Source organism: Uranotaenia lowii, chromosome 3 (assembly GCF_029784155.1).
Source record: "Uranotaenia lowii strain MFRU-FL chromosome 3, ASM2978415v1, whole genome shotgun sequence".
Classification (NCBI taxonomy): domain Eukaryota; kingdom Metazoa; phylum Arthropoda; class Insecta; order Diptera; family Culicidae; genus Uranotaenia; species Uranotaenia lowii.
Window position 1 is genome coordinate 296,987,267 of NC_073693.1, and position 144,179 is coordinate 297,131,445.

The 144,179-nt window shown below is 37.0% G+C and overlaps 6 protein-coding genes across 13 annotated transcripts in view; 4 read left to right on the forward strand and 2 right to left on the reverse strand.

Annotated features, from left to right (window-relative positions):
* Positions 1-8,836: 8,836 nt before the first annotated feature.
* On the forward strand, positions 8,837-89,213 carry LOC129754612 (neprilysin-2). 6 transcript variants are annotated; one of them, XM_055750766.1, is made up of 8 exons: positions 8,837-8,990; positions 19,135-19,371; positions 72,123-72,256; positions 86,078-86,212; positions 86,278-86,523; positions 86,586-86,800; positions 86,860-87,829; positions 87,891-89,213. In XM_055750766.1, exons 2-8 carry the CDS (start codon positions 19,340-19,342, stop codon positions 88,478-88,480), a joined length of 2,322 nt encoding a protein of 773 aa, XP_055606741.1. In that variant the 5' UTR covers positions 8,837-8,990; positions 19,135-19,339; the 3' UTR covers positions 88,481-89,213. The 6 variants fall into 6 exon arrangements, with proteins under 6 accessions (XP_055606741.1, XP_055606742.1, XP_055606744.1 ...); XM_055750767.1 differs by having other exon boundaries at positions 8,940-9,085; XM_055750769.1 differs by lacking the exon at positions 8,837-8,990 and adding an exon at positions 9,006-9,021.
* A 9,761-nt stretch (positions 89,214-98,974) lies between these two features.
* LOC129754234 (ATPase family AAA domain-containing protein 3A homolog) lies at positions 98,975-102,727 on the reverse strand. The gene is made up of 3 exons (XM_055750164.1): positions 102,356-102,727; positions 100,894-102,193; positions 98,975-99,889 (listed from the first exon to the last, which is right to left on the reverse strand). Exons 1-3 carry the CDS (start codon positions 102,564-102,566, stop codon positions 99,619-99,621), a joined length of 1,782 nt encoding a protein of 593 aa, XP_055606139.1. The 5' UTR covers positions 102,567-102,727; the 3' UTR covers positions 98,975-99,618.
* Positions 102,728-124,778: 22,051 nt separating this feature from the next.
* Positions 124,779-133,914, forward strand: LOC129756281 (uncharacterized). Of its 2 annotated transcripts, XM_055753103.1 has the most exons (5): positions 124,779-125,349; positions 125,416-125,744; positions 126,147-126,416; positions 126,651-127,581; positions 132,545-133,914. In XM_055753103.1, the coding sequence occupies exons 1-5, from the start codon at positions 125,160-125,162 to the stop codon at positions 132,598-132,600; spliced, it is 1,776 nt and encodes a 591-aa protein (XP_055609078.1). In that variant the 5' UTR covers positions 124,779-125,159; the 3' UTR covers positions 132,601-133,914. The 2 variants fall into 2 exon arrangements, with proteins under 2 accessions (XP_055609078.1, XP_055609077.1); XM_055753102.1 differs by having other exon boundaries at positions 126,147-127,581.
* A 3,156-nt stretch (positions 133,915-137,070) lies between these two features.
* On the forward strand, positions 137,071-138,183 carry LOC129753625 (uncharacterized protein K02A2.6-like). The gene has a single exon (XM_055749458.1). It carries the CDS (start codon positions 137,071-137,073, stop codon positions 138,181-138,183), a length of 1,113 nt encoding a protein of 370 aa, XP_055605433.1.
* Positions 138,184-138,708: 525 nt separating this feature from the next.
* On the forward strand, positions 138,709-139,314 carry LOC129753626 (uncharacterized protein K02A2.6-like). Its single transcript, XM_055749459.1, has one exon. It carries the CDS (start codon positions 138,709-138,711, stop codon positions 139,312-139,314), a length of 606 nt encoding a protein of 201 aa, XP_055605434.1.
* Positions 139,315-141,751: 2,437 nt separating this feature from the next.
* LOC129754844 (thiamine transporter 1-like) overlaps positions 141,752-144,179 on the reverse strand; it is a 2,620-nt gene continuing 192 nt past the window's right edge. The window contains exons 1-3 of one of the 2 annotated variants that reach the window (XM_055751075.1): positions 144,089-144,179; positions 143,162-143,436; positions 141,752-143,086 (exon numbers count right to left, since the gene is read on the reverse strand). The exon at positions 144,089-144,179 is cut by the window's right edge and continues 192 nt beyond it. In XM_055751075.1, coding sequence (XP_055607050.1) covers positions 141,863-143,086; positions 143,162-143,287 — 1,350 coding nt within the window. In that variant the 5' untranslated portion in view covers positions 143,288-143,436; positions 144,089-144,179 and the 3' untranslated portion in view covers positions 141,752-141,862. Of the gene's footprint in view, positions 143,087-143,161; positions 143,437-144,002 lie in introns of both variants that reach the window. The other variant, XM_055751076.1, reaches the window with a different exon arrangement.

Consider the following 144,179-nt stretch of genomic DNA (forward strand, 5'->3'; position numbering starts at 1 on the left):
AGGGTTTTCCTCATCCGTTGTTTCTTCGTTGTCAACTGGCAACACAGAAAAGATGTTACTTGAATGAGGTTGGGCCAGTGGAGAAGCGCTCTTTAAGATAGAGGCATAAGAACGTCTCGATCGTTCCTTTAAAGAGCGCTTCTGTTTATCCCAGCAACTCTTGAATGCCTCGCACGAAGAGATTTCATGGGGTGAGCCCCCGCAATAAACACATTTCTGCTCTATTGCTGAGCATGCTCCAGCCCCATGATTCTCTCCGCATTGGGGACAGCGTGGCTTATTGCAACAATGCGACGCTGTGTGCCCCAACTTGATGCAATTTTTACAATGCATGGGTCGAGGCACGAAGAGTCGCACAGGAAGCCTTAAAACTCCGTCAATCAAGACGTAGTGAGGGAGGGCGGTACCCGCGAAGGTCACACGAAATGAAGCTGAAGGCGAGTACTTTGTAACTCCATTTACGACGTTGGCAGTATTGAGTTGACGGCAATCCACGATTTCGACCGAAGTCGAATCGAGGCTCTTGAACTTACCAACGCCGTTGGATTTAACGTACTTCGCATCCAGACTCATTTCTGTGATCACGCCCTCAATCTCTACGTCTCGAGACGGGATGTAAACGTGATACTCTAGAATTAGAAAATTGCTAGCCACAATCTCGTTTGCAGCTTTCGAGTTAGCCACAACAACGCGCAGCTTGTTCGCACGTAATTTTGTAACGCTGGTTACCGAGGTCCACCTCGCCAGATCTTTGGTGATCTGTACCACATTCAGAGGTTTACCGTTCTTTTTGGGCCGGATGAAAACCACCCATGGCCCAGAGGAAGATGAGCCTTCAGCATATTTTCGGAGCCGGGTGACTCTACTCTCCACTGGGGATGATCCGACATTGTCATCCATCCGAGAACGATTTGCATCTGAAGGGCCAGCATCAGCTGATTCCTCCAGATGCTCCTCATCTTCATAGGTGATATTCGCATCATCCCCAGTTGGAGGGTATAACCCCCCGCCTTCGCTCATATTTTTCAACGGGAAAACGAATGCCCTCCGTGTTGAAAATATAAGCGAAGCACAAAATTATCGAAATATATATAAAGGGAAATATGATAGAAAAAGAAAAAGTGAAAAAAGAAATAAAAAAGAACTTACAAATTATTTTAGCACTTTTTGGAACTATATTTTTTACAGTGTATATAGACTGCTCCAACCACGTGGTTCTCCGTTGGTCTTCGAGGATGACGATAACCGAAGAACCCAACCAAACGAGCGTTGGCCCTTCCTCGTTGGTTGAAGATAGCCTCCTCGTCTCGACTCGGCCTCGATGATGATGATGGATGATGATGATGATTGATTATGATGGTTCGCCAAACAATGGCGGCGGACCTCGTGGCGATCGATCGGCCCTTCTGCGAGCTGGGGCCAATCAAATTAACCAGCCTTTGGCAGGAAACTATTGTCGCGGCACAAAACACCGTTTTTACCGTCCGAACGGCACAAATACCCGGATTCACTGGACGGGATCACACCACTTCCAGTAGTTCGCGAAGATCGGGACACTTGAAAACGCGACTGAATTCTCCGAGTGATGCGATACGAATGTTATCACAAAATCTAGAAATATTCAACGAGAATTTTCGAACAGTTAAAACATTTTCTTCCGAGTCTTTTTTTCTTTACAAGGTAGAGAAGTAATTTCTACTTATTTGATTTTTACACATTTTTTTCAATTTTGTGTCCTTCAACCAATACAATTTAGCTATATATTTAGCATTCGGATCGTTAAAAAGTTGGGTAAAGTTCTTGTTTGTTCTGGAATAAGTATATATTTTCGATAAAATCGGAACTCGTGTATTGCAACACACATTACACACAATAATCATTGAAGGTGCCTTACTAATAGCACCTAACAGTACCATGAACTTTATATACAAAATTTTGGAAGGTTCGAGCAATAAAGTAACGTATTCAACCAAGAAAACACAAATTGGTTGAAAATTTCCTGAGAAATCAAAGGTAAAATCTACCGTTCACACTTAGCCCATAAAGCGGGGTAAGTGAATACACCTCAGTGCTCTCATTTGTTCAGTCCATAACGATTTACGTCTCTCGCACACTTACCCCGGTGTACCTTATTTGATCTGCAATGTGTTAAACACTATCGATGTCCTATTGAGTCTTTTAATTCTTTATAGAGCGTGTAGTAACCCAAGCAACCAAAAGTCCCATAAAACACATGAAGTACGTTCTGTGCAGCTCAAAATTTAAGTTCCTACTGATAATTTCGAGTTCCAATACAAGTCTTCATGATCTTGATCAGCTCCCAGCGGCCTTTTAATTCAGCTTCCAAAAAAAACGTAAAATGAGCAAAAAAGCGTCGGATTCCGAACTCGACAAATTTCTCAATTTCTTTTTTCCTACATTTCCTACATATATCGCATCAGAATTTTCACTCAATTACCAAATTACTTATTGAAAAAAGCTTGCCCGGCTTGGGGATCGAACCCCTAAACTATCACTAGACCACGCCTAGATGTTGTTCTAACTGAAACTAAAACTCGAAGTGGTTATTTGATTCTGAAAGCACCTCAATGAACTTTTTGTGATTTACCAAATCTCGTTTTCAACACTTTTGTACCCTTTATGTGACTTAAGTCCCGTACAACGTACGTATAAATCATTTTTGCGACTTTCAAGTTCATTATTGAGTACATATAGTTCACTCATGGGAATTAGGCAAAACAAGTCACATACATGTATGTAGGTATGTATGTATTTATGTAGTTGAACCCACCAGTGGCTGTCAGGTCTTTCGACCCGAGGCGGTACGGGAAGTCTCGATCGCACATTCAAATATTGTTCATGCTTAACTCATTAACGATAATTGCAAGGGGTCCGTTACGACTGGTTTGGGACAGGTTTGGCTCATCTTACTCCCTTCCAACTGTTCGAACGAATGAAGATTTCAAAAAGGTACTAAAGTATCCTTATCAGAATTCCAAATTTGCCGAGATACTCCGGCTGGCTTCAACCCACAATCCATTGTATATCAGTTTTCCGATCGTTCAATGCCCTGTCCAACCCCCCACAAATCCTCTTGAATAAAGTTAAGCTGTTTTGAATATATATTATAAAAAATTACACATTTTTTTTCCTCTTTACCATTTAAAAGGGTGCTTATTTTATACCATGAACTATTTGCTCTCATTTGTTGTTTAAAAATAATAATTCACATTTACGCAGCTATTTTTTATCAGCTATCCATTTAATAAACTTAAAATCTAAATAAATACTTGATACTTATTTATAAAAATTGAATAGAGGTTGTTGAGAAAATGTTCCGTTCAAACATCGTCTTGAACGATGGTGTGAAGAAAAAAAACCATAAAGGATAGTGTCATGTACATAATTTTAAAAATCAAAGCAATCGAAGCCTGATGGGATGACACCAGCTTCTAGAAACAGACTTTACGGTATTTATCCGGGACAACGTTGATTATACGATGTGGGCATAATCAATGTGTTATACATAATAAAAAAAATACAGCAGCCAAAGCCGCGTTCAAATAGGAAAGTGAAAATGTTCATGGATTAGCAAAAAATCGGAAAGCTCACATTAAATTCACGTGTATTTGTCGTCCTTGCACCCGATTTTTTTCGCATTATGGCAGTCATTTTTATCGAATTCTCTTCTTTTTGAACACTACAAATTACATGAACGTTTTTCAATTTCACCACACACATTAGCTCTTCTGGACAAAACAAGGATGTTTTTCACTTCATTTGAATTCCAATTTATTTTTCATTCACAACGCGGAACAGAAAAAAAATCACGTCCGAACCCTTACAAGGCCTACTCCGAACCCCAGTTCATTAATGAGTACATATAGTTCACTCATGGGAATTAGGCAAAACAAGTCACATACAACGTACATATTAATCACTTTTGCAACTTTCAAGTTCATTAATGAGTACATAAATTCACTAAAGGGAATTGGGCAGTTGATTCTTTTTGTCAGCCAATATGTAACTTTCAAAGCCTTCATTCAAGTAAATGTGTGACTTTTGGTTGCTTGGGAGTTGTGTAAAAATAGCGTCGTTTGTTTTATGATGATTTCGGATTCATTATTGTTCAAAGTGAATATTTTGTAAAGAAGTTTCGGAATCGCGTTTTTTCTTTTTTCTTTCGAACGTGATTAAGAATGTAGATTTATTTTAAATTCATCAGTTTTATTCAAAGAATTGAAAAAAAGGTTACCAACTTTTAACAAGCCTTCAATCATTGCTTAATGCTTAATTATGTTGGTGATTTTCCATTTTAATGACCGAGGAAGTCGATGCAGTAGCTGCAGCTTCAGCGACGATGTTTGAGAAACCATCCAAATCTAGTTCCTCTTCTTCAATCCATTCGCAATCCAAATCTTCTCCACAGGTTAGAATACCCAAGTATTCCTGTTCACGTTTTGCCACAATCTTCCTGAGTGTTGCAGTGGAAGTGTTCTTGTGAACTTTCTTATATATGTATGTATGTATGTTAGTTATCTGCCATGGGTTCACGTATTCACCGCAGTTTCTGCCTAAGTATGTATTCACGTGCATTCTTTAGATTATTAAGTGCCTTAAAATAGCCAAAGTTACTCCTATTTTTAAGTCAGGTGATTCGGATGATGCTAATAACTACCGGCCAATTTCAACTCTTAGTGTTTTCAGTAAGGTGTTTGAGAAATTAATGGTAAAAAGAATTATAAATTTTCTTGATCAAAACAATATCCTTTATAAACTACAATACGGTTTTAGACCTGGATCTGGCACACTCGTTGCAATCTCTGAGTTAGTTGACTCTATAATTAAGGAAATCGATTCGAAAAATATAGTTGGTGCATTATTTCTCGATTTAAAGAAAGCATTCGATACGCTAAATCACGAAATTTTGTTGGCTAAAATGCACAAATATGGAATAAGGGGATTAGCTAATGATTTAATTCGTAGCTATCTTAATAACCGAAAACAATTTGTCGTTATTGATGGAACAGAAAGTGAATCTAAAAACATCTGCGTTGGTGTGCCTCAAGGCAGCAATATAGGGCCGATTCTTTTTCTTCTATACATCAATGATATATGTAATCTTCCACTAAAAGGGACAGCTAGGTTATTCGCTGATGATACAGCTCTTTTCTATACAGGGAAATCCCCAATCACAATCATAGACAATTTAGAACATGATCTTAAATTGTTATCCATGTATTTTAACAGTAATCTTCTTTCATTAAACTACAAAAAAACAAAGTACATGTTATTTCATTCTATTAGAAAAATTTTACCTCCCCACCGGGACCCACACCTTAACGAGTTTGTGATACTCAAGGTCAAGAACTTTAAATATCTCGGGTTACACTTAGATGAAACTCTTTCTTGGAATTGCCACATACAAAATTTAGAGAAAAAAATTTCCCCCCTCTGTGGTGTACTTTGGAGATTAAGAAACTTCATACCTCAACATGTTCTGCTCAAATTTTACTATGCACACATTCACTCTTTATTAAATTATCTTATACTAGTTTGGGGACGCGCATCACAATCAAATCTCCAAAAACTTCAAACGTTACAAAATCGGTGTTTAAAAAATATCTACAAGCTTCCTTTGCTTTATCCAACTAGACTCATCTACTCAACCACATCCCATAATATTTTACCTCTAGTAGACATTTGTGACTTTCAAACTATAATGTACGTCTTTGATAGTTTACACTCAACAACGATCATCCGGAATATTCATTTCTCGACTGCAATAAGAACACATAATACTCGCCATTTAAATCAATTACAACGATGTCGATCATCTACCAGTTTAGGTCAGAAAAGGATTTCTTTCATTGGTCCTACAAAATATAACTCCTTACCTAACGAATTAAAAGAAACCAATTCTCGTTCCATGTTCAAAAACAAGTTACTTCAAATATTCAAAACTAAATTAAGTCGTTAAAAAAAGTCGAACAAAGTTAGTCTTAAGTACCTATTTTTAAATTTTTGTAGCAATAATTTATGTAAAATTTAGTATAACATTTAAAATCTTATTAATTTTATTTTTTTTGTAAATTTGTTTTATTGTTGTTGTAAAGAATAGTAAAATTTAATTTTAACATGAATCTCTTAAAAGGAAATCTCTTTCCATTGAGATTCATGGTGTCAGTTAGTTTAATTAGTATAGTCACATTTCCCCGCATTAAACAACCTATTATTGCGTTCTCAGCATGAATTAAATTTTGCTCGCGTATAACTTTTTAATGCCTTTTGCTGCCAGACATGCTGAGAACAGTAGCGTCCATTACCAGGAGGCTCAATTGAGCCTTTTGGTGTGGGGGAGTGTGGTGGGCCGCTACAAAAAAAAAAAAAAAAAAGTACGACGAATCTCCAATGCAACGCGTACACCTTACCCGGACAGTTACAAGACGAAACACATCTTACCTGTCGGCCACTTACGGGATTCGAACCCAAAAGTTTTCTTGCCGATACCGGAACCCAGTACGCCTGGCACACCAAAACCAGACTCGCGCCAGCCTATCCGCTAGACCACATCGACGCTTGTAAACTTTCTTATGCTCATAAAATTTACCCAAAGTGATTACGTTAGTGTTATTATTCATTAAATGAAATGCGAGTATAATTTTATTGCATTTAGGATAAAATTATTTGTTAATACTTTGCTGTTTTCTTTTTTTTTTTTTGTAATAATATGTGATGTCACGCTCAAGCTGACTCCCCCTCCCCCATGTCATAAATTGTCACAAAAATCGAACCCCTTTCCCCATCCTTACACGTGACATCATTAATGGCCGCCCCATTAGTTAAGGCTATGACCATTTAGAATCCGGACAGTTACAAACGTGTGTATTTTAAAAACTGTTCATTTGATCGAAAAACTTTCTATGGACGAAACGAAGCTGTTAATATAATATTAAATGTAAAAATAATTTACTTGCAAAATCTTAGCAAAATCATGATATTTTACTCAAATTCACCTGGAAAAACTAATTGAAATCTGGTTGGAACCATTCCATGAGCAGGCATCTCGATAAATTTGACCTCTTAAATTCGGTTTTAACATAAATGTCTCATCTGTCACATTGCGTGATAACCGGTTGCACAGATTGCGATCCATGGAACTGGTTAGTTTTAGTAATTTGCTGGGTTTCTACTTGAGAGGCAACACTTTTTGCCTGCCGGAAACGGATTTACTGCATCGTTAAGGGGCCTGCATTACGTTATCCTCAATAACCATAGACTTTTTACCATAGTTGAGATCAAGGGTTCCACTCCGATGCTTGATTTGAACTTCTTGAGCATTTTAGTGTGGCTCCTTATACTTCTTAACCATTTGGGCTTAAAAAAAATTTCAGAAAAAATCAACAATTCATAAGTTTTTAAATCAACAATGAAGAAATTTCAAGGCGATTGTGCAAAATTATTATTATCACGTTTTTTTGTCGTAAATATCACGTACTAACGTACACGTGTAATTTTAAAAATCTGAGAAAATAGACAAGATAGTCCTATCATAATGAACACAACGCTATTAATTTTTTGCTTATCCGAGGTCTGGTAACGCAGTGTCCGGATACTAAATGATCATTGTGTAGTTAAATTCTTACGTTGGCACAAATCCGCTTGAAAATGAGTACAGGTTGACTGCAACCGAAGTTTCTGAAGCTGATTTGTTTCTTCCCACATCCTGTAGGTTTTTTTTTGCTACAGCACACTTCACAATTTTGTACACCTCTGTTAGTATTCTCAACTGGATTTGATACTGATTTTGTTCTTATTTAAACTTTTCTTCTTCCTCAGTTAGAACGACTTTTTCACAAAGCCAAAATATTTTGACGTCTGAGGGAGTCAACGCCTACTCGAACTCCATAAGGCTCACTTGCAATATACGGAGAGCTTACCCTTCTAGTGCATGTTAATTTTGTTAAAAAGGTCTTAAAGTCACCTCAAAAGATTTCTCCTAGTAAATTAAGACTTTTTATCTATTTTTCCTAATGAAATTCCAAATGGGTCACGATACTCACTGCACGTTTCAGTTGCTCAAATTACACAAAGCACGTGCTAATCAAGTCCTTTGCGTACCAAAACATGCAAATTCCTATCTGATCCAATATCGAAAAATTAGTTTGAGGCTTAATAAGCATAATATGTTGTCTGCTAACAAACAGTGATTATAACTGCCATAAAAATATTTAAAAAAAATCAGTTGATGTGGAAAACTTTCTTAAAAAATGTATTTAGAAAAAGTTACTTGATAGCCTTTTTTTATCTATAAGTGATAGAGACACATAAAGGCATCGCTCAGAACTAACTGCGGCAATGCAAATTCCCACCATGACCACATAAACTGGTAGAGACCGGCAGGTATTTGATTCGATTTTCCGATGTTTCTTCCGGTTTTCCCGGATAAGATTACTAGTCCAATGTGAGTCGTCATCTACAGGGTCTCCCAATCCTTTTCTCTAAGGAGCTGCTCTAACGGATGTGTCCCTCCTAACGGGCACGGAAAAATCACTTCCCTCGTGTGAACGCAAGGCAGCATCAAAACAACAACAAAAAATACGCGCGAGCGAGAAGCAGCGACCGCGAGAAGAATGTTGCTTTAACAACACGCAAAACTTGGAACCGACCGATCGAACCGGACGAGGCGCGCCGCAGCTGCTGCTGCGTTTTGGGGCTGGCTGAAGAAGGGGCTGGGGCTCGGGCCGCATCTCTCTCTGACTCGATTGGAGTCTCTTTCGCGTTGGAGCGCGTCGCGCCACACGCGTATAAAACTGTGAAATGGCCAATGTGACTGTTTAGTTCTTCCCTTGCCGACCCCGGAGTTGGACGTTGTTGGTCGGCCGTTGTCGTTGTCGGAACCTTTTAGTTACGTTCGTTGCGTTTTGCGGTTGTGTCCTGCTCCTGCTCCTGCCCTGGGGGTTGTGTCCACCTGGTTTGTGTGGATCAAAGTAAGAAAAGTCCTACTTTCGCGGCGTCCTCGTGCGTTATCTACGGGTTTTTTTTTATTGCTTTGGGTGATCGTTGATGATCGTAGATCATTGTGGTCAGTTTGCTTGGAGAAATTTTAAATACCTGAAAAAATCGTGGACAAAGATCAGCCGAACCAGTCTCCTCAGGCATAAGTCAAGTAAAGTCAGCAATGCTGTTTTTTACTCCGGATTTATTAAGTGTGAATTGGTCAGGGTTGTGTGGTGATGATGAGTACGTTTCTTCTTCTGCGCGTACAGGCCGCAGCAAATTCGACCTGCGAGATAAGAGTTCACGGATCCCGGCTATGTGTGTTGAGTTGTGGCTGATCGATGTTCAACACTACCAATCGTAGAAAGTGTGAAGATCCTTCCTGGGGGGGGTCGCAAAACATTTGCATTTACAAAGGACTGACATATCAGGTGTTGAACAGACATTTCGAAGGGTTGTGGTGATGTGATAAAACAAACTTCCATTGGTTGTGAATCATACTGTTGAATCTCTCGTCAAGCTCGCTCTCTCGTGTTTGAGACTAGACAGATAAGCTGGCAAACTCCCCGGAACATGATTTAGGTACCTCACTACCTTCAACAACTGCTTTGCGGCTCAGTCGCGTCATCTACGAATCAACGAATCTCCGTACGCGCCTCCTCATTGGCGCACTTACTTCATGTACCTCATGAAGTGGTGATTTCAAATTTCGATTGCGTGTTGTTTGTATGTATATAGTGATTAGCATTGGAACGATGGAGTATTTAGTATTGGAACATGTTGAGCTGATCCACCAAAAAATATCAACTGCGCGCGTAGAGTAATGCCAAATTTTGACCAGACCTGTGTCAAATTGTTGTGATAAGGTTTGTTTGTCGTATTAAATTCCAAGAATGTAATGAATGTGTGTTAGAAAGGAAGTAGAAGAGGGAATTTTCACCAACTTTCCTTCAAGCTAAATGATAATTTATTATGCAAAATTTCGCTTGTTAGTGTTTTGCATCCTTCCTGTGGTTTTATATTGGACGGCAATTTTGTATAAATCTACATAACTTTCAAAACCTGCTTAGCAAACGAGTTAAACTACCAGGTGCATGGTTTTTTTTCAGATTTCATGCACGTTTTCTACTAGTCTTCATGTTTGTCTATATAAAAGTGTATAATACCCGAATTAAGACTTATTGCTCACTGTCCTTAAGTTTTTAATCAATAGCTAATCTGAATCAACATTACGTTCAAATGCGTTAGCTTTCGAACCAGTTGAATATTTTTCGCGGTGTTCAAAGTAATATTTATAAATTTGCTAGATTTGCTAAACTCATATTCATCACTTCTCTGTAAAAAACTGTCACAATATTTTTGGCTCGACGTTCTTGGAATGACTTTGGTTAAATCGTATCTGGAATGTGGGTTCCGAACTGTCTACAATATAATCAGTACTCAACTTCCCTTCCAATTACTTCTGGAGTACCTCAGGGCTCTATTTTAGTACCCTTACTTTTTACGACGTATATCAACAATTTTACCGAATGCTTTACGATATCCTCAAATACACATTTTACGAAGACGACGTGCAACTCTATTTAGATCGCACAAACTTGTCAGAACAGTTTATAAACATTTAAATCTATGATGATCTTCAACGAATACATGCTGAGTCTATGAGAAATGCTTTGACTTAAAATGAGAAACAAATCGTATGCAATCTTTTTGAATAAGAACAATTCGATGCGAGTAATCTCTAAAATCAGTAGTACTCCGATAAAAATCGTTTCAGAAGCAGAAAGCTTAGGTTTTAAAATACAATTTGATTTTAAATTTGAATCATTAATATTTCAATAGTGTGGAAAGATATAAAACCCCTTGAGAACTCTTCGACTTCAAAAAGTTCATTGGAACTAAAATTCAGCTTTTTAAGGCTTTAATTTTTCCCATTTTGTAGAGGGCCAAATATTACGTAACCAAATTTTCGATAATTTTTAAACCCCCTCCCCTCTTTGTAACACATTCTTATTAGATTTTCTATCCAAAATTCATAAAGCGTAAAAAGCTGCTACACCTAAATGGTCAGAATTCAGAAAAGCTTTCTTCAACGTGAATTCCAAAAAAAAATGTGTTAGAAAACTACGTCAAAATGATGAAGATGGGCCAAAATAAACCCAGAAATCCGATATTGAATCTTAATTTGGTTTAACAGCAAGATAGTGAGCTTAATTTGGGATCAAAACTTTAAAATCCATTTTCTGGCCTTTAGAAGCGTTTTTTTTCGGAATTCTGAGCTTAATTTGGGAACAAAACTTTAAAATGCATTTTCTGGCCTTTAGAAGCGTTTTTTCGACATTCTGAGCTTAATTTGGGATCAAAACTTTAAAATGCATTTTCTGGCCTTTAGAAGCGTTTTTTTGACATTCTGAGCTTAATTTGGGATCAAAACTTTAAAATGCATTTTCTGGCCCTTAGAAGCGTTTTTTCGACATTCTGAGCTTAATTTGGGATCAAAACTTTAAAATGTATTTTGGCCTTTAGAAGCGTTTTTTCGACATTCTGAGCTTAATTTGGGATCAAAACTTTAAAAAGCATTTTCTGGCCTTTAGAAGCGTTTTTTCGGAATTCTGAGCTTAATTTGGGATCACAATTTTAAAATGCATTTTCTGGCCTTTAGAAGCGTTTTTTCGGAATTCTGAGCTTAATTTGAGATCACAATTTTAAAATGCATTTTCTGGCCTTTAGAAGCGTTTTTTCGACATTCTGAGCTTAATTTGGGATCAAAACTTTAAAATGCATTTTCTGGCCTTTAGAAGCGTTTTTTTGACATTCTGAGCTTAATTTGGGATCAAAACTTTAAAATGCATTTTCTGGCCTTTGGAAGCGTTTTTCGACATTCTGAGCTTAATTTGGGATCAAAACTTTAAAATGTATTTTGGCCTTTAGAAGCGTTTTTTTCGGAATTCTGAGCTTAATTTGGGATCACAATTTTAAAATGCATTTTCTGGCCTTTAGAAGCGTTTTTTCGGAATTCTGAGCTTAATTTGAGATCACAATTTTAAAATGCATTTTCTGGCCTTTAGAAGCGTTTTTTCGAGATTCTGAGCTTAATTTGGGATCACAATTTTAAAATGCATTTTCTGGCCTTTAGAAGCGTTTTTTCGAGATTCTGAGCTTAATTTGGGATCAAAACTTTAAAATGCATTTTCTGGCCTTTAGAAGCGTTTTTTCGACATTCTGAGCTTAATTTGGGATCAAAACTTTAAAATGCATTTTCTGGCCTTTAGAAGCGTTTTTTTGACATTCTGAGCTTAATTTGGGATCAAAACTTTAAAATGCATTTTCTGGCCCTTAGAAGCGTTTTTTCGACATTCTGAGCTTAATTTGGGATCACAATTTTAAAATGCATTTTCTGGCCTTTAGAAGCGTTTTTTCGACATTCTGAGCTTAATTTGAGATCACAATTTAAAAATGCATTTTCTGGCCTTTGGAAGCGTTTTTCGACATCCTTGAGCTTAATTTGGGATCAAAACTTTAAAATGTATTTTGGCCTTTAGAAGCGTTTTTTTGGAATTCTGAGCTTAATTTGGGATCACAATTTTAAAATGCATTTTCTGGCCTTTAGAAGCGTTTTTTAGGAATTCTGAGCTTAATTTGGGATCAAAACTTTAAAATGCATTTCCTGGCCTTTGAGAGCGTTTTTTCGACATTCTGAGCTTAATTCGGGATCAAAACTTTAAAATGCATTTTCTGGCCTTTAGAAGCGTTTTTTTCGACATTCTGAGCTTAATTTGGGATCAAAACTTTAAAATGCATTTTCTGGCCTTTAAAAGCGTTTTTTCGACATTCTGAGCTTAATTTAGGATCAAAACTTTAAAATGCATTTTCTGGCCTTTAGAAGCGTTTTTTTTCGACATTCTGAGCTTAATTTGGGATCAAAACTTTAAAATGCATTTTCTGGCCTTTAAAAGCGTTTTTTCGACATTCTGAGCTTAATTTAAAATCAAAACTTTAAAATGCATTTTCCGGCCTTTAGAAGCGTGTTGAGCTTAATTTGGGATCAAAACTTTAAAATGCATTTTCTGGCCTTTAAAAGCGTTTTTTCGACATTCTGAGCTTAATTTAGGATCAAAACTTTAAAATGCATTTTCTGGCCTTTAGAAGCGTGTTGAGCTTAATTTGGGATCAAAACTTTAAAATGCATTTTCTGGCCTTTAGAAGCGTTTTTTCGACATTCTGAGCTTAATTTGGGATCAAAACTTTAAAATGCATTTTCTGGCCTTTAGAAGCGTTTTTTCGACATTCTGAGCTTAATTTGGGATCAAGACTTTAAAACGCATTTTCTGACCTTCAGAAGCGTTTTTTTCGGAATTCTGAGCTTAATTTGGGATCACAATTTTAAAATGTATTTTATGGCCTTTAGAAGCGTTTTTTCGGAATTCTGAGCTTTATTTTGGGATCAAAACTTTAAAATGCATTTTCTGGCCTTTAGAAGCGTTTTTTCGACATTCTGAGCTTAATTTGGGATCAAAACTTTAAAATGCATTTTCTGGCCTTTAGAAGCTTTTTTTCGACATTCTGAGCTTAATTTGGGATGACAATTTTAAAAAGCATTTTCTGGCCTTTAGAAGCGTTTTTTCGACATTCTGAGCTTAATTTGGGATCAAAACTTTAAAATGCATTTTCTGGCCTTTAGAAGCGTTTTTTTCGGAATTCTGAGCTTAATTTGGGATCACAATTTTAAAATGCATTTTCTGGCCTTTAGAAGCGTTTTTTCGGAATTCTGAGCTTTATTTTGGGATCAAAACTTTAAAATGCATTTTCTGGCCTTTAGAAGCGTTTTTTCGACATTCTGAGCTTAATTTGGGATCAAAACTTTAAAATGCATTTTCTGGCCTTAAGAAGCTTTTTTTCGACATTCTGAGCTTAATTTGGGATGACAATTTTAAAATGCATTTTCTGGCCTTTAGAAGCGTTTTTTCGACATTCTGAGCTTAATTTGGGATTAAAACTTTAAAATGCATTTTCTGGCCTTTAGAAGCGTTTTTTTCGGAATTCTGAGCTTAATTTGGGATCACAATTTTAAAATGCATTTTCTGGCCTTTAGAAGCGTTTTTTCGGAATTCTGAGCTTAATTTGGGATCAAAACTTTAAAATGCATTTTCTGGCCTTTGGAAGCGTTTTTTCGACATTCTGAGCTTAATTTGGGATCAAAACTTTAAAATGCATTTTCTGGCCTTTAGAAGCGTTTTTTTCGGAATTCTGAGCTTAATTTGGGATCACAATTTTAAAATGCATTTTCTGGCCTTTAGAAGCGTTTTCTCGTCATTCTAAGCTTAATTTGGGATCACAATTTTTAAATGCATTTTCTGGCCTTTAGAAGCGTTTTTTCGGAATTCTGAGCTTAATTTGGGATCACAATTTTAAAATGCATTCTCTGGCCTTTAGAAGCGTTTTTTCGACATTCTTAGCTTAATTTGGGATCACAATTTTAAAATGCATTTTCCTGCCTTTAGAAGCGTTTTTTCGACATTCTGAGCTTAATTTGGGATCAAAACTTTAAAATGCATTTTCTGGCCTTTAGAAGCGTTTTTTCGACATTCTGAGCTTAATTTGGGATCAAAACTTTAAAATGCATTTTCTGGCCTTTAGAAGTATTTTTTCGACATTTTTAGCTTAATTTGGGATTAAAACTTTAAAATGCATTTTCTGGCCTTTAGAAGCGTTTTTTTTCGGAATTCTGAGCTTAATTTGGGATCACAATTTTAAAATGCATTTTCTGGCCTTTAGAAGCGTTTTTTCGGAATTCTGAGCTTAATTTGGGATCACAATTTTAAAATGCATTTTCTGGCCTTTGGAAGCGTTTTTTCGACATTCTGAGCTTAATTTGGGATCAAAACTTTAAAATAAATTTTCTGGCCTTTGGAAGCGTTTTTTCGACATTCTGAGCTTAATTTGGGATCAAAACTTTAAAATGCATTTTCTGGCCTTTAGAAGCATTTTTTCGACATTTTGAGCTTAATTTGGGATCAAAACTTTAAAATGCATTTTCTGGCCTTTAGAAGCGTTTTTTCGTCATTCTAAGCTTAATTTGGGATCACAATTTTAAAATGCATTTTCTGGCCTTTGGAAGCGCTTTTTCGACATTCTGAGCTTAATTTGGGATCAAAACTTTAAAATGCATTTTCTGGCCTTTAGAAGCGTTTTTCCGACATTCTGAGCTTAATTTGGGATCAAAACTTTAAAACGCATTTTCTGGCCTTTAGACGCGTTTTTTCGGAATTCTGAGCTTAATTTGAGATCAAAACTTTAAAATGCATTTTCTGGCCTTTAGAAGCATTTTTTCGACATTTTGAGCTTAATTTGGGATCAAAACTTTAAAATGCATTTTCTGGCCTTTAGAAGCGTTTTTTCGTCATTCTAAGCTTAATTTGGGATCACAATTTTAAAATGCATTTTCTGGCCTTTGGAAGCGTTTTTTCGACATTCTGAGCTTAATTTGGGATCAAAACTTTAAAATGCATTTTCTGGCCTTTAGAAGCGTTTTTTCGACATTTTGAGCTTAATTTGGGATCAAAAATTTGAAATGCATTTTCTGGCCTTTAGAAGCGTTTTTTCGACATTCTGAGCTTAATTTGGGATCAAAACTTTAAAATGCATTTTCTGGCATTTAGAAGCGTTTTTTAAACATTCTGAGCTTGTGTGTTGTGTCTCTTTCACCGAAATTTAAACCACCAATAAAGGTACAAATTTGTAAAGTTTTAAATTTTATAAAATTAAAAAAAAATGATTTCAAAAAACAATCATAGAATCTACAGATATAATACGCAATCAAAAATAAATTATGTACACAAAAGTTTCATCAACGCCATTTGAAATTAGTCATATCCAGAAAACAATTTTAAAATTTATCGTTTTCTTTAATTAGAAGGTTTCATCATAAATTAACGCAAAAGGATGTTATTAGCGGGTGCATAAATTTTACCCCGAACTTTCTGATGTTAGCTTCCGTCCCGTCAAAAGGCAATCTTGAAGATGGTCCTTCGAGCCGGATCATGTCGATGATTTTGGTACTCTTGAAGCTGAGTCAACGTTGAACTGAGCCTTAACAATCGGCTCAGAAAAGTTTGTTTTTTTTTTTCAAAGCTTTTCTACATTTTCTACACTCAGGATTTTGCTTTTTGTGAAAAGGAATTTTCGACAATTTAATAATTTATAAATCTTTTTCAAATTCCTATGTAATGTAGCCATAAAATGCTCCTGCTTAATATTCCTGAATCTGAATTCTGAATCTGAATTCTGAATCTGAATCCTGAATCCGAATTCTGAATCTGAATTCTGAATTCTGAATTCTGAATCTGAATCCTGAATCTGTATTCTGAATCTGAATTCTGAATCTGAATCTTAATTCTGAATTCTGAATTCTGAATTCTGAATCTGAATTCTGAATTCTAAATCTGAATTCTGAATCTAAATTCTGAATCTGAATTCTGAATCTGAATTCTGAATCTGAATTCTGAATCTGAATTCTGAATCTGAATTCTGAATCTGAATTCTGAATCTGAATTCTGAATCGGAATTCTGAATCTGAATTCTGAATCTGAATTCTGAATCTGAATTCTGAATTCTGAATCTGAATTCTGAATCTGAATTCTGAATCTGAATTCTGAAACTGAATTCTGAATCTGAATTCTGAATATGAATTCTGAATCTGAATTCTTAATCTGAATTCTTAATCTGAATTCTGAATCTGAATTCTGAATCTGAATTCTGAATCTGAATTCTGAATCTGAATTCTGAATCTGAATTCTGAATCTGAATTCTGAATCTGAATTCTGAATCTGAATTCTGAATCTGAATTCTGAATCTGAATTCTGAATCTGAATTCTGAATCTGAATTCTGAATCTGAATTCTGAATCTGAATTCTGAATCTGAATTCTGAATCTGAATTCTGAATCTGAATTCTGAATCTGAATTCTGAATCTGAATTCTGAATTCTGAATCTGAATTCTGAATCTGAATTCTGAATCTGAATTCTGAATCTGAATTCTGAATCTGAATTCTAAATCTGAGTTCTGAATCCGAATTCTGAATCTGAATTCTGAATCTGAATTCTGAATCTGAATTCTGAATCTGAATTCTGAATCTGAATTCTGAATCTGAATTCTGAATCTGAATTCTGAATCTGAATTCTGAATCTGAATTCTGAATCTGAATCTGAATTCTGAATCTGAATTCTGAATCAGAATTCTGAATTCTGAATCTGAATTCTGAATCTGAATTCTGAATCTGAATTCTGAAACTGAATTCTGAATCTGAATTCTGAATATGAATTCTGAATCTGAATTCTTAATCTGAATTCTGAATCTGAATTCTGAATCTGAATTCTGAATCTGAATTCTGAATCTGAATTCTGAATCTGAATTCTGAATCTGAATTCTGAATCTGAATTCTGAATCTGAATTCTGAATCTGAATTCTGAATCTGAATTCTGAATCTGAATTCTGAATCTGAATTCTGAATCTGAATTCTGAATCTGAATTCTGAATCTGAATTCTGAATCTGAATTCTGAATCTGAATTCTGAATCTGAATTCTGAATCTGAATTCTGAATCTGAATTCTGAATCTGAATTCTGAATCTGAATTCTGAATCTGAATTCTGAATCTGAATTCTGAATCTGAATTCTGAATCTGAATTCTGAATCTGAATTCTGAATCTGAATACTGAATCTGAATTCTGAATCTGAATTCTTAATCTGTATTCTTAATCTGAATTCTGAATTCTGAATCTAAATTCTGAATCTGAATTCTGAATCTGAATTCTGAATCTGAATTCTGAATCTGAATTCTGAATCTGAATTCTGAATCTGAATTCTGAATCTGAATTCTGAATCTGAATTCTGAATCTGAATTCTGAATCTGAATTCTGAATCTGAATTCTGAATCTGAATTCTGAATCTGAATTCTGAATCTGAATTCTGAATCTGAATTCTGAATCTGAATTGTGAATCTGAATTCTGAATCTGAATTGTGAATCTGAATTCTGAATCTGAATTCTGAATTCTGAATCTGAATTCTGAATTCTGAATCTGAATCTGAATTCTGAATCTGAATTCTGAATTCTGAATTCTGAATTTTGAATTCTGAATTCTGAATTCTGAATTCTGAATTCTGAATTTTGAATTCTGAATTCTGAATTCGGAATTCGGAATCTGAATTCTGAATTTCGAGTCTGAATCCAAAATTCTGAATCTGAAGGGTTGATTTTTCTCGGCCACAATTTATCGTGGAACGCATGTTCGACTGACAGAAACGTAGTCGTCCCTGACGCGCTTACAAATTAGTTTTCATATTTATGACTGGTCCCACCTTCGAACGCGCATCAGCCAGCGATTGCAATGTTTGCAGAAACTTCCTCGCTTCTTTGTAGTCGTCGGACGAAAGTTACTTTCTCCGGCCGGATAGTCCTACGTACCTAGTTAATCCGATCGTTACCGGAAAGTTAAGACAAAAAACCAACAATAAAGAATTGATGCGATAACATGATACATGTTACTTACCCATCGCGCCGCGCTGAATGTAATAATAAGCTTTTGTTTTTCGATTCGAAATTTGCAAATAACTGCCAGTAGCCCGCCAAATAAACCTTAACAAGACATAGAGAGAGAGCCGGAGAAGAATGGAGTAACAACGAAATGATTTGCAATGTTTTTTTGAGGAAGTCACTCCCACAACCCTCTAACGACGACCAACGATGGATGCTGCTGGCTGAAGATGACGATGATGATGATGATGACGATGCTGTTGCAAAGCGAGGAGAGTGCGTAATTTGCAAGTAACCGCCAAAAATTAGAGGCGTACGCTTGAAGGCGGAAGTGTTATTACTCTACGCGTAAAAGTTACAAATTTTCAAATGGGAATCATCGCACCGCGACGCTCTTTTCTTTCACCGAGGAAGTGAAGCGTCGTCGTTACTGTTCACTGAAGAATATGTAGATCGGTTTGAATTTGTGCGGCTTGCTGCGATTTTGCGGAATAAACTGTTATTGTTGTGCGAAGCCTGATTACACAGAGAGAGAGGGTGGAAAAACTTATCAATCTGCCATAATAAGCCAGTTTTTTCACAATTTTTCCATACAATTCACAGAAAGGTTCCGGTAAAAAGAAGAAAAAAAACGCACACACAAGTGTTTAGTGAGTGAATCAGGGTGTTAAGTAACGCGTACCTGCTGCCTGTGGCCTGCTAATAAACGCGTGCCGCCAAGCTAGCTTTCGCGGGCTGGTCTGTTTGCGCAAAAGAAGTTTGCGGCCGGCTCCGAAGCGGGGAGAAGGAAAAAAAATCCGTCAGCAATATGACGACCACCACAATGCAAACCGTAATCAAGTAAGTAACATAAAGCATTTTTTTTTTATTTCTTGGATCTAAATTTTACTTGACCAGCCTATTATACATACGAGTAACGATGGGGACTCACCACTTCATCGGATATGGTCCAATTAAAAAAAAAATGGAAATTGAGTGAATGTAATTAAGTCAGTTAAATTATAGGTCCAGCAAGTTTCTCGCTAAAACGACAAAAAAAAGTTAATTAGACCAAGCGCCTTCTATAAAAACTGAAATTCATCAAAATAAATTATACACTATTCAACCTGATTTTCCTCGATCAAACAATCATCAGATCAGTTAACTGGCTATGTTTCCGAATTTCTGTTTCAAAAACTTTGTTTCAAAAACGGAATTCATGTTTTCTTCCAAACTAAAGATCATTTTAAATCTTTTAAGATTCCATTTTTGACGGTCAATTGTCAATTTTTTTTCCAAAACCATCTGATCGAAATCAACACACAAGCCATAAAAAAGTGAAAACGAGTCGTGTGTCATTTTAGAAGTCCATTCAAAAATATTTCGTATAAATCATCTGGTTGTTTAAAACAGTCTCTGGAAGTCAAATTCGCAGGAAATTTCTATATACCTCCATTTACAAGTCCCGTGAAACGCACAGAAAAATCCGCTGAATTTTTTTTCGAAACTGTAGATCAATTTGGAAATATTTGATATTCAAATAAAAATAATTCACCGGAAGTTTTTCTTCAATCAAAATGAGAATGCATATTCAAAATCACATATTCCATAGACTTGAGTTAAAATTTTAAAACATTTCTTTAGATTTAATTTTTACTAATCTAGTTTATAAGAAAACATTTGAAAAAAACCTTCGGCCTGGATAGCCTCTATGTGCTGATGGCCATGTAAATTATGAATAAATAAATAAAATTGAAAACATTTCATGATATTGGAAAAAAACAACTGAACCTTCAAGTACATCCAGTGACTTGATCTGTTGATATATATATTTTTTGAAAAAGTTGAAGTCCACTTCAAATCCAACAAACGCGAACAACCGATGAACGACGATTCATAATTTTATCACTTATCGTCACTTAGGTCTACTTTCGTTTTGGCTTGCATAGCTCTTGCCACACGGTTCGGGAAGCTGGTGTGAAATTTTCAGATTCAACTTTTCCGCTCTACGAAAAACCGCTTTAGCAAAAGGTAAGCTCTGAAACTCAAACCTTTGAGAATGACTTTAACTCAAACCGACGAAAAACGGGTATGGAAAATAAGTGTCTCGTGCATCGAGCTTTAATGGGACAAGGGACTAATGACGGGGAAAATAGCCAGTGCATGTTTATGTTTTTCCACTCCACTAAACGTCGCGAAGTTGTTTCACCAGGTAAATGTTTCCATCATATTTATATAAGCTTATTGATAGCTTCCGCGTGCTCTGAAGACGTTTGAACTCTTTAAACGTTACGAAATCAATAATATTAAGCCAAATTTAAAATTTTGTTTCCGGGTTGAATTTTAAGTACCCACTCTTTAAAAAAGGTAATAGTGAATCTTTAAACGAAGCCAGGAGCTTGTTTATGCAAATATTAACAAGTTCATGCAAGTACCCGTTCGCGCAACGGAAGTATGCAAAGGCATGATTTATGTTTGTAATATGAGAAATTTATGCTAATTTAGCATGAACGAAACAATTTTACTTCAGTAGAACCACAGAGTCCTTACCCTGGACTAATTCAACCTTTTCTGGAGGACAACGTCCATACCTTTAAACCAAAGTGAGAAAAAAATAACTAACCAACGACACAAAATAATTTATCGTTCAAATGTGTTGCTCCGGATTTCTGAAGAAGAGGCCAAACGACACAAACACGTCGTGATGAAGAAAATTAGTTCGATACTAAATTATTCGATTCGATTTGACGTCATTCACAAACGGGATGATGATTCAAGTGACGCAGGTTGCTTCCAATTAGACAGAAATCTCTGGAATAAATTTTAAACCTTAATTCCTCCAACAGGATAGTGAATCAATTCAAACGAGAAAAGAAGAGAAAAAGTTGTAATTTAATTCTTGTTTGTGAAGAAAAAACCCCAGTCAAAGTAAAGCACAAAAAAAACTAAATATTAAGAAACACGCAGAAACAAAAAGAAAATTTTAGGTTCAAAAATTGTTTTATTGAAGGATTTTTCCTAAGTTTTTTGGCAATTTATTTAAGAAAAGGTATTTCTATTTTTCGCTGCGGTTAGATTATCAAAGATGTTATTATTAATTATCGGAGTCACATTTGAAGGTCGAAACAACTTTTACACGGAGAAAAAATATAGTTGTCCTAAGAATATTTCGCCTATATTCCACTATATTTCTAATTGATTCTCGACCAACTATGGATCTGAAGATTTAAACTATATACAGGGTGTATAAGTTTTTAGAGTAATTTTGTGCTATTTCAAACAAACTATTCCTGGTGTCGAAGAATTAATTTTCATTAAGTGTTCGTTTTTTATCAGCCTTTTCACACCACAAGTACTGGCACAGGCAAAAAATCCAATTCATTGACCAAAATAAATAGTTTACAGGTCACCTAATCTGCCTCCTTTGGTCAAATTCTCATGATCATAGTCGAGAATAAACAAGTACAGAATTCCTAAACTTGTCTCATATAAAATCTATTTTCTCGTATTAAGTGTGAGATGTCGAAAAAGTAGCTACGTGCTAGCTGATTTTCATCAAGAAGCTTATCAAGTATATTTGCCCCTCATAAATAGATGGAAACCTTTTAATATGTGCTTGTGTAACTTTGTATTAAGTTTAGATTGGTCATTAATGGATTTTTTGGCTAATTTTGCATGTAGTGTTTATTTTTAAATGTCATTTTACACAGAATAATACAAGTTTTTGGAAATATTGGCTCTGCCCTTCAAATATAGCTCTCTTGGATTGGTTAGTTATATCATACATGTTGTCGAGAATAAATAAATACAGGAAACCTATTTTGACTCTCTAGAAAAATCGTCAGCATTCTTATGGGGAACGAAATTTCAACAATAGAGGGGCGTGCCGCGTATACGGTGTAATCGAGAAACTGCTGAAGCTCATATAATTGGTTTAAGGAAAAAAAATTTCTGAACAAAAGGTGTGATTGACCATTATTGGATTACCTTTCCATTTGAGTTTAAAAAATCTGCCCAGTTGATTTTAAATTACCGTAATTTAATTTGTATTCGAACTTATTGAACACCCTTTAAGTATATAATCGAATATCTGATTAATATTTTGCGTTCAACAATACATATAAAAGATTCTACTATAGTTGTATGATTGATTTTTTTTTGCATTCAACAATAATTATAATAGATTCAGCAATAATCGTATGATTGATGAAGTGCATTCAACTATACTGGTAAAGTTGATTTAACAGGAAATATAATAGATTCAATTATATTTCTATGATTGATTTTTAAGAGATCAACAACAGATATTGTAAACTCCCACTATATGTTAAATTCTACTTCACTGTTTTTTTTTTGGGATAAATCATATTATTTCATTACATTTTCACAATTAAAGCATTTATTAAGTCACATTTTCACAATTTTACATTTTTTGGCTGGCGACTCCCTCGAGCAATCCGAATATGTCTTCCAGTTAGTCCAGCAGCTTAAAGATGGCCATTAGTTTTGGTGAACTTTTGTCGCAGCTTTTTGTCCTGAAATTCGGAAGCACAAATATTATTCACGCCATTACTAGCGCCACATTTTGCTTACCTTTACTCTTCAATGCATGCTGTTCCATCATGCCTACAGCAGACTTCTTAGTTGAAATCCCAACCAGGAATGTACAGCTGAATCTATTATATTGATAGTTGAACGCCAAAAATCAATCATTCAATTGTAGTTGAATCTATCATATTTACCGTTGAATCAATTATACCATATCAAGTGAATCCATTATATTCATAGTTGATTGCGTAAGGTCAATCTGCAGTTTGATGTAGAGTATAATATTTATAGTTGAATGCGAAAAAATCAACTACACTTTTATGATTGGTATAACAAAAAAAATTGAAACAACAATCGTCTTTAAACAGCAAAGAACAAAAATTACAAAAAAAAATCGAATTATTGCAAATAGAAATAAGCTTTGTTTTCAAATATTGAAATTTTTGTTTCAAATTCTCAAATCAAAATCTGCTATCTAGCTTTTGTGAAATAATGTTGCAATCACATTAAAAATCTGCGTTTAGTTCCTGTATTAAAAATAACCATATCTTCACATAGGTTTTACGCAAGCGCACCGATTTTTACGCTCTTCCTCGTGAAATAGTCACGTTCTTCAATTGGTTCCAATAGAAGGTGATAGGAATTGAAAGAGGAAAAAAACCTATCAGTCGATACGCTTATACGGCTCAAGTAATGGGCTATTCCACAATCGAATTGATGTTGTATACATGTTTTTTCCTCTCTCATTAACCTGGACGAGGGTTTTTTTTAAACCACATCGTATAGTCACTTTTAGGTAAATGGGAGCAAATAGAAATAAAAATCGTTCGTCAGTCGATCGGATGCAAAATGACTAGGTGATAAACAGGGGAATTTGCCACCTTTTGTTGATGAAAGCCGGGAGCTATCTGGCTGATTGATTGAGGTTATGATTAATAGTCCACAGCGGGGTGGCAACGCTCCTCGACACATCCGTGTTGATGATTTCCGACCATCCCGCAAAAGTGTGAGATGTTTTTTTGTTTTATTTGGAAGAAAGGTTTCGTAACGTCTTACATCTCTATACTTTCTATAGGAAATGAAGGTTTTTATCTGAAAAATGAAGAAAAAACTTCACTAATTTTAACTAATACTTCATACTGAATTTCAACCTACTTCCTCTAAAATAGAGGATTTGGACTTAAATCTTATTAAACAAAATTAAATAATCACAAATAACTACGATTAAATAAACAAAAAAAATCGTTCGTTTTTAAATCAACCATCAATATGGCCGTTTCTACCATGACTATGCTACCATCAACCAGAGAAGTAATGATGGATAAAAATTATTTATCAATATACAGTGTGATTTGTGGCAACATGTTCTATTGTTTTCGATTATGTAAATGACACGTTTTCCGATCGTCGCTTCAAAAAGTTTTATATCGTCGTGAAGGACTTCAACGACAACGATCAAGGTCTAGTTTGATCGCTACTCTGTCTGGGTGTTAATAGGACAAATTTATAAAACAAGCAGCTTAGTCGGTATACAATTGGCAAACCAACTTCGGAAGCTCAGATAAATCCCAGTCCTACTTGAAAACAGAGCGTACATGTAGCAAATCAGTATTCCAAACAGGTATTTCGCGGATCATTGATTGTAGGTCAATCCTCATCATCGTCGTCGTCCAGCGATTGACATTAATCGTCGTCCCCGTTGCATGTCGGAATAAATTAAACCCAATGTGGATCGTCGTCAGCGTCACCGGTAATCAAATTTGTATTTTTCACGTGAACAAATCGTATGTATCCGATCAGTCAGACAGAGTTGAGGTGAGTAGAGTTGAGTGTTGTTATTGTCAGTAGCGTCAATAATTGAGCTCGAAAAGAGCTGAACCCACTTCACCCTCTACTGCTCCTGCACTTCCATTCAGTCGGTGGTTCCGGTGTTCTGTTTGGTTAGGTATGCGGTCAGTCGATGTGAAAACGGTTTATAAGTAACAACAACTAGGTAGCTAGAGAGGAGGGTGGCGATAAAAATCGGTTCGCACTAGAGGGAAAAAAAACATCGGAAAGCCATTTCCACAGTTGATTGGCGTTTAGGGACGAATAACCGAACAGCACAGCACATCAGGTGCTGAGTAACATCAACAGTACGATTTAAGTAGATCGGTTCAGTAATGCGAACTTGAAAAATGAAATTTCATAATACTGACTGCTGGAATGATGATACCAAGATCAATATTTCGAAGGATAACCAACATTAATTATTTATAACATGTGTATATGGACTAAAAATCCTTATCAAACGTTAGTCTCGATAGCGAGCCATCATTCATAGAACAATTGTCACAACTTTTCAGAAATTGAAGACTTGAACCAGTGTGTAGCGGATTTCTACCGGTCGCCATTGACTGGTTCAAAATCCACCTTAGAAATGCAAATAGCATTCATAAAATGGGTGAATAAAAAGGTACGCCACAGCCCTCGGTTTAGATTTAGCCAATAGCAGCACTCATTCAGTCAACCGTGGCACAATGTTCTTCAAGAATTGCGATGGTCATGGCAAAGAGTTCGTGCACTTGCTTGCTCGCAGTCGTTAAAATGTGCTAAAATTAGGGAAATTCATCCACCCTGCACTGACTGTCTCGAAAGCGTGAACCCTCGCACGTAATAAGATTAAAAGAACCGAACCGAACGTCTTATTCTAATCCCTCTGAGGGCGGCGGCAACAAAGACGGACATTTGAGCTTCGCGGTAGGTACCTATCGATTATCCGCATTACGTCGTCAACTTCATGCTCCAAACTTCATAATGGCAATCATAGGCGTGAGTAATAGTTGAATAATAATGGGCCTCACGTGAACTTTACTCTCCAAGTGAGATGGAAGCGGTTTTGAGGCTACGATCTTCACGGTAAATCCAATGTAGATCAATTTGTTAGTTTTTCGAATAACTTTATCAGATGATCGTAGCAGATTGATGATCTCTTTAACGAAGAAGAGAAATCTTCGGTTAAGTGAACTTAAATATCCTTTTCATTTCTTTTATTTTCGTGATGAAGTGTGATAGCAACTGTTCTTTGGAACCTTTATTCAACCTGTACGGATCTTAAAGTGCATATATTAGGTAATACGAAACTTGGATTATTTCCAAGATGACTAAATTAATATGACTTTTAAAACGTAGTTTGATCCATCGATATTATTTAACTATGTTTTACACATTATATTTTTGATTTTTTTACTGGCGAATGTATTCTGTATAAAACACGTTTCGCCTTCTTAGTCATATATTTGAAAAAAAAAAATAGAAACAGCACATTTTCTCAGTGTCCTACGTTTCGTCCATTTTATTGGCCAAAATCAGGTTTAAAGAGAGTGTGCTGTTTGCCAATAGTGAATAATTCTCGCGTGAGCTTTCTTAACGTGTCGTATGAAACAAAATGTAAACAAACAGTTGTATTACGAAAAAATACAAAAACTGACAACTTCTTTCCATTTAGAATATTTGTAGCCTGGACAATATATTCTGTATGTGAAATACCTATTTTAAAGTTGTTTCGATAACTTTTGCACCAGTTTTCTGTGAATTCTTAAGATGTTTCATACGACGTAGCTCATGCGAGAATTATCAAATTTACTCTGATCGGAAAAACAACAATAGAATTAACCAAGATACTACCATTTGACAAAAAAGCAGCACTTAGCGGGAGATTGGTTTGAAATTTCCACGCTTGTCCACGAAGAGGGGGATAGGGGTTTGGGTCATATCCACGTAGACATACTTTGCTGGTGAATATTTTCGAAAATTGAAAATCCCTGAATTGCTTGCATTTGAGTAAAAATTTATTGGAAAAACCTAGACCTAGATAAAACCTAGGCCTAGATAAATGCTCAGTATTCAATGATTTCATTATTAAAAACCGAATATGTCCGTTTGAGCATAAGAATCATTTTCGTTTATTTATCTCGAGCAAACTAAAGTTGCTTCCCAATTTTATCCAATTTTAAGTTCAAGCTACATTTGGCACAAACTCATCTGAAATTTGTGAAAACTATCAAGTCTAGGAGGTGTGACCGAGGGACTGAGAGAAAGGGAGAAGATACGTCAATGACCACACAAAATGTGGTAATTTGTGGCCAATTGTGCGGAAAAAAGAGAAGATTTGAGTTAACATGACAGAAACCAGAGCTCAGAGAGAGCAGGTGTGGAATTTTGATCAATACCAGTCCAAATGCAAAGAATTCTCTCGCAAATGCAATCTCCCGGGTGTGACTGAAGAATCACGCTTCCCAGGAAACAAGTTGCATCGCTCTGATCTACTGAATGATCGCTAAAAAAATAATTTGTAATTATTAAAGTGAAAAATAAGATAATTTATGAATTCCAATATTTTTATGCATGCTTCCGAAAAGCAAACATTTTCACTGAGCCATGAGTGACTACATTCAGAGCCAAAAAATCAAAGCAGTCAAATTTTCCTTCTTCAACCAAATCATACAAACAATCATGCATGACAACGACGCTTCTGTATTTGAAACACTTTTGCGATACATGATGAGGTAAAAAAGGACGCAGACTATCAGCAACGAACGTCTCGATGCTGATTTCCTTCCCCTAACGACTTTCAACCTTTAGGATCATAACTGATATGTATCAGTTCTGAGCGATCTATGTAGGCTATCAGATGATTTTTTATTTTTCGTTTTGCCTAGAAGGACAAAATCATGACTAGGTAACCGCAATGAACTGTCCAGCATGTGCTACAGCTTTTTTGAACATGTGGTCCTGGTATTTATTCAGATTTTTCCTTTTGAAACATTAATGATCGTCTATCAATAACGAGCATTATCAACAATGATGCGAGGATAGACGTTCGGGAATGATTGAGGGAGCGACGTTCAAAATGTATCACCAAGTATGTCGATCACCGTCGATTAGCCACGTGACGAATAGCAACGGTAGCCTCCGGTGGGGCATGGCATATCTTCTTGTATCAAGTTAGTGTTGAAACCATTCCTGATTGCTTTTCTTGAGCGATTTTCCGACCACTGTTTTTATGTTTACCAGTACAGTAGTTTTTCTATTTTATCACTGTTCGATTTTTTCAATACTCGCCAAATTCACGCTCTATTTTATCACGCTTTATTAGAAATCATTCAGAAACGATTTCCAGGACCTTAATTTTCTTATGAAAGCGTAGAGCGTCCTTGTTCATGATATTTTTTTATGGTTATGGTATAAAAGTATTCAATAATATAAAAATGTCATTGAATTGCTTACTATGGCTGTATAGTTTTTAAAATCGTCATTTGGATTTTTAAAACATTTGTAATAATTGACTTAAGTATTTGAACGTCACGCAAATGTTAGTTTTGTAATTTGTGCTTGGTGAGCCGCTCTAAAAAAGTAAACTTTGTTTTGTTATGTGCGTCATATAAAGATATGTATGAATTTAATCACTCAGAGGAAATCTTATTATAAATTTCATAAGATACATCTTATGAACCACTTTTTTGCGTCCAAACTAATTTTTCATAAGAGTCTTATGAAATTCTTTCAATTTTCATACGATATTCTTATGAAAAATAGAAGAAACGGCATTGTGAAAAAATGATGAACACATTCATTCATAGCATCAGTTTTTTTTCATCATCTAACAGTACGAAGCAATCGCCAGTTCATAGTTATTATAGTTTTCCTTCAATGTTAAATGTTATTGTTATCTCCGGAATGGTAAGTTCGATTTGATGTTTTTGGTGTGAACGTTGAATATATTAGTAAACCAAAATACAATATTTGTGTACTTTTCAGCAAGCTGATCGGCAAAAAACGAAAGGTCGAAGATTAAGATGCGGCAAAAAAAAAAACTTTGATGGAGCCGTCTGTTGATGCGCTGCTGATGGTGACAATGAAGGATTTAATTTTAACCCTCCAAAGCCGTTCGGGTCAATATGACCCGAAGCGCACATTTCAAACATCTTTATCATCATTCCAATATACTGATGAACTGGTAGTTTTGACAGACCAAGTATGTTCTATGAAAATAACGATCAAATAATAATGAAAATAACGCCAAAAAACTAAAATTTAAGTTTTTGAAATTGGTTCATTGAGAAATGAAATACAGCTAAGCAAAGCAAAAACTGGATGTCGTTTTTTTTAAGTAAGACTTTTTTCTACCGGAAGATCTGTCATAGCGGTAAAAACTTTCATTGGACCCCAACATATTTATATATTGTCGGATAGATGGATTCTTGACAATTTCAAACATCAATGAAATAATTAAATACAGAAAAGCTGTCAGAAGTTATGAGTATTTTAAAAATAAAATTGATTTTTCGGACTTTTAACTTTCTGAACCAGTTTCTGAAATCCTGGTAATACATATCGACTTTATTTTGAAATGTTGAGTAATTAGAATAAATTACCTACACAATGAATATAATAACATCAAAATCGGTTAACATTTACAGCCAGGAGAACGAAATCAAATTACAACGCATATTTCCCCGAAACGGATATTTAGCGAACGGCTTTGGAAGGTTAAACAAATTTGGCAAACAATAAAGTGAATGTTTTCAGCATGAAATATCGGGAATTTTTCTTATTAGAAAGTGATTTACTGTTTCCATAAGAATCTCTTATGAAAAGCAACAACCTCTCATTGAAGTAGGCGTTCATCTTCAGAATTCATTCGCGTCATAAGACAATCTTATGAATTTCATGAATTTTTCTTATGGCGCCACTTCATAAGAGAATCTTATGGCATACATAATAGTATTTTTCTGAGTGATCGTTTTTGAAAAGAGATAAGTATATCTGATTTCTTTTTTTAATTTGTTTATTTGAAGGATGACGTGCGCAATTCAGATTGGGCACTTTCTGATATTGTCTGATAGATATTTTATGATTATCAAAATGAATTTCTGCTAGTTTTGCCTTAAAGGGTGATACGGTCAAAATTTGGTCAAGGGAAAACGCGTGTAAATCGGTGAAATCGTTTATTTAAAAAATCAAATTAAATTTATTTTTCAAGTTTAATTAGTATAAAATTCAGGAAAAATATTCAGTTAGGCTTCCACTTTTCCAATTCCAAATTGCCGGGCCTTACGCTTAACCCCTGCCATCAGATTTTGTACAGCCACCTTGTCCACCTTCTTCGCCGCAGAAAGCCAGTTTGCCTTGAACTGCTGCTCGTCCTTAGCAGTTTTTTTTGTCTTATTTAGGTTCTGCTTGACAATAGCCCAGTATTTCTCAATTGGGTGAAGCTCTGGCGTGTTGGGAGGGTTCTTGTCCTTGGGAACCACCTGCACGTTGTTGGCGGCGTACCACTCCATGGCCTTTTTACCGTAATGGTAAGATGCCAAATCCGGCCAAAACAGTACGGAACAACCGTGTTTCTTCAGGAAAGGCAGCAGACGTTTATTCAAACACTCTTTCACGTAAATTTCTTGGTTGACAGTCCCGGAAGCAATGAAAATGCTGCTTTTCAAGCCACAGGTACAGATGGCTTGCCAAACCAGACATTTCTTCGCGAACTTTGACAGTTTCATGTGCTTGAAAATATCTGCTACCTTTCCCCTTCCTTTTGCCGTATAAAGCTCCTGTCCCGGAAGCTGCTTGTAGTCGGCTTTGACGTAGGTTTCGTCGTCAATTACCACGCAGTCAAACTTCGTCAGCATCGTCGTGTACAGCCTCCGGAATCGCGCTTTGGTCGTCGTATTTTGTTTATCATCGCGATTTGGAGTCACTACCTTCTTGTAAATCGATAGTCCGGCTCGTTTTTTGGCTCGATGTACGGTTGTAGACGATACACCCAGCTTATTTGCGGCATCTCGGAGAGATAGATTAGGGTTTCGATTGAAACTACCGGCAACTCTCTTTGTCGTCTCAGCGGCTTCCGGTTTTCGATTTCCCCCCGATCCAGACTTCCTGGCTGTCGACAAACGTTCCCCAAACACTTTAATTATATTTGTAACAGTTGATTTGGCAATTTTAAGCGATTTTGCCAGCTTTGCGTTTGAGTAGCTCGGATTTTCGCGATGCGCGAGCAAAATTTTGATACGCTGCTCATCTTCCTTGGACGGCATTTTGGCAACTGAAGAGTGAATTCCAAAATCAAAATAGGAGCAACATTCTACACACACACACACCTTCAAAATGAGGGGTGTTCAGGTTTTTTAAATGCTAAATTGAAAGAAATACGTCAAGTTGATGTAGACCAAATTTTGACCGTATCACCCTTTAAAATATGTTAAAAGGACTAAGATTTCTGATTTTTTACACATTAAAAAGAAAGAATTATCTGCTTATAAGGCAAAATTCGAGAAGCACACTTTAAAGGTCTGAGTTGAGCAAATTTCAAAACATTTTCGAAAAGGTAAACTTTTCAATTAACCAAAGGTGTGAAGGTTAAAATATTGAAATTAGAAATTTGCAGAAGATTATTCTTAGATGCAATTTTCTTTAAATTCTTTTTCAAAATAGTCATAAGAGACTGTTAAATTTCCATAAAAAACTAAATAATTCAAGATGTACAATATTAAATTGATATTCTACATGGTATTATTTCATTAAAAAAATCTGCAATAGACAAGAATGATTTGAACTGAAATGGATCCTTTGTGTTTAGTAAACTTTGATAATGACATCTCATGATCAAAATTTATTAATACAAAACGTTTACACTACTGAAAACGTGATAAATTATTGATTAAAGGCAATAAAAATACATTTTTCTATTTTAAGTTTTAGTTTCGCCAAATTCGCGGTTTCACCAAATCCATGGTGATTTTTTTGACCTTGATAAAATCGAAAAACTACTGTACATATATGTACATCGATTTTCAAAATCAACGATTTCAGTAACAAAATTTCAATATTATGAAACTGTAATACCTATTCAAATTAGAAAAAAAATCACACATATGTCCACGTGGACATCTGGAGTGGGGGATAGGGGTTATCCTGATGTCCACACTTGTCCAAGGAGAAGGGGAGGCGGTCAAAAATCTCATTTTTCTGTCCATGTGGTATCTGAACGGCCCCTACGGTACCTTAAACATAGATCTCGATTTCTCAAAACTCAGAAAACCCATGATACTTAAGAAGAAACAACACAAGACTTGAACATCTCATCATATTGAATCTCTATTGAAAAAGTTGGAAGAAGATCAAATTAACTTTAGTTAACTTCATTGCACACTGGTACAAAACATCAATCTAGCGGAACTAAATTAATAGCGCCCAGGAATGAAAAGATAGACTTTTGATGTTTTCAACAACATTGCATAATTTTACAAGGCGCATACTTTGAAATAAAATTTAGAGTCGAGGGGTCCACCAATAGCAAGATAAAAATGCTAACTTTTTTGTTAAGCATTTTAGAGCTTTGGTTTCTTCTACAAAGTTGTTTATCTTAACAAAATACATAACTTTGCTGAACAAGTCAAAGTTCTACAATTTCATTCTAAGGAGTTACAATGAAATTAAGAAAAAAAACCTAGAAAAACAGTTTTTTAAATCTGAAACGTTGTAGGTAAGACAAAACAATTTTCAGTCTTCGAAACAAAGTTGAAAAATGTTAAATTCTACAATCGTTTAGTACGTTTTGTTATGATGTGTTTTGAAATTGCTGAAGCGCTGTAGAAAGCATTTAGTGTAATATATTAACGATTTTCAAAGAAAAGTTTATCGAAATGCGCAAATTTTCGCACCATCAGCCAATGTGGATTTTGTTTCCGGTGTTAAGAGGAATCATTACCATATAAACATTTGCTTCGGTCAGGAGTAAATCGTGTATATCAACGTGTTGACAGCTCTGGTTTCAAAACGGTCATAAATCCTTTACTCAAATTGTAATCCAACGAAAACTTATTATCTCAAAAGTTTTTTTTTCGTTAAATAGAGCCAAAATTGGCCTGCCACCAGCTACTGAAAGCTGAAAGCTTGTTTACTTTTGGAGTTAAATCACTTTCACGTGTTGGTACAGATATCATTTATATAATGATGTACTCAAACAGATTCTATTGATAAATTTGAAACGGAAAACCGGTTAAATCATCTAATTATTTCTGATTCTCAAATTCTGCAAGTTTATTGCATCGAAGAAACTAAGAAACTAATAAAGTGTCTAAAAAAAGTGATATTTGTGAACGAAATACTAGATTTTCAATCTTGAAATTGCTTCAAGTTCCACCGAGTTCCACGCTAGTTTTATATGGTAATGATTCCTCTTAACACCAAAAACAAAATCCGCATTAGCTAATAGTGCGAAAATTTGCGCAATTCGATAAACTTTTCTATGAAAATCGTTAATATATTACACTAAATACTTTCTACAGCGCTTCAGCAATTTCAAAACACTTCATAATGTGCTAAACGATTGTAGAATTTAACATTTTTCAACTTTGTTTCGAAGACTGAAAATTAAAAAACCGTTTTTTCAAGGTTTTTTTTTTTCTTAATTTCATTGTAACTCCTTAGAATGAAATTGTAGAACTTTGACTTGTTCAGCAAAGTTATGTATTTTGTTAAGATAAACAACTTTGTATAAGAAACCAAATTTACCTGAATTTCGGATGATTCCTTCACAATATATTCAGAAGTAGCTTCTCAAAGATTGGAATTTCAATGAAATTTATATAATTTGAGTTTTCTAAGTAATTATTGACGAAAAACTTTTTGAGTTAGCAACCGAACATCTTTCTGATCGGATAGCTTAAACCGAATTAAGCCGGTTCAGATCAACAAACATTGTTTATCTTTCTATCTGCTTTAGAGTTGCAGAAAACAGCAAAAGTTTTTACAACATTTCTATGGAACTCACCGACCGGCAAATTTAGCTCCCCAGGTTAGAATAATTACAATAGCGCAATCGCATATGCGCGCAATGCCGAGTATTCACCCGGCATTCAGTGTTATCCCGCGGCGAGACTTATTTACTTTGAAATTTATGCAATCAGAACACAAAAACTTTCATCTGCTGAATCAGAAGCCAACAGCCCAGCAAATATAATAATGATAATCACGGCTAAATTCGCATAAAAGGCTTTAAATTGTACAACATCGGGGAAACACTGTTCCCGGTAAATTCTCTTTATTTACAGCAAATGAACGGGAAGAACCATTAACTACTGCGTTGGCGAATGAAAACTTCAACGTAGTTCAGTAATTATTCCTTTCAGTAATTTAAAAAATGTGTGTTCGAAAAAATGTGGTTTTCAAATGTTTATGCCAACCTTACAGTTTGTCTCAATAAATAGTTGATTTATGAAGCGAAAAGTGCACGTATTAGAGCCTGACGTAGAGCATTCCTAGGACAAATTATGCAACGTAATTAGTTTTCAAACTGTAACAGTTTGCTCTAACTTCGTTCGACATTCAGCAGTTCGATTTATCACCGATTGCGTAACTCCGACATCGGAATTCATCTGATTTACTTTTTCTCACATTTGTAGCAACTCATAGGTCTGATACCCGTACGGCGAGAAAACGCCGTATACCTTTTTCCCTGCTAGTGGTCAGTTGGATTAATCATGAAGGCACAACCGTGCGTCGATGAAGCCTTCGCCGGTGGACTTATTTTTAGAGCTGCCACTGCAAGATCTGCACAACATCACAGGTGACGATGGGTCCGGACTTTGCTATCTGAAATCTGAAATGGACAACAGGTGCCGTCGCACTGCGAGTGTTATGGTTAGGAATCTCCCAAAAACCGGTTTGTTGCCTTCTGTTGGCCGGTATGCTGGTACCTACTCTACCCGGACAGATAAATATGACTTTATAATATCAAATGTTGCTGCGGGAACCTCTCTCTCTCTCTTAACCTCTCATAGTGGTTGTTTGTAGTTGATCTGATCAGAGTTGGAAACGCATTTCGTTCCCTCGGTGATACGGCTAACGGATATTCGATTTGAGAAAAATTATTGCTCCTAACTTCAGAATTCATCACTTTTTCGTTTTTCTTTAAACAGTCTTTTTTTGTAACTCTTTAATTGAAACGGCTCATGCCTTAAGGCTTCAAGGAGTAAACTCGTTTTGTTTGTTTACAATTGTGTTCATCACTTTATTCAGAAGAAAAAATAGTTAGGGAAATATGAAAATAAAAGAAATTATAGACGAAAAATAGTTTATTTTAATTGTAATTACAAATTTACAAAAAAAACATTATTACACACAAAAAATAAAAAAAAAGGTAAAATTTACCGAGAATCAGAGGTTGATTTACACCCATCTTTCTCAGTAATTTTTACCTTTTTCTATCCCTAGCAAAAAGGTAAATTGTAGGGGAGAGTGGAGTATCATGAGCCACTTTTTGTTCAAAATTTGATATTTAATAAGGATAGACGGGGACTTTGACCTTATAACTATTGTTTTGGGAATCTATGACCATGATGTTTAAAAAAAATCATTTTTGAGGCAAGACCAGTGCGATTTCCTTACCCCAGGCTTGTTGAAATCCCGTTTTTCTCCTTTACCGAACAAATACTCCTGCTTCCTTTCGGTCACCTTCTTCGCGTTCCTCCGCTCCATCATGACCGCTGAATCCCCCTACATTCATGCCTTTCTCTAGTTGACTCCTCCGGTTAGCTGGCGGCTAATGTTGATTCTGCTGTTGCTTTTCCGGAACGACATGGAAAACATCTTTGAGCTCACTTCAGTTATCTGTAAACAAAACATTATTAATAGAAATTATCATTACTAAACTAAATTTAAAGCTGGTTTTACCGTTTTGTTCCAAGTTCCTTATATTGCGTCCGATTGAAAAAAATCTTTTAGGACGAAAAAAATGCCTAACTCCAATGAACGGCTCCGCAAACAGGTATAGGAGGTACCTTTTTTTTTAATTCAGTTCAATTCAGATAAACTTCACCTTGCTATGAGGTAGAAGTTGCCTTTTTAATGTTTACCTTTTTGGTAAGTGAGTTGTACCTTTTCACTCAGCTTTTTTCAGGTACAGTTTACCTCGCTATGAGGTAGAAAGTACCTTTTTTATGTTTACTTTTTTTCTACGAGGTAGGAGTTGCCTTTTTTATGTTTACCTTTTTGCTAAGTGAATTGTACCTTTTCTTCAGCTCGTTTCAGGTAAACTTTACCTTGCTACGAGGTGAGTTTCACCTCGAAGAGGTAGAAGTTACCTTTTTGATTTTCAGGAGCGTTCACCTAGCTATCTCGATAAATTTCAAATTTTTATTATCTTCCTTGCAGGGCTTCGAGGAATTTTTCAATTTTATAAAAATTTTGTATTTTTTTTCTGTTTGAAAAATTTATAAAAAATATCATTGTAAGAAGAAATCAGATATCATACATTCCTACCGACCGATGTTTTACCAACTAAGTTGCTGTCCCGGTGGATGCCGAAAATGGCTGGACATTGACGGAACTTGGTGGAGAGTGACTGCTGTACGATACATATTTATAACAAGACAACGACTGAGGAATCTGGTGAGATCAATCCTACCTAGGGGAATACCTAAGGGCATGTCGGATAAGACGGACAACCTAAGGCAGAGTCGCAATAGATGTTATCCCAATCCCATTGCGTATGACTAAAGGAAACAAAATAAAAAAGTGTTCATGTCCATCCTATCCCATCACAAGATGAAGGAGGATGGAAACAAACGACAGGCAGCCAGCGAGGCTATATACTCGAAGCTGCCAGGCTGTAAGAAGCTGTGCGTGTGTATGTAAGCAGCCAGTAGAAAAGCAAAAAAAAACAGTTTCTCGATTCCAATTCCCTTTCCCACCATAAGACAATACTGGCAAACCCCCGGCCAAACGCCAGAAAGCCAGTAGGAGAGATAAGGGCATAATGACCACCTTAAGAAGGACAACCATAAACCATAATCATAAAAATCAGCTATAAAATGTGAGTTACTTCATTGTTTCGTGTTCTCTCAATACAAAAGCCTTTTTCCTAACGGACTAAAACTTGAAAAAGTAGATAAAAACGTTTGATTTTTTTTTTTTAATTTTTGCCAAAAGCTGATAATCAGTCACTGTAGGGGCATAATGAGAACCCCCACTGGGTCAGTATATACACCATTAATCGGGGCACGATGAGCATTTTCTTTCGTAGAATCTAGCAAAAATTAAACTCGATGATGTCATATGAATTATAGAGCTACAGCTTGACTGCTATCATCTGAAGATTTGGCCTATTGGTTAGGCGTCGGAGAGGTAATCAGAAGAATCGAGTTCGATTCCTAGTTGAGATGATTTTTTTTTTCATTTACCATTCATGGTCGATGCATTTTGCACTAAAGATGAGTCGTAGATCCATCAAACAAAGCAATAACAAAATAATGTATGTATTCTACAAACAACTCACACACACTGTTTTTGTTTTTTGTTTTTGGTGCTTTGTTTGACGGATGATGCTACTAACCATATAATGCCACAATCAAAATACTCGAACCAATACAGTGGGGAAAATTTGTTTAAACGCATGCTATTTTTGTTAGATTACGCTTCATGAGGCGATCTAAAACATGTCAAAAAAAACTGTATACTATTAGTCATTGGGTGTGCAACTTAAAACTGTAATGACTCAATTTGAAAATTGTGTGTATTTTAAATACGATACAAAATCCGATTTTGGGATGGAAAATTCGTTTAAACGCACACCATGAAAAGTAAGAATTTCGCTTACCTGCGATATCAAAACTTTTGCGTTCTGGTCTTGGTCTTGGTCTTTTGGTCTTGTAGTAGTGTAAGTGCGCTTTGTTCTGCTTTCTGCTTAGTCGATTCAGGCATTTTGACGGTTTGATTTTTAAAATGGCGAAAGGTAGATACTTGAGTGAATCGGAGCGAAAAGTTGCTCTTGAACTGAAGAAAACCGGTATGGGCAATCGTGAAATAGCAAGGAGAATAAACAGACCCGAAACAGTGATTCGAAATTTGCTGAAGAAAGGTGAAAAATACGGTGTAAAGAAGAAAACCAAGGGAAATACCAAAATCAGCAATCGTGAACGAAACCGAATTCTGGAGCTGGCTCGAACTGGAAGGTACAATGCAACCGAAATTAGGAAGGAACTTGGACTCCCAATTACCAACAAGCGAATTGCGCAGATACTGCGAGGTTCTGGACATTTGAAGTACACCAAAAAGGCCAAGAAACCGAATTTGACTCAAGTTCATATTCAGGCGAGATTAGATTTCGCCAAAAAGTACATGACTTGGAGAAATTAATGGAATAATGTGGTGTTTTCGGATGAAAAGAAATTCAATCTAGACGGGCCTGATTGTTGTTCATACTACTGGCATGATTTGAGAAAGAAACCCGAGGTTAAGCTTACTCGAAATTTTGGAAGCGGGACGCTTATGGTTTGAGGTGCTTTTCCACGTCACGGAAAAACCCCTATTGCTACCATTTCTACCAGGATGAATTCAGAAAGGTACGTGGAACTCCTGGAAGACGTTCTGGTTCCATTTGCTGAGGATTTTATGCCAGAAGACTTCATTTTTCAACATGATAACGCAGCCATCCATGTCAGCAAGACAAGTATGCGATGGTTTTTGGAGCGAGACACTACGGTTTTGGATTGGCCTGCTCGCAGTCCAGACCTAAACCCGATAGAAAACCTTTGGGGCATCCTAGCTCGGCTTGTGTACAAAGGTGGAAAGCAGTACGGATCTGTTAAGGAATTAGAGGCTGCTGTGAGAGAATGCTGGCTATCAATTCCTGAAAAAACGCTTGAAAATCTCGTCAATTCAATGCAGAACAGAATTTTTGAAACTATTCGCCAGAACGGACGGCAAACCAAATATTAACCACTTTTTACTGTTGAAATGTTTGAGTAATTTTTGATTAAATAAATAAAAGCTAAAGTGCGTTTAAACGAATTTTCCTCATAAAAATCTATTTTTGTCTCTATTTTTGACACAAAAGAACATAAATTTGAAAACAATACAGTTATCGACTATTCTTTAGAGTACTCAACATTTGGTACTGATTTGGTTCAATTATTGTAGGCTGGTTAACCCGAATGTTAAAATATAGCTGTGCGTTTAAACGAATTCTCCTCACTGTAGGCTAAATCGTCAGATGTGAACTGCTGTGCTCTGTGTGAGCTGTGACTCTATAGTTCAGTTGACTTCATCGAGTTAAATTCGCTGCACGGCATAAAATGTTTATCGTGCCCCGATCAATGGTGCTCTATACGCCCCGATGATTATAGTGAAAAATCAAATACTTAATGTTTGTGAAAATTGAGGCACAATGTGTACCTTATGTTGCAGTGCGATGATATTGATTTATAGATCAAGATGATTTAACGATCATAACAGTTATTCATTTTCCGCAAGGTTGTCGAAATCACAGAAACAATCCGTAATTTCACAGCACTTTTTCAGAAATTTTCATAGTTAAAAACTTTTTTGGGATACAAAAATCAAAATTTAGAGCGCTTTCAGGCACCTTTCAACCAAGCCCGATTAAACCGAAACTTTGCACAGGTTAGTTTTTTGGGCTAATCAACGAGATGATAGGTTTTTTTTATTCGAAATGGTCATATTTGTGGTCGGCCACTCTATTGCATCCACCCAATTGATTGAGCAAACTAAGATAGACAAAAACCAATAATAATTTCCTATAGACATCATCAACATCATTAATTTTTCTAATTTTTAAATATAAAAAATTTATGTGAACATGGATGGAATGTTTATCATGCTAAAAAATACTGCAATGATATGATTTCAAATCAGTACATCCATACATACAAACCTCAACGATAAATCTTCATTCGATTTTGATTTAAACTCATACTCATACTCATACTCATACTTTAATGAAGCTTATTTGTTGCAATAATGTAAAATTGTAAATTTATTTCTTAAACAAAATTTTCAACAAGCAAATGAAAACGTATAATTTGGCCTCGATTTTTCTGCAAACGAGAATGAAGACCCGAGCTTTTTGTATTATATTTCTTGTGGTGTTGACGTTGACGGACTCAAAGATGATATCTTCCCAAAACCAGTTCCCAAATTAACACAATCATGCTCATTCATCGCTGAAGAGCTTTGCATCCCCGCCAAAAATAAATATTCCTCTCGGAAGATTCGTTTGACCTTTTGTAACGAAATTCTTTTCCTGATGCAGCAATAAATATTGCCATCGTTTTATTAATGCTTGATTTTATTTGGTGGCATCAGTCTGGTTTTCGAACTTTCGAGGGCACACTAGCTGGGAATCATCTGTTGAAAGTTTTTATAGGTAGCAGCAGGTAGCATCTTCTTCACTAGCTTTGCTTCATTCAGGCGGCACGAACTGGCCTTAGCATTATTTTGTGTTTCAAATTAGGTGAAAAGGTTTATTTGTCTTTTCCTTGTGGGTTTTTTCTGAGGTTTGAGCGATTTCCAGAGTGTTTCGAATGTTTTCCCTGCATCTAACGTGCATATGAAAAGTAATGTTTTAAACATCATTTGCGTTTGGCTGAATGTGATCCTCCTATTAATAAAGTAATACAGTTTATCCGGAAGCACCGATGATTATCAGGGTCTCGACAATTTCAACGACGCAAGCATACAAATTAGTTGAAGAGGTTATAGAAAAAGATATAACTCTTGCTCAATAGTAAGTCTATTTATTATTGATGCAATCAGGCGCCCCTGTATCACCACTGAAAAGCTTGGCGGTCAATGGCACTCCGATATGCACATTTTAAAATTCTAAACCCCTATTCGATGCTCATCAAGGGTAATAACAATCGCGAGTAAGTGGTTTAGTACCTGTTCGTTTGAGCACTTACTTATATTGGTCAACGTGAGCCCACGCATTTAGTAGATGACTAATATCGGCGCCAGATCGGAACCTCGATAGCCTGAAATTTGTAAGGTGCATGAAGACGTTGCATACTGAGCAACCTCTACAGGTAAGTATGTATTAAGAAGTTCAATTGAACGATGACTGAAAACCTCTCAACAATAACGTTTGAATTCCTTCAGACGGAATCGATCAGAGACCGACAAACACGTTTGAATAGGCAATAACATTTAAAAACGGCTCTACGAGGTAAGGATCGTCGTGTGACGACTCATTTTCACGTATGACAATTGCAATCGATGCATTTGTTTTGGTTTAGCCATTGTTCAACACCTTATAATGAAGTCATTTACCTCACTCTCACTATGAGTCCATTGACTTCAACTATAAGTAGTATCTTGAAATAGTCTGTTTTCAAACGGGTGACTTCTAGCAATCTAATCACTTACTCAATTGAGTGAAAGAAGATTTAAGCGATAGTCCTTCAGGAGGTGATCACCTATCAACTTTCATGTTTAGAAAGAATAACAGTTGTTTTTTTTCATGGGATTCCATATTAATGACAGTTGGTCGTATTTAAAACCCGGTTAGGTTTGGCTACGGTACAAACAGTTATATCAGATCATAGTAACCTATTTGTTTGTTTGTTTTTTTTTTTTTTTTCATTTCTTCTATCACATATACAGGGCACGTTCGATTCCATTTTTGTTTTGATTCCGAACTCAATAGGTTACTTTTTGGTTGGTGAGTGTTGATGAAATTGTTTAAGAACGCCTATGGAATACTAAATTCAAAATTTGCCAACAAAATGCAACGCGAAACCGAAAACACGCACTTGAGTGCTGGTTCGCCTTTAATTTTAGTTTCGGCAATAGTAATGTTCGTTACATCGAAAAAGTTTACCATAGCGCGCCATCTGGTTGTGGATTTTACCTCTTCGAGTATTAATTGTACATACCCCTCGTCCGTCAACGCTCGATCAACGAATCAAGGAGAAACGCAAAAATATTGTAAAACGGGCTGCACTTCCGCCAAAGAGATTATAAAAGGAAGAAGGTGACAGCCCGAATTTCCTCTTTGCTCTGATTGGCCAGCGAGATACACCAATGCGGGAGCTTGTTTATTTTGATTTGAGTTGGAGTAAAATTTTATATTAAGCGAAAGTTGAAGAAATTGTAGAGCTAAATTTAAGAAAAATTAGAAGTAAAGTGAAAAGAAAGTTAAATTTAATAAAGTGTATGAACTGTACGGGAAATAAAGTGAAAGTTATTCATTGGACTTACCTGTGTTGTGTGATACCTAAAGAAAGGAAGAAGAGCAATACTTACCTTGAACAGCGGGAATCTGAAAAAGAAATTATACTTACCTGGGAATCCGGAACGCGAGTCTGAAAAGAAGTGAGTGCCTAATTCTACTGCTGCCTGCTACCGACAAGTGATTTCAATTTTTTACACAATACATAAATTGAGGCAAAGCCAGCGTACGCTATCACTCACAAAAATCCTTAAAAATAAAGTGCCTTGAAAAAAATAATCTAAATTTTGTCTCTAATGTTTGTAGATTCCATCTGAAATATACTTTCACTAAACTACTCGAACGATTTGGACCCAGAACCTACCAGATAAAGCCAACATAAATCATAACTTTTTTTTTATGAAGGATTAATCACCGTCATTTATGTTTTGTTACTTTAATTTTTCGGCCTTATCGGTGAAAAGTGATGTCCTTTTTAGTAGGGATATCTAAAGATTATAAAATTTTTATATAGATGGATAGAAGGTTAGATGAAATAAAAGATGGTGAAAATAAGGGGGTTGAATTTATTTAGAAGCATTATCATCACAAATCAATATTTTTGTTCCTCACGGGCCAACTACTATGAAGTGGTAGATACAGATAGAGTTGCATCTACCACTACACATTAGTAGGCCAAGCGTGGTTCGCCCCACATGATGAAAAATTGTAGTGCGAACGAACAAAAAGATGATATGTGATCGCTCAGATAAGCTCCCTTTAACTCAGAAACGCATCTATCGATGTATAGTCTTCTTAGTTTGTTATCATCGCGTTTGTTACATCCGGGGTTTGGATGCGAAACAGTACGGTCGATAGTCTGATAGTGACATCCCACCGATGCTGTGATGTAGTGGTGCTAATGTGTAGTGGAAGTGTAGTAATTTTTTTTTTGCCAAAAATCGACTTTCTGGGACCGTTTTTCGGAAACTGACCAGGTCCCAAAAGTCGATTTTCGGCAATTTTGTTTCATTTTATCACCAGATCTCGACGTTTTATGCATTATGCAAATTAAAATTGCGATACTCCGGATTTCCAATGGTCTTTCATACGTATTTTTTTAAATTTTGAAGTCGATTTTTGACAATACAATTTTTTTTGAGATTACACCAGATTTCGAAGTCTTGTGCATTTTCAAGTTATTTGGCATCCAAATTAAAGTTTCGATTTTTCCGATTTCCTTTCTTGTCAGCATCCCGGTGAGTAGTAAAAGTACATCTACTACTCACCTTCACTCGGCCGAGCCCATGGTGCAGTATTGGACGCAGAGACAATTGGAACGTAGCACAGTGGTTTAAAAAAAACGAAAAACATGATCATAGGCTGGCTTTTTGAAGGCTTAAATGTCAAAATAGATTTATGGCATGTTCTACAATGTTTCATCATTTAAAAATGCGCATATTTACGTAATTGTAAATGTTTTTCTGATCTATTCACCTATACTGCCGTTCTACGCAAGAATGTCCCATGTGACTTTTGGGTCATTTTCACTTTTTTGCTGGAAAATGCTTATTTTGGTGTTATCTTTCGAATACAAACACAAACAAGTATATTTTGTACTGAACTTATACAAAATTTTCATCGAAGTGGTTGTTGTTTCGAAGTAAGAATGTCCCACTGAGCAAAACTGTTCAAAAACCATTCAACTGTCACAGAACTCTTCAATAAGCGCTTAAGTGGCATATTGTACTGTAATTTTAACTGTAATTTTCTATGATTGAAGGTCCCAGGAATGGACAAGGGGGGGAGAAGGGAGCTCACTTTAGTGGTTTTTATTTGTGATTTAAAATGAAACACATTATAGAATATCGATCTTATTGATTTTCGGATATAGTTTTTTTTTTGTCCTTCGTTATCCAAGCTCCAGAATGTGCTTTTTATATGAACACGATCATCCCGACTAATATGATTATTGCAATGCGTCCGGCAACCGCAGGAATCAATGGGCATTTTTGCGCTTCCACGCAGATTCTCCCTTGCTCAATTATTTCTTGGTTCTTTTTTTTTTTTTGGCGAGTCAAAAAAAAACTAATATCGGATTCGTTCGGATCATCCTCGAACTTAGAAAAACATGATGAATAACATGAGAAACGTTCCGATCAAATTCTTATTTCCGCGTCATTGACTCAGAACCGCAAACCTTCAGCAATGATAATGCACTCATCTTATCAAGAGTTTTGATTGCTTAACTATAATTTTCACCAGAACTCATTAAAAACCTTTCCATTCAATGCACAATAACAAAGAAACATAGAGCTCGTGTGACAGTTTCTCCGTAGAAACCAAATAACACACGCTCATATTCTACGCAAAAGTGTCACACGAAGCGTTTTTAACGATTAGTCTGCTCTAAAGAAAATATAAATAAAAAGTAAGGAAGTGCTTGGAAGGGCAGTATAAGTGAGTTAATTTTTCTATTTTTTGTGTTTATCATTTTATCACTATATCTTCGAAAAAGTTGTAGATCATAACATTTATAAAAAACTTAGTCGAAGACGTCAAAAGTCTATCTTTCGGAACAACATGTTTTAAAGACATTTTTTCAAAAACTAACCTCAAAAAACGAAAAATTCGTTTAACTTTTTTCGAAGCGAGTTTTGAAGCCAACTTTGTATGAGAGAGTTGTGACAATTGTAAAACTACACAACTTCATTTAAGGTGTCAAGTCACTATTTTGAAGTGTAATGGTACTTTTTGGGTGATTTCTTTTAAAAATAGCATGTTTTTATTGTTCAATATCTCTGAAAGTTGCAAATATACCAAAACAAAAATATATACATTAGACAGGACAGTCTTTCAACCTTCATGAACATATAGTTTCATTTGTTTGTATGAGATTTTACTACTAAAATAACTTAACTGAAAGATGCCAGTTTTAAAGTTTTAGTATAGCCGATTCAACAATTCCTCGATCAGCCAACTATGCCACATTCGTGTTGAAGCGGGAACTTATGTAAGTGTGTGAAAAAATTCTTAAATTTGCCAATCTACCATCTTTCATTAAAGTTATTTTAGTAGTAAAACCTCATGCATACAAATGAAACAATATGTCCATTGAAGTTGAAAGATTGTCCTTTCTAATGTATCTATATATTTTTGTTTTGGTATGTTTGCAACTTTCAGATATCGAGATATCAGAGATATAAACAACGGAGAATCGAGTCGGGCACAAACAATGAAACTTGCAATTATTTACCACTATGCATTATCCACTAATTCAAGAAAAAAAATATCAATTTTAAATTATAAATTGATTTTAAATATTTGAAATTTTGTCAATTATGCAGTTATTCCTTTTTTCTGTCCAGTTCCTATAAATGTCAGTTCCTATGATGAATAATAAATACAACTTTCAGAGCTTATATATGATCATAGCTTAGCTTACTATGTTTGATCATATGAAAATACTGAATGAAATTCAACACGTTTCATTCCGTTCAGTTATTCCTCACACCAACGAAATATATCACGTGAGAAATTTCATAATTTGAAAGTTTATAAATGTTTAAAATGAGTGACCATTGACCCTTTTGAATACCCAATCCGTATTCCCACATTTGTCAACTGCACCCAGGGAAGTGCAGTGTCTACGAATGACCATCACTTTCACACTTCACCTGAAAAAAAAACGGCAACGTGCGCTCGCTTCAGCGACAAGTCCGGCTAGGTAGTTTGTATCTTGTAAATAGTAAATCACTTAGCGTTCATAATGGCACCCTCGCACACTTAAAGTTGTTTGGGTGTGCACTTGACGCGACGAGACGAGACGAGATTCGAAAAAGTACTCCGCCTTCACTAAACTACGGCTCAGTCTCTAGGAAACGTCGTACGGTCGTGAAGGTCAAACGGTAGTTACAATTACATTCTGATTTAGGTACCTACTAACTTTCCAACCCCCAAAAAGTAATGTGCACGTTTTTCTCGTAAAAATCACGCGCGACAAGTTTTCCCGCTATAAGTAATCGACTTCTTCGCGGACGCGGATTTATTGGATGTGCCATTTGTTGCCTGCTTCCTTCCAGCAAATCCTAATAACCGAAAGCCGTAAATATCTGACAGTGAAATGTAATTTAATGGTGTGTTAAGTGTTTGTAGGTCTGGAAAGTGAGGAGGAAGCTAATCGGAAACCATTAAACGCGTATGTGCGGCAGCAGTTTGGTGTAGAGTTACTTGGTCGCCGATCTTAAGTGTGATGTGTGAATCAAGTCGTAGATCACAATTCCTCCACCCCCATTTCTAAGACGTTGAAGATTGACTTGCTGAATCAATAGAAGAAGTGGAAAATACTAACAGCGATTGGCGACAATTAAAATTACACTTACAAATCGAGACACATGGCTCGATGTTATCCATAATTACGATTATCGGGATGCTGTTGAATTCCGTTAATCTTCAAGGAATTCACCCTTTATTGGTTCCTTGAATGTTACGAGATTTCTCGACAATAGAGGGAAACATTAAAGAAGCAGTAGCTTCACAGCCAGTAGAAAAGATTTACGATGAGGCGGAATGTTTGCGCATTGGAACACAACAACAAATGAAACCTTTAAGCGGCTTAATTGATTCTAATGGTTTGTTTGGTATTTGATTGATGGCACCCGAGAGAGTTATGGCGTTTGTTGATCACCTAAGCCAATAAATATTTATCGGTACCTTGAGAGGAGAGAATTAATTAAAAAGTTATCTTCGATAAATAACTTTATGATTGAGTTAAGGAAAATGTAATTTGTCTCATTCGAAATTACGAGAAATGGCGCGTTATAGAGTAGTCAGCATTCGTCACTTATCAGTCAATAGGCGATAAAACTGTTTTCGAGGAAAATGGTAGGTGCGCAACTAACTTGAAGGCTGACTCTTTTAAAAAAAAAAGGTTAACCTCATTAGAAATAAGAAGAATCTTAGTTTATGAAACATCGCTAAACAATGTTTCACTTTGTAACAAAACCGACCACGTGAGCATATCAACAGTTGATGAAATCTACAACAAAGTTGACACCGTACTCACCCTAAAATTGAGTGATTGAGCATCCGTGACACAATAACACCTAATTGGACATAACTGCTGCTGCTGCTGTCAGACAGCTCTGAAGACATTCCAACGAGTCCGTTAAAGCCTGTCTCTTGTCGACTTGTCTCTCGCGGTGAAATCTTTCATCGGTGTGGTGAAGCGAGAATGCAAATCATTGTCGCTTTCGAGCGGTGGCTTATTTTTCCTCTTCGAATCTTGCTTCCATCTAACTGTATAGACCTGTATGGGGTCCCCAGCTTCATCAACAACAACAACAACAACACCGGCAATCAACTGGCGTATCCGTCAAACATAATCGGAACGACGCGGACGGTGTAATTAGTGACCCCGTCATGCTAGAAGATTGTAATTAGCCGATTAGAGGCCCCTGCCTCTGCTAGGCCCGGTGACGTGACTAATCGATCCATGTTGCGAGTATCCAGCGTTTAGCTGCGACGTTGCGGCGAAAAGCTTAAATTGTTGCAAACAGATGCAGTTCCTCATTAGCATACAACTAGGTATGGAGAAATTAGATTCGGAAACTAAGCCAAGGATGGTTAACTATTGGAAGGGAACAACAACGCTTTAATTTAAAAAAAAACTAATTTCTTGAAAAAAAAACAACAAGAAATCAGTTTTTTAAGAGAATTGTCTTGAGGCACGCTAATACCAATACTTGTATATACTAATCGAATGGCATGTATCAAATGTTGAAGCTTCATAATAACTATGATCAAAGAAAAGGGTTCAAAATTTCAATGTCTATTGAAGCAAATCTTAAAACTTAAATGAGATGAAACCTGCATTTCATTGCAGCTCACGAGCAAAATAATGCACTACCACTTGATACGAACATTCAAGCAAAACAAGAATTTTCAGAGATTTTCATCCTTTTGAATGATTCATCCCAGAAACAAGAAAATGTTGACAGGAGAGAGAGCATCGAACCCAAAACCACGTTCTGAACTCGTCGTGCCAGTTGCACCACTTTATAAAAAAATTGCATAAAACAAACAAAAGACCTTACTGTTTATAAGTAAAAAAAAAAAGCTATTTTAACATTGAACGTACCGGAGGGGGTCAAATGACATTTTATGAACTTCATATGACCGGGGTCAACCCAAGTAACAATTTTAGCTTTATTATGGTCAGCAAAATTTCGTTAGGACTAGAGATGTACCGAATATTCGGTTGGCCGAATATTCGGCGCCGAATACCGCCGAAAAACCGTTAAGCCGAACATTCGGCTCACCGAATAGTTGAGCTAAGTATTCGGCCGAATATGTACTTCAGACTTGTAAATTTTTCAAATAATTTTGGATAATTTTTTAAATATCCAAAAGTAATGTTGTAGAAGCTACAAAATCAATAAAAACTAATGGTTTCAGCAAAACATTTACAGTGTTTCCGCGTATCTTTCACTGCAGATCGTACAGGAGAATGCTGAATGGTATCGCTTTATACTTTGATTATAGTTTATTCCAGATTTTCTGGATATGTTCAGGCTTGCCCATAAATCTAGTTAGGAATCCAAATAAGTCAGATCTGGCTGCGATGTCCAGATATTGTTTAAAACTTCCCAAGTTTTGCTTGGGTTTATTCAGATTATTTGTTAAATCAATTAAAAACACAAATTCCTCTTTAAATTTTTTTAGATTTTGTGTTCAATAACGATTTTTCAAAAATTTCAAAATAAACATAAATTTTGCCCTTCTTAATTTTTTTTCAAAAATCATCCTGTATGCCTGACTGTGTGGATACGTGTAGTTGAAAGTATGGGATGCTGAAGGTTAAAGATCATCTATCTATCTTTTCAACGACTATTTTGAAGATATCTTGCTCAAATTTGACCTTAATCTAATTCGGCCGTTCGCCGAATACCACTATTCGGTACATCTCTAGTTAGTACAATAGCATTAATCTTCATAAAAAGCTAAAGCGCATTCTATAACATCACCAGAACTCTAATAAAGCTTAAAAACGTCATCATGACCAGTTTTTCAACCCTCGATGAAGTCGTTCTTGAAACATCTTGCGAAAAAGATAAACAAAAAAAAAACAGATAGAAACCCCAGATGAACTTTGTATGATGATGTTCTAGAGTCATGGCCGTAAGAACGGGAGGTGTTTTGGGGGTTAAACCCCCCATCCCCATGAGGGTCCATCAAAAGCAAGCGAGGTATTCTTATCTACATTGAAAATTTGTTATTCTTAATCAAATTTTCATGATGGAGGAAGGTTATTCTATTGTAACAATCTTTACTCAGAACTTCCGTCAAAACCTCGAAAACTAATCTTAGTTTCAGAATTCAACAAAAGTTTTTCAAAAATTTTCTCACTTATTGATAGTAATTCATTTCTGAATACTTAATCTTCTAATATATAAAGATGAGTTGGACTATATATGTTTGTTTGTTTGTATGCACCTTATACAAATCCACACCGCTGAACCGATCAGCCTGAAATTTGGTACAGAGATGTAGTTGAACCAGGGTAAGGTTTTAGTAATAGTTATGAGCCCCTCCCACCTAAGAAAAGGGATCCTCCCATACAACTTTCGGGTTTATTCACACAAACCAAAAGTCATGGCACACATTTTGCTAACAGATTTTCGTTTCCTCTGGTGGGGTTTTTTTTTCACCATCTCCATGGGCCAGGCATTAGAAACGACCATTCAGAGTTCACGTGTACTAGACAGCAAATCAAAGCTTGCTGAGCATTAAGGATTTAAAAGGGGAAACTTTGGCGTTTTTTTTTGTCCTTCTACTGTTCAAAGCACGTGCATTTATTTGGATGAAATAATGAGTCTACATTTTGCATTGAAAAATACAACAAGTCTATTAGAAATATATTAATTTGAATTGTAGTGGTTTTCAAAGTGCTCTCTACCGCCGCCAAGGGGATTTGAGAGACTACAAGAATGTACAGTGAACTGATCAGTGAATTGTCTTCTTCAGCTGAATAACTTTTAGGAATTAGTGCTGAAAAACGAATGAACATTTTTAAATAAATTCTAGCATCTAAGAATCAACATATTTTTGGAATCCCCCACAAAGAAAGAAAAAATAATAAGATTCTGATCTATAAGTTGAATGCTTCGATTTCAACGCGTTGATAACCGTCGGGGAATTTAAACGGGGAATTGGAAAATAGATGAAATATAAAAATATCTTGATGAAAATAGATAAGATAATAAATATATTAAATCTGAGATTTTTAGAATTATACATGTTCATTTCTATCATCCAATTTTGAGAAAACTTATGGTAGAACCGTTTAGTACTGCAAATTCAAACACATGATATCTTAGAATTTTAACAGTGATCACCCTTCACCCAAATTAATGGGTTGTTTGTGCCCAAGAATAGAAACATTGATATTTAATTTAAATAAAACCTTTCTCTTAACATTATAATGGTAACTTCGGTTTAGAGATGATTTGTTTTTGATAACTTCAAAAACTGTTTGTGGAACTTTCAGCATTTAAGGAAAAGTACTCATAAAGTCAGATTCGGAATTCTTTTTAGAAATGTCTAAGCACAGAAACTTGAATATACCATTGTGCAGGGAGATCGTCCATTTTGAAAAGAGGGATGAACTCCAAAAGAAATTTTTATTAGATAAGGGAAAGAAAAGATATAAGAAAAATTATCATTCGAAAATTAAAAAAATAAGGCCAAATCCATTCAAGCTTCCTTGAAAATGGTGGGTGAAAAAAATGTTTTTCGTGATAGGATGAATAAGCATTCAAAGGAAATTATTTTGAATGTCTTTAAATTAAAACTTCACACCTATAAGTTTTTCTTAAATATGAAAACGATAAACACAGTGAATAATCTCAATAAAAACTTTAAAAAGACTAAAAATCTTTACATGGCTTAACATGTGCCAAATTTTTTAATTATTATGAATATAAAGCTTCCAAAATTTTGAAAAGTCAAACGACTCATTTTGATTTTAATTTTATGCGAACCCGAGCAAGGCCGGGTAAAATCAGCTAGTTTTAAATAAGATTCAACTCATTTCAGAGATTCAGGTTCCTTGTAATCAAATTCGAAATTGTATTTGTGTTTTCATGTTTTGATTTTCGGATCAAATTATCATTATAAATTTAAATGAAATGCTGTGTTTGAAATCGTCGTTCAAATTTTCCTTCAAAAATGTATTCATGATTTTCGAAACTCATACGCATTTTTTTACATTTAGTTAATATTTTTCCGAATTTGAAAAATAAAAATAGAAATCATATGCAAAATTCAAACATAACAAAGCTTCAAAATGACAATATAGATTCATCATTCGAAATCTTTATTTTTATTAAGATTAACAAGTCGGATTAGAAATACATAATAGGAATAAAGAATAATCTTTGAAAACCCAAAACATCCGAATTATAATTATGTATTCATGATTGAGGGCTTTGAAACTGATTTCAATTTTTGACTCATATTTCTTAATTCAGAAACCGTTTTATGAACATTTCAGAAAACAAATTGAAATTCCGAAGAGATTGAAAATTCAAATTTTGAATTCAGGTTCAAAATTCAGATTCAGATTCAGCTCGTAAATGATTTCCACAATAAAAATAAAATTATCAAGATGAATATTTCCGTAAGAAATTTGAATTGTAAGGGATCGTCGCAGGCTTCTAACTTTGATTGATAGCTCGATTTAAAAATTGAACCAAAGTCAGTTCGTTTGCACAATTCAACAGAAATTGACAAAAATAAGGTAGAATTTTGGGGTCATTTTGCACGTTTTGTCTTAGAAAAACCTTACTGAAAAAAACCACCTACAGGAATAATTTTGAAAAGTAATTGATAATAAAGAAAGATGTATTTTATCTTAAATAAATTGCAGGGAATTCCATATGCTATGGCGTATTGTTTAGCATTATTAATATTGCATTTTTTCAAGAACCAAATTTCAAACTCAAATTTTAAACTCGGATCGATTTTGCATAAATCCGATTTCAACCGCAAAAATATAATCTTTTATTTTTACATTAGAAAAATTGGATTTTAAAATGTTAGATTTTTTTCGAAATAGAAGGTTTTTCAAAAAAATGTTATTGTAAGTTCAAATCAAATAAGCAAAATTCTGCTGGCCAGATTATCCAGTTTAACCCGGACTAGCCCGGATATTTAAAAAAATGGGAAAGATTCGGCCCTGCCGGTTGCCCAAATTTTGTTGGAAAATATCCTGGTTTTGTCCGGATTCATTCACATTTTTTTTGGAAAATCAATAAAAAAATTCAAATTGCATCATTATAATTTTTAATTTTGTCGCCGAAAGTAGAAATTTTTGCAAGCTAGACTTATTAAAATAAACGTTAACGATTTTTTGGGATCCGGGATTCAAAATCCGGTTATGTTTTTCGATAACAATATAATGATTCAAATGTTTTGTTTTCTTGATTTTTATTGAATATTTCCTGGTTTTTTGTCACATTTTCTCGGATATTGCCCTTATTTTGGTTTAAAAATTTGGAACTAGAATTTTGCCAAGTTTTCACCAAATTTTCACCAGATTTTGATGCAAATTTTAAGATTTCAACCATCGATTAAAGTAAGTTCCCTATTTTGTTACTAATAACTTTTCTATGGGCAAAATCCTTATAAATATTTTGAAATATTTTAAGATGTATTTTCAAAACTTTCCATTAAACACGGAAAACTATTAATGTAAAAGAACCTAATAATGAGTGATCATATAGTATTTAAAAACAATATTTATTTTGATTCGTACATTGTTTGAGAAAAAATGTCATAGAAAAAAATAGATCACCAAAAAACCCACTAAACACCCCCCCCCCCCATGACTCAATACTTCCTACTTCAAATAAATATTTCTGATTTTAATTTTTGTGTTCAGATTCAAAATTTAAATTCAGAATTAAAATCCAAACTTCTAGAGATGAACCGAATATTTGGTCGGCCGAATATCGCCAAAAAACCGTTAAGCCGAATATTCGGCTCAACAAATAGTTGAGCTAAGCATTCGGCCGAATAGGCCGAATATTTATTTTTTGAATTTTATGCAGTTACAAATTTTCAAATCTTTCAACGGATGTTGGATAAATTATAAAATATGCAAAAGTAATGTTGAAAAAGCTACAAACTCATCAACAACTTTTGATTTCAGTAAATCATCTTAGATTTATTCATTTATCTTTCACTATAGATAGCTTCATATTTTGATTATCGTTATTCCAAATTTTCTTGATATATCTAGGCTTGCCCATAAATCCAGTAAAGGACTTGAAAAAAAGTCAAATCTTACCAGGATAGCCAGATATTTTACAACTTTCCGGATTATACATGGGTTTATTCAGATAATCAAATAAAAAACTCAAATTTCTTTTTGATTTTTTTTAGATTTTGCGTTACAAAACGAGTGTTTAGAGTAAATTTAAAAATGCACATCAATTTTTGAAAGTATGGTATGTTTAAGGTTAAAGACCATCGTTCTTTTTGGCAACTATTTTGAGAGACATCTTTTTGAAATTCGACATACATCTAATCTAGGAAATTCGATACCAAATAAGCAATTTCAAATAGCTTGGCACCTATTTTGACATGTTTTGTCCCAGATTTTACTGGAACCCAATCTCTTTGGTGATAAACGTCCTAGAAGCCACAAATCATATGATGTCCTTTCAGCTAGTGGTGACATTTTGAAAATCCTATCGACTCTGTGTTAAAGAAGATCTTATTGGAAATAATCGACTCTAAGACATGAGGCGATTGAGATGGAAGAAACAGAAGAAAAACGAAATTTTCGCTTTTGTAATTCTATGGAAAACTAAACAGAAAATTCAACTGAATATTCAACCGAATAGTTGAAAAGGTCAATATTCGGTATTTGGCCGTTCGCCGAATACCACTGTTCGGTACATCTCTACAAATTTCTAAATTCAGACTCAGAACCTAGATTTTGAAATTGAGTTTATAATTGAAAAAAAAATTGTATGCAGCACTCAAAACAAATTGAACAATTGCTATTTTAATCCTTTAACCCTAATCCGCTCTTGAGTGTCAATATGACACTATTTCAAATTTAACGACTTGTAACTTTATTTGGGTGCATCCAAATAACAAATTTCTTCAGGGGCCCTCAATGAATTCTTGAAATCATTACTTTTTACGGACGCACCCTGAAAGCCCAGGAAAAAAACTCGCTAATCAGACCTTGAGTGTAAATTTGATAATCCTCGCTTAACACTGCTATATCTCTCTAGTTTCTCAACCGATTCTTACATCGGGAATATTTAAAAGGTTTGACTGGTTGCAGCATGCCGAAATTGCTATAGCGATCGTCCAAACACAATTTTTTTTCCTACACGACACCTACATTGTGTTCACCAGTTTATTTTGAAAATAACATTCAAAATACTATCGCAACTTTAATGTTCATGCTTCCAACTTGATGTCTTCATTAAGTAGCACCCAAAGATTTGAACTTTTCACTAAATGTGCAAAAATGCAACCACAACCCCTCGTTTCATTCATCCGTTTTTAAGAAGCAGGATACGAATTTCAACCAGGTGAACATGGAGTGACTTATCCATAAGCCCTGCCCATGGATCTGATTTCCGTGACCCGAAACACTCTCAGCACTTTAAGTATGGTCAGTGCTTTAAGTTCACAAAATTCCAATGGTATTCACTCAAATCACTTTATTTTGAAACATAAGATTTTAATTTGTCAGAGCAAAATTCGAAACAAACAAAAAACACGTGCTCTTCGTTTGACAGCCGCCTACTCTTCCTCTGCTCAAAACAAAATTCACTTAGTGTCCAAAAAAGCTGAAGTTTGTAGCTATACGTTGAACATAAGGATAAGTTTTGGGAAATCTTGAGTTAACATACTCAAAGTGCGGTGCAAAGTTGAATTCATGTGCAAAAAAAAATCTGAGAATTTGTAATTTGACAAAAAGTTCGAAAAATAGCTATCTTGTTTCGCATTTAGACAACCCAAAAATGCAAAAATGTGTCAAATTACGTCAACTTTTCAATCCTCTTTTTAAAATTTATCTGGTGTGACTTAAACAATTTTGACGGTTCATTGATTGAAAAGTACGGTTTTTACACCATTTTTTTTACATTTTTTGTGGTCATGATCTTAAAAAATTTCAAAAAAATATATCCTTTTGTACAACGTATACCTTCTAACTTCAGCTTTCTCGGACACTAAGTAATTTTTTTGAGTATTCCATAGCTGATCTACAGTTTATTCTCCGAAGCATGTTTTCCGGTTTTTTTTTCTTAGACTTTGAATAACGGAAAACTGAAGTGTTGTCTGAGAAACATATTTAAGTTACATTACGGGGCTTCCAAAACTATAAATGTTGTAAAAATCGGTTGGGAAACAAGAGAGACACATTGGTTTCAGTCAGGAGTGTCAAATTGACACTCCAGGGACTGTAACGGGTAAAAAATCCAGGGACGGATGAGGGTTAACACTAAAAAGGCAAAACTATATGTAGATTGTTTGTTCAGAACAAAAGTGGACCAATTTCCGTTGAGCAAAATAAAACCAAACTTAGGTGTTTAATTCAATGATCTGCGGCGGTTATTATACCAAAAAAGTGCGCTCAAAAAGGACAAACGATGCATGAGTAAAAATGAAAACCTAACAACAATTCGCCATTACCGTTGTCAATCACAGTATAATTACGACACCCCATGCATGGGGTGGTAATTGCTGCGAAAGTTAGCCATTGGCGCCCGAATAAAATGCAATGATGACAACTTGTTGGTTTTTTTATATGTTTTGATACGCTCTCTTTTAACCAGTGGAAGTCACATTATTTTGGTGAAATGATTTCATTATTTTCAAGGTTCAATGCAGAGTTCTAATACGTTCAAGGGAAATCACCGCTCTAGTAACAAATGATTAACACTTATGAGAAAATATTTCAAATTTAATTGGGATCGCATCCGTTCGTTTTATGCGTATAAGCATTTTGATTGGAAAACAATTCGAACACCGAGCCGCAGCCAGATATTTACGATAAAGATCTCGGAAACGTCTGACAGTTGGCACAGTTTCCCAGTCGAAAACGGTTCTCACATTTGGAAGATAACCTCTGTGAACGTTTCGTACGTGCAGGTAGCAAAGCTGTAGGAACAGATTTCTCTAATTATAACATAACATGTGTGTGCGCCTTCCTGAATACTTAATAATGTAATGATGCACTTTTTTCTGTCTTTGCTTCGTCGCAACAGTAGTTAGTTTACTGCGCCGACAAAACATCTCAAGTTATGGTAATTGGCGGCTGCATACGCTTCGATGCATTATGCTAACATGTCTAGCTCATCGTCTACGACCTGTCTCAGATGTAGGTTTTATAGTGGGCAGGTATGTATAATCGACAGCCTCCGGGCGGGAGCTGAAAATATGGTCAGTTGGTCACTCATCTTGTTACACACGTTGATGTTTAGATTTATCTGATGGATGATGGCTCGTGTCTTGAGGTATGTCACAAATTCTTTACGGTGACGAGATGGTCTCCCTCCCTCCCGAATGACGTGGTCGGTGTTCTGTCAATGTGATACACACTTTATACGTGAACTATTTGGGAATAAATCTATCTAATCTTTACCTTCTTTGACCAGTTGGCACAGTTTAAAAAATCGGTGCTTTTTTCTACAGAGAAAAAACATAGAGTTATGGTTGCAAATTTGGTCAAGCGCCGATTTTTCAAGCAAAAATTAGTGTTAACAAAGGTACTATACGAAAAAACAACCCTACCAGCAAAGGTGGCAGTACAAAAAAAAACTAATTGTATCCAGAAGCAAATGGTTCAAGTGAATGCACATTTGCCTACCTTCGCTACATACGATTCCCATTCGTAAATGGTGCACTTTTACTTGTCCACTTTTTTTTTGTAATGTTAGCTGCAATCCGTAGGTACTTTTTTCCGCTTTTGATCAATTTTCATTTGCCACTCATTCACCGACAAACCCACATCGAGTTGATATGACTGAACGAACAAGTTCCTCTCAGTTGCGCCCGTTGAAGTCCTCTATGGACGACTAAGCAGCATGGCTACCGGTCGCTGCTGTATGTTTCTGTGTGAGCATTGAGCATTGAGTACATACATTATGTACATATGTTCGTAATCGACTTGGTGCATAAAACGTGCCAATGTCTGATACAAACTTTTAAGCGTATTCTTACCAACGATTGATTTATACTCGAACCTCGATTTGTAATTGATGAATAAGAAACAATATGCCTACTTATTTCGCTGTGACCAATATTCCATTTCGTAAAAGGTTCTAAATAAATTTAGAACCAACCTTTCAACAATCGCTGAATCATCGACGTATTGACGTAACACTTCGAGTGACAAAACATTTTGGGTACATCAATGGAAATACCGTACACACAAGTCGAAAAGAAAAACGAAAAAAGGTGTTAATTTGATTTGTGGATCGCACGTTATCACGGTTTGCAAAAATAAAAACGATGGATACCGCTACTAGACGGATAAGTACCAGCCGCAGCCTACTGATAGGTGGCCCAGGTGGCGTTCTATGGTTGCGGAGTTTCAAGTAAGTGTCGTTTAGGAGTCGTTGATACTCAAATTATGAACAAAAAAACTACATTATGTACACAAATATGTAGCAGCTTCTGTCATTAACCAATAATATCAATCAGCGAAAGCTTCGAGTAGCTTTATTTAGAAAAATCAACTGACGAACGCTATTCTAGTCTGTAAATAATTCATCATATCTATCATAACGAGGCATGTGTAAAAACACGAAACATTTTTAAGCATTTTCTCGGTTTCAATATCGTATTGAAAAAGGTCATGTTACAGAAGGTTTAAATAATCCATCTGGAGCATCGATAAGTTAAGAAAATTATTGCTTCAAGACAGGGCTGTAGAAAGAATCGGCTCATTGGAGGCGAGGGATTGTTTTGGTGACAAATTTTTTCATAATAGGCCCTTGGAGGCAAAGGGGTGTATATTAGGGTGTCCCAAAATTGCATTACTTCTGGGAATCTGGGGGCTCACCCTCCAAATGGTCGATTAGGATGTGCAGAACAAACTTTTGTATGGGGCCGACTAAAAAAAATCATGTTTAGAGGTTCCGCATATGCTCAAATTCGGCATATGGCCTTCTGATGACTCCTTTAAGCCATCGAAGTCCTTTTTTGCAAGTATTTTGATTTTAAAGTAGGTATTTATTAAGACAAATTTGATAAATTAAATAAAAAATATCCTAAATTGTTATTTTTGTTAAGCATTAAATCGTGAATAGCTGTTCACACGTTGATACAAACCACATGTTTTGTTCAGCAAAGTTTAAGTGCACAAAAATCCGCATCTTTTGATGGCATTGGTATTAAAAATATTCTACGCTTGGTACACATTTTGGTCAGTTGAATTCAAAATTTTTGGACCAAAAAATTTTTTTTTCTTGAAAATAGCTTGCTAGTATTACATTTTGATACAAATTTGGTCCATTTTGTATTTTTTACGTGTAGTTTTCAACTCCAACAAAATTAAAAAAACATAAAATATATAAATTTTATGAAAATTTTCAACCCAGAATTTATTTAAAATCAAATCTTTTGAAAGTGGACTTTTTTTAAAGATCGCGCTTGCGGAACCTCTAAACATGATTTTTTTTAGTCGGCCCCATACAAAATTTTGTTCGGCACATCCTAATCTACCATTTGGAGGGTGAGCCCCCAGATTCCCAGAAGTTATGCAATTTTGGGACACCCTAGTGTATATGTGCATAAAAGCTGATTTCGAGAAAAAAAAAAAACACTTGAACTTCGATGCGTTCCAATAAATTCCATAGATATTTATTTATGATTTTTTTTCATGAGAATGATCTTTCTAAAATAAAAAAAAAAAACATTTTGAAATCTTCTCCCCAAAAACGTTTATTGGACATGAACTGAGGCGACACGTATTTTTTTATTTTGGCACTTATACCCTTCGGCTCCAAACATATGTACTTATAGGGTAACGGACTTATTTTGGACCGCGTACCTACATATTTTGGACCACCTTGCAGCTTTTTTCCAATATTCTCTCATAAATCATGTTAATCATGGAAATTTGGAACAAATATAGTTGAGTCGACTTCTTATGATTCAAACCATATCTATCATTCCATTTTAAAAAGCTGTTAAGGGAGAGAAAATTGAAAATAAAGTTTTGATTTTTCATAGTTGGTCCGAATTAAGCACATTTCAGGAGGACGTGCCATTGTTAGAGCCAACTTTCAAAAGGTTTTCTGACTAGCTCTAATAAATTTAACAACTACAAACATGTTCACAGCTATGTAAAACACCTGAAAACTAGTTTGCAAGCTCGATGAACAAAAAAACTTGTTTTATTGTTTTTTATTGGGTCGTCGAAAATAGGTCCTACTTAATTCCTTAGGGACTAATTTTGGCCCAGCAAACATTTATGAAGGTATAACACAGGAACAAAAGAATTATTCAAACAAATATACCAGATGAAAAGATTGTATTAAACTTACCAAAATAGCATATACCTACAAAATTGGAGGCGATATATCTACAGTGACAAGATTCCAACGATTCGGTTTTCCTGCAAAAAGCAAAATAAAAGAAAAAAATTTTCCTCAACCGAGATTTGAACTCCAGTCCTCCGAGTTGGCTATCTTACCACGATGCCAACTCATCAACTGATATGACTCACGCTTTAGCTCTATGGGTGAGATTCTCTTTTTATGGGAGGAGGCCGGAAAGAGTGTTAATTGAAGGACCGCCCATTTATCGTAAATCAGTTCACTCAAATCGTAAATGTTGAATTAGCATATTCTCAATGTTTTGGAGACATATTTACGAATTGACTAAACTGCTATCCGATTCAACTTTTTTTAGGCAAAGATTGTCGTAAATGAATGATGGAAAATCACTCAATACCAACGTGTTTACGATGGTTTTTAAAAATGTCTTAATATTCGATTTGGATTATCATTTCTATTACGATTTCGACAATTACTGTTTTAAAGCCTTTTACCATAATAAAGGCTGGGAAGAGTTGAAGAAAGTTAGTTCAGGAATGAATTAACGTGATAAAAAAAATTGACTACAAGAATAAGAATGGAAAGACTAACTGAACTATTCACATAATTGCGCATCAATTGTTGTCGTAAATATAGTAAAATTGGGAAAAAAAACTTATTTAGTTCAAGGGTGGTCCAAATTAGGTCCAAAGGGTGGTTCAAAATAAAAATCTGGTGGTCCAAAATACCGACCAGAGTAATGATCGAAGAAACGAGTTTTTAGGCTTAAATCTTCTTGTTACATTGCAACAAACGACGATATGTTTCGACAGATAAAGCCTTGATCTTCCTTATGAACGGCTAAAGCAGTCGAAAATTGTAACATGTACTTGTTTATTTCAGAAAATAGCATAGCCACTTCCCAAAGCGGTCCAAGAGTATTTTTGTGTAAATTATTTTTTACTGTTTTGATGTGAAATATTCTCTGGTACAGTCAATTAAGAGATTTTATGTTGAATATCAACCTGGTCTCGTCAACTTCTTGTCAAGTCTAGTAACTGCAATCAATGATTTTTCATTAGGATAAATTTTATAATAATTCGTGTAAGCAACACTTGGTTTTATAAATAACCTTTGAGTATATGAACGGATCTTTATGATATTTTCAGTGAAACTGCCTAGTAATGTATTGTTTATATGTGCAAATTTTCGTTATGTTCTGTCAAGCGATTTTAGAGATAGCGCCCAATGAAGATGTTCATAGACTTTTATTTTTGGGCGCTACGAACGCCATCTATAATGCATACTATGAACCACATTTTTTTCAAATCAAGGGTGTTTTTCTTTAAATTTTCTGTTTCCTAAAACAACTAAAAACTTTTAGCTTTATCGAAGCTAAGGGTCCAGCGCCGATTGACCGGCGCATAGGGCTGAGATAAAAGATCTCCACTGCTGACGATCCGGAGCCAGCGTCTTCACTTGCTGCCAGCCAAGGTTCTCGTCAACTGTGCGGATTTCAGCGGCTAGACTTCGCCGCCACGAGCTTTTGGGCCTGCCTCTTCTTCGATGCCCATCTGGATTCCAGTCAAGCGCCTCTCTGCAAATCTCGTTTTCATCTCTTCGCAGTGTGTGCCCAATCCATCTCCACTTACGTTCCCGAATCTCGATTTCTAGCGCCTTTTGACGACACCGGCGATGAAGTTCAACGTTTGAGATCCAGTTGCCAGGCCACCAAGCGCGGATGATGTTCCGCAGGCAGCGATTCACAAAAACATGCAGTTTTCGCGTCGTCACCGCATATGTGCACCAAGTTTCACACCCGTACAGCAATACGGATTTGACGTTTGAGTTGAAGATTCGGATCTTAGTTCGTAGAGAGATCTGGCGTGACCGCCAGATGTTTCGAAGACTCGCAAACGCAAATCGGGCTTTTCTGATCCGGGTTTCGATGTCCTTCTTGGTACATCAGGCGTAATCTGGCTACCAAGATACTGGAAGCACTCCACTGTCTCAACCTGTTGTCCGGCTACCACGAAATTGGAACGATTTTCTGTATTGATTTCCATCGACTTGGTCTTTCCGACATTGACTTTGAGACCTGCTGCCTTGGAACTTTCGGTGAGGTCGTCGAGTTTGCTCTGCATGTCATGTTGTGTTTGGGCGAGCAAAACAATATCGTCTGCCAGGTCAAGACCGTTCAGTTGCTCCATGGTTGAAGGATTCCACGGCAATCCTCGGTTTGGTCTACAGTCAATCGATCCAGTCAAGATCTCATCCATTACGATGAGAAAAAGCTGCGGTGACAAAATACATCCTTGTCTCACTCCAGCAGTTACCGAGATTGGTTCGGACAAGACACCGTCGTGCAAGACCTTGCACGAAAATGCCTCGTACTGTGCTTCGATGAGATGGACTAGTTTCTCCGGGACCCCTCGTCGTCTAAGAGCAGCCCAGATGTTTTCGTGGTTCAGTCGGTCAAATGCTTTTTCGAAATCAACGAACACCAGCAGAAGAGAGTCCTGGAATTCGTTGATTTGTTCCAGTATTATTCGTAGCGTTGTGATGTGGTCCACACATGATCGTCCGGATCGGAATCCAGCTTGTTGCCGTCGGAGTGTAGCGTCGATTTTCTCCTGGATCCTGTTCAGGATCACTTGATCGAAGTTATAACAATTTTAGCAGATTGTCCTCCTTGAACACAAAAACAACATATTTGACTTTTAATCACTTCACCTCTGTTTTCGAGTAATTGCATCAATTCAGATCCAACCAAAACATGGTCTCAACTTTGTAGGATCTGTGGAAGTGTTATTCAGGAAAAAGGACACGTTTGGAGGCAACCTTCTTTGTATATCTGGCCATTCAAATCGGCATCAAATTCTTTATGTATTTTCTCCTTATTTATCTCCGGAACATCCAGGCGAGACTTTTCAACGAAAAGTTCCTGGCTGGAAACCTGCCAGCTACTCTCTAAAGAGTTTGTATTGCTGATTTTTACTTTTTTTTTATTTCAACGGCAAGCAGTTGTTTTACCTTGCAGAAATGAAGTCAGGTCTGTTTATAAGTAAGCTAGATGAAAAAGAAAAAAAAATTGTCACTTCCCCAATAGAAATTCCTTACTTTCATGGAATCAATCATCTTCACTTCATGAATAGTGAAATTAAGGACTCCTTAAACGATTATCTATATGAACTTTAGTCAAATAGTTGATATCCAGCTGTTTTTTTAATCTTCCATTAGGACTTTCCTGAATTTTTCACAATCCTGCACAAAAAATGTATTCAATGACCTTCGTTCGAGATGCTTATCTCTTTTTTTCCCAAATTTTTCACTTATACCCCTATGGCTCCAAGGGCCTCATATAAGTTTTGCTTGAACAAGTCTTACTTAAAGAGTAAACAAATGTGTATAGTCTATATATAATTATTCAGCTCGGAGTTACTTTACTACACGGAAAATAAAAAAAGGTAAAATTTACCTTTTTGCGAGGTTACCCCTCTTTCGAGGTAAATTTTACCTTTTTTTTCATTCACCTAGCAAAAAAGTAGATTTTACCTTTTTTTCAATTCACCTAGCAAAAATGTAAATTTTACCTTTTTCGCATTCACCTAGCAAAATAGTAAATAATACCGTTTTCCCATTCAATGATATAAAAGGTAAATGCAAGTTGGTTTGATTGGTTTCTTCAATAAGAATAAAACAAAATTTATTCAAAAATGTATATTTATTTGAAATAAATAGGGATATTTACCTAATATTTATTTTCGAAATGTATCACCTTGTTTGAAAAAATTATTGAGGTTAAGTCATTTTTTGCCAGGCTCGTGGCAATTCGGCTTCGCGTTCTTCTGCGCCATAATGGCCACTGGATCCTCCTGCACTGCGTTAACACTTTCATGCCCTTCTCCGTTCGACAAATCCGGTGAGGCGCGGCCGGAATGATATCTGGAGGATGACGTGGAATGCACCTCGAAGCTGGGCCGATCTGAAACATAAGCAAAGTATTATGACGAGAATCAGCACTACTAAATGATATCTAAAAAAATACTTACCATTCTATTCCGATTTTCTCATATTGGGCACGAAGCAAAACTTTCCTTCTGAACTACAAAACAGCTTTAGCTTAACCTCAATAAACGGATTCGTCAAATAGTTATTTTTTCGAGATGAATTGTACCGTTTTGTTTAGCTCAATCCAGGTCAACTCCACCTCACTACGAGGTTAGTTTTACCTTATTTTGAGTTTTACCTTATTTACTAGGTGAATTATACTTTTTTATCCAGCTCAATTCAGGTAAACTTCACCTCGCTACTTTGTAAGATTTACCTTTTTTGGATTCACCTTTTTTCTCGGTGAGTTTCACCTCGAAGAGGTAGAAGTTACCTTTTTGGCTTTCACGAGCGTTCACCTTGTTATCTCGGTAAATTTTACCTTTTTATTATTTTCCGTGTTTTACAGTTAGGTATTTATTTCAAATCCTTAATTTCGAAATTAAGTCCTAGAAACCATTTTTTTTCAACCACAAAATATTTAGAAATAAAGGTAGCTCAGATTCGTTTACTACTCTTGTTAACTTATTAAAAATTTTAGTTAGAAACTTTATTTATTAATAACTTAGCAGTTTTGAATTATTTATTCAATCTGTAAGGCCTCAACCGGCAAGGCGGTGTATGTGTTTAATTTGCATTATGAAAACCAATAAAATATGTTTACAGGTAATTTCGCTTGAAGATAAAATAAAAGTTCTTTGACCAATGAAAATTCTTAAATAATTTATTTTGTAATTAGAAACTTGAAAATATTTTTTTAAAGATTAAAATCTATATTTTTCAAAGAACGAAATCTTTAAAATAAATCCAAATTTTATTTTATATTTGTATACTCATGTAAACATTACTTGAGAAATTCAAAAATGAACCCAGATCGACTCGGAATGTTTTTAATTTTGGAGTCGTAAAAGCTTTTTCCCCCTTCTCGTCATTTGTCACGGTTATCCAGAATTTTTTGAAACAATCGTACATGTTTTTTTTTTAATTTATGAAAACATGACATTGACATGATTGACAACCAACAAGCTTCTTATCTGAATGCATAAGCCGTGTGACTTTATGAAGACATACATTTTCAAGAGATCATAAAATTTTAAAAAAATGATAAGGTACCTCCTATAGGGTAGAATGAGGATACTTGATCCTTGGGAATACTTGATTCCTCAGCAATATCTCGAAACTGGAATGTCTTACATAGATCAAATGTTCTAGAAAAGTTTGCCAAACAGAATAAAACAACAAGCCTGTTTTCTCAAAAAAATTTTAAAAAAAATTTTTTTTGACCTATTGCATTTTGTTTGAAAAATCTCACAAAATGTCACTTGAAGATCTTTTGTTATCATTTTAAATTGTTTCCCACACGAAAAAAATCATGATAAAAATATTCATTCCAATATGTCATTCGTTAGAGTATAATATGAACTTCTTAATTCCAAATTTTCAAAGCAATAGTAAACTCTCAATTTTTTTTAGAAACAGTTTTCCAAAAGGTATGTATGTCTTGGGTTCACTTGATCCCTCGAGTCCAAAAAGGTAAATTTCTCTTCCAAATGGATGTTGATCATTGCTTAGCACGAAATTATTAATATTCATCCAATGATTTTTAGGTATGCAATAGATACAGAGTAGTAGACAACCTTTTATGATTCTTTTTTTTCCGACACTAATAAACTGTGAAATGAAAACTAATATGTATATATGTATGTAGTTGAACCCACCAGTGGCTGATAGGTCTTTCGACCCGAGGCGGTACGGGAAGTCTCGATCGCACATTCAAATATTGTTCATGCTTAACTCATCAACAATAATTGCAGCACTACCAAAGGGTCCGTTACCACTGCACAGTGGTGCAGAACAGCAATCTAGCTGTACGAAATTAATAGCGCCCAGGGATGAAGAGATAGACATTTGACGTCTTCAGCAACATTGTTCAGTTTTACAAGGAGCATATTCTAGTATCAACATTTTTGCCGAGGGGTCCACCGATAGCGAGATAAAAATGCTAACTTTTTTGTTTTTCAAATAAGAGCTTTGATGTCTTCGACAAAGTTGTTTATCTGATCAAAATACATAAGTTTGTTGAATATGTCAAAGTCCTATCACATCACCCTCAGGAGCTACAGTCAAAGTAAAAAAAATCTCTTGAAAAAACAGTTTTTTGAACCTGACACGTTGTAGATTGGATAAAATGGTTCGCTGTCTTTAAAAAAAAGTTGTAACAAGCCACGATCTACATTTGTCTCATACATTATGATGAGTTTAGAAGTTGTTGAAGCCCTATAGAAAGCATTTAGTGTATTTTATTGGCAATTTTTGAGGGCTCGTCTATCGAAAAGTGCACATTTTCGCAACACCCCCTTTTTTAGGATTATTTTTGATGATAAGCGGAACCATTTTCATTTGAAATTAGTGCGGAAATCGGTGGAACTAGTAGAGATTTGAATGAATAAAAATACACGTTTTATGTAAAAATTACCTATTTTACTTATAGAAAGAACGTTAAAACATTTGATTTATTAATAAAGTGATGCAGTTTTCTTTCATATATTTTATTTTATTGAAAGGCATTTAAATTCGATTGAAACTTATGATTCAACGAAAGACAAAAGCAAATTGCTTGTAAGATTGGTTACTTGGATACAGTTACTTGGAACCAGTTTAAGCAGTTATATTGTAATGGCAAAAATCTATTATTCATTTAAGTGATATCAAATACTAATTTAGTGCTCTACCAAATTTAAAACATAAGTTCCATTCATTTTTGGGGTTTAAATGATTTGGAAAATCGAATTTAAATGCCTTTCAATAAAACAAAATATATAAAAGAAAACTGCATCACTTTATTAATAAATTAAATGTTTTAACGTTTTTTCTATAAGAAAAATAGGTAATTTTTACATAAAACGTGTATTTTTATTCATTCAAATCTCTACTAGTTCCACCGATTTCCGCACTAATTTCAATTGAAAATGGTTCCGCTTAACATCAAAAATAATCCTAAAAAAGGGGGTGTTGCGAAAATGTGCACTTTTCGATAGACGAGCCCTCAAAAATTGCCAATAAAATACACTAAATGCTTTCTATAGGGCTTCAACAACTTCTAAACTCATCATAATGTATGAGACAAATGTAGATCGTGGCTTGTTACAACTTTTTTTTAAAGACAGCGAACCATTTTATCCAATCTACAACGTGTCAGGTTCAAAAAACTGTTTTTTCAAGAGATTTTTTTTACTTTGACTGTAGCTCCTGAGGGTGATGTGATAGGACTTTGACATATTCAACAAACTTATGTATTTTGATCAGATAAACAACTTTGTCGAAGACATCAAAGCCCTAATTTGAAAAACAAAAAAGTTAGCATTTTTATCTCGCTATCGGTGGACCCCTCGGCAAAAATGTTGATACTAGAATATGCTCCTTGTAAAACTGAACAATGATGCTGAAGACGTCAAATGTCTATCTCTTCATCCATGGGCGCTATTAATTTCGTACAGCTAGATTGCTGTTCTGCACCACTGTGCACTGGTTTGGGATAGGATTGACTCACCAAACACTCTTCCAACTGTTCGAAACAAATTTAGAGTTATGGAAAGGTACCGTAGTATCTTTCGCATAATTCCAAATTCGCCGAGATACTCCGGCTGGCTTGGACCCACAATCCATTGTATTTCAGTCTTTCGTTCGTTTGATGTGTTATCCGACCCCCCAATAATCCCCTTGAATAGAGTTAAGCTATCATACATTTAATAATTTATAACATGATCATCATAATAACTTACCACACCTTCAATAAAACAGAAATTACCAAGGATACTTATCTTCATGGGAACGCCAACAAACTACAGGTCAAATTTTCCCGAGTTTTGCGAACAGCTTTAGAGGGGTTCAGTTAGCCGTTCACATACACCTCGTAAGGATTCAGAATTTTTTTTTGTATTCTTTCCATTGAATTTTTTTCTAATCAGGCGCAATGCCTTTTAATTTTTCTCTCCTATGATTTTTCATTTCACCCATATTAATATTATAACACAACATTCATTTGTTAGACACGAATGCCATAATGCTGGTAAAGTGTCAAAAATAAAACCTAAAAAAAAAAAAAAACAACATTCATTTTTGTTCCTTTTGTTTCAATCAAAGTAGTCGAGCCCCACGTTAACACAAACAAACATCAGCAACATCGTTCTCAAACAAAAATTTTTGTAGATTATATTTAACAGCTTAGTTCAATATAAATGAATGAACAAACATATAACAGAACCACATCTTTCAATCAAAACTTTGGCAAAATTAAAGAGTCCTCCAAAAACTGATTGTTCCTATCCTTCTATTTAAAAAAAATAATAAAAACTTTGGTTTATGAAATGTGCTATAAAGTGATCCTGCAAAATTATAATAAAAAACTTCTTCTGGACGGCGAGCCCGGTATTTGGAATCCCATTTTTTCGTAATTTCCATCATTTAAATATCCGAAGATAACAAGGTCCGATTGTGCCTGTGACACATGTAATTCGTAGAATGGTACACTTAATCACAAACAAGTTCGATAATCTCTTAAATAGGTATATGGATTTTTCTCGTCCAAAAATTCGCAGCTACGATTAAACGCGTGTTGCACTTTCGGCCGACGCCTACTATGTCCCAACTGTGAAATGAAAACTAATATGGAAAAAAAATCAATGGAACTGTTGTCTTTAGATTTTGCACGATTTTTGCCAAAGCTTAGGGCACCCTGTTTAAAGTATCAAGTCTTCTTTAATGAAGGATCAAGTTTCCTTTAACTTTCAAAATATCACAGTTTTTTTTAGTACCACGAAAACGCTTCTTGTTCATCTACGGATTCATGCATCGATCTAACTTTTGCAGCATATAAACTTGAAATCACAAGCTGTCAGAAAATGCAAAATACGGCGATCTGCAATTTTTTTCCAAAAAAAAAATGATGAAAATAAGAAAAAGGCATCAAATCTCCCCATTCTCCCCTACATTTACAAAACTAAAAAAATTGGTGAAAATGAACATATAAAATTGTTATGTGACTCATTAGGCAGGAACAAATTCCAAATTCTTCTTTTCTAACTCCCATTCCTTAATTTTTTTCGAAAATGTCGAAGAGGGGAATAACTAAAGTTAAAGGTATTTTATTGCAAAATCTGGCAAATTCTTCGGGAATTCAAACGGTTGAAAGAGCGAAAGTCAAACTGTAGAAGATGGGAGTTGTATCATCTTTTGTATTCGATATTATTCAAATTTTCTATCTAAAATAATTTAGTTTTTCAATTTTATGCAGTGTAGACTGTATGCAAGTTTGTTCCATAAAAGATTTTGTTCAATTTGTTTCCAATTTATTGAAAACTTGGATTATTTTTCATTATCCTTCCCTCGTAATGTTTCAACTCAAAATGACAAAAGAAGGATTTCAAATTTGCCCCGGCCTTATTAACAAATATGAACTCTCATCCAGGGATGGTAATACCGAGCTTTATTCACAGAACCGATATTCGGTATTTCATTTTTGTCAAAACCGGTAATACCATTAGACGACCATTTTTCAAAACCATACAACAAAAGGTTAGACGAAAACATGTTTCAGCGTTTAGAACAAATTATTGCTGATCCACTCTTTTTTTCTATTTCTGCGATAGCTGATTTGGGCTCCCGTAGGGTACCACTGTAAAAAAAATTACAGTATTCAAGAAAAAAATGAGCATTGTTCTACATAAGGATTATTTATCGACTGAAATTAAAAAAAATTACAGTATTCAAGAAAAAAATGAGCATTGTTCTACATAAGGATTATTTATCGACTGAAATTAAAGCGGATGAACAAGCGGAAAACATTGAAAGATGATTTAATAAAAAGTTGTCAAACAAACATGTATACCAAATATTATTATCGGATTATCTATTGTTTATAAAACAAAAAATTGTGTTTGCCTTGAGCTTGGTCGATCAGCGGTCAAAATCACGGAAAAATGAATAATAAAAAAAACCTGTTTGCGATGAGGTCAATCAGCGGACAAATTCACGAAAAAGAAAGAAAACCTGTAGTTGTTTAAATAAGTTTAGAGTTCGACGACACGGTAGCGATCATTCATTGAATGTTGGATTTCGTGCTATGTTTTGCAGTCGGAGTTATCCGTATAAAGTTGAACTGAAAAGCGGTTAGCGTGTAAAAAACCGTCAGATTTTATACTGATTTGACATATCGCACAAATTTCGCAGTTATGAGTGCGCAGTCCAATTTTTTGGGATGCGAATTGTATTATTTCTGTTGCAATAAAAACAGCTTATTAGCATCAAACAAATTAAAATAACTTTATTCCGAAGATACAAATACTTTAAAAAACTTTATAAAGATGTGTGATTCGACTCTAAGCAAGGTGTGGAATGACTTTTAGTAAGTTGACGTTTCTCCTATCAATCAGGGCGGCATCCTTCTGGGTGACAGCCGTCACTTGATGAGCCACCAGTTGATCCACTGGTTCGGACGGGGGTCCTCTCAACAATTTCCTATAATAGATTATTCACCGTACACAACTCCTTTTTTTAACTTCTCATATACGATTTGTTACATTTTAACGACAACATAATTGAATTCGACCAGCATATAAAGTATCAAGACGCATTTATCGCATCAAATATCTTCGTCATGCAAAATTCGTTAGTTCTCAGGCTATGGAAAAATGTGTTTTCAATAATGTAGATTGTTTTTTGTTTTGTCTGGGATTTTAACGCCCGTAATTAGTTCAATCTCAATGAATACTGAGAATAATAATGAATACTAAGAATAATAATTAATTTTCATGTTTTGTCCTCTCTTGCAAAATAATGATTTGAAGATTGATTCAAGAATTTACTTCTTAACTTTTCAATGAAATAAGTGAGTGAGAGTGAATTTTTTAACTGTGTTTACTTCTCCGGCTATCCTACCGCACGGAAGGCTACCGTCGCGCGATTAGAAATTTTCCCAGTAACCGCAATAATTTTAATAAATTTGAACTCGAAGAGGTGTTAACATTTTGACGTTTGACTTTAATATTGAAACTGGAAACCTTGTCCCTAGTCACTCATTTCAAGTGCGACAATAACTCAAACCCATCAAGGTCATTGTCATTGTTCTGTTAGCTTTTCATACTACTATTTGTTGAGTTTGAGTCGGTACTTTGCCGGATAAAGTACATGAGCTCAACAAAAGTTTGTAAAATAATTTAATTTTAGTGTTTTTGTTTTGTGAAAGTTACTAGCTATGACTGTGGCGCTTGCCTGGGTCTCGTCACGTGATGGCAGTTACGTGAAACTACTTCAAGCCAAAAGGTATTTAGAAACATATGTCTGCTGAAAAAAAAACTAAACATAACCTCAAAATTGTACTCGACTCATAATGAGAAGCTTGTAACACTGAAAGCATGGTCTAGAGGGTCTTCCCTTGAGAGTTCACGAATGTCATCAACATTGTCCAAAAATGTGCTGATTCAATTTTGTTTGAATGTTTTATAAACAGAACAAGTTTATAAACGCACTCGACTGCAAGCCGTCTAACGAAGGAATTTTCTGTAGCGGGATGGTCTTTATTTGCAAATATAGTTTTTTTTCTAAAAACAACGCCACAACAACTGGGCAAGAGGTCAGAACCGAGTGTATCATAATTAAGACTATAATTACTAAACGAAACATGTAGTTGTTTTTTTTGCTGCTCGTAGTTTGCTCTTGGATGCCTTAATGACCAATAAATGTGCGATTAGGTGCGGCAGACAAAAGACCCTTCTCACTGGTTTTGCATGCGGTGTTATAAAATAATCTTAAGAAGTAGATTGATTTATCAGCAAACCCATTAAGCTGTGCCATTTCTGATAATAATTGACTCTATTTAATACGTTGAAACGTTTTTATCACTAGGGAGAAGTATCACTGTTTTAAACAACAGGAAACCTTACAGAAGATGATCATTGACGAAATTCAAAAAATCTAAGCTTAAGAATACTTAAGTCCTGAAATTTTTTCACCAGTTCTGAACTCAACGCCCTTATTATAGAAAATTGTCTAAATGTTTATGTTCAAATGATAATACAAGTGTTTCCTCTGTTAGACATGAACTGCATTTTTCTTTATCATCGAAAAAAAAAAACCCGCGTTGTTTACTATATTATTAACATGATCGCGTGTTTGCGTTCGGGGTTCGGGCGTTATCAGTTCCAGCTGTGTCGCGAATCATCGCACAAGCCTAATTGTTGACTCAACAAAACAAGAATAAATATATACATACCTATGTAGATAGAGCTGCTCTACTATTTATTTTTATTTATAAATGCTAGTGATAATCTTCCTTCTGGTCAAACATAGGAGCAACGAAAAAAAAAGTATCAATGAATTTCGTTGTAAAGCTTTACTTTTTCCCTCCTTCATGTATTGAAACAATTTCTCTTCTCCGTTCTCCCTTTTTTCAGAAATCCCAACTGGTGGATGCGCCGCACCGCACTCGAGAGAGTTCTCACGGTGATCAGCATCGTGTTCGGGATTGCCGTGATCGCCATGCTGATCTCGCTGATCGCCGTGCTGCCGATCCAGCGGATATCAAACGGTAAGTTTTGTTTACTCAATCTCTAACAACTATGGATAGGTTTCGTTTACACTCCATCTCAGTTGCTTATTCAGCTCTTAACTGGGTAAGGTTTCGCTAAACAAATGATGTGTGGAAGTGGTAATTTGTTTACTTTGTCCAAAATTAGACATAACACTTCGAATCTTTTATTCCCGAAAAAATAGAGTATCTCTCATGTCAGATTGCCGGGAATCGGAATCCAGGAATGTAAGTCTGCTAAAACAACGACTCCAATTCGGTTTTATCCTTTTGGGAAATGTGTTTAATATTACGAAGTCTACTTCAAAAGCTGTCTAGCATTGCTCTTGCTGTCCCGAAGCATGTTCAAATAATTTGTGACGGTCGCCATAGAAGAATAAAAGTGTGACAATCTAACATCGTGCATTTTTCTATATCGTCTTCTTCCTTAAAAAAAAACAATAAATTAATCATCGATCGAATCCATTATTGATCTTTTCCCTCTCATTTGTTAGCCTTTCGCATTTTAAACAATAAAGGTTAAATCATTTAGAAATGGGACAGATACGAATGCTTGAGATACACCATTCCACAATGGGGAAAAAAGTGTACAAACCGCGAAGAAATTCAATATCTTTCGTCCTACATGACCCAAATCTATGAAATTATACTTTTCTTTTGTGAAAATTTCCAAAGAATCGATTGGACATAGTTTCAAACGCCGCACAAGCTTGCGAACGGAGATATAGTGCCTTTTTAACCCCTAATTCTCCTATGGTTTGTAAACATTCCAGAAAAACACTGTTTCGAACCAGAGATTTTTTTTTTTTTTTGTATGGGTTTATGAGCTACCTGGCTGACCCGGAAAGGAAAAACAGATCGGGGGACAGAAGAGGAAAATTTACATGAGAGTAGAATAGCTTAGAGTAGGATAGCGGCAACAGAGCCCGAGGGTTCTGAAGCACCAGTTTAGGGAAGCGTTAAGATAGTGCTCGACGGACTGGGACAATTGGGCCCTACATGAGCTTCGAGTTAACCCAACCTCCAATTCAATCGAGCAGTAACAGTATGTTATCATATGCTAACGCCTCGATATCATTGTCAGAAGGGTTCACTATCTTACCGTAGTTGAGTTATCCCTACCTGTCACCTAACCTTACTCGATTCTATAACTTTGAATTTATGATCGGTTTTACTCGAGATTAACATAGATTGACTAATAAAACATATTTCCCGAATTCAGAACAAAACATCTAGTTAAGAAGGTCTCTCTCAATGCAGCAATTATAGAATTTCGCTAAACACAAATGTTAATTGTACCAAATTGTTGTGAAAATTGAAAAATAAAATAGAGATACAATTATGAATTGCATGATCAATATCTTTGGTACTATCATTGACTTATTAAAACAACAGGATATAAACCATAATGCAAATGGCGATTCTGTTCTTCTAAAACCTCATTGCTAATTTTGAACAACTTTTCAAAACAACCTTCCTCGATCTTTGATTTGGTTAAAATGAATGTCAATTTTTAAAACCCCGATATTATTTTCCTGGATGAGAAGGTTCTTGTTTATAAAAATCATACCATCTATCATCTACATCCTAATTTCAATTTCAAACCTAATCAAGCTATAGTTCGAACTACAAAAAAAAAGTATTAAAACGAGAAAGAACTAGATTCAGATGGGTTGCGTAATTAAAGATGTTTCCCAATGTGTGATTCCTTAGGAATTCAAAATAAATACGCGGCTGCTCTGTAATTATATTAACAACTTGGATACCATAAACAGAATTTCTAATTGTCTATCACTCCAACTTTTGTATTAATTTTGCATTATACAAACAATAAAATAAATAGCATGATTGATTTAATAATCGGACCATACTGCTAACGACAATGTTGTTCTTCTAAAATCTCGAACTCTTAACAACTTCTCAGAGCAACTTTCCTCAATCTGTTTCTGATGAAATAAATTACACTCCTATTTATAAATCTCCAATATTGTTTTCCTGGACTATCATCTATCTTTTACTTCTTTATTTGCATTTCACACCTTACCAAAAAATAGACAAATCTATCAAAAAGTATTGTAACGAAAAGGAAATATTCTTGACAGGAAACTGTCTAAGCAGCATCTTGATCCAATTAGCCTCTAGTTCTTGTAAAATGCTTGATTTAAGAAAAAGCCTTCGAAATTCATAAACCGCAAATGCACACTTACTAGAGCATTGGGGGAGAAGAATACTATTACTTTATCTTGCCTAGTAGCACATTGAACATTGAATACCTAACCATGTGTTAACCAATTGTTAATATCTTCATCCAACTAATTCTTGTACAATTAAGTTGCCTATCTAATTTTGGCAGTTATTCATTTACAATATTGTCTATTCTAATCTAACTTGCGCATGGTGGAAAAGTGGAAATATCAACATTTAAACTGCTAATTGTGATATTTCCACTGCGCAACGCTGTTGTTGTCCAACGGAAGGGAGGGCAAGTGTTTCAACTCCCATTCACCTTATCAACATGGATCATCAAAGAAAAAGTATACGATATTGAACCACCTTTTAATTTACTTTCTATGATCTCATATCGAATAAGGCTACGTGCAACCGCCCTTTCAGGTTTATGTTAGTTTAGAGTCTGTTTCCAAACCGTCAACTTCCATAAACACAGTAATGCACGCCGTCGCCGTGACCCATTACAGCCTAGGGTACGGTGTTTCGAACCAGAGAATTTTGGACGAAAACAGACCTATCATGTGTAATTTTTTCTGAGAAACCGAATGAAGGCTGTTTTAGCTACCGCACGCTTAAGAAAATGGAGTTATGGCTGTTTTTACCCTCAATTCCCCTATATTTTTCAATTATTTCTGAAAAAAGCTGGTTCGGACTTGAAAATGTTGAACTAAATGGGTTGTATTATGTGTGGTTTTTTTCGAGCAATCGAATGAAGGCTGTTTGAGCCCCCGCACACTTCGAAAAATGAAGTTATGGCTGTTTTACCTTCAATTCTCCTCAATTTTTCAAATTGTTAAGAAAATGCATGTTCGGAATTGAAAATTTTGAACCTTTTGGATCGTATCTTGTGTGATTTTAAAAATAAGTTAAACATTTTAAATTTTCGAGCTCAGAATCTGTTGTCACAGTGTATTGGAATATTGGTTCCTAGAAAGAACAAAATGTAGAAACTATTTTTTTCTTAGATTGATAGACTTCCAAGAAGATTATTTTTTCAAAAAATAAAATTTCAGAATTGAAAGACAAACTTATTAAAAATATTAAAATTTTTTTAATGTTTGACTGAAAAATTCGGTTAATTTTTTCAGTTTAAGCGTAAATTAAGAGAAAATCAGTGATTGTGATATTGGTTTATCGTGGACCGTGAACAAGAAATAAATGAACTAATAAAAACGATTCTAAAAAATTCGGTAAATTTATTGAAAATTCAAAAAGAAATGAAGCTGAAAAAAATGTTTAGCATTTCAGAAGGATTTTTTTTTTCAATAAAAACTTACTATTTTAAAAATTTATTAGAATTTAATTTATTACTCAAGGAAACATAGTTTTGGAACCTATGTTTAAAAAAATTGTTATATTAAGGAGTCCTGAACTCTCATCTATTGTCAGATTGTGTCTAACATCTCGAGTTTTGATGATATGATGTTTAAAAATTTTAACGTAAAGTTGAGTTGCGTTTTGAGTAAAACCAATCATTGGTAACTGATGAACGAACGAATATATGAAATTAAAAAAAAAAAAACTGATTCTGAATTCGTTGCGTTTCGTCACTTCATTTGATCAATGAATTATATTTTGATGAAGATGGTGATAAATGATCTCAAAAAGTTAAATTCTACGCTTTTTAAGAAGAAAGATTGTTTTTTTTTATTTTATTCGACAAATTTACTAAATCCTGCAAAACGATTTGATGTTTGCTATATAATATATCTAAAATTCAATTTGATTGAAAAATTACAAAAAAAATCGTTAAAATTCACATATTTTACAGTACGGGATAAAGGTACAAAATGAATTCATCTATAACTTTATTTGCAGAAGTGGAAAGTACTTGTGGTCTTGAGGAAAGTAAATAATTTGTTGTAAACTTAAATTTTATATTTTTAAGGCTTTATTACAACATGCAGAAATTTCTTGAATGATTTTAAACCTATTTTCTAAAGTTATTTCAAAAATAAAAGCTGATAAAAAACAAATTGCATATTTGGATTCAGGGCACCAAAATAAATCATAATAAGTTCCTAAAATAATTTGTACCTTGGGAAAATTTGAATTTTGTGGTCTTGAATAATTTTTCAAAACCCTTTTAAATATGAAGTTTAGCATTTAGGAGAACAAGAAAAAAAATTAAGCTGGAATTGATTGTTCAACAATATTTTATGACACCATAAAATTCGTAATGACATAAGGGACAATTTTATAATTAAAAAGATCAGTAATAAAGCAATGCATACTAATTTTTAGATAGGTACTAATTTTTAGCTATCGTGAGTATTAAACACCTGTTACATGGCTTCCAACTTTTTATTGTTTTTATTGTGTAAAATTAGCATTCGATGCATGAATTTTGATGTTAAAATGGTTGGTTTCAAATTCTGTTCATGTTCAATCCCAAACCCAATTATTAAGATGAGGTTTTGTGTGCCAAAATTTGAGTTCTTTTTTTTTTCTGGCAGCGCTGGTTTTTGATCGACCGTCTCGTTTTATTGTCCCGCAGTTTTATTGAAATTTATAGTAGTAATACGTATTTTTTAATCCGTGATGAGTTTAAGTGGCGTTATTTAGTGTTCAGTGTGCAAAACCGTACTATGATTTTCTACTTTGGATTGTCCTAAATGTGTTAAAATTGAATTTTCCTCTGTGCTAAAATACATAAAAAAAAACATACCCCAAGCGTTCGTGTGGTGAGCTGTGTATTGAAAGTCACTTCTCTAGGTTGGTGAGTAAAGTGAACTTTTCTTTCTTATTACTTTTCACAACTAACATTCTCAAGAGTATATTGCACAGCAGCAAATCGTTGACCAAGCATATATCTCAACCATATCTGCATGCGTCCACCGTTTGTCGGTCTATCTGAGTGAAAAAAACTGCCGCTGTTCAACTTCTTGTGGTTCTATCATTTGCTCAGCTGTTAGTAAATCTCGTCGCTGAGCGGTGTAGTATTTGGCCAACCTCGGGGCACTTGCAAGTAGTGCGAAAGTGTGTGTCTCTGTTATTAGCGCACTTCAAAGGGTTGTGTTTCTTGCACTTGCTAGCTTGTTAGTGAATCTCGATCGCTAGCGGTAAAGATTAGGCAAACGCAGCCAGCGCACATGAGTAGGTACGAAAGTATTGTTGCTTCCGTTAGTAGCACACATTGTTGGAACTAGCGTTTGCTGGTTTTCATGGTGACTCGTCACTTGTATTCTTGATAGTCGTACACAGTGCAACATAAACTTGAAAATTGTTCTTTTTGGAAAGCAATGATTTTAACTTTCGATTTTATTAGATTTTTTTTTTATTGTGCGTTTAATATGTAATCAATTTTCTTTTATTTCAACGCTTTTAAATTGAATTATCTTCATCTCCGTACACACACATAATTTAGGTTTGTCTTTGTCCTTAAAATTTTATTTGTTTTGCGATTTTGACATTGAACCCTTTTGAAAAACGCTTTTGAATTAAATATTTCTCATCTCCGTACATACAAATAATTTAAGATAGCTTATGATTTTTTTTTTAATTTAATTTTTTTTTTCCTCTTTTCATAACACTTTTTCTTTGAAATATTTATTTGTATTGTTTTCTTAAATAATCTTAGTTTGTGCGTTTGTTAAAATAAACTTATAAGTCTTTTATTTCTTAACTTTAATAATTTCTAGCTTTAGTTGTGCGTTTCATCAAAAGAGTTAGTTCCTTTTTAGCTTTTAATTGTTGTATTATGGCGATGGCGAACATGGAATGTGATGATGAAGTTATTTGTATTGAATGTAATAATGTTGAAAATAATCTTGATAAAATACTTACTTGTGCATATTGTTTCAAGAGCGTTCATCTTCGCTGCAAAAATCTGATTGGAAGTGCAGCTCGCAAAATGAAAGCGCAGCAATACTTTTGCGATGCCAACTGTGCATGTATTTACGCCAAAATAATAAGTTTACGGAAAGATCATGAAACAATTATCGAAAATATCCATACTAAAATTGAAACGACCGTACATAATGTGGTTTCACATGAATTGACCTCAATCAAAACGGATATGAGATCAGTTACTACTGCGATAGAGGCTTCGCAGGAATTTTTGTCCACGAAATTCGATGAAATTCAGACTGATTTCAAAGACATAAAATTCCGAAACGATGCTCTTGAAAAAGAAGTAACTGATCTCAAATCTAAGCATTCAAATCTTACTAATCAGGTCCATAAATTGGAAATAAACCTCGACCGATTTAACCGGGAGGCTGTTTCAAAAAACCTCTTGATCTTCGGATTGCCATACAATAATAGAGAAAATACACAAGAACTTGTACGCAAAACATGTGGCACTTTTGGCTACGACCTTAGAACTGAATCCATTTTAAACGCTGTTAGATTAATATCATCCAATAAACCCAATGAAAAGTCTCCACCAATTAAAGTTCTATTAAAAGATACAGTAATAAAAGAAGAAATTTTCAGTAAAAAAAGAATTTTTGGGAAACTTGCCTCTTCTTCAATAGATCCTTCATTAGTAGTTGATGGTAAACCACTAAACGTCACAATAAGGGATGAATTGACGCCCTTATCCATGGAAATTTTAACTGAATTGCGCGAATATCAAGACTTAATTGGAGCCAAATACATTTGGCCCGGAAGAAATGGTGCCATTTTGGTCAAACAAACAGATAATTCAAAACCTGATATAATCAAAACTAAATTTGAAATGAATCGCTTCATGAGCATGCATGTCACTCAGCAAAGAAATAACACATCCACGATTCCAAATGAAAGTCCTTCACCCAAACGAAAAAGGAACAATGCTGATCCACGATCAAAATAAGATCTTAGATCTACAAATGTTTAAAACTGAAATATATTTTATTCAATGGATAGTTTAATGAATAGATACCATGAAAATGTAGAAGATTTTAATTTAAGTACTTTTAATAATGATTCAAGATCCTTTAGAATTTTGCAATGGAACGTACGTAGTATGAATAATTTAGATAAATTTGATTGCATATTACAGACCATTGATCATTTTAATGTTTGTATCGATGTTATTGTTGTTTGTGAAACCTGGCTTGGTAAAGATAACTGTTGTATTTACAACATTCCGGGATATACATCGATTTTCTCTTGCCGCGACCAACCATATGGAGGCCTAGCTATGTATATAAAGACAAATTTGAAATTTAAAACTACTGAAAATATAACTTTTGATGGCTTTCACCGAATTAGTGTCGAAATTTGTACAAGTGGTCAAGTAATTTGTGTTCATGGCGTATATATTTAGACCCCCTTCATTCCCGTTTAACATGTTTTGTGATCAAATTGAATCTCTTCTAACGTCTGTTGCTGATAATCACTCCTGCTTCATTGTCGGTGACCTAAACGTTCCTGTGAATTTGATTAACCTGAATACCGTAGCAAAATATAGATCTATCTTAGAATCTTTTGGATACGCTTGTACAAACACCTTTCCTACTAGGCCAACAACTCAGAATATTCTAGATCACGTTATATCGAAGCAAATTGACTTAGATCGATTGAAAAATGATACAATCTTTTCTGATGTTAGTGACCATTTACAAATACTCACATCATTCAATTTATTATGTGATAAAAATGTAACAATTCTTAGGAAAGAGATAGTTGATAACGCTAAACTAAACAGCTTATTTGTGAATTATTTAAACAGTATTCAACTACCAGAAAATGTTGATGAAGGCCTACAAGAAATCACATCAACTTACAATCGCTTTGTGAAAATTTCTTCTCGAACACTTAATAAAAGGGTAAAACTTAAAGGAAATTGCTGTCCGTGGATGACATTTGACCTCTGGACACTCATCAAAATAAAAGAGAATTATTTAAAACGATCGAAAAAGCATCCAAATGATATCAATTTAAAAGAGATGCTAATTCACATAAATAAAAAATTGAGTTCAAAAAAACAAGAATGTAAAAGGCTCTATTACGAGCGCTTATTAAATAATTCACCACATTCAAAGCTCTGGAGAAACATTAATACGCTCTTAGGTAAATCTAAAACGACTTCCTCAATTAACCTTTCAGATGAAAGAGGTGTTATAACCAATAGTACACAGATTTGTGAGAAATTTAACAAACACTTTTCCACAATTGGAAAGAACCTGGCTGAAAAGATTCCAGTAAATACTGAAAATGATCATTTGACTCAAATCGAACAGGTAGAAAATACAATATTCTTACGGCCCGCTAGTGTAAACGAGGTTCGACTTGTAATTTTTTCACTTAAAAATAAAAAGGGTCATGGACCAGATGGTTTCCCTGTTAATGTCTTGAAAAATAACCACGAAACATTCTCGCACATACTTACACAATACTTTAATAAAATTTTGGAGTCAGGAGTTTTCCCGAACTGTCTAAAAATTGCGAAAGTCATCCCTGTTTTTAAGGCTGGCGATTTGCTTGACGTCAATAACTATCGCCCTATCTCGACTTTAAGCGTTTTTAGTAAAGTGTTCGAGAAGCTTCTTGTTAATAGAATTGTAGACTTTCTAAATCAGAACAATATACTTTATAAACTGCAATATGGATTTAGATCAGGTTCGAGCACTCAAATTGCCATCTCGGAATTAGTTGACTCCATCATATGTAAAATAGAGTCAAAAAATATTGTTGGGGCACTATTTTTGGATCTCAAAAAAGCCTTCGATACTCTAAATCATGACATATTATTGTCCAAACTGTATAAATACGGGATAAGAGGAACAGCAAATAATATCCTTCGTAGCTACTTAGAAGGTCGCAAGCAGTATGTGGCTATTGAAAACACAAGAAGCGAATTAAGAAATATTGATATCGGTGTACCACAAGGGAGTAATATCGGGCCATTACTTTTCCTTTTATATGTCAATGATTTATGTAACCTTCAACTTAAAGGCACAGCACGTTTATTTGCCGATGATACAGCAATTTTTTATTCTGAAACTTCACCTGATATTATAATTCAGCACATTGAAGACGACCTAAAACTGCTTTCAAAATATTTCAATTCAAACCTACTTTCACTAAATTATACTAAAACAAAATACATGTTGTTTCGTTCTTCGCATAAAAAGCTACTTCGTACTAATGACCCAGCTATGAATGGAAATAGTATTGAGAGAGTTAGTTATTTTGAATACTTGGGAATTTACTTAGATGAAACTCTCTCATGGAATCGTCACATTGAACACTTGGAAAAAAAAATTACTCCTCTTTGCGGTGTTCTTTGGAAACTGAGAAATTTTGTTCCACAACATGTTCTCTTTAAATTTTATTTTGCGTTTATCCACTCTCAATTGAACTACCTTATTATGATATGGGGAAGAGCCTCCTTGTCCCACTTACAGAAACTTCAAACGCTCCAGAATAGATGCTTGAAAAACATCTTAAAGCTCCCTTTGTTATTCCCTACCATTCAGCTTTACTCTTTAAGAACGCATAACGTTCTTCCAATATCTGAACTCTGTGATTTGCAAACTGTTGTATATGTCTATGATAATCTACACTCAATTGAAAATATTCAAAACCTCCATTTTACTACGGGGTTGCGAACTCATAACACTCGCCAGTCAGATTTCTTGCAACGAAGCCGATCCACAACATCATTAGGGCAAAAAAGAATTTCATTTATTGGACCTACTAAATACAACACCTTACCAACGGATATTAAAAACATAACCAATCGTTCCATGTTCAAAACCAAAGTGATACAGCTTTTGAAAGAAAAATTGAACCATTAAAACAGTCGATCATCAACCAGTCTTTGTTTTGTTTACCTTTTGTACTTTTGTAGCGTTAATATCTAATATTATTTTTCTTAAAAATCTTGTAGTTTGTATTTTATCTTATAAAATTATTGAACATAACATAATAAAATTAGCAATAAATAAATAGTATATTAGTAAATATCGAATAATGAATCTCTTCAAAGGAAATTATTTTCCATTGAGATTTCATATTGTAGTCAATTTAGTTAAATAATACATTTCCTCGCACGACATTATAAATATTTGTGTTCTCAGCATGATTAAAATTTGCTCGCGTTTACTCTTATTATCATTTTGCTGCCAGACATGCTGAGAACAGTAGCGTCCATTACCAGGGGGCTCAATTGAGCCTTTTGGTGTGGGGGAGTGTGGTGGGCCGCTACAAATTTTCTCTCTCTTTATAAAAAAAAAAAAAAAAAGGTTTATCGAATTGGAATTCTAAATTTACAATAAAAATAATTTTCAAATCGTGCACGTCATATAGTGGCTTAAAATTAAATGTCTTTGGCCTAGAGTGATTTAACACTTGATAATTTTTTATTTTTGAACAATTTTTAGGATCAAAAATTTCCGGTTTCTAAGGAATCTGAAAATTTTACTAGAAAAAAATTTACATGGGGCCCCCCATTTTCTACACAAACATATTTCAACAAAATTAAATGATCCATTATGTAGAATGACAGGCTTTGTTATTTGAATTTATTTTTGTTTTAATTTTTTTTTTTTTTTTGGAAAAGGGGGGGGAGGGTTTTTTTACAAATTTGATATAATGTCAAGCGGGGCTCCCATACTAAATAAATAAAAATATGACAAATTTTATCAATTTTCATTTTTTTATAATTAATTTGTTTGAACATAAGCGTTTTGTCTTCATGAGATGTTTTATTGATTTGGCAAACAAGTTTTGCTGAAATAAAATGATGTGTTGTAGTTTTCACTACACTTTTCCCATTTTAATAAGTGAGAGTTATACAAATGTAACATACATGTCATCAACAAAAACAAATTTGTTGGTGTTTTTATTTATGAAGATTGTTAATTTTTTTTTATTTAGTGGAAAACTAATGCATTGAAAGACTCCTTCCACTTTCAAACAGGTTTTTTTTTCATTTGATGAGAGAATTTATTGTACGATTTTAATGAAGATCCCTCCCATTTTTTTTATAAACCATTTTTTTTATATAATGGTTCCCATTTACACCTAACAATTCAATAATCGAAACATTTCTAAGTGATATTTATCAAAGTTGATATAAAACGAGTTTTTGACATAGTTAGATAATTTGATGTTTTGGAAAACCTCTTCATCTCTCTCATCCCAAACAATTCACTTGCAAAATTTCTCCCTTATATAAATTATGGCACTCGACGTAGGAGGGTATTTGGGTACGAGAAATTTATCTTTATTGATTTGAGACCCTTCCCTTCTTCTAGAGGGAGATAGGAAGAAGAGAGGTGGACTCTCATACATTTTTAACGCATAACTTAAGAACTAATCGAGCAAAACAAAAACAAATAAGGAATGGGATATCAAATATTTGAAAACAAGAAATGATTCTAGGATAGTTTGTTACCCCCCTCCCCCTCATTCTCGCATAGGGGAAATGGAAACGAGGGAGGGGTGCGCTTATACAATTTTTCACAAAACTCGAGAGCTAATCAAGCAAATGGAACCAAATTTGGCATGGGAGGGTATTTGAGTACGAGAAATATTTTTATGAAGATTTGAATAACTTATTTGACAGAAATTTGGCATGGAAGGGTTATTGGATACGAGAAATGTTTCTAGGACTGTTTGAAACCCCTCATTTCTTATAATGGGAAGATGAGAAAGGAGGAGCGAGGCTCCAATCCTTTTTAATAGGATCACTATACCTAATCAAGCAATAGAAAGTAAATTTTCCATGGGAGGGTATTACGGTACGAGAAATATAGATGGATAGAAAGGAAAAAAGGCTTTCATACAATTTTTTCTTAAACTCATACAAGGCATATATCGCTATCCGCATCAAGCCATCTTTCAGATGAGATTCGAGAGAAAGAGAGATATTTTATATATTTTTTCGCATAACTTGAAAACTTATGAAGCAAAAAAGCCAAATTATGCATGTACTGTTATTTAGTTACGAAAAATGTTTCTATGTTAATTCGAAACCTGCTCTACATTCGACTGAAGAGAAGAGGAGATTTTTTTTTACATAAATTAAGTGCTTCTGAAGCAAATAAGCGCAGAGTACTCCCATACAACATTAACAAAATTGATAAACGTAAACGTTTAGGAAAAATGAGATGATTTATTGAATCGACAAATAAGTTTTAACAAAATTAGATGATTTATTATATGTATTGGTAGACGCTTTACAATGAATGAAGACTCTCATAATCAATAAATGTAACATACATATTATAAACAAAACTAATGTCGTAGTGTTTTCACAAAGTTTGGCAAACTTTTTGATTATGTACAAATTTGCCTTAAATACAGGCTATTTCAGCTTCAATTCTTGATCATCATCAGGAATTTTTTTTGATTATTTGGAAATGTCGAGCATCAAAACGGATTTCAAAGAATGTTGTTGCAAAGGCATTTGATTTTTTTTTATCAGAATTGGGTAGATCTGTTCACAACTCTCATTTTTGAATTCAAGATAAATTTTGAAAACCCAAGAATTCAAAGTTTTAATCAAGACTTATAGTTTGAAACACGGATCTCAAGTTTCAAGTGAAAATTATGCGCAGATGAATTTGAGTTTTTTGAAAGGTAAAAAAAACATCACTAAGAAAGGGAAGACATTATAGAGAATACGATGTTAAAATAAATTGGCGATTATAGAAAAGGAAATTAGTAAAATCAGCTTAAATAAAATAAATTCAAGAATCATCAGTTTATATTTGCCAATCATAAATTACTTATATTGAAGGTTGAAACACTGTCAAAATTGGGATCGTACGACTCATGGATTGTATAAAATACAACAGCAAATAATTACTTTTTATAGAACGCATTGAATTTTCCCATTTTAGTTTTAAAATTCTGTAAGGGAATTTTGAATCTGAGACTAATTTTCAATGTTTTGAATCCTAACTCATCAAGATTTTATCTCTTAAGTCCTCTTCCAGTAAAATTGGATTCACAAATCATATTTTCAATATCGAATAATACTTATGTGGTGGACATGCGAAGGATTTTACTCCCAAAACTACCATGTTTAGGCATTCCAGTTTGTCTGAATATTTACTGTTTCATTTGGAAAAAATCCAGTTTGGCCAAGTTGTGGCTCGGAATCATTCATTTTTCACAAGGTGAACCCAGTTTAAAAGCCAAATAATTTTCAAAAACAAAAATTAGTGAACACGATTCACTCGTTCGTTTCGATAGCTGAAAAAGAACCTTTCAACTGGTTAATAGCGAAAATAAAATTCTAATTTACGTACAAGATTTTTTTAGGAAAAAAAAAATTAAAAAAATTGCAACAACATTGAAAATAACAGATTTAACATTTTCATACCCAGACCTGGGGTTTATGATTTCCCGTGCACAAGTGAAATGCAATCAACATTTCACAAGCATGAGCTGTCGTTCTCATGGAATTCTCGTTGTGGTTATAACTCATCTCATTCCAATATGTCTAAACCGCGTTACTATTAGCCTTCTAGCTTGATTCAAGAAAATTTACTCAGAAAATGCTTCAATGGCCGTTAGAATTTCAATGAGTTTTCCTACGAATAGTCGTAAAAAAACTTTATTTTCCTGCGATGTGGACAATAGATTGCTGAAACTTCAGGAAACCGAATTTCATAGTCGAATTTTAATTTTAATCTCTTTTTCTTACAGCCAACGGCGATGACATCTCCCAATCACCATCGGCCTTGACGGGATCACGCCGCGGCAAGGGTCTGAAGTTCGGCACCGGCAAGGACTCCAAGGAAAGCGGCGAGCTGTGCCTCACCCCGGGATGCATCCACTCCGGTAAGTAAAATGCCGCTTCAACTTTTATCTTGAAGTCCCTAACGGTAATAATTTCTATTTTTCAGCCTCCAAGGCGCTGGACCAGATGGACACCAGCGTGGAACCGTGTGACGATTTCTACAACTACGCCTGCGGCCGATTCCTCAAGGAAACGACGATCCCGGATGAGAAGGTGTCGGTGAACACATTCTCGGTGATCAGCGATCGGCTGCAGGAACAACTGCGCTCGCTGGTCAGCGAAGAGATTTCCGAAACCGATGCCACCCCCTTCAAGCTGGCCAAGAACCTGTACAAGCTGTGCATGAACAAGAGTAAGTTTGAATAAGAGAAACACGTTGAAGACGATCGGTAATTTTCCTTTTTGAACCCCTAGCACGGATCGAAGAAAAGGGAACGAAGCCACTACTCGATATCCTGGAAATGCTGGGCGGCTGGCCTGTACTCAAGGGCGACAACTGGGATCTGGACAGCTCATGGAACTGGACCAATTCGGTGAAGAACTTCCGCAAGCATGGCTACAGTACTGATTATTTCTTCGACTTCTCGGTTGGAACCGATCTTAAGAACTCCACTCGGCGTATAATTGATGTAAGGTTTAGATATACTTGCGTTTCTTGATTTTGTTGATAATGTTTTATTTGTTGCAGACCGATCAAGCCGCTCTGGGAATCAGTCGGGAATATCTAGTCAAGGGTTTCGAGAGCCCCATTGTGACTGCATACTACAGCTATATGGTCGATATGGCCGTACTGTTTGGAGCCGATGAAGAACGCGCCAAGCGTGAACTGATGGATTCGCTGAACTTTGAGATTGCCCTTGCTAACATTTCGCTGCCGAACGAGAAACGTCGTAACGCCACGGCCTTGTACAATCCGATGTCGGTTAAGGACTTCCAGCATAAGTATCCGTACACCGATTGGGTCGATTACTTCAACGCCATCCTCAAGGATACAGGAATCGCTATTGATGAGAACGAGATCATCATCGTCAGCGTTCCAAGCTTCATGGAACAACTGGGACCACTTCTTCAAAATACTCCAAAGAGAACGATGGCCAACTACGTCATGTGGCGTATTAGCGGGTTCTCGTCGTTCTTCTTGACCGAAGTCCTGCGCAAACGGCAGCTTCAGTACAGTACTGCATTGAGCGGCAAACAGGAACAGGAACCACGCTGGAAGGAATGCGTCGATATCACCTCAGGTAGTCTACCGATCTCGGTTGGAGCTATGTACATCCGAAAATACTTCCGTGAGGAGTCCAAGAGCGCTGCTCTGGAAATGGTGAACGATATCAAGTCAGTATTTGTGGATATTCTACGCAAGGTAGACTGGATGGATGAGGTCACTCGACAGTCGGCCCTCGAGAAGGTAGGATCCATGATGACTCACATCGGCTACCCGAATGAGCTGATGGACGACCAGAAAATTGCCGAATATTACAAAGATCTCAAGTTCCAACCGGAAGACAACTACCTGAACACGATTCTGTACATGAACCAGTTCGGAACTACTAAAGCGTTCAAGAAGCTACGCCAGGCCGTCAACAAGACCGATTGGATCACTCATTCGAGACCAGCTGTGGTCAATGCTTTCTACTCATCCATCGAAAACAGTATCCGTAAGTTTGATAACCAAAAATCTCTTCAAAGAGCTAGTCTCTTACCTACTTTCTATTCCAGAATTCCCGGCCGGTATCCTGCAGGGTCAATTCTTCTCGTACGAACGTCCGCGGTACATGAACTACGGAGCCATTGGATTTGTCATCGGACACGAAATTACTCACGGCTTCGACGATCAGGGTCGGCAGTTCGACAAAAACGGAAACCTGGTCGATTGGTGGCAATCGGACACCAAGAAGGCCTACCTGGAGAAGGCACGCTGCATCATTGAACAGTACGGCAACTATACCGAGCCAAACGTTAAGCTCAACCTAAACGGTATTAACACCCAGGGTGAAAACATTGCCGACAACGGTGGCATCAAGGAGGCGTACTACGCCTATCGGAAGTGGGCCGAGAAAAACGGACCGGAACCACGTCTCCCGGGGGTAGATTTGAGTCCAGAGCAAATGTTCTGGCTGTCGGCTGCCCAAACCTGGTGCTCAGTCTACCGACCGGAAACAATGAAGATGCGTATCACTACCGGTGTTCACTCTCCTGGCCAGTTCCGAGTGCTCGGTCCCATGAGCAACATGGTGGAGTTTGCGAAAGATTTCAACTGTCCCGTGGGTTCGCCCATGAACCCAGTGAACAAATGCGAGGTTTGGTAAACGGCAAAACCGCGCAATACCGTTTTAAACTATACTATCTGTAATACTTCCCCCCACAAACACAAACTCACACACACAGTTTAGTCTTTGTGTTCTCTGTTGAACCTTTCCCCCCTCCGTATACCTATACTATATTATTCAATTCTGCATCAGCTAGACTGTCCTCAACGAACAAAACAAAAGTGATATATAAAGAAGAAAAGAGAGAAAAAACCTCAATCAGTTATTCATATATGACTTGTTGAAAGTACTTATTTTATTTCCGTTAGGAAACCGTGCCGCGCCGAACAATTTGTTGGACAGAGAAAAGGAAGAGAACGAGAGGAAACTCGTTAGTAATTTATAACCAGTCAATCTTGGAAAATGTGTTTTTATTAGAAAGTAGCACTTAAAAGTTGGCAAACACAAAAAAACAGCAAAAATTATCAATCGTGTGTCAGCAGAAGAATTTTTTTCAAAAAAAACTCTTCTCTATTGAAAGAACTCGTTTGAAAAGCTAATTTCGACCAGCTTTGCTCATCATTTGCGTGCCCCCATCACGTGAATGCACGTGAATACATACGTGCGTGTATTTTCAAGCGTTTGTGTAACACGTATACCAACATCAACAACAAACAAACAACAAAACATTGTAACGACAGTAGCGATACTATTGTTTATATTTCTTCGCATTAGCGGACTGTTTTATTACGGTAGTTTCATTGAAATTAATAAAGAAATATTTTCTACAAAATATCGACGCATTTAGTTTTATTTCAGTTAGATCCTTCGATGAATCTTCCTTTTTTTCAGAATGAGTTCAGGTAAGATTGGAAAGACGTACAGTATACCCCTGTATACTCCCTGCCCCCTTAAGTTTACCTGTGGTCCACCCTGAACTGCGGCGGAGCTTTCCTTCGATAGAGTGGGAGGTCATATTTTTGCTAGTGCGTTCCGCGAATCCTCTACGCTTATACACTACAGCTTCTACTATCAACGACTCGAGACCTGAACTCACACCTGTCACATCACACGACAGGAACTTTACGCTCCTACTCCGAGGGTATTCTCCGGTCCTTACAATGTCGAGAGAGTCGTAGGTAACGGCACTACTCGGATACTCCCAGTCGTTGGAGTTATCTTTCCAAGTACGCGAGGTGTTCCAGAGGACCAAGTCCTTCCTTTTATTTGTTAAGTTTGGCTGTCTTTTTTCCGTGTAAGACACGTGAGGCGTGACACATCTCATTTATAAAATTCTTAGCGTCGAGTTCAAAATTGTCTACACCTTAACATAAAACTGGCGCAGACAAAGACTGCATGTTCTGCCTATTCCGCCGTACCTACGCATTCTGGACAGTATGACTAAATAAGCTTGAACCTATGAAGGTATTGCCTGAAGTACCCATGACCCGAAAGGAACTGCCTGCCCTTCTCTTACGACTCGAGACCCGACCCCTTATCATAAAGACTCGGAGTTGACCACACAAACCTCTCTGCCTGAAGGTTTGAGGCCTGACTTCTCCTCTAACGACTCGAGGACCGACCTCTTATCTTCAGGGTTCGAGGTTTGCCACCTTGCCCGTCGTGTGCCTCATCGAGAGCAGCTTATCCTAGACCCGCGCCTGTCACGGCACATGCGCGTCACTTAACGCAAAGACTCGGATGATCCCCGACGAAGACGTCATCCTACTCCGACTCGAATGGCTCGCCCGGCGTCGAGAGCCACTCTACCCATGGGTATTCCTCGAACGTGGAATAACCCTTTCCCAACTATTTCCACTGCGAAGAAGGTAAAGTCTTATCCCCGCAGCTTCCTCCGTTGAGAACCGCCCTACTCGGATATTCCCCGAAGGTAGAGCATCCTACGCATGAACGCGGCGCACCCACGGCATCCGCTACGCAGAAGGTATTGTCTTATCTTTGTAGCTTCAAACCGTGGGGTCGGACGCACTCTACTCGACTAACCCCCGTCGATGGGGTCAGTCTACTCCGATCGTTGTCCGGTCTTCTTTATCCCCCTTGGCTGGCAACCTTAGGATTTTTGGATAAAATCCCAGAAAAAAACAAAAAAAAATAAGATTTTTGGCCCGCGGATTCTCTGTCCGTTGTGTGCCAGATCGAGAGCAGCTTGTTCTGGATCCGCGCCTGTCACGGCACACGTTCGGGACTTTGAACGCTACGACTCGGATGTTTCCCGACGGTGACGACATCCTACTCCAACTCGAAAGGCTCGCCCGGCATCGAGAGCCTCTCTACCCGTGGGTATCCCCCGACAGTGGTTAACCCTCTTCCTTCGAGGTCCGCTACGAGGAAGGTAAATTCTTATCCCCGCAGTTTCCCCCTTAGAAAGCGGCACTACTCGGATAACCCCCGACATTGGGGTATCCTACACACGTTCGCGGCGCACCCCTGACCTCCGCTACGCAGAAGATGATGCCTTATCTTTGTAGCTTCGATCAATGGAACGGACGCACACTACTCAGATGCTCCCCGTCGATGGAGTCATCCTACATCATTCGCGGACTGCTGTTGGTTCCATCTCCTCTGCAGGGCAGTCATGATCCGGGTGAACCCATCGCTGACCGCATGCCAACTGTTGGAATCCGCACACATTCTCTGTACAACGTTATCTGCTGTCGTGTCGGGCCCACAGGCGGCAAATATGGAAGTACGTACCGCCGCAAACCTCGGACAGACAAACACCACATGCTTAGGTGTTTCCTCTTCTCCACCACAATCTGGGCAGTATGACGAAGCCACATGTCCAAACCGGTAGTGGTACTTCATGAAGCATCCATGACAAGTCAGGAATTGCGTCATATAGAAGTCCACTTCACCGTGCCTTCTTCCGATCCAGCTCCAGATGTGCAGGATCAGACGACGGGTCCACCTTCCTCTCGTTGAGCTGTCCCACAGCTGCTGCCAGTTGGACATCGAGTCCTCATTGGCGAGGTCTCGTACATTGGGCGTGTCTTTGTTGTCGTAGCAATAGACATCCTCCTCAAGCAAAACCGAGATGGGCATAACACCCGCTACTACACAGGCGGCTTCGGACGACATGGTCCGGTATCCGCTGATAACCCGCAGTTTCATCAGCCGCTGAACGCTGCTAAGTCGCTGCAGGTTACAGCTTTTTCCCAGGGCCTGCCGCTGCTCCGTATCGCAAGATCGAAGTGGTCATGCTTGCCAGGATCCGCCTTTTGCTGCTTTGGATGGCCGAGGAGTTCGTACCTAGGGGTGAGCCTGTCATCTAACATCACCCCTAGGTACTTGATTGCGCGTTTGGACACGATATTGCACGGTCCAACTTGAATGGTACCTGTTTAGGGTGAGATCAGGTTGGTGATTAGCACCATCTCGGTTTTGTGGTGGGCTAGACACAGGCACTTGGAGTGCATCCAGCTTTCCACTGCCTGGATAGCTACCGTGACCAGTAGCTCAACCTCCACTGTTGAGGAGCCTCTCGCCAAGAGGACTACGTTATCCGCAAATCCTACGAGTTCAGCTCCCGATGTGAGGCTCGTTCGTAGGAGTTTGTCATAAGTGATGTTCCACAGAACCGGGCCGAATATTGACCCCTGTGGAACACCCGCCGAAACCTCTTGTGTTCGCAAACCCTCACCGGTCATATACTGCAGTTGGCGATTGTGGAAGTAACTTTCCACAAGTGTAACAGTTATTTTGGATTAGTCATGTATTCGTAATCAGATCATAAAATCAAAACCAAAAACACATCATAAAAATCCCCTGAGTGTAAACACTTTACGCCAGTTCGGGATACCCCTGGTTTTGGAAGAAATGTCACAAGAAAAATATAGAAAACGATAACGATATTTCTTCACGGTGCACGAAAGAAAAAGAAAAAGGAAAAATAAAAGAAGTCGTGACGTGAAGTGGTGGCGGTTCGTGGGAGTGCAAAACGGATTCCGGTGATTCCTGGACCCCGAAGGACAGCCAGCATCAGATTCCATCGGTGGGCGCTAAATAGCGGAAATCTGCACCAGGATTTTGGAACGGATTGCGCCAAGACTGGTCAGCTGCTGGTGAGTGCGATGAAAGCTTTGTAATAATTAGATACTAATTCCTCGTGGTCTTTGGGACAGGTTGTTCCGGCCGAGGGTTTTCCGGATCCAAAAAGAATAAACCGTGAGCCGTCTGCGGTTTGAAAAACCGCTCATAAAAAACCGATAAAACGGCACAAACGAGGACGAGGACGAGGAACAGTAAGAGAACGCCACTTCTTCGGAGCATGCAACACGGCGTAAGAAGTCGAAGAGATTGAGAACAACAGCCCCGTATTGGGTAAGACCGAAAAGCCGGCAATCAAAATCAGCCCAACTAATGGTGCTCTTCCGACAGGGCTTTTCTTTTCCTGCTTCTTCATTTTGTTTTTTCCGCTACTCTATCCCAGCAGCTGCAGGCGAATGTTGACATTCTCCTCGTGGCAAGTCATCACCAGAAAACTCCGGAAGTCAGGTGCCTAGTTACCTGGTTGGGCCACCTGATCGTCAGCAAAAGGCCTTTGAAGAATCGGTGTCCGCGCATGTTTAACTGGGCCCGAGCGTCAGCAGCGTTGCATGAGGGAAGGTCCCTTCGCCAGGAGAGTCACCAGATAAAGGGTGTGGGGTGGAACACAACTTCTGTCATTTGGCCGCCTCCACACCTCATCTCGCCATATACATCCGGTAGAGGAGCCGCACTTTTCGTACGGGAAATCGTTTGGGTTTGCGGGGCCAAGGTTGAAATCTAACAGCCTTCCGCGGGCCACCAAGTGCAGTGCAGCCGAGGCTGTCAGCGCGAACTTCATTCGATCGGATTATGCGTGGGAGTCGAATTGCAGTTCCCGAATTGGTTTATGCTCGTCGCCCGAGGTTCGAGATCGAGGAAAACGGCGACCTCGAAGCAGCGGATGTATGTCGACAGCGGCAATAAAGAGGTGCGGATGAACCGTGCGCTTGGTGGAACCTGTTCTTCGTTCTTCAACTCACCTGCGCATTTCACCTGGCCTTCATCCTGCATCGGGCTCAGTTGCTGAAAGGATTCGAAGCATGCGGCATTCTTCCAACTGGCAAGTCGAGCGTCGAAGCTCATCGATCACGTGTTGACTGATGACCCCAAGGAACAAGTGAGTAATTTATTATCTATCTAATCGAATACATGCAAAGATGAAAATTCAAGTTTTGATTTAGTTGTGGCCTTTTATTAGTTAGTGCGAGGAAGCTCCATTCCTCTTCGCGCTTCTGCCGATTGTTTATTATCGGATGAAGAAATTTAGCCAACACAAGCCTATACGGTTATGCCGGGATCCCCATTTGGATGAGCGACGACGCAATCGCTGTTCAACTGACACTGTTGAAGGCGTTCTTCACATCCAGAACGCCAGAATAAGAATGAACAGTAGAATGTTATCCGGTTTCAGTTGCATAAGTCATCCTGCAGGAGGTATTGGAAACACGCATCCTGTTAAGCACATCTCATCAGGCGTGAGTGTTTAGAATTTAGGAAATATCTGGAAGATTTCGCAAAAATGTCTGGAAATATCTAGAAATATCTGGATAGCTTACTTTGGAAAGTGGTAACCTTTTTTTTCGGTCGCCAGATCTCCAGATCCTGTGCTTGGAGTAAGAAATTGAACACGAAAGAACATTCGTAAGCAGTGTAAACCAGGGAGTAGGGGCAGAAGCCGCTGCCCTTGTGTCCATCTATCCGACGATGGAAAATGGAAGTTGGATAACGAAAACGACCCAAGCGGGTCGTTTTTGGGAGCTGAACTGATCGCTTTTCGGGACTCGATTTTGCGCCAATTTGGTTTTGCGAGTCCCGTTTTTAGGGAAGTAAGGTGCTGACGTGGAAAAGTTTTTTTTTTTTTTTGATGGGTTTATAAGCTACCTGGCTGACCCGGAAAGGAAAAACAGAACGGGGGACAGAAGAGGAAACTTTACACGAGAGTAGCATAGCTTAGAACAGGATAGCGGCAACAGAGCCCGAGAGTTCTGAAGCACCAGAGGAAGGAAGCGTTAAGATAGTGCTCGACGGACTGGGACAGATGGGCCCTACATGAACTTCGAGTTAACCCAACCTCCAATTCAACCGAGCAGTAACAGTATGATAACATACGCCAAAGTCTCGATATCATTGTCAGAAGGGTTCACTATCTTACCGTAGTTGAGTTTTCCCTACCTGTCACCTAACCTTACTCGTTTCAATAAATTTGAATTTTTGATTGTTTTTACTCGAGATTAACATAGATTAAAAAATAAAATATTTCCAAATATGTCAATGTTAAGAGATTCAGAACAAATGCGTGGAAACTCGGTAATTATACAAAAAAAAATTACAAGAAAAAATGACAAGAAACAGAACTAAAATCTGAACCTGAAGCGTAATAATTCTACAGAACACAAAAAGGTGTTGTACAGAGTTTTGATAAATTAAAAAAAAAAAAAAATCAATATGTTTGTTATAACACTTATCCACAGTACATACAATGCATAATCTGTTAATTGTGATGTTTTCACTAAGGAATATTGTCATTTTTCTGCAAAAGGGAGGGCAAGTGTTACAATTTTCATTCATCTTATGAACATGGTTCATCAAAAATGGACACATCTACAGAATTTAAACTAATTAAAACTGTCCAGCACTTCTTCTATTTTGAATCTTAATATGAAACCACGTTCATACACACCGCTGCCTTTGTAAGGTTGATTTTTGTTGATATTCTTTTCAGTAAGATTTTAAAAAAATATATATAATAATAATAAGAGAACACTCACCTGGAACGAAGCTTTTTAACGTCTCTTACCATATGCTTCGCTTAAAGCCTGTTTTAGAAATTTTGTTTTAAGAGAACTTCTTTGAAAATAAAGGACCTGAAATATAAAACATTATTAAACAAATTGTATGAAAAACTATATCAGGTCAAACAATCAATTCTGATCGGACCATATTGAACATTGGTAAGACGTTTGTTTAAAGCCGTGGAGCCAACACGTAGGTTCCGTTTCACTGGTGTTCACCAGTGATCCGTTCGTGTTCGCAAGATCTGATGTGATAGTTCCAGTATTCGACACTTTAAAATCTTGCGCGAGTAGGTCCACCCATTTATATCACGACTTCTTTCTTGTTTGAATTTGAAATATAATTTAACGACAGACAAATCTACTACAGAAAAAAAAAACCTTATTACAACGAACAATTAACAAGAAAGCAGTTCAAACAGCATTCTCATCCAATAAGCCTCTAGATCTTGTAAAATGCTTGATTTAAGAATAAGCCTCCGAAATTCATAAACCGCAAATGCACACTTACTAGAGCATTGGGGAGACGAATGCCATTATATATCTATTCTATTTCTATCTACCATATCAGTACCTAATTGTTAACGTTTTCATTCAGCTAATTATGGTATCTTCTATTAAATCATCCACCTATCCAGTATCCTAAATAGACTATCCTAAAAGATTGATTACAGTTGTCTATCTTTCACATTACTATCTGTTCTAACCTAACTTGCGCATGGTGGTCAAAAAGTGGAAATATCAACTTTAAAAATTCTAATTGTGATATTTCCACTGCGCAACGCTCTTTTTGTCCGATGGAAGGGAGGGCAAGTGTTTCAACTCCCATTCACCTTATCAACATGGATCATTAAAGAAAAAATATACATCATTATAGTTTTTAAACCACCTTTAAATTAGGTTTCTATGATCTCATATCGAATAAGGTTATGTGCTACCGCCCTGTCAGGTTCATGTTAGTTTTTGAGCTTGTTTCCAAACCGTGAACTTCCATAAACACAAGAAAGCACAACATCGCCGTGACCCAATAGAGCCTAGGGTACGGAAGGTGCTGACGTGGAAAAGTTCAGTCTGAAGTCGACGGATGTGCTCCCGGCAGTTGGCATGTGCCCGTCGAGCAGTGCTACCAGGCAGGGTTGCCAGTTCACCGGATACTGCTGTGATATTCCGCATGAGACCTGTGATATACCTGTGCCGTCCCAGATTTATGTTATGTGATACCCCTGGCCCCTGTAATATGATTGTTTTGCGTTTTGATGTTATGGTATGGAATACGGGCCCGTAAGTAGGATAAAATAATGTAAGCTAGCCTAGGTTTTGACAATTTCCTATTAGTGAAATGCCGTATTAGTAAATTTGTGATTAATGTTACAAAGTTTTGGGTAAAAGTTAGCCGTTTAACACACACTGAAAATCAGTGGTGCTCAAGTTTTTTCAACACCTGTCCGCATCTTTTAAAATGCGCGTTTCGCTTATTCTAACACCATTGTATTCGGATGGCGGATGACATTTAGTTTAGTTTATTACTTAGTCTTTGGATGAGGAATTACCATACAGACAAATTTCTTAAAAACTAGGTTATTCTACTTATGTCTAGTTTAAATTTACGTTTACATACATTAAAATCAAACAGATGGTACACTACATTGAAACGTTCACAGCATTTGTCGATTGGGTGGTTTCGACCATACGCAGTACGGTGGTAAGGTATCCAGAGAAACTGGCGTTGTCGGAGCGTCCTCGTGGATACGTATAAATTGACACGCTGGAGTATGTAAGAGCAGTCCACACGATGAGTCAGGGTGTCAAAAATAAAAGTTTGCTGAAGTTCGGTACGACGTTTTTCAAGCGTGGCCAGATTTACAAGGGCGCATCTTTGTTCGTAAGACGGAAGACGAAGCGGTTCAGTCCAGGGAAGGCGCCGTAAAGCATACCTTATAAAACTACGTTGAACTCGTTCAAGGCGGTAGCTCTGTGTGCTCTGAAAAGGAGCCCATATCTGTGCAGCGTATTCCATAATGCTCCGTACTGATGCGCAGTAAACAGCTTTCAAAGTATAGATGTCGTCAAACTCCTCGGTATTTCGACGCAGAAATCCTAATGCAGAAAAACCTTTTGCGGAAGTAATTGCAATATGTTCAGCAAATGTGAGCCTGTTATCAATCTTCACTCCGAGATCTAAAATGGACTTCACGTTTTCAAGATAACTTTCTGATAGGCGGTAGTCAAATTTGACGATGTTTCGTGAGCGAGTAAAATTTACTACCTTACATTTTTTTGCATTAGCCTGCATCCCGTTCGAGCGGCACCAGCTTTCAAGCCTAGCGATATCAGCTTGCAGTGCCATACAATCTATATTACTATGAATCCTCCTAAAAAGCTTCAAATCGTCAGCAAACAGGACATTCACTCTCGGTGCAGGTAGTTAGTCTGTTGAAGATTACCTCTGAAGAAATTCAACAATGCTAGTATAAAGCAGACAAATGGGTCTGTATAATGCTAGATGCCCTGGGGGTTTTCCCGGTGTCGGTAATAACACCAATTTCGCAATTTTCTACAGGTTGAGGAATGATCATTCGTCTAGGACACTTTTATAGCAGCAATTTGGAAGTATCCGGAATGGTCTGTACCGCCTCTGAATACTGAGTTCTAATTCCGTTCGGATCTGGGGCATTATTCGCCGCAAGTTTCTCATCGATAGCCACAAGTACCACATTCGTTTCCAATGGCCGTAGTTCATCATATTTCTTGGGACCTCACAAAGAATATAGGTTGGAAAAAGTATGCATCGGGTGTTATCAACGCTATCGACTCAATCAACAAATTGCTTCCGGAAGCAGAGTATGGTTTCATCTCCGGGGCAATTTTGGACTGTGCAATCGAAGCACAGATCAGACGAGACGAAAACTCAACAATCCTGAAAAGATCTCCTATTCCGTGGTGAGACGGTAAGCGTTCTCGCGCGGGATATGGAAAGCGCAAGGCGTTTGTCGAGTTTCGCAGATCCGGAATGCCAGAGGAGTTTCAACGTTACTTGGCTTTGGAACGCATGTTCAAGAACTTAATCAGGGCCAAGAACCGTGGGTAATAGCGGCGATTTGTGAATGGGTTATTTCGGAAACGTCTCTGCGTACACTTTGGCAAACAGCGCGAAACATGCGTTATCACTTTTCTTCGAACGAAAGTGAGAAAAGTTCAAGTCGATGGCTGCTAAAGTTCGCGAAAAAGGTCTGCCCGGACGCAGCATCAGCTGAGAAAATATATCGGGATACAGAGAACAGTTCCGAAACGGAGGATAAATTTTCTATGGTCTAACTTTCTCCTGCGCTCTGGTCTTAAAACAATTCAGCTCCCGAACCGGAAAATATCAAATTCAACTTGTTGCAGCATCTGCCAGCCAGATATCGCTAAGAAACGCTTGTTGAATTTATTCAATAAGTGTTTAGGGATGAACATTGTGCCGCATAAATGGAGATAGTGTATTTCGTTTATTCATCAGTTCCGTCTCTCTTCCAAAGGGTTCGACACAAGAAGACCACCACCGAACATTTGAACTTTGTAAAATTTTTCAATAAAAAAAATTAATTCAACTTGTAATAAATTTCATTCAACTTGTGACAAACATTGTCTGCATTTACCACTATTAGCTTTCAAGAGTAAAAGGATTTCTCAACTTTTTTCTCAAAGAAAAGTTCAGCCAATACAACATCCGTTAGACGAACAATTTTGTTTTATGATTTCAAAGCAACTGAAACAATCACATTACTCTCTTAGTATATTTGCTACATCCTTGTTTGAATTTAAATCTATAAACAGAGCAAAAAGGCTGCTAGTGCTAGTCAACTGTAACAGCGCACTTAAAAACAACTGCCGGCAGCTTGACGTTGCAGATTGAACACATCTGAGTCGGAGTAATGCAAATTCAATATAAATGCATCCAATTTCCGATTTCCGCGCTTATATTTCTGCCTAGCTTTTTCCTAGACATGTGTTTCGTACCTGTGCACGGATGTATCCTTCTAGCTTACTGTATCGCAAACGTAAAGCCCAGCCTCTCCAAGAAGTTTAATATAAATTTCCCTGAGACGAGTTGACTGGGCTTAGCCTGAATTTCTACAATTGCCATATTTGTTTTCATCTTTCATATTAGTGTGTATGTACTTACATAGAACGTTCCAATGCAGCTTTCTGGGGGGTGGACCTTTAGGATCAAAGACTCGTCCAGAACCGACATCGAAAAACAATAACAATCTTCGAGCAATCGGTTTGTCAGTGTCCGGAGAATCCGCAGGAACCAATCCATTAGCTTATTGAATGATACAATTTCACCTCGACACGTGGGGAAAGAAAGTGCGCCGCCTAAACTAGAAAACCTTTTCCGCCGGTTATCGATTTATGGTCCAGCTTTTCCTGCTCCGAGAGCCAGGCCATCTTCTGTTTGTGTTGCCGGGCTGCCGCTTCGCATCGATCCAGTACCATTTTTTCGGTCAGCACACCGTCCTCGGAGGAGTAGCATGCGGCTTGCCAGGAAACGCCCAGCTTCGAGATCTCTCGACCGGACATTCCCTCGCACATCTGGGCCATCTTGCTGCATACCGCACCGTAGTCCCACTGTTCGACTTTGAAGCGCCTGGAAGGGAGGGAAATATAATGGGTGGATGTGATTATATATTTTTTTTGTTTGGTTAGTTTGGAAGGTTTAATATTGAGAAATCAAAATCGAGAAAAAAGGTTTAGGTTTGAGAGTTCAGAAGAACAAAGTTAAAAATTGAAGATTCATAACTGAAAATTCGAAAAGGAGAATTCCTATTTAATAATTCTGTATAAGGATTTAAACAATGAGTACTTATTTCAAATTCGGAATAGATAATTTAAAAATGAAAGTTCAAAACTCAAGTTCAGAATTGAAAATTCAAAAATAAAAATTTGGAATCGGAATAAAAAATTTGAAATGAGGAATTAGAATTGAGAATTTCGAATAAACTAACTACTGAATTCAGGAAGGTACGTTCAGAATTATTGAAAAATCGGATGCAGAAAATGATTCAAATTCCAAATATTGAGAATCCTAAGTTGAGAGTTAAGAATTCAGAATTTGGAAACCAGAATTACAAATTCGTGCCCCGTCCTCCGCAAAATAGCGCGGAGGACAATATTTCGTAGAAGCTCGATCGCGCAGCTTGAGGAGGCTTGTGTTTTTTATTCATTTGTCCACAATGCGTTGACTTTATAAAACCGTCATAAGTAAGGCGTTCAGACCTGGGCTAAAATCGACCCCTCATGCTGCGCGTTCGAAGTTTTATGAAATATTGTTATTTCCTTTGCGTTATCGTACGGCGAACGAGGCTACTAAGGGATCATCCCTAGCTTTCATGTAAACCTAGGAGACCCCAGTAGACCTAGACCAATGTAATAAGGCCGCCGCTTACGACGGTGAGTCGGCGGCCACCTCGGATTAGGGGGTCCCGGCGGTTTAGTACCGCCTAACAGCCTGCTTCTTCGAAATTTTAAGAAATCTTGCTTGCAAGTTAATCGAAACTGTCACCACAAGGTGATTTGAAATTATGCCAAATGACCGCCAAGCGGCATTATGCCAAAGGTAATACTCCCAAATATGAATTATTTTCTACTCACTTCTTCCCCTCGGCGGCCGGTTGCAGCACAAATTTATCAAAGTACAATCGAATGAGCCGTTCGCGTTCCTCCAGGCCGGGCAGCGTGAACTCAACCATCTCGTCCAGCCGATCGTTGATGGCATAATCGAACTGTTCCGGTGTGTTCGAAGCCAGAACCATCATGAAGCGTGGATTTTGTTCACCAGTACGGTACAGGAAAGCGTTTAGGGCCGATCGCATATCTTCGGAAATCTGTTCCGACGAACGTTTTCTCAGGAAGGCATCCGCCTCATCGATGAAAAGGAGCAGTCCACGGCGGCTGGTGTTGGCCCAATCGAATACCTTGTGGATGGCTGTTACGGCATCGCGTCCCATCGGCCCGACGTCGCCTCCGGTCATGATGGCGTAATCCATTCCGGAGTGGGATGCCAGTCTTTTGGCGAACATAGTTTTACCGGTTCCCGGTGGACCATGCATCAGGATGTTACGGTAGAGTCCTTTGTTGTTTTTGGTATTTTTTGTGGCTATGGCTATGTCACGGAGTCGTTCTTCGAGTTTCGGTTGCAGTACAACACCTTGCAGGGCGTCAAGAGGTTTTGCTCGGAAGCGGCTTAAAGTGGTTATCGGGTGACGAACAGCTTCAAGCAGCGAGAAGCGGGAAGTTTCATTGACGAGGGAAGGTTTGCCGATACGTGCTTCGACGAATCGTGCAGTGACACCAGTTGCACCTTTGGCGGAATAGATACCCAGAGCCAAAAGCGATAAACCTCCAACGGTGGTAGCGACTTTGTTCCAGTCACTCAATAAAGCCGTAGCTCCTTGTCCCAAAACCGAACCAGCAGTTTTAATACCTTCCATAACGGTTACGCGATTCTCCTCTGCCTTCAAACGGATTTGCTCCAATGTTAGATCTCGATTCTCTCTATCGACTTTAGCCTTTGCTCGCATTTCTGCTTCCAGCAGTTTCATTTTGTTTTTCTCGCGAAGCTCCATTTCATGCTCGATAGTTTGCCGGCGCATAGCTTCCTGTTTGGCCACGCTTTCTTCCTGTTTGCGCAAATTGTCCTCTTGAACGCGCTGCTGCTGAGCTAGCTGTTCTTCATAGCGTTTGCGAGCCAGCTGATCCTGATACTGGGCCCGTTGTTGTTGGTGCTTCGTTTCTTCGGCCAGCGTCTTGCGACGTTCTTCATGATCCACCCTTTTCTGTTCCACTTTGGAGGTTTCGATGTGTGCCTCGTATTCTTTCACCTTGGCCATGTACTCCTGCTGCCGGGTGTTCTCCTGCAACTTGGACAGCTCCAACGCTTCCCGGGCATGCTCTGTAATTAAAGATTTAAGCTTAATAAGTTTCTTCGATTTAAGTTCTGGAAAGTAAAACATCCCAATAATTTACATATTCGCTGATAACCCACAAGCTCATAAATTTATTACGCAATCGCAACCTTCAACCTTGTGATGGGGGGGTGCGTGTAGCCACTTACTTGACCGTTCCAGAGTTTTGGCGGCTTCGGCAGCTCGCTCCAAGGCGGAAGAATCGAACCGGTACGCCTCCATAGCTTTGCGTTCGGCCTTGGACAGCTGCACATCGCCGGAAGCCTGGCCGGCACCACCCGGCTGACCCACATTCGCACCATCGCCATCCGGCAGTCCCTGCTGCGGTACCTGGCTCTTATATCCGAACAACCACGACATTGTTTGATAGAATTATTAAATATGGCTTTCCCGGGAGGCGATTTTCCAAGATAAAACACTAAATTCGACTGGAGATGATGAAAATTCGAATTTCATTTACGCAAAACGACGACCGTTCACACACGAGCTGCGAGCACGCGATTTGCAGGACCGAATGAAAGAAGACGGCAAAAAAGAGAAAACGAAAAAAATCTGAGACGGAAAAATGTCAACGGTGTGATGTTATACTGGAAAACTATAACAGTTCATTAGACCGGTTCAAGTTTCGAATTGAAATGAAATTTAAAATCATTTAGTAAAAACATGTTTGAATTTGGAACGGAACAATAATTTTAAAATCGTTATCAAAATTTAATGAGTATTGAAGTAAGTAGAGGTTGACCCACAGACAAATATAAAAAAAAACACAAAAATTATAAAAATACAAAAAAAGTGATAAAAGCGATACATATATTAATAGACAAAAATGATAATTTAATTTGCAAAAATGACATGAATAACAAAAATAAATAAATTACGCTTATTGAAAATGGCGAAATAAAATAAACAAAATTTATAAATATAAATAAAAACAATAAACCACAAAATTAGCAATAATTGAAAAAAAAATCACAAAAAGTGACAAAAATGATAAAAAGAAAAAAATGAGATAAATCTATAGTTTGTTTTGATTAGGTCGTATGAACCAATGAAAACAAAATTGAGTTATTGGCTGCAAACGATTGATAAACGAGTGTTTTATGTTTGGTAAAAACTTGGTTTAATTTGGTCAATAAATAACTTTCACAAAATGATTTTAAATTATGACGTATACATATATATAACTGTGATGTTCTATAAGAGCAATGAAAGACAACTTTACAGCACAGCTATATGATAAGAACTGATCATCTCTTTATTTCATCTTTCGGCTTCAGCCTCTTGATTTGTGAGTTCCTTACTCGATCACTCACCACAGTTCTCTTCCCTTAAGTTTAATAATTACAATAATTTTTCATTTGTTTTTTGAATGCTACTTTCATGCTTAATTTATTCCAAATGTTACTTGTGTATTAACTTGAGATTGTAGCTTCTAAATTTATTAATTCACTTTTTAATTCTTCGATTGCAATGCTTTGCTTCGGATTAATTTTAGAATGTACTTCAATTTTCTATTCGCACTTTTTTGATTCGATTGCTCCTCCTTAGAGCTGGTACCGATGGCTCTTGGAATCCTGGAAAGCCACATTCGTCTTCGGGAAATCCTCGACAAACCATGTTTTCCTCATTCTCTTTTTGTTCAACACTAACCACCCTTTTCCTCTTCAAAGCACGTCCAGAACGGGCCATTACGTTAGAATTAACTTCAGTTTTTGGTGTTACGATTCGTAGCTGGTTTCGGTGTGCCATGGCTTGTACGTTTCCAATTGTAATCTGAAAAACATTTTTAGAAATGCGCTTCATAAATTTAGCCTCCAGCCAACGTTCTACTTTATCATTTTTTGAATTTTTGTACATTAATTTACACCCTGCTTCCAAGCTATCAAAAGGATCTACTTGAATAGATGTTTTTGTAGCTGGTTCTGTTTGTTCTTTCGTTTTTGAACCATGTTTTGCATAATCTAATTGTTGTTTATAATGGTTAAGAGGATTGAGTAGATCGATTAATGTTTTAGGTTTGTAACAAAACACCTTTTCAGAAGGATAGAGACCATCCTTAGATAAGCATGAATTTCTATAGTTGAATAAAAAATAATTTATTTGATCATCTATATCAAGTTGTTTCATTTGTGGCTCTAAAAGGAATTTTTTTAAGACCTCTTTGATCAAACGTACCATACGTTCCGCCTGTCCATTGCTTTCAGGATTATATGCAGGACTTTTATAAACTTCAATTCCTTGATTATTTAAAAATTTTGCAAATTGCGCGGAATTAAACGGAGGTCCTCCATCCGTCACAATTACGTCAGGTAATCCAAATCTTGAAAACAAACTAATAAATTTTTTTAAAACCTTTTCGGTATCCGTACCTTGCCTCATAATTTCTATCTCCAACCATTTAGAATGACTATCTACAATCAGTAGGAAAACACGTTGTTGGAAATAGAAAAAATCCGCATGTAAACGGCTGAAAGGTCTTTTAGTCGGAACCCAAGAAGAATTTTGTTTTGGTTTTTTTACCACAGCCATTTTAGTACATATTTCACAGTTTTTAACGTAATTTTCCAGATCTCTATTTAGTCCCATCCAATAAACAGTTCGTCTAGCCATCTGCTTTATTCGAACTATGCCAGCATGGTTGGCGTGTAATAATTTAAGTATTCCATTCTTCATTGATTCAGGTATAACTACTCTACCCTGGTATAACAGACAATTTTCAATCAAATCCAAATCCAGATGATTAGCGTACAAATCATGATACCGCTTATCCAACCTTTCTGGCCATCCAGTTAGCATGTATTTAATAATTTGTTGTAAAAATGTGTCTTTTTCAGTTTCCTTCGCCAAAAGGGCAAAATCAAGGGGTAAATCTTGATTGAAATTTATACTGTTAATGTATTGCCTGTCACATTCCTCTGGCACCAACTGGTTGAGGGGAAATCGCGAACAGAAATCCGCATTACCCATATTTTGGGATGGTCTATAAAATATGTCAAATTCATAAATTGACAATTCATTTATATAACGCTGCAACCTTGTTACAAAAATTGTATGCTTTCCAGATTTCCCAAAAATACCTAGTAGAGGTTTGTGATCAGTGAATACTGTAAATTTGTGCCCATAAAGATATTTGTGAAAACGCTTTATAGTGCACACCAGAGCAAGTGCCTCCAAATGAAGGATTGGGTATTTTTTTTGAGCATCGTTGAGCGAGAAAGATGTAAAGCTTATAGGTTTTTCTATGCCATCTACTGAATGTGCCAAAACACCACCCAAGCCATATGAACATGCATCAGCCACGACAACCAATGGCTTTCTGGAATCATAAAACTCCAAAAAGTCCACCTTAGTTAATTGATTTTTACAATTATTAAATGCAATGTTACATTCTTCACTCCAGACGTATTTTACGTCTTTACGTAAAAGTTTGTATAAACTTTTTAAATTTGCTGATAAATGTGGAAGGAATCTACCATAAAAATTTATGAGCCCCAAAAATGCTTTAAGCTCCGTTACTGTTTCAGGTACTTTAGCATTTTTTATAGTTTCTACTTTTTCTTTGCAAGGTAAAAGCCCATTCTCGGTTATCATATGACCTAAATACCTAAGAGTATTCACAAAAAATTGGCACTTTTCCCAGTTCACCTTTATATTAGCTTTTTGCAATTTTTCCAAAACTTCATGGAGTTTCTTTTCACATTCTTCTTTTGACTTTCCTGCTATTAGCACATCGTCTAAGTAGACGAAAACATTATCTAGTCCACAAAGAATTTGTTCCATAACTTGTTGGAAAATGGCTGCTGAAGAAGCACAACCCTGTGGTAGCCTATTGTACGTAAAGAGTCCCTTAATCGTATTAATCACCATGAATTTCTTTGATCTTTCTGAAATCGACAGCTGGGTATAAGCACCCTCTAGATCAAGAGAACAAAACACACGGCAGCCGGCTAATGATGCAAAAAGATCCTCCGCTATAGGGAGTGGGTAAGAATTAGGCACTATAAACTTATTGATTGAGACTTTACAGTCTATAACCAATCTAATTTCCTTATTTTTCTTTACAATTATTATTACCGGCGATGCCCATTCACTAGTCTTGATTGGGGTGATGACCTTCTCTCTCTCAAGTTTGTCCAGATGATTTAAAACTTTATCTTTCAATTGATAAGGGACATTGTAAGCCTTTTTGAAAATAGGACTACTATTCTTTAGGACTAAATCACCTTCAAACCCTATTATAGGTTCAGTAAAATCTTTACTAAAAACGCTACTAAATTTGTGTCTTATTTTCTGAATTGTATTCTCGGCTATAGAGTTCACCTTATCAATTTCAGAGAATTCATTAAAGCTTTTTCTCCAGTTGCAGTAAAATAAATCTAGCCAATCTCTCCCAAGCAAAGGATTGAAATTATTTTCACAATCCAGAACTATTAAATTTGCTGAATGTTTTCTCCCAGCCAAACAAACATCCACTTCAATTCTTCCCAGAATTTTTAACTTTGATCCATTTATTACCGCTAGTTGTCTTTCACACGTTTTAATTTTGATATCAGAAAATAATGAATAGTACAACTTTTTACCAATAACTGTCACAGCTGACCCACTGTCAATTTCCATTTTAATTAATTTGTTATAAATATTTACCTGCACCAAACAAGGCTTGTCTAAATAACTTATAGATTTTATCATTAAACAATTTAGTTCACCTGTTTCCTCCTCTGTAGATGAATCCAAATCCATTGACAACTTGTTGAAATATTCTTCAATGTGTTTAGTCGGTTTCTGCTCTTCAATGAAATTGACAGAATTTCTTCTTTTCGCATGTAATTCAAAGCAGTTTCTTTTTATATGACCACTCTTTCCGCAAAAATTACATACAACTGGCGTATATCTCTTATTGTATCTGTAATCTGTTGGCCTACGTCCGTTGCTTCGGCTACGACTACGGTCTTGTCCGCGAATGCCACTGAATTTTCTGTCACCAAAACGTCCTTCATCACTTCTTCTTAAATATGCATCACGCCTTCCCAATCTTTCCTTCACCGATCCAACATAGCCAGGTATATTTTTGTTGATAATTCTCAAACGCGTATCAGTCACCTCTCTAGCAATTAAAATTTTCTCCACTTTTGCCAATGTTAATTCTTCTTCTTCCATCATGCTTTTCTGAACACTTTTGTCATACACTCCATAAAATAGTTTATCTCTAATCATTCGTTCTTTAGCCGTACCAAAATTACACAACTCCGCCTGGAGTTTGACGTCTAAAATAAAATTCTCGGCGCTTTGATCAGGACCTTGTTCAATTTCCAAAAATTTAAAAGTTTGCATCATCTCGTTTTCCGTTTTGTCGAATCTAGATTTCAGTTTGTTCACCATTTCAACGTAAGTCAACTTCGTCAGGTCATTTCCGGGATAAATCCTTTTCAACTCTTCATAAACATGCTGTCCCGAAAGTGTAATAAATAAGGCCTTCTGCGATTCTGCTGGTATTTTGTTATACTCAAAAAAATATTCCATTCTTTCGATATAATTCGTAAACGATGATCCTCGTTCATAAGGCTCAATTCTTCCCATTATGTTACTCATATTGTATTTACGAAGGAAAGATGTACACCGATGGTAAAAGTAACTCAAGTATGGGATAACACCACTAAGGTTTGATATACTCACCGAAAGTGCCGCTGAAACCTGTAAGAGCAATAAACTCACACTCCAATCGTCTACCCTCTCAAACCCAGCGACTAGTGGTTTTACCAACAACCAGTAAGCAACCAACAACAGCAAGCAATTAACAGCAACCAACAACAACTAGCAAGCCAGCCCGCAAGTCAACTAGCAAGCTAGCAACCAGCACAAACCAGCTACCAGCACGTGATAGCACTACCAGCAAGCTGTTCTTCTCCGAGGATACTCTGCCACTTGATCTTTGGCGCGATCTTATACTTGCGTCCTCACTTATTTTTTTTTTTAACACCTCACGTCCTTCTCACCGGAAAAAAAAACGCAGAAAAAACTTATCCTCACAGAATCAGAAGTACAAAAGCCAACCACGCCTTTGTCCTAAAACAAAAGACGAATTCCTTTTTAATTCGCTGAACATAAATTCCTCAAATCTATGAAGTTTTTGGAATCTTTATTCCTCTTACCACAGCAGAAAATCACACTGGTTATAAATTATTAACCAGGATTACACTTCTCCACTGAATTATTTTAGCCGTTCAAGACTCTAAAAATTTCTCCACGTCGCCAAAACTGTGATGTTCTATAAGAGCAATGAAAGACAACTTTACAGCACAGCTATATGATAAGAACTGATCATCTCTTTATTTCATCTTTCGGCTTCAGCCTCTTGATTTGTGAGTTCCTTACTCGATCACTCACCACAATAACGACTTTCTCAGTTTCGAGTGTAATTTGGTTTTTGCGACTTTTTGCACTGCACTGGATTATCGTGCAAAACAAAGGTCGCTTCATAACATTGCAACAAGTTGGTTTTTACGACCTAATGCATTTTCTAAGAAAAAATGCTTCGGCAAACGTTAAAAAGTTAAAAATATACACGGGTGTAGGGAATAATGTGATGCAATAGAAATTAACAAACTTATCTGTTCTGAAGCATTGAACAGACTTGTTTTGAGTCACGATAAATAGATCAATTTTACGGCGTGTTCGTAAATTGATTTTTTCTATCGAAGTGATTTTTTTCATCGATGCTGGCGTTCGTAAATTACAAACAAACGTATGCAAAAGCATTTGGAAAGTGATTTGACATCTACCAAACAAATCGATCGACTGATGCATCACCTAAAAAAATCAATTTACGAACGCGCCGTTAGTAACTGAACGAAAGAGAGAAACAAATCTCTCTCTGCTCGTAATCCCGAGAGAGAAAAGTAGTTTCAATTCAACGTCATTCTGTTAACTACTTTCAGATCGAACGGTTGTGAAAAAGTGATTTTAATAAAGTTCACTACAATGGCGCAGTTGAGCCACAGAGAACAGACGTACAAGCTCGAACAAAAAATCGTCAAAAAAGTGTGTAAAATTTCAAATGCTATCACCAAAAAAATACGTTAGAAATTGACTACAAACAGTGCCATCTATTGCGCCGTTCAAAAGTTACAAATCAATTTAGAAGTGCCCAGTTTTCGAAAAGGCGTAAGCGTATATAAACTCACAAAAAATCAATCCAATGTCTCAGTAAAATGGACGGCTTTAATTTATTGCTGAATAAATGAAATCAGAGTTACTTTTAACTGGGCGAATCTTCATTTGATTTTTGTACTACTATGCCAGTTAAGATAACTAACAGCTTTGGTATAAGTTTTCGCACTTCTTGAACAGTTATTTATGGTAGAAAATGCATCACCTATGTCCAGTCAAATACAAGAACATTCTTGACGATCAGTCTCACCCAGCAGTACTGATTCTAGGCATCTCAAAGCGGGTTACTTTCACATATAACTTCAGAATCTAGCTGTTTTCAACTTTGTGTTTCTAACAAATTTGAAGGAAAAAGATAATAAGTTTAATGTTTATTTTTTTCATGCAACATGATGAACGTATTACGAATCTTCAACAGCGATTTTCTTAAAGCATGCCAAGCAGCTCATACGACCTATAGAAAACTGACTGAAACTTGGTCAGCTTTTTTGACAGTTCTCTTTGGTGTGTTTGGAGACATCTGGTGGCCCAGCCAAAAAACAAAAAATGGTTCAAAAAGGGTGTTGGGATTTTTACACAAGTATTGTGTGCTAGCTTGTACGTCTGTTCTCTGTGGTTGAGCCTCCGTGATAGTGTTGAAAACAAGAATGAATTTACTAATTTGGCCTTTTTTTCAGCAAAATCTACAACGGGATTGTAGAGAATATTAAGTGTGCATATGAATAATGAATATCAATCAAACGTGACGCGCTCTAATGGATAATTAATGCATTCTGTGAACTACCCGAATAGCCAAGACCGTGGTATTAGTATAACAAAACAACGATTTTCAATTTAACAATAAACTTCATTGTAATATCTAAATAATTATCAACCAATTAAAATCTTGAAACTATCATAATTTTGAAAGTCACCGTGAAGTAAATCGTAAATTCCAAATATTTCATAGTTGACATTTCTATCAGAATCATGGTTGCACAGTACTTTTCTAGTGATGTTTATTGTAACAATGTAATTCAAGGTAAAATGAAAATCCAAACTATACGAACATTGGTAAATTTTTGCTTTTTTGCATTTTTACAATTTTCCGTGTAGAGAAAATTTTTCGCGCTCAAACGGCTCAAACCCATATTTCCAAGGGATTTTTTGTGGTTCTCGCGGTCGGAATCAGCTCATCCGGACAAGATCCGAAATCGAGATTGCGGGATTTGGAAAGAAAGACACGTTCTACTTTATCATTTTTTGAATTTTTGTACATTAATTTACACCCTGCTTCCAAGCTATCAAAAGGATCTACTTGAATAGATGTTTTTGTAGCTGGTTCTGTTTGTTCTTTCGTTTTTGAACCATGTTTTGCATAATCTAATTGTTGTTTATAATGGTTAAGAGGATTGAGTAGATCGATTAATGTTTTAGGTTTGTAACAAAACACCTTTTCAGAAGGATAGAGACCATCCTTAGATAAGCATGAATTTCTATAGTTGAATAAAAAATAATTTATTTGATCATCTATATCAAGTTGTTTCATTTGTGGCTCTAAAAGGAATTTTTTTAAGACCTCTTTGATCAAACGTACCATACGTTCCGCCTGTCCATTGCTTTCAGGATTATATGCAGGACTTTTATAAACTTCAATTCCTTGATTATTTAAAAATTTTGCAAATTGCGCGGAATTAAACGGAGGTCCTCCATCCGTCACAATTACGTCAGGTAATCCAAATCTTGAAAACAAACTAATAAATTTTTTTAAAACCTTTTCGGTATCCGTACCTTGCCTCATAATTTCTATCTCCAACCATTTAGAATGACTATCTACAATCAGTAGGAAAACACGTTGTTGGAAATAGAAAAAATCCGCATGTAAACGGCTGAAAGGTCTTTTAGTCGGAACCCAAGAAGAATTTTGTTTTGGTTTTTTTACCACAGCCATTTTAGTACATATTTCACAGTTTTTAACGTAATTTTCCAGATCTCTATTTAGTCCCATCCAATAAACAGTTCGTCTAGCCATCTGCTTTATTCGAACTATGCCAGCATGGTTGGCGTGTAATAATTTAAGTATTCCATTCTTCATTGATTCAGGTATAACTACTCTACCCTGGTATAACAGACAATTTTCAATCAAATCCAAATCCAGATGATTAGCGTACAAATCATGATACCGCTTATCCAACCTTTCTGGCCATCCAGTTAGCATGTATTTAATAATTTGTTGTAAAAATGTGTCTTTTTCAGTTTCCTTCGCCAAAAGGGCAAAATCAAGGGGTAAATCTTGATTGAAATTTATACTGTTAATGTATTGCCTGTCACATTCCTCTGGCACCAACTGGTTGAGGGGAAATCGCGAACAGAAATCCGCATTACCCATATTTTGGGATGGTCTATAAAATATGTCAAATTCATAAATTGACAATTCATTTATATAACGCTGCAACCTTGTTACAAAAATTGTATGCTTTCCAGATTTCCCAAAAATACCTAGTAGAGGTTTGTGATCAGTGAATACTGTAAATTTGTGCCCATAAAGATATTTGTGAAAACGCTTTATAGTGCACACCAGAGCAAGTGCCTCCAAATGAAGGATTGGGTATTTTTTTTTGAGCATCGTTGAGCGAGAAAGATGTAAAGCTTATAGGTTTTTCTATGCCATCTACTGAATGTGCCAAAACACCACCCAAGCCATATGAACATGCATCAGCCACGACAACCAATGGCTTTCTGGAATCATAAAACTCCAAAAAGTCCACCTTAGTTAATTGATTTTTACAATTATTAAATGCAATGTTACATTCTTCACTCCAGACGTATTTTACGTCTTTACGTAAAAGTTTGTATAAACTTTTTAAATTTGCTGATAAATGTGGAAGGAATCTACCATAAAAATTTATGAGCCCCAAAAATGCTTTAAGCTCCGTTACTGTTTCAGGTACTTTAGCATTTTTTATAGTTTCTACTTTTTCTTTGCAAGGTAAAAGCCCATTCTCGGTTATCATATGACCTAAATACCTAAGAGTATTCACAAAAAATTGGCACTTTTCCCAGTTCACCTTTATATTAGCTTTTTGCAATTTTTCCAAAACTTCATGGAGTTTCTTTTCACATTCTTCTTTTGACTTTCCTGCTATTAGCACATCGTCTAAGTAGACGAAAACATTATCTAGTCCACAAAGAATTTGTTCCATAACTTGTTGGAAAATGGCTGCTGAAGAAGCACAACCCTGTGGTAGCCTATTGTACGTAAAGAGTCCCTTAATCGTATTAATCACCATGAATTTCTTTGATCTTTCTGAAATCGACAGCTGGGTATAAGCACCCTCTAGATCAAGAGAACAAAACACACGGCAGCCGGCTAATGATGCAAAAAGATCCTCCGCTATAGGGAGTGGGTAAGAATTAGGCACTATAAACTTATTGATTGAGACTTTACAGTCTATAACCAATCTAATTTCCTTATTTTTCTTTACAATTATTATTACCGGCGATGCCCATTCACTAGTCTTGATTGGGGTGATGACCTTCTCTCTCTCAAGTTTGTCCAGATGATTTAAAACTTTATCTTTCAATTGATAAGGGACATTGTAAGCCTTTTTGAAAATAGGACTACTATTCTTTAGGACTAAATCACCTTCAAACCCTATTATAGGTTCAGTAAAATCTTTACTAAAAACGCTACTAAATTTGTGTCTTATTTTCTGAATTGTATTCTCGGCTATAGAGTTCACCTTATCAATTTCAGAGAATTCATTAAAGCTTTTTCTCCAGTTGCAGTAAAATAAATCTAGCCAATCTCTCCCAAGCAAAGGATTGAAATTATTTTCACAATCCAGAACTATTAAATTTGCTGAATGTTTTCTCCCAGCCAAACAAACATCCACTTCAATTCTTCCCAGAATTTTTAACTTTGATCCATTTATTACCGCTAGTTGTCTTTCACACGTTTTAATTTTGATATCAGAAAATAATGAATAGTACAACTTTTTACCAATAACTGTCACAGCTGACCCACTGTCAATTTCCATTTTAATTAATTTGTTATAAATATTTACCTGCACCAAACAAGGCTTGTCTAAATAACTTATAGATTTTATCATTAAACAATTTAGTTCACCTGTTTCCTCCTCTGTAGATGAATCCAAATCCATTGACAACTTGTTGAAATATTCTTCAATGTGTTTAGTCGGTTTCTGCTCTTCAATGAAATTGACAGAATTTCTTCTTTTCGCATGTAATTCAAAGCAGTTTCTTTTTATATGACCACTCTTTCCGCAAAAATTACATACAACTGGCGTATATCTCTTATTGTATCTGTAATCTGTTGGCCTACGTCCGTTGCTTCGGCTACGACTACGGTCTTGTCCGCGAATGCCACTGAATTTTCTGTCACCAAAACGTCCTTCATCACTTCTTCTTAAATATGCATCACGCCTTCCCAATCTTTCCTTCACCGATCCAACATAGCCAGGTATATTTTTGTTGATAATTCTCAAACGCGTATCAGTCACCTCTCTAGCAATTAAAATTTTCTCCACTTTTGCCAATGTTAATTCTTCTTCTTCCATCATGCTTTTCTGAACACTTTTGTCATACACTCCATAAAATAGTTTATCTCTAATCATTCGTTCTTTAGCCGTACCAAAATTACACAACTCCGCCTGGAGTTTGACGTCTAAAATAAAATTCTCGGCGCTTTGATCAGGACCTTGTTCAATTTCCAAAAATTTAAAAGTTTGCATCATCTCGTTTTCCGTTTTGTCGAATCTAGATTTCAGTTTGTTCACCATTTCAACGTAAGTCAACTTCGTCAGGTCATTTCCGGGATAAATCCTTTTCAACTCTTCATAAACATGCTGTCCCGAAAGTGTAATAAATAAGGCCTTCTGCGATTCTGCTGGTATTTTGTTATACTCAAAAAAATATTCCATTCTTTCGATATAATTCGTAAACGATGATCCTCGTTCATAAGGCTCAATTCTTCCCATTATGTTACTCATATTGTATTTACGAAGGAAAGATGTACACCGATGGTAAAAGTAACTCAAGTATGGGATAACACCACTAAGGTTTGATATACTCACCGAAAGTGCCGCTGAAACCTGTAAGAGCAATAAACTCACACTCCAATCGTCTACCCTCTCAAACCCAGCGACTAGTGGTTTTACCAACAACCAGTAAGCAACCAACAACAGCAAGCAATTAACAGCAACCAACAACAACTAGCAAGCCAGCCCGCAAGTCAACTAGCAAGCTAGCAACCAGCACAAACCAGCTACCAGCACGTGATAGCACTACCAGCAAGCTGTTCTTCTCCGAGGATACTCTGCCACTTGATCTTTGGCGCGATCTTATACTTGCGTCCTCACTTATTTTTTTTTTTAACACCTCACGTCCTTCTCACCGGAAAAAAAAACGCAGAAAAAACTTATCCTCACAGAATCAGAAGTACAAAAGCCAACCACGCCTTTGTCCTAAAACAAAAGACGAATTCCTTTTTAATTCGCTGAACATAAATTCCTCAAATCTATGAAGTTTTTGGAATCTTTATTCCTCTTACCACAGCAGAAAATCACACTGGTTATAAATTATTAACCAGGATTACACTTCTCCACTGAATTATTTTAGCCGTTCAAGACTCTAAAAATTTCTCCACGTCGCCAAAACTGTGATGTTCTATAAGAGCAATGAAAGACAACTTTACAGCACAGCTATATGATAAGAACTGATCATCTCTTTATTTCATCTTTCGGCTTCAGCCTCTTGATTTGTGAGTTCCTTACTCGATCACTCACCACAATAACGACTTTCTCAGTTTCGAGTGTAATTTGGTTTTTGCGACTTTTTGCACTGCACTGGATTATCGTGCAAAACAAAGGTCGCTTCATAACATTGCAACAAGTTGGTTTTTACGACCTAATGCATTTTCTAAGAAAAAATGCTTCGGCAAACGTTAAAAAGTTAAAAATATACACGGGTGTAGGGAATAATGTGATGCAATAGAAATTAACAAACTTATCTGTTCTGAAGCATTGAACAGACTTGTTTTGAGTCACGATAAATAGATCAATTTTACGGCGTGTTCGTAAATTGATTTTTTCTATCGAAGTGATTTTTTTCATCGATGCTGGCGTTCGTAAATTACAAACAAACGTATGCAAAAGCATTTGGAAAGTGATTTGACATCTACCAAACAAATCGATCGACTGATGCATCACCTAAAAAAATCAATTTACGAACGCGCCGTTAGTAACTGAACGAAAGAGAGAAACAAATCTCTCTCTGCTCGTAATCCCGAGAGAGAAAAGTAGTTTCAATTCAACGTCATTCTGTTAACTACTTTCAGATCGAACGGTTGTGAAAAAGTGATTTTAATAAAGTTCACTACAATGGCGCAGTTGAGCCACAGAGAACAGACGTACAAGCTCGAACAAAAAATCGTCAAAAAAGTGTGTAAAATTTCAAATGCTATCACCAAAAAAATACGTTAGAAATTGACTACAAACAGTGCCATCTATTGCGCCGTTCAAAAGTTACAAATCAATTTAGAAGTGCCCAGTTTTCGAAAAGGCGTAAGCGTATATAAACTCACAAAAAATCAATCCAATGTCTCAGTAAAATGGACGGCTTTAATTTATTGCTGAATAAATGAAATCAGAGTTACTTTTAACTGGGCGAATCTTCATTTGATTTTTGTACTACTATGCCAGTTAAGATAACTAACAGCTTTGGTATAAGTTTTCGCACTTCTTGAACAGTTATTTATGGTAGAAAATGCATCACCTATGTCCAGTCAAATACAAGAACATTCTTGACGATCAGTCTCACCCAGCAGTACTGATTCTAGGCATCTCAAAGCGGGTTACTTTCACATATAACTTCAGAATCTAGCTGTTTTCAACTTTGTGTTTCTAACAAATTTGAAGGAAAAAGATAATAAGTTTAATGTTTATTTTTTTCATGCAACATGATGAACGTATTACGAATCTTCAACAGCGATTTTCTTAAAGCATGCCAAGCAGCTCATACGACCTATAGAAAACTGACTGAAACTTGGTCAGCTTTTTTGACAGTTCTCTTTGGTGTGTTTGGAGACATCTGGTGGCCCAGCCAAAAAACAAAAAATGGTTCAAAAAGGGTGTTGGGATTTTTACACAAGTATTGTGTGCTAGCTTGTACGTCTGTTCTCTGTGGTTGAGCCTCCGTGATAGTGTTGAAAACAAGAATGAATTTACTAATTTGGCCTTTTTTTCAGCAAAATCTACAACGGGATTGTAGAGAATATTAAGTGTGCATATGAATAATGAATATCAATCAAACGTGACGCGCTCTAATGGATAATTAATGCATTCTGTGAACTACCCGAATAGCCAAGACCGTGGTATTAGTATAACAAAACAACGATTTTCAATTTAACAATAAACTTCATTGTAATATCTAAATAATTATCAACCAATTAAAATCTTGAAACTATCATAATTTTGAAAGTCACCGTGAAGTAAATCGTAAATTCCAAATATTTCATAGTTGACATTTCTATCAGAATCATGGTTGCACAGTACTTTTCTAGTGATGTTTATTGTAACAATGTAATTCAAGGTAAAATGAAAATCCAAACTATACGAACATTGGTAAATTTTTGCTTTTTTGCATTTTTACAATTTTCCGTGTAGAGAAAATTTTTCGCGCTCAAACGGCTCAAACCCATATTTCCAAGGGATTTTTTGTGGTTCTCGCGGTCGGAATCAGCTCATCCGGACAAGATCCGAAATCGAGATTGCGGGATTTGGAAAGAAAGACGACCCAACAAACATTTTTGCTGATTAAAAACGCCAATTCTCAGATCGTATGCTGTTTTGAGCTGCTGATTGCTGTTTCAGCTTTCTTGCTGAAGAAAGAAATATTTCAGCGCTGTTTCAGCGTATAAGGAAGTTTTATTTCAGCCAATAGAAAGTAGGGGAAAATTGGCTGAAGAATAACTTGTTCAGCCTTTGTCCAACCATTTTTGACACCTTCAAATTTGACAACCGTCAGCTGTACAAGGGTAGCTTCGAAAGCGTCTTTCAGCAATATCAAACTTTTTGTTATTCATGACGAATCAACATAATTATCTTGTGAATCGTCTAATGATTCGAAATTTCTCATTTTGCTTGATAAAATGGCATTGCCGGAAAATTTACATTTTAATTCTCGTAGCCATTTCAATTTCTTCATATGAAATTGACTTTGGTTGAGAAATATTTTGGTCGCTTAAGAGCGACACTTTCCTGTTCCTTCGCAGAATGCATGGTTGGTTCTGCCTTCTGCGGCATGAGACCAACAAGTCGTAGGTTCAAAGTTCGAGACAAGTTCAAATGAAGAAAAAATAACACGGGAGGGGAAAATTAACTGGCAAACATCGGACATACATCGGTCAGCATTCTTTTTGTTTTTTTTTTGTTGCTCCGTCAATTGACGTTTCATGTGGTTTCATGTCATCTTCGCTGATTAATTTCTCCAGATCTCGATGTTTAAGGGCTGAACAGCAGCTTCTCTCTGAATTTGGGTTGCCTTCTTTCAGCAAGATAGCTGATTTAAAATTAGAACTAAACAATGTTTCAGCGGTTGTTCAGCAAAAAATGTTTGTTGGGTTACTAGCTGAAAGACGATTCGATATCGACCAATGCAGGGTTGTCGGTTTTATTTCAATTTAGTATACACGTTAAAGAATAAAACCAAGTTTTATTCACGCATGAAGTAACGAAAGGGAGCTATCTAATTTCAATTATTTCGATTGCCAAGAATCGGTTCCGAAGTTTTTGGATTGACAGAAATGAGTTATAATTCATTTGAAGTAAAGTAGAGAATTGGAAATGTACTATCTGGAGAAATAAAGTTGTACCAAGAATCAGTTCCAATCTCTTGTTTCTATCGTGTTCTCGAAATCCAAACACGGTTGCCAAGTGTAAGATTTGTGATTTTCAGAGTAATCTAAGTGATGCAAAGTTGTTTGTTTTTTATTCTGATTATCCGGAAAATTTAGGAACGACAGTAAAATTTTAAATTTCATAAGATGTGGAGTTATAACAAAATTAAAATTTATTTGAGTGACTATACCCTATCTGTTTATCCGCGTATATTATATATAATCCGAGAAACTAAATTGCGTCGATAATCGGTTTCGTTCGTTGGACAACCTGTTATGTGACATGGCTGTGGCGCCGTCGCCGGAAATGAGAATCTTGAAATGATGTAATTATTGTTATATCAGGAGTATCTATTAAAAATTAAATTACCCAGCTGTTCGATAGTGATGTATGGTTCGGGAGATACACGAAATTTAGTAATGCTATAAAGCAGTTACGTGATCTTTGCAAAACCTAACTTAACGAGATTTCTGCCAAACTATAGGGATAAAATATTTGGGTAAATTCATTAGTTACTGATTCGAATGAAGAAAAATTTCTCTGTGGATGGCGATTTTCGGTTCTTTGACTAAAGTCGATACTGATTTGTTTCTGCAATTTGTGCACTTAACTGCATTGCGAACTATGTACTGAATTAAACTGCACACTGCAACGGAAGTATGATCGATCTAATAAGTGTTAAATGTGTGTTTTCCACACGCTGATTACTTGTTAGACTTAGCATAAATAACTGATCATGGCCGTAGGAACGGGGGGGGTTTTGGGGGTTAAACCCCCCCCATGAAGGTCCAAAAATGCCAAGTGATATATTTTTCAACCAACAATAAAATTTAAAATTTCTAATCAAATTTTGATGAACAACTAAAATAATTCTAGAGTAACAATAGTGTAACAATCCCTACACCAAAACCTCGAAATCTCAAGACCAAAATTCTACAACATTTTTTCAAAAAAATTCTCACTTGTTGATAGTCATTGAGTACCAAATATTGAATCCCAAAAAAGTTTGACGTAGCTTACCAGATTATCCGTTTTTTGACCAGATTTTCTCACTCTTCTTGAAAAATCAAATGGAAATATCAATAGAGTCCTAAGAATAATAATAAACAATAAACATAAACGATTTTTGGGAAGCCTTAATTATATATGATTCTGAATCGGCTGATGAATTTAAAATAGTTTTCATGTGTTTTTCTTCTTGATTTTAATGGAATAATGTATGGAATTGAAACTTGCCTGCATATTGGCCGGATTTTTTGAAAATTTTGAAACAGCATGCCCAGGATACTTGCGGAAAATATAAAAGTAAGTACCCAGTTTATTGCTCTTGATTTTCAGTTTGGATAATTATTTGTTTAGTATCCTGCTTCAAAACTTGGTGTTGAATTTTAATCTAAAATGCGATGGATTTTCTACATTCGAAATACATAATTTCGAAATATGAAAAGAATTTGGATCTGAAATTTTCATCCTAGACTTGAATTCCAGAGTTGAAACATAAGAAAGTTTCATGAGTCCAGAATTCAAAAATGTGAAACAATTTCATTATTCACAATTTTATTTAAATTCACAAGTTCAACTACGAAAAAATAATTGAAAAAAAAATCATATTGAAAACCACACATTCAGAATCAAATAAAAGATTTCTGGTTAAAGGTTCTGATACAAGTTTTCCTTTTTTGTTCCAAATTCATTGGATTTCTTATCTGGAATTTGGATTCAGGTTTAGAATTTGGGTTCATAATGCAGAATTCAGACTTGGAACTAAAATCCAAGGTTTTTATTCAGGCTTAGCTCAAATTTAAGTTTTATAATGAATATTAAAATATCAATGTTAAAATTTCATTAAGGATTTAAATAGCATGGATCGCAGTTTCATGACTTTGACTCTTGATTGAAAATAAAAATTTAAAATTCAATCTTAATCAGTTTGGAAACACAAACCTGGCAAAAAATACATAAAAAAAACTGAATTCATTTCAAAGAATTATTTTTTTTTAAATCTAGATTTTAATTTTGAAAACTTTCATTGCAGGATTTAAATTATAGGATATTAAATATTAAATGATAATTTTTGAACTTGTCTTTTATCCTCCGTCAAAAATTAAGCTAGAAATTTTATTTAACTTTATATACATACATTGCAGATTCTTCAAAATCAAAGGTTCTATCTCAAATCTTAAGTTTTAATCGAGTTAACAAGAAAATTAACCTTATTTGAACCGTAAATATAATTTTTCATTTTTATTCCTGAATATATGATACATTTTCACTCATGCTCATGATTTTGAACGCTTTATTTAAAAAAAAAACTTGTTTTACTCACTTACATTAGCAAACTAATTCGTTCGAACCACAAACAAAACCATCTGCTTGTGGTTCGAAAGAATAAGCTTGCTAATGTAAGTGGCTAAAAAAAGTTTTTTTTTTAAATAAAGCGTTCAAAATCCTTTTTTATTGGTTCCATTATTGTCGTTTCTTCACCATTGTGCCACTCGCATATACACACATACACATACACACACATAAATTTTTATACTTGTGTATGCATTGTTCAAGCAAAAATGTTATAAGAAAAAAGTTGTCACCAAAACCCCCCCCATGAGCCGTTTCTTCCTACGGCCCTGTAACTGATAGATGACTGATAAACATCACCCGAAATCTTTTTGCCAATTCTACGAATACTATTCAAATTCCAAGAGAAATGTGCGAGTTTGCATGAGACTTGGGATTTAAAATTAGGTATTAGAAAATCGCAATTTGATTAGGCAAACCGAAAATAACGCTACGAATGGAAACATTTGCGATCTTAGTTAATTGACAAGAAATATATTTCAAGTTGGGTATAGAGGCGAAGGGTAATGTAGGGAATAATGGACTAAATAAAGATAAAGAAAATCACAAAATGTATTTCAATGAACAAACCTATGTCGATTCATGATATTACCCATAATTGCTCAAATGAAAATAAGCGTTTGAACAAAAGAGAAAAACGCTCTCCGCTCTGGTAGAAAAAGAGTGGGAAATATGAAAATATTAACGGCATTCTGTGAACTACTTTTAACTCGCACGGTCGCGTTTTAGTTTGTTGAATCAATTCAACTAGAATTCAAAATGAAATTCACTACAAATGGCTAGTTAGTTAAAGTAGTTTAAGCTATCCTGTAATAAAAGTTTCTTCAATTGGTACCGGGTAAGTTCAATAAGTGAAACTCTCATGAATTGATAAATAAAATTTTCAAATTCAATATTTTTTTCATCACAGAGGCAGCTGACAAAACAGATAGCTACAATTAAAAGTTACAGGAAGTAACCAGCAAAGTGGAAAGCAGTTATACTTAATGGACTCCTTCGTAGCACCGATTCCAGGCTGCTAAAGTGACGGAAAGGATATTGCTCCTATAGACTTGCTGGAGTAGGGTAGAGATTTGAACAATTACCTCGCGTTTCGCAAAATATGGAAATTCTGTAGAACTCATATCACCAGCGGACCCAGGCAACGGTCCAGGGAATTAAACGTGAGTCCTCTTTTTTATGCTCTATTTTGAGGTGCTCGGAAAATTTCTAGATGAAGTTTTCTTCTGAATCACATGCCTATTATTGAGCCCTAACATGCAGAAGAGCCATGCAATGGTTAATGTCTATATTACTTGAAGCAAGCTAGGAAGAATAAGCATAGTTTTAGACTCATGAAATGAATTTGTAAGGTAAATCTAATTAATATGCAAAAGGACGTTTGCGCCAAACATAAAATGCCAAAGGTCGTAAATGCGTGTTTAATCGAAAACCTAAATTTATACTTCAATCAAATACCCTACCCTCTTTCTAATCTATTTTTGCATCATATACCAAATTTTCAGACAATTCTGAGCGGTATTTTAAATATAAGAATTAAAAATAAGTTACAAAACTTCAACTGCGATTTTCTCGAAATACGGTCGGTGGCCCTTACGACCTAATCAAAACAAACTCTAGAAATGACACAATTTAAAAAAAAATTACTAAATGAAATTACTGAAATGAATAAAAATAACAAAAAGTTACAAAAAATTACAAAAAGTGACAAAAAAAAACAAAAAGTAACAAAATTGGAAATGAAAATATATATAGGAACTAAAAAAATTAAAAGGATAATTTCAGTGATGCAAAAATACAAAAAAAAGATACCGCAATGAAAATAAATAAAAACACTACTAAAATAATAAAAATTACTTGTAACAAAACTTACAAAGTTACAAATGTGAAAAATGTGCACATGCATAGCTTCCAGATTTACAAAAAAAAGTAAATTCATATTGGGGCCGTTCAGATAACACGTGAACAGAAAAATGAGATTTTTTACCCCCTACTCTCCATACGTGGACAAGCGTGTACATTTGGGAAACCCCTACCCTCCTCCCCGGATATCCACGTGAACAGATTTGAAATAATTTTTTTTCCTGAATTTAATTTGACGGTTAGAAAACACACTACTTTTGCCTTTTTGTTATTGAAATGGCTCATTTTGAAAAAAAAAGCATTTCCTAATATTTATAAAACACTTTTTTATATTTCTAATTTATCATATTTATCACTTCCCGCATAATTAAAAACAGTTGGGGATATAGTACTAACTATTAACTTAATATATTGGTAGCAGTACCAGTATGAAATATCTTCCAAGTATCATTTCATTATACATGTTCAAAATTTTATTACCTCAATAAATTATGACAGGATCGTATCAGTGACAGTGACAATATGATATATGATTTAGTAAGTATAGTATAATAAGAGAATAAAAATTTGCAACCTTTGAATATTGTCTCTGGACCTTATCCAGGACTCTAACAGTGTACGACAAAGTTTCCTTATATTTTCTTAGCATTAGACATTAAATTAAAAAAAAAACAACATTGACAACATTGTATGAGTTAGACAAGTCGTTATCATTTCACCTCTTGCGGATAATAACTAATATTGTTATTTTAAGATGTAGTTGTGAGCTTATGCATTTTTTCGCTCTTGGGTTCAGCATCTGCTAATTTTCACTTCACTTCGTTAAAATTTGTGTCGGCAACCCCACGCCAGGTTCGGAACTGAAAACTGTGTTCAAAATGGCTCCGAAAAAAAAGAATCACGCTGAGAAAAACACACAGAACGCGAAAAGTAAGTAAAACTATATTATATTATCGATAAAAACTAGTGAGATTAAATAAAACTAATGAAATTACAGAAACAAAGATCTCTGCTGAGCGGAGAGCGGAAAAAAAATCTACTGAAAGGCTGAACAATGCAGATCTGCACAAATAGGTAAGATTGTATAATCCATGTATAATATCAGAAATAAAAAATAAAAATCTCAACATTTAAATTTTTTAATTTTATTTTATTTTTTGTGGGAAAGAATTGGAACTATATTGGTTATGGTACAGGGAAGCTCTTTTTAAAAATATTTTACAATATGCGGAACGTATGATTGAGCGTTATTTTTACTACAAACTACTATAAGCAAACTATATCCATTGAAGTTGATGAAATCTATGATTTTGTATTCCAACGTAGCTAGAACATTCAGGTAGATTGTTTTGCTCGCCAAAAGTGGATGATATTTTAACCGTATCCAATAATGTAGCATGAAATATTTGTTCGAAAAAATCGCTCTTTTTGAATGGTAAACATGCTTAACAGCCCTTTCCCCATATGGTACTTTAACAGATAATCATAATACAGATTGTTAATATGGTCTGTGTTATTGTACATATACTGTTCACTTTACAATAAACGATAACGTTTAGAGACAATATAGAATATTCTCTATATATTGTAATTGATTATGCGGGTTGCTTTCAAGTTACTACTTAAACTAAAATTGGAAAGCTTTGCCTATTTAAGATTTTGATTTAAACATCTCAATATTCACATTTAGAAATATTTTGGGAGTAATGTATGTCCACGTGGACATGGCCCAAACCCCTACCCCCCCTCTCCGTGGACACCCGCGCCCCCTAAGTTGTCCACGTGGTATGTGAACGGCCCCATGTCAGATTTAGATTACAAATTCAGATTTTAGATTCAGTTCACATTCAGATTTCAGATTCAAATTTCAGATTGAGATTTTGGATTCAGATTTTAGACTCAGTATTAAGATTTAAGCTTAAGATTGCAGATTTATATTTCAGATTCACTTTTCAAATTCAGATTAAGATTCCAGATTTAGAATTTCACTTTTAGATTTCAGATCAATTTACGCAATAAATGTAAAATTTTTGAATGGATACCCCTCTTTTCATCGCCGCCTTTCTAATTATCGAGATGTATATAACAGTTTACAAATTTTGCAAACGTCACAGTTTTCGTTTTTGCTTTGTTCGTGTTGTCCGTATTTTGTTTTTCGAAACGAAACGTGGCGTGACAAACTGAAAGGGTTTATAAATATTTTTAAATCTGATGTTGGTTACACAAAATTAAGTGAGAAACTCATTTCAATAGATGACTGATAACTTCATTTGTCAATTTTTATTTTGAATGTTTAAAAAAATTTAATGTTAACCTTATAAATTTGCAAACATGAGTTTCTGTCGTTTGTGATATTTTTTTATATGCCTTTTTTAAACATTCGTCTGGAGCAAAGAGTAAACACAAAAAACAGTCCACGACGAAAAAAGAACAAAACGCAAAGAGTGGTCAAACAAGAAAGAAAAAGCAATTTTCTCCACTTTTCCCTGGCGCTGCTTGTAAAATTACCGAATAATAGAACAGCGAAACGTTTCGACAATCGACGTTCGCATTTCCCCTCGGTAGTAGACAGAGCCAGCTTACGGGCAAAGTTTTTCTTCGCGTTCACGTAGCAAGTGAAATCCCGTTTACGTTCCGTCTCGTGTGTCTGTGTTCCTAGCACAGGGTGAGAATGAAAATGACCGCTCCTCGACTGGTGGCGAGAGCTGGTCGCAGCAGGTTCCTGATCGGGCTTGGCATTCTGGTGCTGATGGCCGGCTTCGTGGCAATCTTCCACAGCTCCCAGCAGCAGCTGGATGAGTTGCGGCAGCTGGGACTCCGTTGCGAACAGCAACAGGAAGCCATTTCCGCTAAGATGCAAGGTGGGTATTTTTTTTTCTCTTCCGGATCTTGTTACAAGTTTAGGTTAATTGTTATTGGAATTTCAGTGGTAGTGGATCAGAAGCTACGCCTGGAGCACACGTTGGCATCCGAGCGGTTGGTCAACGAACAAAGTCAGGCGGAACAGCAACAGAAGACTCAGGACGAAAAGGAGCAGTGCGATAAATCGGTCAAGGAAACCAACATCCGGTACGCTTCGCTGCAGCAACACTACAACCTGATGAAGAGCCAACTGGACGATCTAACCGAGGAATGCTCCAAGAGCAAGAAGAAGCAGCTGGAAGAGATCAACTCGATGCGGCTGAAGGTGACGGAACTGCAGGGCAAAGTGGCGCTGCACCAGAAGGAATCGGCCGATGACGTGGAGCTTCTGAAGGTAGAGTATTCTTTGTTCCAGAATAATGTCATTTGTCAATTTAAATTGTACTTCTAATATACTAAAGATTGAACTTAAATCTTAAATCTGAATTCGGAACCTTAAATTAGAATCTCAAACCTGATACAGAAATGGAAGCTGAATCTAAAATTTTAATTACCAAATTTAAATCTGAAATCTAAATTTATCTAAAATCTGATTCTGATATCTTAAATCTAAAATCTGAATCCAAAAACCTGGAATTTGATCTGAATTTAAAATCTTAAATTTGAATCTGATTCCTCAACTAAAAGATGGCATCTGATTCTGAAATCTCAAACTTGAAATCTTAATCCAAAATGTGTCTTTAAAATAGCTTATCAGTAAAAAAAAATCTTCATCACTACAATTTTCTTAACACAGGCACAAGTGGCCCAGTTGAAACTGGACAAGGAAACGCTGGACATCAACTATCGTCAGAAGCTAATGCTGAAAGAAAAGGCCATCGAAAAGCTGACCGATTACGCCAGAAAGATGGAGAAGGAAAACTCCCAATACATAGCTCTGTGTAAAATCCCCTCGGAAAAATTACCCCGTCACATCGAGATGGGCGAAGTAATGGAAAGCCTGCCGCACGTCATGCCATCGCCCGCCATCCAAGGTCCATCGCGTAACTTTGCCCAGCAAATATCCGTGAGTGAAGATTTGTATAAAATTCCCGTAGTTTTGCGCAACCGTACCTCTACTAACAACAACAACAACTTCAATTTGGTTGGGGCTGCTAACGTACCACCGGTTGCGGATCAGGAAGAGCAGGGTGTCCTGGCTCAACCTTTTGAAACTAACGATATTCCCAAGCACAGGCAGCAGCCGATTAGGATCGTTCCGGTTGACGGAGGAGTTATTAATTCTGTGGAAAATTTTCAGATAATTCCCAAACCTTTGCCCCTGGTATCATCCAATGACGATGCTAAAAAAGCGGCTAGTCCTCCGGCTAGCAATGTTTTACAGGAGCCACAACTGATGAAAACTTCTACATCGGTTTCCGTTGCGGCTGATAAGAAAACATCCGAACGTAGCAACAATATGCAGGTACCGATCGTTGCTGCTCCCACTATGATCCCCCCCACAGGGTCCAAATCCTCCCCAGCAATGTCCAGCAGCAGCACAACTGCCGCCAACAATAACGGTCAAGCGAAGAAACCCGGTACCAAACTAAGAACAAAAGTACTCCCGGTAGGAATTGTGCCATTCCCTGAAAACATGGAAGAACTCATAAGAACCGAAGAAAACAATAGTGAAAACGCAGTCAACAATCGGTATCTTAACGTTGCAGCTTCTCATCAAGTCGGAACTGGTAACGGTGCGGACAAGCAACGTTCCCGCAGCGACAAAGATATCAACTTCATGAACCCGAACGCAGACCTGGACAACGGCGCCAACGAAGTCAATGACAACGATTTCAACCTGGCCGTTGGAGGAGCTGGTGTAGGTCAGTTACAACAGCCTAACAATCTTAAAGACGCCAATAATAACCGGGACAATGGAGGTCCCGACAACCTGAACGCCGCCGAAGAGGATACCAATCTGTACGATCAGAAACTGTTCCCGCAGCATCCGGCAGCACACCAACAGCAACACGGTGATTACAGTGAGTTGCTGCAGCAGCAGCGCGGTGGTGTTGATGGGAAAGGGCTGGAGGGAAATGTTGGTGGTGGTGCGGGGAAGGCCGTTATCGGTGAGAAACTCATAAATGAAATTGTGCGGGACCACGGCAAGGAAGGGGACGCCTACCCGAACGGACTGGAAGAAGATCTCCATCTCGATGGGCAGCAGGAAGCCGAAGAGGAGGGTGATGGTGAGTATTCATTGTAGTTTGTAACAATTTTTCGATTGGATGATTGGAAGAAACAAAAGTTGATGTTTTCTATCCCAACGAGAAGCTTACGATCGAGTATCGTGTTTATGTTCCCACTCGTGATGAACACCCAAAATTATTAATTTTGCTAAGTAAGTTAGGATATTTTCCACCTATCATCAGTGATAGTTTTTATTCATCTCCCTGAAGGTCCGGTTTGGAGCTTACTTATTCCCAAATTCCTACTGACTCCATTCCATGACTACTTTTCAACGCAATACTTCCATGCAATACTTCGCGAGGCACCAGCAGTGATGTCAATTGAATTTATTGTTTTTCAATGCCAAAAGACATACCCCTGTTATACAGCTAATAACTTTTTTGTCTAATTATATACGAAGTTACGGTCTTGGACAAAGTTGTTCAGCGTAAAATTTCTTTTAGAGAACTTATAAATAGACACAAAAACCTTAAGGCTCGGTTCCACCGAAGAAGCAAAAGTAATTTTGATTTTCAGTACAAAATATTCAATTTTCCCGTACACCACTAGAAATTTTACTCATGTAAAAATCATGGATTTTAAACCAGAACGAAGCAAAACTACCCAAAATCGATTCAATCTAATGAGGCGTAAAAATGTTCGACCAGAACACTCTACTTGAAATGCATGCCATGTCGTCAAATAATGACCGATTTCAACCGTTTTTGTTGTGTTGGAATGCAATTTAATAATTTCGTATTTCAACGCAACGAAAATGGTTGAAATCGGTCATCATTTGCCGAAGTGACATGCATTTCATGTTGTATTTCCGTGTGTGTCACAGTTTAATGCAATTTTTGCATTTCATCTGGCAAAGCACAAAGAGTCGCATTGGAGGCCCTCGTCTTCCTATCCGGTTAGGGTCTATATGACCCGAATTGAATCTTCTCGATATGATGTTTCAGGAACGGCTAAAGCTAAGATTCATGAAATTATCAGATTTTTTTTGCTATCCCTCATTTTTTATTTTTTTAATGGGATTACCAGAATCATCCAGCAAAAAAATGGAAATCAGCCTTGGTCAATCAATCAAGGAGTTCATATAAATGAGGGGAGTTTTCTTTTACTTTATTGACGACGGTGGCAGTTCTGATTTAACGGCAATCTAAGATTTCGACCGAAGTAGAATGAAGCTTCCAGGCTCATCTCCATGATCATACTCCCAATTCACGTAACGAGTCGAAATGTATACATGATATTCTAGGTTTAAAAACTTCCTAATTACAATTTCGTTATCTTATTTTAATCGCCGCTGGGATATATTCTTATTTAATTTTTGGCATTTCGGCGAGTTGTGAAAATTCAAGGTAGAATATTTAGAAAGAACATGAAAGTATTATAGGTGGAAAGATCAAAGCTAGAGCGCTTTGGGTAGAAGAAATTGAATAGTTGGTGAAAATGGGTTTCTTCATCGCTTCCTATCAACATTGAAACGGCGAGCGGCAAAGAATCACGCAAGTAGTTCAAAAGCTGTCCACAAAACAAAAGCCCTGCTCACATTTTCACCAACTATTCAATTTCTTCTACCCAAAGCGCTCTAGCTTTGATCTTTCCACCTATAATACTTTCATTTTTTTTTTATTTACAAGTAGCTTTATTAAGGCATTTAACTCATAAAGTTTTTTTTTTGCCGAGTATTCACTTTCACTTTTATGTGGTGTTAGTAAGAGGGGGGCCGTAATCGTCGCGGCTACTCAACTGTTAATTGATTAACTAAGAGGGAGGGAAAGAGGATTGTGTAGGGTCACTCTCGAGAACAGATTTCCGTCTTTGGTCGGTGGTGGCTTCCTGTAGCGTGGTTTCGTAAGCTACCGCAGGTATTGTGTTCCTGGCCAGCCTTCATTCCGGTGTTATCGAACCGGTCGGACGAGAGGTTGTTCTAATAAATAGACGAAAAGAGCATTAGATAGAGTAAAGACAGAGAGGAAGAGGACTAAACGACCAAGTCAGACATTTTAAGATATTTGTATATAGGGTACAAATATTCAAGATCTAAGTTTGCCAAGATGTCTCGAATTGGAACCCCAGGTAGTTTACTTCGGGCCCTAAGGGTATCCAGTAGCCAAGCCCTCGATCGATCAAACCGTTCACACGTCCACACAACATGATCAATGTCGTGGTAGCCATCCCCACAAACACAAACATTGCTTGTAACTAGTTGTACACGAAACAAATGCGCGTCAAGCCGGTAGTGATTATACATGAGCCGAGAAACCACGCGAATGAAATCGCGACTCATGTTGAAATGCTTAAACCATGCCTTCGTCGGAACCTTAGGGATAATCGTATGGAGCCAACGTCCCTTTGTGCCATTATCCCAGCTAGACTGCCAAGCGTTAATCGCTAAAGTGCGAGGTATTGAAAAATATTCATTGTAAGTTATTATCCTCTCAAAAATTTCACCTTGTAACGCGCCCACCTTAGCCAATGAGTCCGCATTCTAATTGCCTTGAATAAGACAATGAGACGGGATCCAAGCTAAGGTAATCCTGTACGAATTTTCGATCAAAGCGCCCAATATCCCTGAAATTTCCAGCAAAAAATGGGAAGAGCGCTTCATCAGTTTCATCGATCGAATCGCCTCAACGGAGCTGAGACTATCCGAATATATGAAATAGTGGTCTACGGGCAGTGTGCGAATGTGTTCCAAGCTACAATAAATTGCGGCTAATTCAGCAACGTAAACGGAGCATGGCTCTCGAAGCTTGAACGAAGCTTCAAAGCGCTCATTGTACACTGCGAAACCAGTCGCGCCGTCGATTCTAGAACCATCAGTAAAGAACATTTTTGTAGGGTCAATTTCACGTACTTTTGATGCAAAGATTGAAGGAATGACGTTGGGTCGGACGTGATCTGGTATTCCACGGATGTCAGCGGTCATGGACAGATCGAATCTTATCAAGGAACTGCTACTCGGGTAAAAGTGACTCGTGTCCGAGTTTAATAAAGAAGGATTTATTTCTAATTGACTAAAAGTATGATAATTGTTTACATATTTTACTAGCGGATGAATATTCATAAGCCTTTCCAAATTTTCTATCACCAAAAGATTCATAGTAACACTTCGAATTAGGAAACGTAGCGATAAATCGAAGAACCGATTTTTCAACGGCATTATTCCCGCCAGTACTTCGAAACACATCGTATGTGTCGACTGCATACAACCCATGGCAATACGCAAACAACGATACTGTATTCGTTCTAGTTTAATCAAGTGGGTATCCGCGGCGGACCCAAAGCAAAAGCTTCCGTATTCTATGACCGACAGTATCGTTGTTTGGTATAACCTGATGAGGTCCTGTGGATGAGCACCCCACCAGGTTCCAGTAATCGTTCGAAGAAAATTGATTCTCTTTTGGCATTTTTGAGTCAAGTACCTAATATGTTTTCCCCAGAGAATTTAGAGTCGAACCAGACACCCAAATATTTAAAACTAAGAGATTGAGTTAGAGTTCTACCCATCATAAGGAGCTCTATTTGAGGAGGGGAATGCTTCCTTGAAAAAACTACTAACTCGGTTTTACTAGGCGAAAACTCGATGCCTAGATTCCTGGCCCAATGTGATAAATTATTTAGAGTTTCTTGTAACGGAGGTTTAATTTGAGTGCCTTTTTTACCTGTGATATGAACAACACAGTCATCCGCAAGCTGTCTTAGCGTACAATTTTGTGCCATACAAGCATCGATTTCTCGGACATAAAAGTTGTATAGCAGGGGGGCTTAAACATGAGCCTTGGGGTAGACCCATGTAACTAATTCGTTCAACTTTGGTTTCTCCATGACTAAAATGCATGATTTTTTCAGACAACAGGTTATAAAGAAAATTATTCAATATTGGTGAAAGTCCGCAAGAGTTAAGATTACTAGATAGCACTTCTATGGATACCGAATCGAATGCCCCTTTGATGTCCAGAAATACTGCCCCCATCTGCTCTTTTTGGGCAAACGCCAATTGAATGTCTGATGAAAGTAATGCTAGACAGTCATTCGTACCCTTTCCTCTACGGAATCCAAATTGTGTACTTGACAAGAGATTGTTTGATTCAACCCATTTATCCAGCCGAAAGAGAATCATTTTTTCGAGTAATTTCCGGAGACACGAGAGCTAATACTTTCATGTTCTTTCTAAATATTCTACCTTGAATTTTCACAACTCGCCGAAATGCCAAAAATTAAATAAGAATAATTACAATTTCATAAGCGCCTTTTCGACTGATCGTTGAAAAGCCCGGCTTATTTGGTCAGCACCTTATTGGCCTATGGGCAGGTTAGAACCTCCACACTCGCCCAATCCGGCTAGCATGCACTTCTTGTCGACGATTTTATTCTATGCCCTTCAATGGTTACACAAAAACAAAGGGATAAATCATCCCAGATTCTCAATTCCAAAAACATGTTCAAATTTAAACTACTTAGCTCTTCCCAAAATCAAAATTTGAATAGGCTTCTCCTCTTTTTTTGTTTCCCATTTCTCTGCACTTTCGAAATTAAATTTTTAGTCCTATTTTGTAATACGGCGAAAAGGGGAGAAATGATTCGTTACTCTCCCGTTTTTATTATTTTCGTAAGCACTCACCTGTCATTAAAATAGATGAATGATTGGAACATTTGAAGAAATTCTATATCTTATATGATTAAAGACATTTTACCAAATGAATAAGTTGAATCTTTGATCCTGGATTAAATCCTTAGATTTATGTTAACCTTGAAACACAGAATATTACCATGCAGAGCCTAACAAAGAGTTTACGTTCGAGTATCATGTTAACATTCTCGCATTCGTGTTGTATCTACACTCAAAACAAATTGAAGTCAATTTTTACCAACAATAACGGATAGTTTTTTTCTGTGAAACATCAAAACAACACTGATGTTCAATGCATAACACTTGTCTTTTTTTACTTCTTTCAATTCAACCTACAGTGAGTGATTACGACGATCCAGCAGCCCTCAAACAGGGTCACGCCGAGCGAAATTAGATGCCGTTTCGCGTTGAAAATTCAAACATTCGAAACGATCCAATGGTCCAAGTGGTGATTTAAGTAGGACAGCTGTAAGCGAGTACTCTGCAGGATACGACTCGAAGGCCAGGGCGGGCATCATTACATCACGTAAGTACCTACCTACATATACTATACCTGTTTGTTTGTAGAGCTACATCAGTCAAGCCGGCGATTCGGGGCCCGGTTATTTTTGCTAAGAAGGAAAACAGATCGGATAATTGGATCGTTAACTTAGGTGTAGAGTAAATGTTAGACGATCATGCCCCCATGTTGTCCTAATTGGGTTGATAGGTTAAGAATCCGTTTGAAAGTGGTAAGCTGCAGATAATTTTGTAAAATTTTGTTATACCTACTACTACGAATGAAAATGGGAAACACTCGACTGGTTATTTTTGGTTCTACAGAAGAAAGGTTAAATTGATAAAACCAAGAAAACTTCCGTACTTTTTACTATAAAGGGATAGTAATACGTGACTTAGACTGGATTACTTTCACACTTATGATAGATTTAAACTGTTATGTTAAGACTCGCGCAATACACATTGTATTGTGGATATGCTATCGTTTCGCCAACTCGATTCTTTTGTTTTCTTTTAAGCTTTCGATTTATTGTGTTGTTATCGCTGCATAATTTATTCTCTTTTGAGAAAATTATTCGTCCCCGTTTAGAGATCTCTTTTTATTACGTTATGAACTTTATAGTTACTTTTACTTTGCAACGAACTAGCTCTAATCTAAGCTCATTTGAAATTTCATATCGTACCTACGTAAACTAGTTTCATACTTTAGTTATGACAAATAACCGTTGTGCTTGCCATAAATGCAAACGAAATTACTCACAGTATGTTGCATTGCCACAACCGACTTACGTTTCGAATAGAAGAAATAAAAAGATCGTCGACTTGTTTAACATTTACCAACTAGATTCACAAGAGCTGAAAAATTCAAGAATCGTAACCGATAATACATTGTATAAAACGCATCTCAACCGATATTATAAAAAAAAACAACCCAGAAGTGATATTGCACAAATTATAGCACACGAAAAAGGAATAAAGTCATATATTGGTATATGTATGTGTATGTTCCCCCTACCTTCGAGCAACATTACAAAAAATAAGAAAGATCTGTTGTGTAGTTTCCATTTCACAGCTACATGCATACGCATTTACAAGGCCGAGGCCGGAGGTGGGGGAAAGACAAACAAATTAAAAACACAAGATCTAATGTTTCGTTTGAGAACCAAGATTAGTTTCCGGAATAAATAAATTTCTTTAATTTTTGATTAAATTTTGACGCGGTTTGCTGTTGATGAAAATAATGAGAACACTCCTTATAGATGTTCGAAGACATTGCTGGACGTATCAAAATATTTGTTTTGTTATTAAAGTTAGTTAAACATATTTTTCCTTACCCAGCATTCACGATGGCTCCAGATAAATGTCTCAGGAGCCACTGCCATACTCCTGAAAAGCTACAAATCCAATGCGACGGAGATTCAATAGCCTACACAAAATTATGGAATGTTCTAGGATTGTCCATTTATACTGTAAGATTTCGAGGAGTATGGTTTTCGAAACAGGAGTGGCTCCTGAGAGATTTCTCTGGAGCCATCGTTTGAGTTAACCTTTTAGATATTTTAACAGCTACCCTGGTCGGTATTTTTGTTGCATGCTAGCTTTTGTCTAGTCTATCATAACAAAATGAATATCAGAAAGGCTTCTCCTTCATTCTAGCTTGAAATATTATCCTTAGGGATGATTCATCTCGAAATATTCGCACATGAGTCAGTTGTATATTTTTATCTTTTTTGTCGATGGGAAACGTTCCCTTGTTGTCCAAACTTAAGTAGGTACCTATAGGTGGAACATTTTTTTCTTTCTCTGGAACTGTTCCCATTATTCAATAAAGTTAAAATCTAATAAATTCAGTCATTTAGCACCAAAATCATTTTTTAAAAAAACTTCGTAAGAAGTACGTTTGTTTTTTTTTTTTTTTTTTCAAAAAAATGTTCAACGGCTGACGAGACTTGAACCTAAAATGTCCGCTCCAGTACAACAGCAAATTTGCCAATTCCATCATAAATGGGCCTACGCAAGCGTACATCCCAAAACAGTATGATGTATACTCAACAGTTTGCGTAGTGTTTGTGTTGACGGAAGGATTGGGTTGATGATTAATACGTCCAAGACGAAGTACATGCTGGCCTGCGGATCCGAGACCGACCGAACCCGCTTGTCCAGTAATAACAAGGTCACGATCGACGGCGACGGGCTGGAGATAGTCGAAGACTTTGTCTATCTCGGCTCACTGGTGACCGCAGACAATGACACCAGCCGTGAGATCCGGAGACGAATTATCAGCGGAAGTCGTGCCTACTATGGACTCCACAAGCAACTGCGGTCGAGAAGATTTAGCCCTCGCACGAAGTGTAACCTGTATATGACGCTCATTAGACCGGTGGTTCTCTACGGGCACGAGACATGGATATTGCTCGAGGAGGACCTGCGTACACTCGGGGCATTCGAGCGACGAGTGTTAAGAACCATCTTTGGCGGCGTACAGGAGAATGGAGTGTAGAGGCGAAGGATGAACCACGAGCTCGCGCGACTCTACGGCGAAACCAGTATCCAGAAGGTGGTGAAAGCTGGCCGGATACGCTGGGCGGGACATGTTGCGAGAATGCCGGACGACTGTCCTGCAAAACAGGTGTTCGCTACGAATCCGGTAGGAACAAGACGAGCGGGGGCGCAACGAGCGAGGTGGTTAGACCAAGTGGAGCGCGATCTGGTGAACGTGGGGTGCCCGAGGAATTGGAGAACGGTTGCCATGGACCGAATGAATTTTAGGAATTATGTTCGTCAAGTTATGTCGCGAGACGGAATACTATGTAAATAAAAAAAATTGTGTTGACGTACGTCATGTAAAGTCATGTATTCGGCATCACACCTGAAAAAGCATCGAATTTCAGGCTTGCTGCTACAGAAAATAGCAGCCTCTTTAGCTATTGACCCATATCCGGTTTTCGGATTGCGATGCTCTTAATTGGCTGCCCAACCCCAACCATACAGGTGTTTCTTATTTGATTATCCAGATGGAAGGTCAACCCCCTCGCTCTCCAAAACTCCAAGCTCTTTTTTTTCCTTTGGGCTATCAACCTTAGCTTTTTGCAACCTGCTGCTTTTCCACCTCTTATCCTGGACTCGCGTCTATCACAGCACAGCACCACTAACGACTCGAGAATCGACCTCTTATCCCTAGAATTCGAGGTTCGTTGCCTTTTTTCCCGTCGTGTGCCGAACGAGAGCAGCTTATCCTAAATTCGCGTCTGTCACAGCACACGCGCGAGACTGAACCCAACTACTTGGGGGATCCCCGACGAAGAAGTCATCCTACACCGACTCGAGAGGATCGCCTGGCATCGAGAACCTCTCTACCCGTGGGTATTCCCTGATCGTGGAATAACGCTTTCTCGACGATATCCACTACGAAGAAGTTATAGTCTTATCCCCGCAGCTTCGATTGTTGGGAACTATAGGGTCGCCCTTCAATGGTAAGTGTTGTGGCCGACACCGTCGCAAAACTGAAGCGGTTATTCGGCGTACGGATTTCGCTTTTCAACAAGCGGTATCAATGCTTCCAAGTAACCAAGCAGCCGGAAGAGGATTACATAACCTACGCCGGACTCGTGAACAAGCGCTGCGAAGACTTTGAGCTGAATCGAATCATTGCCGATCAGTTCAAATCTTTGTATTTCATCTGCGGTCTACGATCTCCGAAGGAATCCAACATCCGGACCAGGTTGCTGTCGGGATTGACTCCGAAGGGGAAGTAGAATGTGCTATGCTGGAACGGAAGCAACCAACGACAGCTTCAATCTGCGCTATCAATAAGAAAATGCCGTCGTATCAGTCCGCTTCTACATCAAAGGAACCGTCAAGCGTTCCCAGGAGTCCTTGCTGGCAGTGTGGGGGAATGCACTGTGTGCGGGACTGTCAATTTTCCAACCACACCTGCAAAGTTTGCAATAAAACGGGCCACAAGGAAGGCTACTGCAACTGCTTTTCGGCGAAGCAATCAGCCGAAAGCAAAAGAAAACCGAAAAGGAAGCAGAAGCCCAATGTCAACGAATGAATTTTTGCTATCAACCGAGAAAGCAGTTCAGCACCAAGAAAATTCCTGAGTGTCATCATTGACGGAGTGATATTACGGTTGCAGTTTGACACAGCATCAGACACCACCGTCCTATCAAAGCGCTCATGGGAGAAATTTGGCTCACCACCGCTGCTTCCAACTGGTACCCAAGCAAAAACCGCTTCTGGAAATTCCCTCAACATCATCGGTCAACTGCAATGTAGCATCACTCTGGGCAACACCACAAAATCTGGATAGTGCTACGTGACGAACCATCAACACCTGAATCTTTTCGGTCTGGACTGGCTCGAAATGTTCGAATTGTGGTCACTTCCTCTTTCCACGATTTGCAACCAAGTTCAAACCAACCAAGTTACATCGATCCAGCACTACAAGGCGGCGTTCCCAAATGTTTTCAACAACACACTTGGGCATTGCAAGAAAGCAAAAGTGCAACTGTTTCTCAAGCCGGATGCACGACCTGTATTCAAGCCGAAGCGACCAGTGCCATTCACCTCAGTGGCAAAGGTTGACGTCGAAATTGACCGTCTGGAGAAGTTCGGAATTATCAACGCAGTCGATTTTTCTCAATGGGCCGCTCCTATCGTCGTGTTAAGGAAACCAGGTGGCAAGGTTTGTATGTGTGCTGATTATTCCACTGGATTGAATGCATCTCTTGAGGCCAACAATTATCCACTTCCGGTTCCGGAAGATATATTCTCTAAACTCAACGGTTGCAAGTTTTTCAGCATCATCGATCTTTCCGATGCATATCTTCTAGTAGAAGTGGACAACAAAGCCAAGAACATTCTCACAATCAACACACATCGAGGTCTCTACCGTTTCAATCGCCTTGCACCGGGAGTCAAGTCAGCACCCGGGGCTTTCCAACAGCTCATGGGCGGTATGATTGCGGATCTTGAGGGTGTGGAATCGTTCCTGGACGACATCATCGTCTTCAGCAAAACATTCGACGATCATCACAAATTCTTCATCGCTCTTTTCAAACGCCTTGAAGAATATGGTTTTCATATGCGAGAAGAAAAGTGCAACATCCTCCGACATCGCATCAAGTATCTTGGGCACATTGTTGACGCCGACGGTCTGCATCCTGATCCAGCTAAGGTTGAAGCAATCGCCAAGATGCCACCCCCAAGCGATGTCACTACGTTGCGCTCTTTTCTGGGCGCAGTCAACTACTATGCCAAGTTCGTCCAAGAAATGCATCAACTAGGACGTCCACTCGATGCTCTTCTCAAGAAGAATGTCAAATTCTATTGGTCCCGTGAATGTCAGCAATCTTTCGACAGGTTCAAAGCCATTCTTCAATCCGACCTGTTGCTCACACACTTCGATCCTTCGCTGGGAACTATCGATTTCCTGACGGTTCCCTCAAGGCGATTGCGCATGCAGCCAAGTCCCTGACGCAAGCAGAAATCGGGCACAGCCAAGTGGAGAAGGAAGGAATAGCACTGGTGTTTGCGGTAACCAAATTCAACAGAATGTTACTCGGAAGGAAGTTCACGTTGCAAACGGACCATCAGCCGTTATTGCGAATTTTCGGCTCGAAAAAAAGGTATCCCGTTGCACACCGCTAATCGTCTCCAGCGTTGGGCTACGATTTCAACATCGAATATGTATCGACAACTCAATTTGGCTATGCTGATGTGCTCTCTCGTTTAATCGACAACCACACAAAACCAGACGAGGATTTCATCATTGCTATAGTGCAATTGGAGGAAGACGTTCGTGTTTCACTAGACGAAGCGATTAGTCTGTACCATTAACTTTTCGTATGGTTCGCGAAGCTACCAGTCGGAATCCTACCCTGCAGAAAGTCATCCAATTCATTCAAGCAGGATGGCCCTCAAGCAACAACATTGAAGATGCAGCTGTTCGTCAATTTTACCCTCATCGTGAATCTCTCTCCGTGATTCAAATTGTCTGATGATGACCGATCGATTAGTAATTCCTGAATGCTTCCGTCAATGCATTCTCAAGCAACTACAACGTGGGCATCCTGGAATTGAGCGGATGAAGACCATTGCCCGAAGTCACGTCTTCTGGCCCGAAATAGATGCAGCCATCAAAACATTCGTCAAGCAATGTAGTAATTGTGCATCACATTCCAAGTCACCACCGAAACTTCCACCGCAGCCGGGGCCACAAGCGAAGACCCCCTGGGAGCGAATCCATATTGTCTTCGCCGGTCCTTTCTTCGATCAACATTTTCTAGTCGTTGTGGATGCGCATTCCAAATGGCCGGAAATTCGAATCCTTCGATCACCTTCAACATCAGCCGTGATCGAATTTCTAGAAGAGCTGTTCGCCCGATTTGAAAATCCATCGACGATTATTTCGGACAACGGAAGCCAGTTTACATCCGAACAATTTTTATCGTTTTGCGCTTCAAATGGTATTCAACATCTTCGTTCAGCACCGTATCATCCACAGTCCAACGGCCAGGCAGAGAGGTTTGTGGACACACTCAAGCGGTCGATGTTAAAAATCAACGAGGGAGAAAAACTTACCGATCCACTCCAAGCCGAATTTTGAGCGGAATTAATGAATTGGCTGTGGTATGGGTACATTGTTAAGTTTGCTGCGTCCAATTAAACAAACATTTCCAAAGTCTACAAGTTGTTCCGTTCTCAAGCCTGGTGACTAAGTTTATGCCAAACTTTACAACACAAAAAATGGAAATGGGCCTCCGGAGTGATTGTCAAAGCGTTTGGTCAAGTCAACTTCAACATACTCTTGGATGAATGGCACGATAGAAGGAAACTCATTCGCTCACATGCCAACCAAATCAAGCGGCGTGAGAGTGAAAAGTTGTAGCAATTCACCATTGAACATCCTTGTCGATATGTTTGGATTGCCATCAATAAAACAGCAGGACACCACATCATCACAGCGTTCCGAAGGAGTTTTAACAACCCAGTACGTCAAACCGATTCAACAACAACCGGGTTCCTCTGCTACTATCAACGGTCCTGAAAACCAGCTCGACTCAACTATTGAAGCAGACGATCAAGCTGAATTCCTGGAAGCCGTTGAAGAACAGAGCCCTCAACAATCAACCCAAGAACGTATTCCTCCAGGTTCCAACCGACCTCAGCGTATGATCAGAATGCCGTCAAGATTTGAGCCGTGCCTAGTATTCTGGAAATCAGAAGGGAGGAATATTACAACCCGACTAGTAGGCCGTTGTTTCTACCTACTAGCGTGCATCACCATAGTTACGACATAGCGAAAATAATTTGGGAGTCCTGTTTTGCCTTTTGACTAATAAACTAGCACTTTTTGTAAAACAGTCTTTTTAAGCTTAATTCGAAAGTACAACACTATTACTTGAAAGCCCCTCGTCGATGGGGTCAGTCTGATCCGACCGCTATCAGTTCTTGTTGTATCCCTTTAGCTGACAACCCTAGGATTTTTGGACCGCGGCATTTCTGCCCGTCGTTTGCCAGATGGAGAGCAGCTTGTCCTGGACTGGCGCCTGTCACCGCCTGCGGCGGTGTGTAACTCTACACATGTTTGCGGCGCACCCATGACCTCTGCTACGCAGAAGATGATGCCTGATCTTTGTAGCTTCAATCAAGGGATCGGACGCACACTACTGCCGGACTGCCGTTGACACCAGCTCCTCTGCAGGGGTGTCATGATCCGGGCGAACCCATCGTTGATCGCAGGCCAAGTTTTGGAATCCGTACATATCCCCTGCACCACGCTATCTTATTTCGTGTCGGGCCCTCAGGCGACAAGTATGTCGTACGTACCGCCACAAACCTCGGACCGGCAAAACCTACATGTTCGAGTGTCTCCTCTTCATCACCGCTTCATCTCTTCATCACCTCTTCAACACCGCCGGACGCCACAAGCCGGACAATATGGCGAATCTACATGTCCTAACCAGCGGTGTGTAGACTCGCTTCGGAAAGAATCATTCGGCTGATTTTTTCCGAGTTTAACTTGTTGTGTGCAGATTGATTTTATCTTTGTTCCAATCATGACGTGATTGCACACAAAACGAAGAGAACAGTTCCGAATTGATGTTTTCCATGCCTCGCAGGAATAAAATCACACCAACGAAACAACAGAACGAAGCTTACCGTACACGAATGCTCACGAGCGATCGTTACCCGACGGACCGAGTTAACATTCCTCGCACCCTTCTCTCGCTCGTTTCCCGTTCCCTTGTATCTATCAATTTTAGCCACGCCCCCATGCGTTGTCCGATTGATGTGTTCGGCTGCCGAACGAAAACGATTTTTTTTTAAATTCGCAGAACTGTTCGTTTGCTTCGCTGATGTTTCCTCCGATTGCTGTTTACTCCTGCCGAGTTTACCCGAAGCTTACTTCCTGATACTTTCCGAGTTGAACTTTAGATAGCATCATTGCAGATTGAGTTTAACGAAATAAAATCATTCTGCAAAGAAGGGTAAAGTGCGAGTATGCAGACTCGCGATTTTAACATCTCTGGTCCTAACCTGTTGTGGTTCTTCACGAAGAATCTATGACCAGTCAGGAATTGCGTCATATGAAACTCCACTTCACCGTGTCTTCTTCCAATCCAGCTCCTGAAGTGCGGGTGCCTCCTGAATGCCTCTCACTGAGCTGTCCCCGGGAAATTGCAATGAATAGAGAGAATTCTTTACAATTGGAATGGTAATGATCAAAATTCCACAACTGCTTCAAAGTTTGCGCTTTGCACATCTCTCTTAGCACTGGTTTCTCTAATTTTAACTCAAATTTATTCACTTTGCCGCACAATTGGCCACAATTTACCACAATTTCAATCATTGTCCTCCTCTAAAACCGAAATGGGCATGACGCCATTGACCCCTCCCCCTCCTTTATCCGGCGTTCCTAAAAAGTCCAATATGTATTCATTCAGAACTTTAATCATCAGGGTGATTAAGTACAGGGCCTGTCATCTTAACATAGTTTGTGTCCTCGAAAAAAGTCATGAAAAATCTAATCTTTCAGTCTAATTTGATACAAAAATCAGTCTAGAGATAATGCTACAGGTACCTAAGCATCTTCACAATTGTCAAACGTAACGATAAGTAAGCGAGAAGGTGTTTGCCTGTGTACTTAACTACTACAGAGTGTTGTTATCATCTTTCCTTCTCCTACAGAAGGTGGTGCTGATTATCTCCACAATCAGGAATATCAGATAGATGCCGCTCAATGCGACAAAGTAATACCCATAAACGGTAAATTGGCCAATCACATCCAAGGCAAACCAGCCATCGGCATCGGTCACGGCATAGGTCAGTAGGGTCTGTAGGGAGAGGGCCACCAAAGTGTTGAAACCGAACACCAAACCGAAGGTGTCGTCGGAGATGTTCTTAGCGATTTCGGCACTCACGACGGTTATGGTGAAGGCGTAGAGGACCCCGAATATAATGTAACCGAGATAGGAAATCAGTAGGGTTTTGGTCATTGTAGCGAAGAGGATGGCTCCTCCCTGGCCTAGGGATAGGATGGCTAGAGCGAAGAGGCTGCTGCGTTGCTTCAGGAAGCCTCCGTGAATGTAACCGGCTGCCAGGGATGCCAGTGCCCCGAGTAGCGTTAGGATAGCTTCCACGGCTCCATTCCAGATCGGTGGCTGTGCGGGGTTTACCTCACTCCAAAGGCCCTGGATATAGGCGATGACCTGTATGAATCCTGTCATGGCCAATGCGTACCAAATGCTCCATTGTAAAACTATCAGATTGGTGAAGGACGTTCGGAAATGAACCCATATGAGTACGAAGGCCGCCATTAGACGTCGTTTTTTGGATAGCCGGGCCGTGGAATTTTCGTCACTGTTTTTGTCCGAGTCGTGTTCGTTGAGGACTGCTGGTCCGGTTTCATCGGTCACGGTTCTTCGGTGGAAATACATGCTCGTTTTGACCGGAGGAAGAGCGAAGGCCCAAAGTGTCGCACAGATCTGTGCCGCCAGCGACAAATAGTTGAGCTGTTTGTAGTCCATTGCTTCGAAGTACACCAGCAGCTGGGCCAGAACGCCGGCCAGAAATTTCCCACTATAGGTAGCGGCCCTCGTGTGTGACGTAACCTTCTGATAGTGCTCCCGATCGACCTTGGCATAGATGTAGCTGTAGTATGCGATCTCGGCCGCACAGTACGTTCCGTAGAAAACCTCCAAACCCTTGAGCCCCGCCAGCGAAGTCGTCCAGATAAGCATGCTCCAGACGATGATTCCCGCTAGACCATTGACCACGATCAACGGCTTATAGCGAAGCAAATCCGTTATCAAGAAGATAATGGCCAGCTGGGCCAGGTAGGAATAAGTCCCCACGGGGAAGCCTTCCTGAAGAACCTGAAAGCAAAAAAAAAAAGTTAAATTCAATCAATTTTGTTCGATTAGGTATCTACTTGAAAAAAAAAATCATACCTCATTCATCGTCAGATTGCGCCATGGTCCGGCCAGGTAGTCCACGATGAACGGTTCACTGGGACGGATTTCCTTCAGAAATCCGAAGGTGCACAACATCAACGATATTTTTAGCCATTGTTGCATTCTGCCGGTGCAATCGTAGTCTTCGTCGTCCAACCGATGATGGAGCAGTAAAACAATGAGGGTATATATAGAGCATCAGCCAGCAGTTGTTCGATCGAGTGCTGACCGGAGCGCTTGTTGTCGTCTACTGACGATTCTCTTGCGCCTTCCTGTGAATTTGGGTAATATGAGCTATAATGACACCGATACGATGGGTGTCGGTCTATGATTTTTGTTTAGTATAGGCATTTTATTGTGTATAGGAGACTTGAGTGTTTTGAAGCGCTGCTAATTGTTTGAATGACAGTCATAAAGACTGTAGCCATGTGATGTATGCATTCGGCTTTGATAGATTTTATAAGCGTTGATTGTAATTCAATCATGTTTTGTCTCTCTAGAAGAGCCATGCTGTCTATCCTGCTATTTTGAAAGAAAGTCGATGCCTGTGGTTTAAAAATTTTGTTTCGTCTAAGCAACGGTTAAGCTTATAGAGGTTTTGAAGGGAATTTATAAAGTTTGTATTCTCATGTTTATTGCAAAAACCTTCTATAATCTAAACTCAAAAGGCAAAATTACCCAATTAGATAGCTATCGGATTGTTGGGAAAAGTATTTAATCCACCTCCAAATTCGATCGATTACTATCGTGCTGTTATCAGCATGTAAACATAGGTTCGAATGCCACAGCTACTGTCTTCACAGTGGAGGAACGATATCGAATTATTCCAATCAATTACCTATAGCACCAAATAGCTGCGACTTCTTACGTAAAATCACTATTTTTGTATGTTTTTGTGTCTTTGTCACACCGATAAACACTCACCAAATTTGTTTGTTTTCTTTCTATTGCAACTATCACCCGGCTAACTCTACACTGATAGCTGTTTAACAACCTATTATCAAATCCGATCGGT

Excerpts from the sequence above, each read along its gene's own strand:
- LOC129756281 (XM_055753102.1), top strand. The coding sequence starts at position 125,160 with ATGAAAATGACCGCTCCTCGACTGGTGGCGAGAGCTGGTCGCAGCAGG. Across the intron at positions 125,350-125,415 it reads CATTTCCGCTAAGATGCAAG|TGGTAGTGGATCAGAAGCTA; the intron begins GTGGGTATTTTT and ends TTGGAATTTCAG. Across the intron at positions 125,745-126,146 it reads ATGACGTGGAGCTTCTGAAG|GCACAAGTGGCCCAGTTGAA; the intron begins GTAGAGTATTCT and ends TTCTTAACACAG.
- LOC129753626 (XM_055749459.1), top strand. The coding sequence starts at position 138,709 with ATGACCGATCGATTAGTAATTCCTGAATGCTTCCGTCAATGCATTCTC.
- LOC129754612 (XM_055750764.1), top strand. The coding sequence starts at position 57,593 with ATGGATACCGCTACTAGACGGATAAGTACCAGCCGCAGCCTACTGATA. Across the intron at positions 57,679-72,122 it reads CTATGGTTGCGGAGTTTCAA|AAATCCCAACTGGTGGATGC; the intron begins GTAAGTGTCGTT and ends CCCTTTTTTCAG. Across the intron at positions 72,257-86,077 it reads GATCCAGCGGATATCAAACG|CCAACGGCGATGACATCTCC; the intron begins GTAAGTTTTGTT and ends TTTTTCTTACAG.
- LOC129753625 (XM_055749458.1), top strand. The coding sequence starts at position 137,071 with ATGTTCGAATTGTGGTCACTTCCTCTTTCCACGATTTGCAACCAAGTT.
- LOC129754234 (XM_055750164.1), bottom strand. The coding sequence starts at position 102,566 with ATGTCGTGGTTGTTCGGATATAAGAGCCAGGTACCGCAGCAGGGACTG. Across the intron at positions 102,194-102,355 it reads CAAAACTCTGGAACGGTCAA|AGCATGCCCGGGAAGCGTTG; the intron begins GTAAGTGGCTAC and ends CTTTAATTACAG. Across the intron at positions 99,890-100,893 it reads CCGGCCGCCGAGGGGAAGAA|GCGCTTCAAAGTCGAACAGT; the intron begins GTGAGTAGAAAA and ends CCTCCCTTCCAG.